Source organism: Hipposideros armiger, unplaced genomic scaffold, assembly GCF_001890085.2.
Source record: "Hipposideros armiger isolate ML-2016 unplaced genomic scaffold, ASM189008v1 scaffold_382, whole genome shotgun sequence".
Lineage (NCBI taxonomy): Eukaryota > Metazoa > Chordata > Mammalia > Chiroptera > Hipposideridae > Hipposideros > Hipposideros armiger.
The window spans coordinates 6019-147758 of record NW_017731732.1 but is presented as its reverse complement, the minus strand read 5'-3'; the positions used below and the strand labels follow the sequence as shown (position 1 = coordinate 147758).

Below are 141740 nucleotides of genomic sequence, written 5' to 3'. Positions count from 1 at the left end.
AGTGTTCAACTAAGTGCCAGGCCCTGTTCTAAGTCCAGAGTGAACAATAGGGACCAAGAAGACACAGGTCCTACCTACTCCCTTGAAGCTGACATTCCCAATCACCAACCTCAGAAATTGCGGACCCTAGGCAATACCTACTTGCCCCTGAGTCTTCTGAGCAGTAAATAAACGTGGTTCCACAGAAGCCCTCCCTGCCCAGGGCCAACCTTGTAGGCAGGAAGTACCTGTTCCTCAGCTTACCTTCTCCTGCTCCCAACACCTCTCCAAACTCAGGCCAAGTCTGACCCAGAAGGAATTCCCTATAACATAGGCAGGATTCACCCCACCCCTAACTGTGCAGTAATGCAGTAAGGCCACACATCCTACAGGGGCAGAAACTGGAGTTCTCATTGGGGCCGTGGCAGCACATACATTTTAAATCTGAACGACATCCCCTCCTTCTGTGGTCCCTATATTGAGGTTTCTGAGGCACCCCCATCTGGCTTCTGTACAAATTGAGAAATAAGCCAAGAAACAGCAGACATAGGCCAAAATATTACCTTTCTTACTGATTCAAGTCAAGCTGGGGGAAGTGGCTGAGGGAATTAGTGGAAGTGCTTGCTTTAGACACAGTCTCCCATGCTGTCCTGCAGCTCTGGACAGGGAGACCTCCCTGTGGGAAGGAGCCTTCTCTGGGGCCAGCCCTTCATACTGGCTCCTTGAGGAAGGAGGGAGAGGGAAAGCAGGTCTCCAAAACCCCCAGATCTTGCTATCAAACTTCCCAAAGAGGTGAGTTAGTGAGTAAAGGATAGATTTAGTTAGAAATATAGTTAGAAATATAGTTATATATTTCAAGAAAAATCTCAATTGATGGAAGCAGAGGAGGTGCTCATTTCTTAACCTCTGGATGAGTTCAAGCCACACAGTCACCAAATCCTTGGTATGCTGTCATCCTTGGTCTCTCACATCCAATCAGTCCCAACATACTCTCCATTCTGTCCTCTGCACAGACGCCATGTTCTCTCCCACATCCTTCAACACCAGCTATGTCTCACATCTTCCTTGGACCATTATCATCATCCCAATTGGCAACATTTCACTCCTTTATAGTCTACCTACATGCCATGACAATCTGTCTAAAATGCAAATCTGATCATGTTCTTATCTTGTATGTAATCCTTCCCTGACAGACGCTTCATAGCTCATGAGTCCTTTTCTGTTATGGCACAGGCTCTCCTGTCAGCTGGTCAGTGTGGTGAATGACCACCATGACCTCACAAGCAGGCCATGGAAGCTCTGGTCACGTTAGTCCCACTGTTCATCCACAATGGGCTGCACTGGTTCATCCCTCCATGCCTTCAGACATGGTCTCCCTCTGCCTAGAATATCTTTCCCCCACTTTCTTTGCCAACAAATTTCTACTTGTTCTTCAAACCATGTAAGGTCTTTGGGGATCTCCACTGAATGGCTTAAACTAACCATGGTGGCCCTTGGTCTGGCCCTGATCATAGCTCCATTACAGCACTAACCTCACATTGACTGTAATTGCTGGTTTCCAGCCCCCCCAGATCCCCCAACCCTCTCTAACCTTCTAATCGACCCCAACTGACCCTAGAGTAAAAATAGAAAGCAGGGAACGGAACTCTGAAAAACAATCTCCATTGATATCTATAGAGAGATTACAGAAGCAATTGTATCTAAAAAAGAAAAACACATCCCTATAGGAAAGGGATCAATAAGAGAAAGAACTCTTGAAAATTAAAAATAATTATACAGGGCCGGCCGAGTGACACGATGGTTAAGAACTGGTTTGGGATGCCAGAGGGCCCGGGTTCGGATCCCACATATGAGGGCCAGTGACACTGCCCTCTATAGCTAAGATGCTGAACAACAGCTCAACCTGGAGCTGGGCTGCCAAGGGTCGCTGGCGACGGCATAGGCTGCAGCCCCTGTGGCAGTGGGTTGCCATGGGCTATCGTATGTAGCCAGCAGCCAGCGTGAGCGGCCAGCAGCCGCAGTGAGCGGCCGTCCAGAAGCCGGCGATTGATCTGCCTCGCCCAGGAAGAGCGCAATGATGGTGCCAACTTGGGCCAATGAAGCAACGTCCTCCACAACTAGACTGAAGAACAAAACGACAGCAACTTGTCTGTTCCCCTTCCCCCAATTCCCCAGCACCGTTCCCATCCCCCCAATTCCCATAAAAATCTTTTTTTTTAAATAAATAAATAAATAATTGTACAAGTAAAAATGTGTAATCAGGAAAATGTCCAGAACATGGAGAAAATCCTGTTGAGAAATATGAGTGAAAAAATAAAAGAAAGGCAATTAAGACAAAAAAAAACAAAACCAACCTCCACATAATTAGAGTTCTGAGAAAACAGATAAATGAGAAAAACAGAATTATCAAAAAACTAGGAGAAAAATTATCCCCAGAATGAAAAGAGATACCAGTTTTCAAATGGAAAAAGCCTACTAAGTGCCATGCAAGATAAATGAAAAGCCAGACCTAGACACATTATTGAGAAATTTCTACAAACCCAAGATAGACAGCTTCCAGAAATGAAGTACAGGTCTCACACAGGGAGCTATATGACCTTCCACTAGCACACTTTATGCTAAAAGACAACAGAGCAACTCCTTAAAGTTTGGAAAATGATTTTCAACTTAGAAGTCTCAGCTAAACTATCGATCAAATGTGAGGACAAAATACAGACCATTTCATATGTACAAAGAATCAAAATATGACCATCCATAAACCTTCCAGAGGAAATTACTTGAGGATATGCTACTACAAAACCAGAAGGAAGCCAAGCAAAAGGACAATAGAGGATATAAGAAAAAGTTGAACTACTCCCAGGAATCCAGTGGGAAAAAATATTTTAGAAACAATAGCTCAAAATTAAATTAAGAAATCAGTGGGCTCCACGAGACCTTCAAAAAGTATGGGGTAGATTCCACGTAACAGACAAATTGAGCAAGAAGCTGGAAGATGTTACTGACATGGTAATATGGTGATGAAGACATATGTTTCTGTTCCCAACAACAAAAAAAAAGGGGCATTTGGAAACTCCAGGAGAAACCAAAAACCCTCCAAAAACACAATGATCTAAATATGAAGCAAACAAAAATGTGATGTGATTTTGGGTAATTTATAGAATGTAAGAAGTGATTCCATTTGGCCTTGATGCTAAGAATATTGTTCTTCAAATTGTAAAGGTTCTATGACATTGGACCTGTAGAGAGAAAATACAATCCTCGTATACAACATGGCTCTACAGTGAACAATGCTTCACCACCCTGGCCATAATAATATAACCTAAAGTCCAGAGTTAGATTACGATTACAGAATAAAATGCAAATGACTCAGCCTTGATAATATAAAAGTCAATGGTCCAGACAACAGAGGCGGGACACAGATGGAAAGGAGTCAAGAAATAGGGTGGTTCCGATAAGAATATATATAGGAATTGTTGGGCCAGCCGAGTGGCACATTGGTTAAGAGCTGGCTTGGGATGCCAGCTCTGAGCAGCAGGGCCCCGGTTCGGATCCTACACAAGGGCCGGTGATGCTGTGCCCTCTACAGCTAAGATGGTGAACAACAGCTCGACCTGGAGCTGGGTTTCCCTGAGTCGCCGGCAACGGCGTAGGCTGCAGCCCCTGCTTCAGTGGGCTGCCATAAGCTACCGTGTGTGGCCGGCAGCTAGCGTGAGCGGCCAGCAGCCAGTGTGAGCTGCCAAGAGCCACCATTAGCGGCCGTCCAGAGGCTGGCGACGGATCTGCCTCACCCGGGAAGAGTGCAATGATGACACCAACATGGGCCAGTGAAGCAACATCCTCCACAACTAGACTGAAGAAAAAAAGGACAGCATCTTGTCTGTTCCCTTTCCCCCCGATTCCCCAGCACTGTTCCCCTCCCCCAATTCCCCAATAAAATCTTTAAAAAAAAGAATATTTATAGGAATTGTGGCAATCCTTGAGAGAATTAAAAATAATGTAAAAATCACAAATTGTGAAGGGGGCAAAACTGAAAGAGGGGACAGAGGTGGATGTGTATAACTGAACTAAACTCTCACCTCTCACAGCAGAGCTATGGAAATATCTAGATAAATAGGAGAGTTGTAATACACACAAATATTCCACTAACCATCATTTTGCTTCTCTTCTTATTGCCTATAAGGGGTACATGAAGACACATTTTAAACAGCCCAGTTTAACATTTAAATTTACCTACATAAGGAAATACAAACTTTTTTGGCTTATTAAATTGTGTTGGGATAGGCATAGGTATTCAAAATCATTCCATTGGACTGAGCTCAAAGTTGAACACACTTAGTAAATCATAAACACTCATCATAAACAGACCTTTTCCCCATAAAAGTACAGTGAGCGTAAAGGCCAGGGCAGCCCATCTCCCCCGCCCCTCCTGTTCCCAGCACACAGGTGCTCAGGACCACAGTGACACGCGGCCATAGTAAAGTCAGCAGTGCCCCAGGTCACAGTGGGGAAGCAGGCCCAACGGCTAAACATTTGCCATCTACCAAATCCCAGTTTGGGTGGAATCTCCACATTTTTTAATGTAGTCAACAAATTTTTTAAATCTTTGGTTTGCTTTCCTTTGCTTTGCTTTGGTTAACCAAAGAAAATACAACTGTGAGCCATAGTGGTCCAGGGGTGCCAGTGAGCAGGGTCTAAGCCGAACTCAAAGAGCGGCTCCTGGAGAATTACAAAAGCAGTCCCAGTATGGGTCAGGGCCCGCCTGGGGCCTGGTAGTGCGATGCGAGGCCCAGGAAATTACGCAAGCTGTTACCTCTTCCCATGTGTCAATTTTCTCATCTTGAAATGGGAATCGTGACAGCACCTGTCTCATAGGGCTGCTGTGATGACTAAAGGGGCGATGATGTGTGAAATGCTCAGAAAACACCCCTTGTATGGGGACACACTCAGCACAAGTCAGCTATGTGTTGGCTGTGGCTTGAGCTGCTGCTGTCGCTCTCTGTGGAAAACTACTGAAGGGTGGGTTCATTGTGGGGACAAAGGAATAGAGGAACAAAGCATGAAGTGAGGAAAGGGACAGGGACCTGTGCAAGCACCTGCACTATGTGGAATATGAAGTTTCAGGCAGGACAGCTCCTAAGTAAGGCCAGCAAGCCGGCTATTAATCACCCATCTCTGACCTTCCAGGTGGCACAGACGATACTTCCCAGAGGTGGGCAAGAGGGCTCCCGAGGAGAGATGAATGAAGCTCCTCACAGCTGCAGCCTGGAAGCCTTTCTGCCTGACCCAGGTGAGCGGGCTACTGTAGCCAAGGACGGCAAGCTCCCCATGACCAGCAAGACCCAGGCCCAGAGCAACCTGAAAGCAGTCTACACTGGCCACAACATCACTACACCTCACACTGCCGCAGCCACAACCCAGGGTTTCAGGACATTGGGGCTTCCGACAAGCCTTGCTCAGCCTCTGATGACTTAATTGAAGGGAGCGCTGCTCCTGGCAATGCTGTCACAGTCACAGACATCTAACATTCCTGGCCACATCAAATGGGAGGGATCACTAAGCTTTCCACTCCTACAGCACAGAACAACTCGCATACCATGTGCCCTCAGGCCGTTAACCTGCAAATGTGACCTGGACATCTCACTCGATTGGGAAGGGCAGGATGCCAAGTCCTAGGGCTTAATGCCAGTGAGACCCAGACGCCTCGTTTAGAAATGTTTCTGTAAAATGTGTGCACGGACTCTAATCTCGGAGGTCCCTTCCAGCCACGAAAGCCCCACACCTCCCACTTTATGAAGTGTTCTCCAAACCTCCACCTTCCCCTCCTGCCAGCACAAGCCCAGAGGCTTCCTCCCGGAGCCCCTCGCAGAGCTGTAGCAGCTTAGCGTCTGGACACACCTGGAGGGCAACACTTGCCCCAGGCCATCTCTGCTCAGGGCCCAAGTCTCATTCAGGGAAAGCATTCAACACACACACACACACACACACACACACACACACACACACACACACACACGCTGCACAGGGAATTAAGGCAAATTTAAACTGAAGATTCTCCATGTCACATAGTCATCCACGTGAAATCTCCATTTCAAATAGTTATCTATGGTTGGGCTGGGTCTTAAGCTCTTCATTCTTTGGAGAAAAGGGTAGCAGATGTATCTTTTTAAAAATAAATATTTAAACTGCAGTTGTTGACAATGTAAATAACTGCCACGGAAACACCACAAAAACAAAAAAAAATTAACCATTTTCACACCCACCCAAAGTGCTGCAAATTTATGTTTTTACGACATTTGTGAGTCAAACTATATCCTGAAAAGTCATCAAGATAACATCCTATTCAGTCGGTTGACGCAGCCCCAGTTCTCCTTAGATTGGTCACTTTGTGAAATCAACAGTCACTGCTGATAAGAAGCCAAACTGTTGAGAACAGCAAAACCCCCCAGCACTCCTTACGTTCAAAAGTAAATACAAGGAAAAACAGTCCGCCAGTCATTGCTGGTATTTGCTGCCCTCTGGTGGTCAACCCCAGGCAGTCTCTCCACCAGAAAACCAAACTGTGTACTTCAAAATGGTGGCCCCTCTGAGGATAGTTCAGGCCAAAGCCTTCATCCCGTGGGACTTGCCCAGCCTCCAGCAAATCTTGCTGCTCTGCTCCCCATGTGTGTGAGTGTGAGTGTGTGTGTGGATGCTAAAGAAACAATAACGTCAACCCCAGTAGGAGATGAGCTGTGTGAACCTGCTTCCTCAAAGCACACACGGTGCATCTAAAAAGACATACAATCAACACAGGATGAGCCTCCATGAAAACAGAAGACTGGCCACATCACGGAAGTGTCAACAAAATAAACATTGGTCAACTTTTCAAGACATTACTCTCTACCTCCCTCACTTCACCCTCCATTATGCTCACTGTTTGAGGGGCAGAGGCCTCACCGTGCTCATTACCAGAGAGTCTCCATTTCTATCCAACCCCATTCAATCCAGTCCTCACACTGAGCCCTCCTGTGCACAAGGCCCATGGAGGTGCTCCTTATTCAGCCCTTACCACTGGAAGAGGGCCATCCATCCACCCACCCATCCACCATCCATCCATTCATTCACCTGGAGGATGGTGGGTGCCTCTGGGCTCGCCTTACACACTCCTTCCTGGGGAGTTTTTCTAACATATGGTGTCCATCAGATAGGTGACTGTTGTTCTCTAGAACATTCCACAGCTCCTCATTAACTACTAAATTATACATGATCTAATCACCCTATGTTCAGAGCCTTTATAATGGGATGAGTGGATGGATGGGTAGATAGATGGTGGATGGATGGGTGGATGGGTGGATGGTGGATGGATAGAAGAGTAAAAAAACTTCTATGATATTTAGTGCTCTACTAGGCTCTGTGCTAAGACTAAATAAAAAGACATGATTTCTGCCCACTAAATGTTCTGTTAATAATGATAAAAATGAGATCAATCTAAGTGACAAGAAGAGATGAACATAAAATGATTCCAGAAGAAAATAAAAGTAGTTGACCTTCTAGCAAGAATTAAACAAAAACCTGATAGTTTTACTGTGGTAGCCACAGAAATTGAGGTTATTAATTTCAGGGGACTGAGTGAGCTTCCCCTCAGGGAAAAGGTGCATGGTCACCCCGGCAGGTAGAATGTCACTCTGATACGAGCTGGTCATGCCCCACCCCAACCAGTGACTGAAGCACGCCACAGCACTGCAAAGCCTGATGCGGGAGCCAGGCAGCAGGGTGCGAGCAGTGATGCCGGGAACACCTCGGGAATGTGTAAGAGCCAGGGGGGAGGGGAAGCTCCAAAGCAAGAGCAGAGGTGGCAGGGCCACACAGCCTCGCCCAGCACAGTGCACCGCCACGCCCCTGTGGTTTCAGGGGCCGCCTGTGCCTCAGAAGCAGACTCAGACTTCCTGACCTGCTCTTTGTTTTCTAATTCTCCATGAACCCTTCCAGTCAGGTCTTGGGAAGGTCATCTAATAGGGGGAGAGACTCTCTCGAAACAGTGGACTCTACCATCTTCCACAGACCCTTTTTCACGTCCAACCATGCTCACCAATGTCAGAAAAGGCCGTGTATCTATTACACCTATGGAAATGAGTTAACACCTATGAAGCACTTATTACAGGCATGGCTCATAGTAAGAGTTCAATACATATTATCTGCTCTTAATAGTTGTGCTAGTGATGATGGCAAAAAGACATTAACTTGTTGAATTCTCACAATGTTTCCATGAGATGATTATTTATTTATTTATTTATGCATGCATGCATGCCTCATTTTTAGCAATAAGAAAACTAAAGCTCAGAGCAGCTGAAATGAAGCCCCACGTCCACAGCAGCAGCAGACCCTGAACCTGTCCCTCGGGAGCCATCACTGTGAGGCCCACAACTGGGAATGGTGGCCTCGCAGGACAGAGAGAGTCACATGACCCCTGGCACCTGTTCAGTGCATATTGTTCCATGGCCTGGAGGCCCAAAGACCCTTCCCACTGGGCCCCAGGCTTCCCTGGCCGACCATCCAGCCCCAGGGAAGATCTGAGCACCTCCTCACCACCGTGACCTCACCAGGCACACGACAGAGTGGCCAGAAGGTGAGACAAGAAAGAGCTGGCTGATCATCTCACTCAAAGAGATGAGAGAAGCAGAAACCACTTTCCGGCAGCCTGCTGGGGGGACCTCATCGCCACACTCCCTGAGTCCAGAATCAGGTGGTGAGTATTTCCACCTCCCACACCACACGGGCCTGTATTCCACACACACACCCTGCGGTGTGTCCCCGCGTGTCACCAGTGCACTATGGGAGGTGCCCTGACCCCCAGGGTCTTGTTCCCACCTACAAATAGGTGAGCACAGGGCCCCTGCACAGCACTGTGAGCGAGCACGTGCATACAAAGCAGACACGAAGGACAGTGGCCCAGACAGGACAACAGAGCGGAAGGAAGATGAAAAGCCCAGGTTGGCGGGTTGGGGGGACGCATAGACAGAGGGAAGAGGCAGCAACGTCCCTCTTCCCAATCCTCCAGGAAAGGCTGAGGGCTGCAGTGTAGGGCACAAGCACGTACCTGTGCTAAGAGCCCTGTCAGGTGCCTAATACGTGACTTCTGACTCATCCCGCATTCATTCCCTCACCTGCTATTTGCTGTGCACCTACTATGTGCCGGCACCGTGTGGGAAGCTGGACTCAGCAGTGCAGGAGACCAGCAGAGCCCTGGCTATGGGGAGCGTCTCTGCTAGCAGGGGTGACAGCTGCACCATACACTGTCATCACCATAATGATGGCATGAGGGGGGTGCACTGCCTCAGGTAGGAACATGACGGGAGTGCATTCAGGCTATGACCTTTCTGAAGAAGGGACACTTGCCCCAACTCCGACATGGACATGAAAATGAGCCATGGAAAGATGGAGGTGGGCTTTGAACCTGTGAGAAGGGGCCAGGGTAACAACAGGTCAGGCAAGTTGCTAGTGACCGTGAGAGAACTTGGGCCTTGACCCTGGAAGCTCTGTGAGGCCACAGAAGGTGACAGGTGGCTGGGGTGGCACCGGGAATTCAGAACTGTATTTACCTGTTCTGGGCAGGGCTTCTCCGAGCACAATCCCCACCAGTAATGTCAGCGCAGCCTGGGAGCTTAACAGGAAGTACTTCTCAGCCTCACCCCAGACCTGCTGGATCAGAAACCCAGGTGCTGAGCAACACCTACTTTAAAAGACTAGGGGAACTCCTGAGAGTGGGGACCGCTGATCTTATGCTACAATATTACTTCCATCCAAAACCAACCCAAAACAGCAGGCTACATACGCCTCTTTACACGTCACACTCCCTCCACTTTGGCTTCCAAACGCAGTGGCTTTCTCCAGCCTCCTGCCTCCTTCTGAAGAGGCGGCCCAGCCCCCACACTGGCCCCACCTTCCACCCCTGCCAATCATCTTCGTTTCTCCTTCCTTTTGCTCCTGCTAATCACTTAATTTGACATTTTGGACATAAATTAGAGGACAGCTATTATGGCAAGCCTTTAAGAGAAAAACTTGAAAGTACTGAGAAATGTCATGGATATGGGCGATGACCATGAAAAGTAAGACGTCTGGGCAAAGTTTGAAAGGAACCCCCTGCATGCTCAGCCTTGACTGAATGTCACCGTGGGGAGGCGCAGCAACAGTTTTCTAATACATAAGGAATGCACATCAGAGAAAGGGATCCGCTCTGCACTCACCAGCGAGAGCAGAACAAGCAGGACGGGCTCAGGTTTCAGCCGCGTCATGTGTTTGGGCAGAAGGAGCTGCCAGGAGGGCTGGTGATATCACTTGTGCCCAGATGCTGGTGATGAGGTCGCAGTGGCCAGGGCTGCTGGCCACCAGGGCCAACTGCGCAGGGTCCAGGCCCGCCGGTCTCTGCCAGGGGTCTCCCTGGCACCTGGCAAATCTGCCTCCCAGGCAGGGCAGGGCAGGTGCCAACTGGGGGTCACTTGTTTTGCTTCAGATACTCAGGAGTCCAAGGCACGCCATGGGCCTGTGCAAATGCATCAGACCAACTTGCCACCTGGAGGCCAGGATTCCGGGCACTTGTTTCATGGAAATGCCGACTTGGTCCTTTGCTACGGCCCACTCCTGTCTTCCCAGTATCAGCAGAGGCAGCAGCAGCCGGCCCCTGTCAACTCAGTACGAGCCCTGAGCTACTGAGCATTTGCCGGGTGCCAGCATGGCACATGTGCCCTCACCACCAGCAGAAGGCCCATTTCACAGAGGAAGAAACTGAGACAGAGGGCTGCTGACTCACCCATGGCCCCACTGCTGGGCACGTCCAGGCTGAGGCTGCTGCCCAGGGCCTCTGGCTTCAGAGCCCATGGTCATGAGGTCTGTCCATTGCCAGGAACAAAGTACGCACATCAGACGCCCAACAAGGAACTGACCCAATGTGGTCCCCCAAGATCCTCTGGGGTCGGCAGGGGCTGGCCCCTCAGTGATGCCCAGCAGAATGGAAGAGTGTCTTTTAAATGTCACCGACTCTGCCTCCTGTCCCTGCACCTGCCCTGCTGCCTAAATCTGGTGATGCTACGTGTCGCTCTTCCCTAGAAGTCCCCACCGCCCACATGTCCCCACGCAGCCCCACCACCAGCCTGGACGAGCTCATAGGGCTGCGGGTGCATGCCGTCCACTTGCACCATCACCCACTCCACCTCCATACCATTGACCAGCGTGCGCTTTCACATTCACCCAGCACTTTCCTTAGAGGGACCCCAAAGGCCACTGCAATGAGCGGGACCACCATGCAGGCTTCACATGACCCTGGACCCGATTTCTCTCTCATCTTCTCTACGGTACAATTCTAGGCTCCCCTGGCTTCTCTCCTTTCACTTCTTTCTGGAGTCCTGAAAATGGCTTCTATTGTAGACTCCAGGAAGTTGGTTTCCTTAGCACTTGGAAGCCACACGGGCATCTGTTTCACAAGCCTCTCCAGGGGCCTTGTCATCCCTTGGCCAGTCCAGCTAAGGGGCCCAGCTGGCCCACGCCTCACATGGGACCTCAGAGCTGCACACTCACCTGTGCCCAGGAGGCAGTGCCAACAGCAGGCGCTAGGTCGTTGGCCCAGCACTGAGCATGCTTTCAGCATCACAGCTGTGCCAGTGGTGGGAAGGGCACCACACAGGGAAGCTGGTGTCAGGCAGGCTTCCTGGGAATGGGACAGACCTGGGAGACATGAGCAAAGGATGTTCCTGCTATTCAGACAACTTTGAGCTGACGTCAGGCCTGGAGTCAGGAGGAGAAAACGTACTCCTTATTGATAGAAATTCTGGATTACTCCGCAGTATCCATGTGTATTCATGGGCATCTTACTTTTTCTTCCAGCTTCACCAGCTCATTGGAGCTTAAACCAGGCTTCTCCCTTGTGCAGACAGAGAGGGCCCAGAGAACACAGTACTGACAGGCTGGGCCTTCCAGAACTTTCTCGCCTGGCCGCTCTTTCCAAACCAATATATGGGAGGGTGGGTGAGGGAAGCCGAGATGGCCTCACGGACTCCTACCTGTGGTGCTGAGGACACACTCCAAAATGGCCCAGTGAGTATCGGCGCTCCCCAGTGAACTCACCAAGGCATGGCGCTCACCCACACAAGGCAGCTCTGAGCTGCTTTTCCAGCAGACGAGCTTGCTCCGAACCATGCATTCACCAGGGGTCATCTTTAGTGGCTCTGTTGCCACAATGCTTGTGTCCCACCCACTGTGATCAACAGCACACATCTGGGCTGCAGATGTAGGGGACCCCAAGAGGGTGCAGGAATGGTCCCTGAGCATGGCCACCTGCACCCCTAGTCTGGAACGTTAAAACCCGGCCACCTTACACCAACCTAGGCTTGGGAAACGCGACCCCCAGCAGCACCGCCCACCCTGGGACGCACGGAGAATGAACAGCGAGGTACATTAAAATCAGCATCTACTACCTTCATGGCACCCATGGCACTCCTAAACTCGAAGGGGTCAGTGAAACCAGCATCACGTTGAATCTTACACTCTTGTTCTTGATAGGGGAACGGTACTGCCCATCTGGACCCACGGAACAGAACCTGGAGGGGGTGGGTCAGTTGGGTACAGAGAGGTGGGTTAACAAAAAAGAACACAGCACCAGCAGCAATGAGGTTAGGAGGCTCCCACCTGCCCATAAAGGGGAGTAATACGGGTCCCCACATCCTGCAGCCTCCCTCAAGTGACAGCAGGGGTGTGGGGAAGGGCCTCCCCAGAAGGGGCTGACAAAGGGAAAAGCAGGCTTTCTGCCACTGCCAGCCTGTTACTTGGCAGTGTCCCCTGACAAAGACAGATGTGAGAACTGCAGCCATCAAACAGACACTGGAACCTGAGTGTGGGACCACCCTGCAAGTCACTTTGTTGAGATCTAATTCATATACCCTAAAACTCCCCCTTTCAAAGTCTACAATTCAGCATTTAATATAGGTCTGACATTTAAGTTCATGAACTTGTTGCAATGACGTTGCTAACCATTTTTTATATCACAGGGATTGTTCATTATGAATTTGTACCAACTGGACAAACAGTTAACCAAGTTTACTATTTGGAAGTGAGGGAAAGGCTGCGTGAAAAAGTTAGATGACCTGAACTTTTTGCCAACAATTCATGGCTCTTGTATCACGACAATGCACCAGCTCACATGGCACTGTCTGTGAGGGAGTTTTTAGCCAGTAAACAAATAACTGTATTAGAATTCCCTCTCTACTCACCTGATCAGGCCTGAAATGACTTCTTTCTTTACCAGAAAATAAATAAAATATTGAAAAGACATTTTGATGACATTCAGGACATCAAGGGTAATACAACAACAGCTCTGATGGCCATTCCAGAAAAAAGAGTTCCAAAATTGCTTTGAAGGGTGGACTAGGCACTGGCATTGGTGCATAGCTTCCCAAGGGGAGTACTTCAAAGGTGACTGTAGTGATATTCAGCAGTGAGGTATGTAGCACTTCGTCTAGGATGAGATCATGAACTTAATTGTCAGACTGCATATATTCATTAAGTTGTGCAGCCATCACCACTGTCTCATCCCAAAACATCTCATCATCCCAAAAAGAAACCCCATGCCATACTTGTAGCCCTCCAGGCCCCAGCGACCATTGAGTGACTTTCTGTGTCTACAGTCTTATCTGTTCTGGACACTTCGCATCGGTGGCTCGCATGTCCAGCTCCCCTCACTTAGCACATTGTTTTCAAGGTTCATGCTCATGGTGGCTTTATTCCTTTTTTATGGCTGAATAATAGTCCACCGGGTGGATGGACCACATTTTGTGTATCCATTCCTCAGCTGAAGGGCATTTGGGTTGCTTCCATTTTTTGGCTGTCATGAATAATTGTGCTGTGAACACTTGTGTACAAGTTTTTGTGTGGACATGTGTTTTCCATTCTCTTTTGGACAATGTTTTCGTGCATACCCATGAGTAAGATTGCTGGGTCATTTGAGAACTTCCAAGTTTGGAAGAACTGCCAATCTTTTCCCAATCGGCAAGACCATGTCACATCCCCAATGGCAGTGCCAACACTCATCATCGTCTGTCTCTTTTATCACAGCCACCAAGTAGGTGTGAGGTGGTATCTCACTATGGTTTTGATTGGCATTTCCCTAATGACAATGACGATCAGCATCTTTTCATGTGCTTCTAGCCATGGGTAGGTCTTCTTTGGAGAAATGTCTATTCAGATTTGTGCCCGTTTTTAACTGGGTCATTTGTCTTTTTTATTGTGGGACTGTAATAGTTCTTTTTATATTCTGAATACTAGACCATTAGTATCTTCTCCCATTCTGAGGATTGTCTTTTCACATTCTTCATAATGTACTTTGAAGCACAAAAGTTTTTTTTAATTTGGGTGAAGTCCAATTTATCTATTTCTTTTCTTTGGTTGCTGTGCTTTGGGTCATCACATCTGATAATAAATTACATTTAGAGCTGTGATCCATTTTGAGTTAATTTTTGTATATGGTATGAGGTAAAGGTCCAACTTTATACTTTTGCATGTGGATGTCCAGTTGTCCCTGCACCATTTGTTGAAAAGACGGTTCTTTCCCCATTAAATGTCTTGTCACCCTTGTTGAGTATCAATTGACCATAAATGTAAGGATTTATTTCTAGACTCTCTGTCCTATTTCATTGTCCATATTCATGTCCTTATGCCGGTACCACACTGCCTTGGTTACTGTGGATCTGCAGCAAGTTTTCAAACCAGAAGCGTGGTCCTCCCACTTTGTTCTTCTTTATCAAGACTGTTTGGGCTATGTTGCATCTCGTGTATTTCCATATGAATTTTAGGACTAGTTTTGCAATTTCTGCAAATCAAGGCAGCTAGGATTTTCATAGAGATTTCACCAAATCTGTACATCTATTTACTGGCCCATTTTTGATCAAGTGATGAACCAGCACCCCCAAAGTGGGACTTCTCCCTCAAAACATCTGTGTAGTTGCTGCTGTTCTGTAGTATTGGGGGGCAGGGGCAGCTTACATGCCAATGGAGGGGCTTTAAAATGAAATATGGCTCATCAGAGAATGGCCCATGTACGCCCACGTCTTCCACAAACCAGGTAGCTCCCTGTCGTGTGTCTTTCTGGTCTCTAGAACAGTGGATGGATCCAGCTTCTGGGGGAGGACTGTCCAGGCCCCATAAGGGTGGGTGGGAACAGAGAGCTCCACATCTGCCCTCCTCCCCTCTCTTCCATAAGTGATCAGAAACATGCAGGCCCCTGGGGAAGGGGCTGGACCTCAGACCTGCTGTCACCAGCCCTGGCAGCTCCTGAGGGCCCAAGGGCTTCACCACCCACCAAGATAGCAGCAAAGAAGTTTCTGTTGTTTTCATTTGATTTCCTGCCAGTTCACGGGGTGTGGGTTTGGGGGAAGTTAACAAATAGAATTTGGTCCATTTTTTTGTTCCCCCCACATTTTTCTTAAACTTCAGTCATCTATGACATTCGTCTGCTGGCAAGAACTTGCAGGCAGCAAAATGGAGTGAAGCGTTAAAAGGAACTCTGCAGGAAAGCAGGGGCAAGCCTGACTGGGGCTTTCCACAGATTTACATATGACCATGGTTCAGGATTTTTACTGGACACATGAAACATTGCTGAGAAAAGTAAAGTGACTGGTATTTCTGAGCCCCTGCAAGGAGCATCATGAGCCCCTGGCCTGCAGCATAAAAGCCACCTTCACCTCATTGTTTAAGTACCTGGACGGCACTGAGGGAGGCTGGGGCATGACAGTGAGCACCCGTGGCGTTCGTTGTCCACCCCACAGTGCTAGTTAGGGTCCCAGGCTCAAAGGTGGTGCCTTACCTCCCACCACCCACAAAGGAAGAATAACACCCATTGGTTTATGATTTTTAAAAAAATTAAAGGAAACAACCTAAATACCCAACAATAGGGATTGATTACATAAGTTACAGTGTTTATTTAAGTCTATTGCGGCCGTATTAAAAAATGACCACACATGTGTATTTATTGTTGCACAGAAACACTTGGCATATAATGTTAAGCAGAAAATACAAGTTATAAAGAATAGAATTAATAAGTGGCTCTTGTTCAGTGAAAAAATCAAACATGTTTCTCTCTTCAGATACATCATCAAGGAGAAGAGTCTCACGAGTTACACATTAAGTATAACTCATTATGTCTGGGTGACAGCATCTTAGAGAACTGTAACTGTTTTCTATTAGCTTATCTACCTTTTCCACTTAGTTGTCAGTAAGCCTGTAGGGGTGGTTGTGACACCGCCCCTGAGACCCAGAGCCAGGCCTGAGGTGGGCAGCAATGATGTCACACGCACAGTAAGCCTGAGTTAAGGAGGAACTACTCACTTATCCAGCAGGTTGTCCCTTGGTATCCGAACCTTGTCAAATATTAAAATCCCATTATCCACACCGTGCAGACCTAGAGAGGGCAGAAGAGAAATGGCTGCAGGGACAAACCCACGCTGGTACTGGAACCAAGACCCCTGCTACTCCCAGGTAGCCCCACTCAAGTCCTCTCGTCCTCTGCTCTTTCTTCTCTTTTTTTCCTTCTCTCCCCAACCTGTTTCCTGGCTTGACTTGGCCTTTACTGAGGACGACCCGTGGAGCCCACAGGTATGGCCTGCCTTCACTGAGTGGTGTGGGCTGAACTGTGCCACTCCCTACCCCCGCAGACTCACTTGTTGGAGTCCTACCCCCCAGTACCTGTGAATGGGGCCCTGTTTGGAGGCAGGACCTTTACAGAGGCACTCTACTTAAAATGGGGTCATTAGGGTGGGCTCTCACCATCCTTACAGAAGAGGAGATAGGACACAGACGCATGCAGAGAGTGCCGTGTGAAGATGAAGATGGTCACCTAAAAGCCAAGGACAGAGGCCTGGAACAAAGCCTCCCCCACAGCCCTCGAAGGAGCCAACCCTGCCAATTCCTGGATCTCAGACTTGTCGCCTCCAGAACCGAGAGATTCAGTCTGTGGTACAACAGCCCTGGCAAACTGCTCCACCAAGTCAAGCTGAGGACTTGCCAAGGGCCTGGTGGCTCAGGGCAGGAAAGAGAGCGCCTCCGCCTGCCCTCTAAGAGCCCCCAAGTCCAAGATGAGACGGGATGGTGCAGTGCAAAGCAGAGCCGCCTCCTCACGAGGAAACCCGAGGGGCTGGGTGGACACGAGCCCGACACACACTCCTGAGTGGCGCTCTGTGACGATCCCTAGCAATCCCATGAGAAAGACCAGCCAGGACTCAAAGTCAAAGTCATCCCCACCTCACTGTTTGGAAGAGCTGGATGGGAGCCTATGGGCGGGGCAGGCAGCAGCAGGAAGTGCCCATGAGGGCAGGAGAGGGGTCTGCTGGGGCCTCACCTCCTTTGTGCATCATATCAATCATGGTCACTCCTGGATACAAGCTCCCACTTTCGTCACAGATGGGAACAATGAAGCAGTGGGACTCTAAGGAAGGTGAAGACATGGTGACCACTCTCCTCTGAAGACACTCATGTGATGAAAGCTTTGTTTAGTTCCTGGGGTGGCACACGATTACGTTGGTCCCCACATTCACTTCGTTCTATGCCTGCACTGCCTGGAACAGTGTATAACGTCTAAATGGCACGATAAACTCTATCATCCTGTGTATGCAGGAGGCAAGTTAGTGCTGGTGACCCAGCCCTGTGAGAGGGTATTCAGTGTCAAGTACTCACTTCCATGCCCTTGACTGACCTTGAGACCTTCCGCCAACAGTGAGCTGGGCGAAGACGGCGTAGTTCCCGTGGGTGGCATTGTCGATGTACAGATGTGGGCATCTTCACACGGGGTGTGGATTACAAACTCCTGTACAACCAACAGAGTGATGGGGTCCCTGTGGCGGCATTTCAGCACCTCAGCTCAGTGCCAGGACACCTGTGAAACAGACCCACACTCGGGGAACTTCACAGTGAAGGAAGGGACTGCTGGCCGGATGCTCGTGAAGTGGAGGCCCAGTTCACACAGCTTACCTCCACCTCCTCTGTGAAAATGACGGCAAGCTAAAGCGCTTTCTCAGTGAATCACCCATTCGGGAAGATAAGGTGGCAGCTTTCGATGGATCAAGGCATTCGTCCCACCTCTCTGGTCTCTCCATTATAATGTTGGGCTGACATGCTTGCTATTGGCGGAGGACGCCAGCCTTCAAAGCCTTAAAACTCTTCAATTATCAGCATCTTTCTCTCTTGGCTCCTTCTTACAAAGACTATGACTTCTAAATAATCCAACACCCAAACCCCTAAAAGCTGTGGTGATACCAATTCAGCACTAACACACCCCTGGCCCCCAAGCACCCCACCTATGAGGTTCACAAGACAGGATGGACATCCAGCAACCCCTGGTCAAATGAGTGCACGCCTGTGTGTCTCATTTTGTCTGCTAGGCATTGCCCCTTTGCCACAAATGGTTTGGTCCCTCATGCCCGCCACTGTCCCCGGGGGCCGTGAATATCCCTGCCTCATGAGAAGGGCGTGTTGTGCAGATGGCAACCAACTAACCAAAAACCAAAACAGCTCCGACACCAGCAAGACCAAAAGGCAACCGTGACCCATGTCCCCCACTGCTTAGACTCGCGGCCCATACAATTTTCATTTTTAATAAAAAGAAGTAATTCAGTAAAGGCACTGGATGCCTCGCTCAGAATCTGCCTCTCCTTTTCCTGATTGATGACTCTAATAATAAAATGTTCCCCAAGAAGGTTCATACATACGTCGCTTGTAAATGATTCTCTGTCTTACAAGGGAAAGAATCTTAGAATGCACCATCCAGATCGTCTCCATAATATGATCAAGGATTCCAGCTCAAAACAGTCCCTAACACTGCTCACAAAGGAGCAGGAAGAAAATGCAGGGTTTCATTTTTGAAGTCTCTGCTGAGAATTCTCTGGAAGCTGGTACAGGATCACAGTGGAAATGCTCCCCTTTACTTCTGGAATCTCCCTAACTCAGCTCGGCCCCTGGGTCATCTCGTCCAGGAGGGACTGACCGTAACTGCCAGCCCTGAATCCCGGGTGCCTGGAGTAGGTCAGGCAGACCGGGGGAAACGCACACTTCACTGGTGCTGATAATACTGAAGATGTGGCTGAACTAAATCAATAAGCTATCAATCATGAAAGATTAGCTCAGGTTTCAGATTTTAAAATATATAGGAACCACTGTCCGTCTGGCCAAGAAATACAGTGTTGGAGTCTAAGAAAACCTGCTCTGTTTGCACAGAGAAACTGACATGTGCCAGGACTTTCCAGAGACATAAAGGGACACGCTGAGTCCTTTTAAGAGAAGTCTCCAGCGACCGCCCTGTTTGTCGTGGGCCAGCCAGGGCTTCTCAAAGAAAGGAGGTATCTGAGGCTGTGGAAAAACAAATAAACAAACAAACAAAAAACAACAACAACAGCCCTTGTGGTGAGGAGCCGCTTACACCTTGGGGGAGGGAGGGGAGTAGCAGAAAGCCATCAGCCCAGCAGTTAAGGTCTGGTGGTTGGGGAAGAGATAGGAGACCACTCGTCCCCATAAACATCTCATATGCTTTGGGAAAGGAGGCCTGTCCCTTCTGGCAAAAACACTTGATTTGGAAAGTTTGCATCAGCCAAAATGCTGGCGTTAAAGCCGGAGCTCCATAATGCACACCATGTGTGTCGGCTCCTGTTATGAATCTTTGTTGAAGGCCAGCGAAATGGTCACTGCTGGAAGCACTCAAAATTAAGACGGCTCCTGCCCAAGAGATTTTAGCCTCATTTGTTTTTGCTATTTAGCATAAAGTATAAAAATAAAACTCTTTCTTACTGCTTAACTGTCCGTACCATCAGCCAACCTCTGCTCCAAAAATAAAAATAAAACAACCAACACGTGGGAATGAACAACCAAAAAATGGGAGAGGCTGAAACAGTCCCTGAGGGAGCGAGGGCTCATCTGATACGCTCTCGCAGTCCCAGCGGAAATGAAGGCAAAGATACATCACACAGGAGAAGTCTATTCCGTCTTTGTTGCCCTCAGGAGGCACAGTGGCCACCAGAGTTCCCTCATCATCATGGTTTCAGCTGCAGCTCCTATGCTGACAGTGGGCATCTGGGGAGCTAAATCACTTCTGCTGTTTGGGGGAAATGGGAACAACACAGGGAATTGGTTTTCGTGGGGAAAAAATAATTGTAAAAAAGAAACAAATAAGAGTTGTGGGTGAAGGGTTTTTTTTCCCCCTTTAGTGACAGCAAGGTGACCTCAATATCATGGTTTAGGGAGAGAAAAACTTGGCCAGCCCAAACCCAAAAGATGTTTGGTCGGCACCCATCACTGCAGGAAAGCTGGGCTGCTAAGGGTGGTCCCGCTACAAGCTGAGGCTCGCTCGTGAACTGCATAGCCACAGTCAGTTTCTTAACCTCTGTGAGTCTCAGTTTCTCCACCTGTAAAGCAGGCACAATAATATCTTCCTATGAGATTGTAGAATATTAAACAGTGTGACATGTGGAGGTCTGAGCCTGGTGCTCAGCTCGATCCACATAAGCAGCTCACTGACCATGCCTGGGACTGTCGTGAGGGAACACGGTACCCTAACACAGAGGGGGGTCTGATGTGGAGCTAGGCTCATGGCGGCAGCCCTTATTCTTGTTAGCAGCATGACATTGACATCACTGGCTACTGCAGTGGACTGGGCAGGAGGAAAGGCAGGGTGTCCTCCAACATAGCCCTCACCTGAACTTGTCATCTCAAACACCAACCACCTCGAGCTGGCATCCGTGGGTCAGGAAAGCCTAACAACACCCAAACTCTAAGGGACGAGCTCAGCAACAATGAAGACCAGCTGGAAGACGCACGTGCGTGCACAGGCCACGCCCACAACTCACGCTCTTGCTTACACACTTACATTTACACAAACGCGCTTCTAGAAAGAACTTCAAAATGTATTTATTCCTTTGTAGTTCCTAGGGAGTACCCTAGGGACACTCAATATCAAACAAGACACTATGGCGGCGAGGAGGATTCAGTAAACAGAGGCTCTTTTTATTCAGCAGGAGTAGGCGCTAAAGAATGGGGGAGGGGTGTGCAGAGCAGGGACTCATGGGGCAGGCTGTGCCCCATCCATGGGCTGATGACACACAGGCTGAGAGGGCCTCGAGCCACATTTTTCATTAAGGAGAAGGGAAGGGAAACTCTTGCAGTAAGATGGTTTTGTGACATGTTTACTTCGGTTGTCCTGTGAATTTCTGTGCAGTTCGTGGTGAAGAACATGGCACAGTGCCGGGACAGAGGCCCTGGCTCCTGGGAAGGAAGATACAGCACAGACAGTGCCTGCCTGCCAGACTGTGCCATGGACAGTGCCAACGATGTCTCTCCCAGTCACTTACCTGCTACCACGAGGAGGGACACAAAAGTGATGCCAGCTCTGTTCTTACAGGGCTGTCACAGGCCCTGAAGCAAAGAGTGCTTGGAAGGTGCCAACAGCAGTGCCCGCACACAGTAGGTGATCCCTAAGTGTTGAAGGTGAGCACACGCCCACCTCCCTGGAAGCATTCACATGTGGGTGTGAGTCCAAGCGCCTAGCACCAGAGGGCACACACAGAGAGTGTGTATCTGGACAGGGATAAAGGGACAGCCTGGCTCTGTGAGGGGCCCTGCTGCCCAGACCTCACCTGTGCAGAGAGGTCCAAGGTGGCTTCGGTCTGGATGCCTCTTGCATTGCTCCCATGGCCCCTCTCGGTCATTGCAAACATCCCTGTGTACTTCTGCTCCTGGAGTTTACCAGACATTAGAAGAGAGTAAGCTGGGCAGCTGGCCACTCCTACTGCAGACCTCTCAGGTCATTAAGGACGTTGGTGACACAGGGAGACGAAAATTGGAGATAATGATAGAAATCCAAGCTGGTGACAGCTAATGTGACCTTAACAACATGACAGGCTCAACGCAACCTAAAAAAGATAGTCCTGACATTCTCTTTCCAAACAAAACTCTTGCCCACATTAATTCTGTTTTCTTTTCCTGCTTGTGTGCACACACACACACACACACACACACACACACACACACACACACACCCTGGCTACTATGCATCTTTAAGGCTTTCCATAGAAGAAGATATCATTTGAGGTACATGCCATACTGGAGTGGTTTCAGCCACTTAGCTACATGTCTTGGGCCTCCGAGATTCCTGACCACGCTACCAAATAGCCAGTAAATGATTCCGCACTGGAAGCATGGACAATACAGACCATTGTTAGTGACAGCCAAGAACTGAGTGATGGTCAAACTCCATTCAAGGAGAATCTGTTGAGCTCATGGAGCAGTGGCCTGGCTTCCAGCCTCCCTGTCACCCCCTGTCAGGCTCCAGGTCCTCTGCAGACATGGCTCCCTATTCTCTCACACCCCAGAGGGTCAGGCCTCCACCCCCACTTGCCCCGTCCATGACTGTCCTGAGTGCTTGTCCTGCTCTGGGGCCAGCTCAGTGCCTGGGACAGAAGATGTGCATCAAGTGATTGTGCATGAAGCCCAGGGGCTGAGTCCAGCCGTGAGGACCCATCAGAATCAACAAAGTGATGTAAGACGGGGTGCTGTGAGAGGGGTGAGGCAGGCTGGACGCAGACCCCAGTTCAGCTACCCACTGCTGTGAGACCCTAGACAAACGACACAGGAGCCTCATCTCCCGCATGTGACAGGGGAGGGCGTGATGAGCCCTCACGCCTTCCAGGCACTGAGCTCCATACACATGAGGCCGAGGGTTCTCGCGACAACCTGGAGAAAGAAACACCATCACCTCACATGACAGATGAGGACTCAGGTTCAGAAGGAAGTGGCCTGCCCCAGGCTGCACCCCGAGAAAGTGGGGTTCAAACCCAAGCCATCTGACATTTAACAGCACCTCAGGAGGCTGCAGCAGGGATTTGGCAAGGGTCAGCAGCCAAGACTGATCTGTTATAAACCCTGGGAAGGGCTGCTGACAGGGAGGAGGGGAGAAGGAGAAAGGATGGGGCCTGGCAGGGCCTCTCAACTTCAGATGGGGACTAGAGAGAGAGATGTCCCATGGTGGCAGGGAACTCAGGACTAGAGTTGGAGCACAGGTCGATTTCACCTTATCCACCAGGTCAGCCACTGCCGGGACACAGCTAGGAGGACCCGGACTGCATCTCAGAGGTGATAGCCCAAGCACTCGTCCCGGCCTGGCGTGGACCTCCTCACAGGCCTCACCAATTTATGTCTGAACACGAGTGGGCCACTCATCATGACCTCAGATGCACAAGGAATGTGCCAGACCTGTGACGAAATGACAGAGGCTGAATGTGCACCCATATCATTCTGTCTCCCTGCTGCAATGCACTGGTGAGATCTGTCCTACATGCCAGGAAGCCACCAGTGCCATGTTGCTGACAGACCAGGGCCCTCCTACACAACAGCGAGACAGCAGGTCTCCCAAGAACTTTGAGTTCATCCACGTTGTTTTCGTTCCAAGAGCAAAGGGGATACACTGAGGCACTGCAGGTGGTTTTTGAGACAGTGGTGACCCCAGAAAGGATAGTGCTATGGACTGAATTGCATCCCCCCAATTCATAGGCTGAAGCCTACCCCCCAGTGTGGTGGTATTAGGATACAGGAGCTAATTAGGGTTACATGAGGTCATGGGAGGGGGGCACAATAGCATTAGCATTCCTGTGAAATATAGGAGACCTTGCTTGCTCTCTCTCCCTCTCCCTCTCTCTCTCCCTTCTTCTCCCTCTCTCACTCTCCCTCTCCGCTCCCCCAACCCTCATGTGAGGACACAGCAAGAAGGTGGCCACCTACAGAAAAAGAGCCCTCACCAGGAACTGGGTCGACTGGCAACTTGATCTTGGAGTTCCAGCTTCCAGAGCTGTGAGAAATAAATTGCTGTTGCTTAAGTCCCCCACCCCCACCCCCTATCTATAGAATTTTATCATGGCAGCTCAGATAAACTAAAACAGATAGTAAGATGACTCAACTAAGAAAGAAAGGGAGCAGTTGTGGGAAGAGGGAAGGAAGCAGGTCGTTGGACCTTGAGTCTCTCCAGATCGCTCCAGCCTTTTGGCAGAGGTGTTGGGCGGCTCCCACACTATGTGAGGGCTCCAGGCTCTCGCTCTCGGCAGAGAGGGTCTCTTTCCCTGGCACCTCTCTCAGTCTCCCGCCATCTGGCTGGGAGCTGCTCTCGGAGACAGAGCCAGCCCAGCACTTGGCTTGTGAGCACAGCCGTGTTTGTCCAAAGCGCTCAGAGACACCAGAAAATACCACAGACCTGCAGGAGAGAGGTAGGGGCCCAGTCTGCGGGGCACAGGTGACTGTGGTGAGCGGATGATGCCACCAGCTCAGGCAAAGGCATCAAAGGACAGTGGGCAGAGGCCACCAGCTGCTCAGGGCTGACAGCGAGATCTGGGGATGCCCTGCCTGACCCCAAGCTCAGAGGACACGTCCCTCTACTGCCAGGAAAGGGATTTAAGCAAAGCAGTGATCACAGAAGCATTTTAAAGTATCTATTGCTTTAAATCTATTCCAATTTTCTTCCAGAATACTCTGGAAGAAACATTTAAAAAAAAAAAAAGCTTTTCATTGTGGAACATTTCAAACAAAATAGAAGAGATTGTAATAATGAACTAACGAGGGCCAGCTCACAGTCCATTTGCTTCATCTTTCCCCTAATCCACATTCCCATTTCACACCCCAGGTAATCATGAAGTTTATCGCAGACACCCTGTCATTTTCATCCCTAAATACATTCCATACACCTGTACGAAGGAATTACTCTTTTTCAAAGCATAACCCTAAAACCATTATCCCACCTAACAATGTAGGAGGTGTGATAAAAAAATGTTTAAATGTTTAAAAATTTATAACAGTACAAGACACATTGCCATTAATCCCCCTCAAAATACTCCCCCTCACTTTGAACACACTTATCCCATCATTCTTGCCACTTTCTGAAGCAGTTCTGGAAGTCCTCTTTCATGAATGTCTTTAGTTGGGCTGTCGTGGCTGCCTCGATGCCCTGAATCGACTCAAAACATTTACCTTTCATGGTCACTTTGACTTTGGGGAAGAGCCAGAAGTCGCACAATGCCAGATCCAGTGAATAAGGTGGATGAGGACACACCGCAATGTTTTTATTTGACAGAAATTGCCGTACCAGAAGTGATGTGTGACACGGAGCATTGTCATAACGGGGGACGAAGTAAAGATACTCACAAAAGGGGACTTCCAGAACTGCTTCAGAAAGTGGCAAGAACGATGGGATAAGTGTGTTCAAAGCAAGGGGGAGTATTTTGAGGGAGATCAATGGCAATGTGTCTTGTACTGTAATAATTCTCTTTATATAAACATTCACCATATTTTTCTATCACACCTTGTAATAATTCTTTAATATCGCCAAGTAGCCAATGTGCAGAGTTCGCCAACTGACATGTAATTTTTCTTTACAGCCTGTTGCTTGAACCAGGGTCTAAATAATGTGCACCATTGCAGCTGGTCAGAACGTCCCCAAGTCTGCTTGAACCACAGGCTGCCCCCTCGTTCAGTCAAACGTTCCCTACAGGACTCAATACACCAGGCTCAGTGCCAGACCCTGGAGAGGCACAGAAAAGGGCCCCACCTAGAAAGTGGGGACACCCGTGGAGATTCCCCAGGTCACACCCCACCTGGCTGAAGGCGGGTGGGGGGCAACATGGTACAAGTGCAAACTGAGCATCCTGGTTATAGACTAGGGTCCCCAGTATTTCTGAGAGGGGGACTGTTTGGTGCATCTCAGCTGAATTTCTTCTCTCTGGAGCCACAGCCACCAATCCAGGAAGGAAGAGACCCTGCCCAGCTCAAGTCACAGGGAAGCCAGTCTGCCCTGAAGGACCTCACCACCGATGGCACTCACACATTTCTTAAATTCCCACCCATTTTTAAATGTCTGCACTGCAGAACAGAAGCAACTGTCACCTTGGACACACCAGTGACCCACCTGGCTTCCTATCTGATCATTCTTGCGTCACATTCTAGTTATAACTTCCCCTTGTGGAGACATCAGACTGGAGGCTTGGAATTATTCTGAGGCCCAGGAGTGTCCACAGAGGGAAAGGAGGGCAGAGGCAGGACCACACGAATGACCCTTTGCAGGGTGCCTCCGAGCCACTCTGGTTAGCATACTTGGCGAGCTGGGACACACAAAGCAAACCCACAGTGCAGTGCCAGCTTATACCCACTGGTGCCAAATGGGGAGGTCTGAGAGTTCCAAGGGCTGGGCATATCCACACAGGAATACAGACAGCAGGCAAAAGTGAATGAATTGCATTCATATGTCACACTCAAAATGGCAAAAATACCGAGGTGGAGAATAGATGAGCAGTGGCCAGCAGACAGGGACAGTGAGGGCTGCAGATGAGGGCCATGGGTGGCGCTAGGAGTTCCTGTGATGATGAGTCAGCTCTGTATCTTGGCTGTGGCGGTGCTGCATGAACCAATATGTGGAACCTGACTGCACAGAACTTCACACACACACACACACACACACACACACACACACACACGGTCAACTCTGAATAAGGTCTGCAGTCTAGTTAATGTACTGTACCAAGGCCGATTTCCTGGTTTCATGGTGCATTACAGCTACGAACAATGTTGCCACTGAGGGCAACTGGGTAAAGAGTTCTTACGACTCTATGTAATATTTTGTAACTTCCTGTGAGCATTATTACTTCAAAATAAAAACATTTTAAAAAAATAAATACGAATGGAGTGGCATGCAACCATATGGACCCATCAGTGATAATATTTAAGTGAAGAGAATAAATATGAATGACTATGAGACTGTTTTTATAAAATGAAACAAATGAAAATAACTGATTGATACCATGCAATAAAAGTAAACAAAAAGAAATGCTACGAGAAAAAACAACAACACAGGATTGAACGTAATGGTTAAAGAGGAAGTTGGGGGATGGGTTATAAGCCGCATTTTACGAACATCTGTTCCTGTAAACAGACTGATGCCTGCAGGGCTCTGATTTCACACCAGGCCATTCAAAACCAAGAGTAAGTTCACGAAGGGCAGGCGCCCACGCCCCTCACCTTCACTCCTGTGGCCATGTCCACTGTGGAGAGGACTTCTCCGATGACAAGGCTTCGGCTGACAAAATTCTTTGTTTTCTCTGCCTGAAAACGTGACAGACGCAATATCAAGGTTTCTACATGGTTTCCTGACCTTCTAGATTAATATTTTTTATAACAGTATATGTTTCTTTTACAATAAAAAATACAACACAGAGCAATTTTTAAATGAAAATTAATCGCATCACCCTACTGAAGTAAATGTTTTCATCCTTTTATGATATGGCTGTCTGTTCTCTCCCACATATAAAGCGCCTGAAAACGCTTTTCTTACACAAAACGAAGTTGACTGCGTCCGCCTGCAGGCCAGCTCCAGACAGACTCCTCCTTGCCTTCATCAGGCTTGTTCCTAGCACTCCCTGAAGGAACATCTCCTCAGCCCTGCCTGCAGCCTCTCTGTGCTTGCCTCCGGCCAGCAGGGAACACTTGGCTCACATCCACATGACTGTCTTCATGAAGACAGAGGACTGGAGAGGTTTGGGACACTCTGGACAGAGAAAGAGCAATAGTCTACACTTTCCTCTCTAACCTGGATCATCTCAGGCTTTGATCATTTAAAGCCCCATCACCACCCTTGTCTCACCCACTGTACACAACAGCCACAAATCTCAAAGCTACATGAGCACACGCTTCTCCAGCAGTGACAAGTGAGACCGACAAAGTGCTGTCACTGTGTTCTCTTAAAATTTCAGAGGCCCCCTACCCTCTGTTGAAATCAATGCTCACCTTCCTGACTCACCAGTCTGTCCTGAGCCCCTGCCAACAAAGTTGCTGCTGGTGGCCCGTGTGCACATCTGTATGTGTGGGCATGTGTGTGTGCATGCCTGAGTGTGCAGGTGTGTCCATGTGTACGTGTGTGTGTGCATATAAGCATATGCACCCATGCCTGCATGTGTGTGTGACTATACGTGTGTGCATATGAGCGTGTGTGTCCATGCGCACGTGAATGATCTATGTACGTGTACATGAGCATGTATGTCCATGTGCACATGTGTGTGATGTGTGTACATGAGTGTGAGCCCCCGTCTATATGTGTGTGTGATTGTGTACATATTGTGCATAAGAGCATGTGCACCTGTGTATACATGTGTGTGATGTGTGTACGTGTGTGCACATGAGTGTGTATGCGTGGAATCTGGCAGCAGAACGATAGCTGATCTTCTTTGCATGGTTCTCAGTTTCCACACTGGCTTAAGCTCTCTCGCCAAACATACTCTCTTTTCCCTCCCGTGGGCTTTTACAATGTTCCTTTCAAGCATTATTAGCTTTATCAAGCAGCAGACTGTCAAGATTTATGACTCTGATCGTGGCTCTGACCCAGTGCATCTTGTATTGATTATTTCCTAAAATATCTCCAGGCTTCAGCATGAACCATTGCGTGGCTCCGGTCCTGGCTGTCACTGGAGAGTTAGTTACCAGCAAATAATAAAAAACAACTGGAGCAGATACTTTCAGACATTTTCGGAGGGCCTGTATGTCCTCTGTCCCCCAGTTCCTCACAACCACAGTCCATGAGGCCAAGCAGGACAGGAAGTACTGACCCCATGTAAGAGATGGAAAAGTCTAGGCTCAGGGCAGTCAGAAGACTTTTCCAAGCAGGGTCACCCAGGAAGTGCCAGGACAAAACCCCAGAAACCAGATCTTCAGATTCCTCTCGGATGCCTGGCCCCCGCCTCTGGCTGCCCCTTATTGTTAAGCCGGAGGAAACCTGGGACCCTGGTGGCCCAGCCTTTGTCACCGGTCCCTCCCTACTTTGTACCACCAGGCTCATCCCCAGAGAGCACCTGACATCAGCACGTCCAGGTGCCCAGGTAACCTTCCTAAGTGTCACCCCACCCTGCATGGTTACAAGCGCATCCTCACTTTGCACCTCCCCACAGCTGCAGCCAAATGTGAAGCCCTCAGGCTAAGTAAATCCCTCAGAATCTCCAATTGTTTATTGTTCATATTAAACTCTCCATTTATACTGTTGAGGCAGGTGTATGACCTTGTTGTTACTGTATCCAATAGTAACAGGTAAATGTATCATTTACCCACCAGTTTGAAACAAATTGCAATCACATTTGCCAAAGAATCGACCCCAAATCTAGCCATCTTGGAATGTATGAATTATTTCTGATGCTCACTTTCCTTCCCCAGGCTCCGCACAAGACAGCAATCTTAGTTATTAGACCGGATGGCAAAGCCAACAGGCGTTCGCCTGACCCTGTGGTGTTGGTTTAAGCACCCATTCAGCCTGGTCCTTTCCAAGAAATCAAGCAAAAGCTCCAGAACTAAGGCTTGGCTTAACCTCATTGACTGCCTCACTGGTATGTATTTTTAACATCTTCCCCCCACAAAAATGCCCCTTTTTCTTCTTTCATTTCTGACCCGTTAATTGTTCTTAATTAAGGAATGTCTAATATTAACAAGGTTCCCCTCTCATTCAATTGGCAACATAATGAATTGTCTGTACTGATAACAATCGATCAATAATTGATACATGTGTTTTGTCATATGTTTCTGCAGTATTTCTACTGGGTGAATAGCTGCATTCATTTAGATTTGATATATTCAAACCAAACTCAATTCCCACATCAAAATGTTAGTTTGTAGTAATTTTAAATGATAATGATTCCATAAATATATGGGCAATATACTCGGGCTTATATGTCATCCCACATTACACTCCATGCTATTTACATTTCTGTTTAATAAATTCAGTCCCAAACCAAAGGAAGGTAGTGTTCCCTAAAGTAGCCTCTATTTCTCTGCAGAGCACTTGATAAACCAGACCATTATAATGCAATATTCTGTTATAAATCCAAATCTACAAAAATGTATATTTTTGGTTTTATAGGCCCAGAGAGTCTCTAAAAGGCAGGTATATTCTTCTTCCACTAAAGTCAACTTGCTTGGTCTATAACCTGAGCTGTCTTTCCTCTGATATTAAAAAACCCTGGTCGCTGCCTTGCAACCCATCAGCAGCCCCGGTTAATACCAACCAATGGTGCTGGTCAGTACATTTCTGGATCTTAGCTTTCTAATGTCAGTCCCCAGACTTTCATATTTGCTTCTTCTGGTCTCAATTTTCAATTTTAGTTATGTTTTCTCGGTCTTACTGAATACAAGCCCTTTGTTATAAATTAGCCTCAAATTATTTTAGAAAGAGAAAGGGTCAGAGTCAAAATATACAAATAAATAAATGGGCTTCAAGGATTTGGTCATCCTGCTCTAACTAGACTCTCCTTCTGGACTAACCAATCTTGCCCCTCCCTCCAAGAGATGCCAAGTCTGGCCCCTTCTTGATCTCCCACCACCATCTCATGCCTGGACTCATAACACCCTCCTCACTGGCCTCCAAAACATCTTCCCTCTGCTCCAAACATCAGACATTATGGCCTTTTCAAAATTATTAAGGTAAAATTTTCGTTCAGTGAAATGCACACAGCCGAAGTGCATGAGCTCTGGTCAATTATCTACCCATGTAACCATCACGCCAGTTACGATTACAGAATGTTCCCAGCCTCCAGAAAGTGCCCTTGTGCCCCTTTCAGAGAGTCCCCACCCCCACAGGGAACCACTACTCTCTTTTTATCACCATTGTTAGCTTTGCCTGTTCCTGAACTTACATAAATGAAGTCGCACAGGAAGTACTCTTTTCTGTCTGCCTTCTTTCATGCAAATAAGGCACCCGTGCTTTGTATGTTAGCAGTTCCTTCTTTTTTACGACTGAGTCCTTCCCTGCCTATTAATGTTTCACAACTTGTCCAGTCCTTACTGATGAACATTTGGATTATTTCCAGCTTAAGGTGATTATGAATAAAGCTGATATAAACATTCATGGCCCAGTCTCTTCATGGACATGTGTTTCCATTTCTCTTTTGTAAATCCCCAGGAGTACACTTGCTGGGTTAAAGGGTAGGTTTCTGTTTAATATTGTAAGGATCTGCCAAACAGGCTTCCAAAATGACTGTACCATTCACTCTCCTACCACTAATGTATGCGAGTTCGGCATCCTCATTGGGACTGTCAGTCTTTTCCATTTTTAGGTGTTCTGGAGGGAGTGCAATGCCACCTCATTATGGTTTGAAAACGCATCTCTCAGATGACTACAGATGCTCGTTGGCTATCTGTATAGTTGTATAAAATGTCTCCAAGTCTTTTGCCCATTTTTTAAAATTGCTTTCTTTTTTATCACTGAGCTCTAAGAACTCTATATATTCTGGGTACCAATGCCCTGTACCTGGACATAAATTTCTGCCTGATAAAGCATTGCAGCTATTTTTTCCTAGTTTGGGGATTGTTTTTTTCTCTTAATGTCTTTTGCTGAAAAGTTTTCAATTTTGATAAAGACCCATTTACCAGCTTTTTAATTTACATGTTTAGCACTTTGGGGTCCTCTCTAAGAAACCTCTGCCTATCCTAGAGTCAAAAGGACATTCTCCTTTGTTCTCCTACATTTATAATTCGAGAATTTATGCGTAGGTATATCACACATCTCAAGTTATGCCTGTGTGTAGCATGAGATAGGGATCAAGGTTAACTTTTTCTGTTTACCTAGTTGTTCAGGCAGCATTTGTTGATAATACTTTTATTTTCCCATCGCATATGCCTTGGCAACATTGCAAAAAAGATCCACTGATCATATATGTGTGGTTTTACGAGTATTTCAGAACTCTCCAGCTGTCCCATTCATCCGTTTGCCTGTCCTGTTCCAATACCACATACTCTTGAGTGCTTTTGTAATAAGTCTTGAAATCAAGGAGAGTCCTCCAAATTTGCTTCAGAATTGCTTTAATGATTCTAAGATTTTTTGTGTGTGCTTTCATATACTTTTTTTAAATCAAGTTGTAAATTTTGCTGAAGGCACGACAATATTTTAAAAAATAAGCATCATGCTGCACTTCCCCCACCCCTACCTCCACAGTGAAAACCCTCCAATGACTCCAAAAGCAAGACAAGCCAACCTTGTCACCGTGGGCCTTCTCTTATTCTCTGCTGATTCTCTGCTGGAGCAGAGTTGGGTGCCTGCCTGAGCGGAAGAGTGCTGGAGGATCCTGTCACAAAGGCCACATGTCGCCTCCTACTCTGGCAGGGGCCGTGATGACTCCAGGCAAGCCCAATGCAGGAATGATGCAAGGTGACAGTCCCATGGCTCTGTCTAAGGATATTTTTCCCCTTTCACATCAACAATATTGTAGTATTCTGACAGTTTAGGATTTTCCAATTCTTGCTTTAAATTTAATATCTCTTCCTACCAAATTCCTGTTTTGGAAAGTTTTCTGATTGTTAGTGTAATCACATAACTGAATATCGACAGCATGTGATGATGAATGTATTGTAGTGACATTACCAGTTTGAAGCATAAGCTTACTTTTCTGTTGATGGAAGGTACATTATTTTACATTCATTTTAATAGAAAATAATGATTTGTGTTGTATGCTGCAACTTTCCTGAATTTATTAGCTTTAACAGTTTTTTGTGGAATTTTTAGAGTTTTCTACACATAAGACAGTGAACAGAGAGTTTTACTTCTTTTCCAATTTCCCATGATTGATTTTTATCCACAGCATCTACGTCTGACATGCTATAAATTTACTTGTTTCTTGGTCTATTGCCTCCTTTCTCCTGGACTAACATGCCAGCTCCATAAAGATAGGTCTTTTCTGCCTGCTTTGTTTACTGCTTCTTGAACAATGCCTGGGTCATAGTAGGTGTTCAATAAACAATTGTAAAATGAATTCTTCTCTTTACCTAGCATATAGAAGGGTCTTAGCAAAGGACAGCAAGTAATAATTATTGTTACTTTTAACATAGCATTTCACTGCAAAAATAATACTGAAGACTTACAATGAGAATGTTTCATTGTGCAGAATGGTTTACAATGCAGGATGCCAGCTGCACTGGAGTCCCTGAGTGGGTCCCATGTCATTCTCTGGCACTCCCTTTCAAGTAATCCCTGTGGCCATCACAGATGACAACTCATTCAGATAGCCATCTACACAGAGAAACTTCTGTAAACAGGCCGTTCTATCCTGTTGTCTCTGTTCAAATCCTCCACGGCCTCCCTTGGGGTCAGGGCCGGCCTGGTGGCCAATGTCCAAGTCCCTGGAACTGGAGCTGGGACAGGGGTTCCTGCCAAAGGCAGCACACAAGACTGAGAGCCAGGGGCAGCCTGTCACAGCCCACTAGGAAAGGCCTGAGTTCCAGTACAAACAGAAGCCAGAAGGCCCAGAACAGAGCCAAGACCAGGGTATTGGAGCCAAGAGCTCAGAGCAGGTCAGGAGCTGGTGCTGGGGTTGGGGAGGGCACTCATCAGGGCCCACAGGTGTTTGTGGGCCACAGAGCAGAGCCCGGGGGATGGGCCGCATGAAGGGCCAGAGACAGGGTGGACAGCCTCGGCCTCTTGGCACATTCCCTGCTCTGTTCCCTTTCTGCGACACCCGGCCTCAGTGTCACTGCTTCCTGGGAAAGGCAGATCCTTCCAGGGTTAACGAAAGCCACCATCTTCCCCAGGCCCAGATGCCTTCGAAGGAGAGCTGACCTTAGAATCTCATTCCAGTTTAGCTCTGATCACCTACCCGGTATTTCTCTAAATATTATATTTATACAAAAACAGAAACCATCCCAAACTGAGACTATCTAAAATTCTACTAGAAATAATAGACAATTATAGTATAATAAATATAATGTAAATTAAAGCCACCAATCTTCTGTCAGTTGTCTTCTCAGCTAAGCTGAGATGGGGCTTCCTGAGAAAACAATGAGTAATTTAAATCAGTGGTTCTCAAACATTATGGTCTCTGGACCCCTTTACACTCTTCAAAATTATTAAGGATTCCACAAAGCATTTGTTTATGTGGGTTATATCTATCAACTTTTCATCCCAGTAATTAAAACTGGGAATTTTAAAAATAGTTATTCATTTCAAAATTACAATAAACCCCATTACACGTTAATATAAATGATATAATTCCTATAAAAAATAACCATAATTTCTAATCCCCAAAAACACCAAGTGAAAAGAATGGCATTGTTTACATTTTTGCAAATTGCTTTAGCATCTGGCTTAATAAAAGACAGACTGCCATATCTGCTTCTGCACTCAGTCTGTTGCGAGGCATTGTTTTGGTTGAAGTTTATGATGAAAATCTGGTGTCATGCACGCAGGTCATTGGGCATCTACTTTTCAGGTAGTACTTCAAAGGGTCTTGGGGGCACCCAGGGGTCCTCAGATCATACTCAGAGAGCCTCTGGCTTAGACAATGCTGCTGCTGCCATGCCTACCGCCTGTGTGGACCATGGGGATGAAGGCAAGCAGAACTCAGGAGAGGCAAGAAGGCTGTCATGGAGTGGGTGATGCATCATCCAGTGTCAGCCCCCCACGCCTCACTACACCTGGCTGGGAACAGCCTGACCCCAGCTGGCTCCCTCCTGGGGAAAGAAGTGTTGGGATGGAGTGTTCCTATGAGTTGGGCCCAAGCCATGATTTGCAGGGACCAAATGCTGAATGGGAACAATTTTGGGAGACAGTACAGGGTCCCAGGAAAGAGGGTAGTGCACCAGCACTCAGGCCAGCATGCATAGGCCTCACCCACCTGGGAGATTTCAGAGCTGACTGGGGTGGCCTGAGCAGAAGCCCAGGCAGCAGGAGTTTGGAAGACTCCCCTGGTGACTCTAATGTGCAGCCAGGGGCGAGAACCACCAGCTTTAAGTGGCTCAGGAAGCAGACCACCTGGGCTTGAACTCGTGCACCACAAGTTAGATATGCAACTCACTAGTTGTACAACCTCAGGCCACTGAGCTTCAGTTTACTCATCTGTAACATGGGAGCGCCATTAGGGATGTGCCTATTAAATGAGATCATGCATTTACAGTTCTTAGCACTGTGATGAAATAAAATGTGCACTCAGTAAGTTTGAGTTGTTATTATTGATTACGGTGATTTTGGTGGTCCTCAGCCTATCAGTTTCTAGGGAGCAGTGTCTCTAATGGATCATTCATGCTCAGGACAAAGTGCCCAAGGGGGGTCAGGGCTCCAGTCCCAACACTGCCACAAAGCAAATGTCCCACCTGGGTCCTCTGTCTCCTCATCTGGAAATTTAGGGAGTCAGTGACTTCCCCCACGGGATCCACTCCTGGAATCCTCAGGCACAGAAGGGGACAGGTGGCTGAGAGGCACAAAAGTGATGTCACTGGAGACAGGTGCAGGAAAAGTGGACGAGGTGCAATGATGGTGTTTGCACTGTGCATGTGGATGTGCGTGCACACTCTGTAGTCAGACTCACACTGTTTTTTCCTTTTAAAGTTATTGGAACATCCCAAATCTATTGCAGATGGCAAAGGGGAAAACACAGAGTGGAAATATTTTAATGGCTTATTCTTGGCCCATGGACTGTCCACAGAGACCTGGAACGAGTGAGGCTCACTCCTCATTTGTCCTGAGAACATCATCATTACACACGACATCGCGCTCTGCCTCGGAGCTCATTGGATCGGCCATGAAAGTTATCAGCAACACGAAACGGGGGCCAGGGAAGGACCTGGACCACTCTCTGAACAAGCGGTACAGCCGTGACTCACCATTTTTATTAAGAGGCAGCATGAATCATGTAACACTTCTTCTAGAATTACTGGACATGGACAGCTCCCCCAGCTGTTCACAGAGTGGAACTTGAGAGCCTTCAAACACAGATTTGCTGCTGAGTTTCCTGACCTCTGTCCAACGAGATGAGCCTGCCGCACTGAGGACTGAGGAGTTTCATTTCCTTCAGGTTCATTGCCTTTAGCGAATTCACACAGAAAGAAGCGCCAAAGATAACCAACAAATGGACTGGAGGGGTCCTCTAGGGCCTCCTGGAGGAATTATAGCTAATCACCCAGGACAGGCTTGTCCAGGCTGCCAGAGGCCATGGAGGGCGATGAAACAAGATAATTGGATCCAGGATTTCACACACCTCATCAGAGTGAGATTGCCCCAGCTAATCCTTCAGACTTGGTGGCTCGAGTAATTACTCAACTTCATTAAAGGATTGACCCTCTCATCCGGGTCTCCAGTTCTGACACTGAGTAAGGCCACAGACATGCTGGGCTGATTAAGGGAGCAGGAGACAGGCGCATGTTGGGATTTCACCTTCCAGCCAGCCCTCCATGCACTTGGAGGCCAGACTGATAGAGAAAGTGGCTGGAAGCAGAGATGGTTTGGGTTTCCTTTCTTTTCTTTATTGGCTGTATTCTAAATGTATGTTCCATTGAGAGGCGATTTACTAGCCTGAAAATCTGCTTTTGCCAGACAGTTTGTGTGAAATGATTTTTCGGACTTCGCAAGCATGCTTCCCTGGGTCATGTGGGTGCTTTCCTCCCACATGCTCTGCATCTACATGTGATGACGCTGTGCCCTTGTCACCTTGGAGCTGGCTACAGTCCCTCAACAGGAGGTGCCTAAGCTCTGCCTGCAACTCCTGCCTGACAAGAAGATGCTGAGTTCTGTCCTTGCATCCTCAGGACAGCCAACCACACGGGGTGACAGGGTGGCAGGCTGTTCTAAACATGGACCTCAGAACCTGCACCAGCTCTGACCCATACTCCACAGAAAAGTGAGCCCACAGTGGTCTCCTGAAAGGGAAGGACCCCCCCCCCTCCTATTCCTCAGTCTCCCTCCACAGAACCCGCAGGGCAGGAAGGGGTGGGCTCACTACAGGTAGTTCAGCTCCTGGGCCACCTACTCAGCTAAAGTTTATCCCTAGTTCAGGCCACTGAGGGGGGGAGGGGAGGGGGTCCTCACTAGGAAGGCTGCTTTTTCCTGTGTAAAGTGTGAGGTGTAAGGAAGCCATGAAGCTGAGGGAGATGGAAATGGATTTAAGCTTGGCTAAAATGCAGCTCCTAATGCCTCACAAAGGACCTCTCTCATCACATATTCTCTTTTTAATGAGAATAAACTGACTAAAGTAATGTAACTGATGTTAAGAAAGGCAACTTTTAGACAAATAAGGCTCATAAACTTCGGACAAGTCTAAAATGCCTTAAAAGCCTCTTAAAATCAGTTATTTACATTCCTCAGATATTTGAATTTTATGCCTAAAATTATATTGGTTTTGTAAACAAGTATTTCATTATTTCTGCTGATTCCTTTATTCCTTTGCCTGTGAGCCTGGGAGAGACATGTGAGCCAAGGGCAGGGGAGAGGGGAAACCTACCCCATACAGGCAACACTGTCAGGTCCCCAGAACACACGACAGCAGAACAATGGCACTTAGCTGTTCCTGAATTGCACATTTTAACAGAGGTAGACCCATGGTGAACTTCACTCTCTCAAAAGTCAAAGCTCTCATTTCATCCAGGTTTAAGTCATACCTGTGAAGAAGAGGTTCACAGTGGGTGTCGGGAAGCTTAATTGATGGAATTGCTAGGGGCTGTGAGCAAAGCCTTTGAGACAACAGACATCTTGTTGTGTCTGTGTGTCTCGTTTGATATTGTGCACCAAAGCAAGGCACCTGGCGTATATAACAGACTATGTGATCAACACAGGGGGTCAAAATGGAAGGAAAGGATTTCCTGCCAAGATGGCCTTAAAACAAGACTCCAGGTGTAAAGGACATTTTCATGTGTCTGTGATGACCCAAGAGCAGCGTTTGGGGACATGAGGGAGGAGGGAATGACCTGTGCAGTACAACGGCTGGGCTGTAGTGGCCACAGGAAGTGTCGCTTAGCTGTAGAGAGCAGGGCTTACAGCAACCTGTGGCTGCCACACCTGAGAATTACCTAAGGCTCTCAGCAGGTGGCTCCATAGGGCAAGGTTCTGGAATTAGGCCATTACTGCTCAAAGGCAACTTCTGCTCAGGGACCCCCTCATGACCCACTGAGACTTTCTCACAACTGCACTGTGCCCTTCCTCCACCTCCTCTCACAGTGTCAACTCTGCCTGCACACATTTTGAAAGTCCTCCCCATTCCCCACCTCCTCCAGCTCCCTCCTGGTTACTATTGTCAATCATGGTCATTTGTATTAACTTAAGGCCAACAGGAATCCCCAATTTGGGGCTTGCTAAAGGAGAAAACTATTCAGTGCAAATAGCTCAATTATGAGAGCTCATGGCTATGAGGCTAGCACTACTCCAGCTAGCCAGAGCTCCACCTGTCTGGCTCTAGCCCTATGTCCTCAGTACTACAGCCAAGGAAGCACAACTTCTCACCTTGGGTTAAAAAAAAGTGTGTTCCTGGAGCCAGAGGGACAGTAGTCCCAGACCCTAGTCCCTGATAGGTCCATCCTCAAGCAAATAAGGATTCCAAATCCTCACTGTTTGACTGGTCCAAAAAGCACTGTCCTGATTGGTTGGAATGGAGCCAATCTAATTGGTCAATGAAGATGCTAGTGAGGCTATAGTTGCATGGCTCTGATTGGATGGGGAAAGTCTCAGTCCTATTGGTAGAAATAGGATTCAAGAAAATCCTTTATAAGGGCTGGTTCAGCTGGCAGGAATACAGTGTAGGCTTCTCCATGAAGTGTGGCTTGCATGAGAGGCCCCGTGTAGAAATGGCTGCTAGGTACTTTTTAAAAACTTGAGCCCACTTAGCCTCCAGGAACCCTTCTTGGTAGGTATCTTCTTTTTGGGGGTCAAACCCTTCACAGATGTTTCCTCTATAAATCGCCTGCACATCTAGTCCCAACTGGTGTCTGCTTCTCAACGAACCTAAACTGTCACAGGAGGGGCGGGGTTCCACTCTGCCACCTAATGATACGGAGCTATGATCTCTATCAAATAATCAGATGTGTGTAAAAGGACTCAGTAATTCCACTGTTGTAGAATAGGCAAATAGGCCAATGGAATGAAATAGAATGTCAAGAAACAGAAGTAAATACATGTGGAAATTCAGTATATGTACATCAAACCTGGGATATCAAATCATTGGGAAAAACAAAACAAGACACTCCAGCTGGGTGACCATCTGGAAAAAAATATAAAGTTGGATCGCTATCTCACACCACATACCAGAATAAATTCCAAATAGAGCAATGGTTTACATGGAGAAAAACAAAACCACAAAGTATATAAATAAAACATGAAAATTTCTTTCATAATTTTTTTTAATTGGTGACGGGGAACATTGTGTTTTTCCAGGACCCATCAGCTCCAAGTCAAGTTGTTGTCCTTCAATCTTAGTTGTGCAGGGCGCAAGCTCAGCTCCAAGTCCAGTCGCCGTTTTCAATCTAGTTGCGGAAGAGCGTAGTCCACCATCCCATATGGGTGTCAAACTAGGAACCTTGTTCTTAAGAGCACATGCTCTCACCAGCTGAGCCATCCAGCTGCCTATTGGCAGCTCAGGTTGGGCACAGCTCACTGGCCCATATGGGACTCGAACTAGCAACCCTGTTGTTCATAGCTCACACTCTAACCGAGCCACCCGGCCGGCCCTCTTTCATAATTTTAATGCAAAACAACGTAATGTAATGTAATGTATAGAAGCCATAAAGAAAACATTTATAAATTTGACTACATAATAACAGAAGCTTCTGCTTGACAAAAACACCATAAAAATAATCAAGAGATAAATGACAAACTGAGACAAAATATTTGTTACTGATGTCGCTGCAAAGGGGCCAATCTCCCTATAATTCATTAAAAACAGACCAACAAGTGGGCCAATGATTTGAACAGATGATCCACAGAACAAGACACACAAATGACACTTAAATATATTTTTAAATCTCTGCTTCCACAAGCAATAAGAGAAGCACAGATTAAAACTGCATTGAAATGCTGATTTTTACCTCCTATATGAACAAAATCCAGACAGTCTGATGACACACTATACTGCTCAGCAACCAGACAATTATTATCAAAATTACAAACGAACCTACCTTTTGACTCATTCCACTTCTAGAGACTTATCCTTTGATGTCCTCACCCACGTGAGGAGTATGTATAAGTTAGACAGTAATATAAGCCATGGATCCTCTTTTTTTATAAATTGCAGTATTTATTAATCACAAATTATGTAATCAAAAAAGAAAAATGTGGATCAAGAGAAAACTCGAACTGCAAAGGCCAGACAGTAAAGCTTCTGGGAATGCCATGAAGTTTGTTATTCAGACAAGATTCTAAAATGTAAGTTATTAGCTGTTTTCTTTACATTTCCACGCCAACAATTTTTCAATGAAATGGTTGTTATACATCTATTTTAAAACCCCAAATCCATATCTGTTCTCACATAAACGAAGCTTCCTGCTCATACTGGCACCAAGCATCTCACAGGTGATGATTTCATGTCAAGCCAGGCAGAAAAACAAGACACAACGAAAGAGCAGGTGAGGACCCTTAATGCGCAGAGAATATGCATACCGGCCAAGGAACTGAGAAATTATCGAAAACTATATAACAAACGGACCTAAAGAAAACTGGGTTACTACTAAACAGCTCGCAACTATTAATCCCCACGTTCCTTTCATTAAAGAAAATTTCTCAACAGAGACAAGTCAGACGTTTTAATTACGGGTGTACCTTTCCCATTCCCTTCCAGCCCTCACCCCCAAACGGCACCACTGGGGTGAGTTTCAAGTTATATGAACAGAACTAGCTATTAATTATAGCGCTGTAACAACACAATATTGCAAACCTCTAAAAGCCCATCCATAGGAAAGTGGGTAAAATATGGTGTGCAGCTATGCAATGGGGTATTACATAAAAAGAAAAATCTTATGTGCCAACGTGGGGAAATTGTCAACACATTTTAAATGAAAAAATCAAGGTGCAAATAAGTGACTATATTACTTTTACTGCTGCACTACATCATTTTTTTAAAGGTGTGGAGAAGACTATATATTTGCTTACATATATGCTGTTGTTGCCTCTTACAGGGCACACCAGAAACTAATAACAGTGTTTATCTTTTGTGTATGAGGGGTAGAGGTGAGGGGAATGTGGCTGATGGGGAGCAATACTCTATCTTTTTATACGTTTTGAATTTTAAAATATGTTAAAATAATACCTCCCCCACCAAAAAAAAAGTTTAAAAATTATTTTAAATTGTACACTTAAAATAGCCACTAAATGGCGACTTTCTTCATTGACGGGCCCTCGTAAGGAATTCCTATTTAACAATGAAAGCTGGATGAAAACATCTTAGGAATCATCTGCCTGAAAGCTTGAACATCTGATTATCTTACTAAGAATATTTAAATTCCTAACACTTTTCAAGAAAAAAGGTAACAGTCTTTGCAAATGAGAAGTCAGGGTTTTAAGAAGGCCCCCGAGGGAAGTGGGACGGTGGATTGGGGGAGAGGGGTAGTCACTTCGAGGGGTAAAAAGTATAACTATTGCACTGTGTTGTACAGCTGAAACTAAAAAAAAACAAAAAAGAAGGCCCCCAAGCCCTCCGAATTCCTATACAACATGCCTATTTGTTTGACTATCTTATCTTTAAATATCAGCCTCCATATGGCACAACCCTAGTAGGTCACCTCAATTAGCATTGGTATAACAATGGGGCATGAATCCTAAACAGTAAAGTTTTGGTATTTTAACAGATGTAATTTCTCTTTTCTGTCTTCCTGGGTCTGTAATTTGAAGATATGGCAAATATTATTCTCTAGGCCTCAGATTGCAGACAGTGACCCTAGGGAATTAAGAGAGTGACAAATCCTGGGTGGATGGCCTTAGTGTCAAGATTAGGGGCTGAGCTTCATAGGCTGGGGAGACACCTCAGGGACAACTGTGGGGGTATAAAGAGAGCCCAGCTGGACGCCCCCAGCAGCTCCACCATCATCTGACTTATGTATTGATGTTTTGTGTAGGATTTAGCTTGAAAACAAAAAACCGATTCCATTACTAAGAACAAGCTTGCAAACCTCTGAGGTAGGGCTGAGACAAAAGATGCTATTTTCACCTTTCTTCAGAGAGGTACTGGGTGTAGGCCTCCAGCATAAGTAAGACATCAGGAGTTCTCACACATGGAATCAGGGCCAAACTACAAGGTCCTCAGTAAAAAATAAAAGCAAAAGTTTAAAATACCATAAACCTCTATTAGAATGGATAAAATCAAAACTATTGACAACACTAAGTGTTAAGGAGGATGCAGAGCAATGGGCTCTCTCATTTGCTGAATAAAAATGTGGTGTCACCACTCTGGGAAAGTTTAACAGTGTCTTCCAAAGGTAAACATACACTTAGCCTCAACCCAGCAACCCTACTCCTAGGCATTTACCCAGGAGAAATGAAACCCTTCATCTACACGAACACTTATACTTAAAACTGGAAACACCCAATGTCCTTCAACGGGAGGACAAATCAACAAACTGCAGTGCCTGCACACAAGGGAATACTACTCGGCGATGACAAGGAGTGAACTAGGGGGCACACAACAACTTAGATGGATCACAAAGACTGTGTCAAGTGAAAAAAGCCAACCTCAGAAGGTTACATACCACATGATTCCAATGGTGTAACATTCTCAAAATGACAAATTTATAGAACTCGAGAACAGATCAGTGGCTGCAGGGGGTCAGGATTATGGGGAGAATCTGACTCTAAAGGGGGAACATAGGAAGTTTTCTCTGTGATGATGGAACAGTTTTGTATCCTGAGTGTGGTGATGGTTATACAACATTACACATGTGAGCTACACACACACACACACACACACACACACACACACACACACCCTCCAAAAGATGTAAACGGACACTTTACAAAAGAAAGTATACAAATGGCCAGTAAGAAAGTGCTCAATATCATTAAACCACACGAGACACTACTACACACTCATCCAAATGGTTAAAACATTTTAAATCACAAAACCAACCGTCAACAAGGATATGGAGCAATGGAAACTCTCATCCTTTGCTGTAAAAACATAATATGTACAATCACTTTGGAAAATGTCTGGCAACTTCTCATGAAACTAAACACATACCTACCCTATGGCCTAACAATTACATTCCTAGGTATTCACCCAAGAGAAACAAAATGAACTGCTCACAAAAAATTCTTGCAGAAGAATGCTCAGATCAGTTTTATTCATAATCTCTCCAAACTAGAAATAGCCCAGGCATGCACCACTAAGAGAACAGACAAATAAATGATAGTCTAGTCACAGAGTGAAATATTACTTAGCCATACAAAGGAATGTATTACCAATATACATGAATGACACATATTAATCTACAAAACGGATTCAAAAGTAGTCAAAAATAATTTACGGCGTCACAAACCAGGAGAACAGCTAGCACTGGACAGGAGCTCTCCTGAGCTTTGCCCTGGAAGAAGCCAACTGCCAGGATGTGAGGATGCTCCAAGCCACCTTGTGAAGATGTCCCCACGGGGAGGAAGCACTGAGGCTCCTGCCAAGATCCATGTGAGTGGGCCACCTTGAAAGTGGCTCTTCCAGCCCCAGTCAAGCCTTCATACTCATATGACTTCACCTCAACCAACATCCAAATGCGACCTCATGATAAACCCAGAGCTACCCGGCTGATGCTCTGAAGTTCCAGACCCACAGAAACTGTGTGCAATAATATGTATTACGGTTGTAGGTTGTTGACTTTTGAGGTAATTTGTCACAAATCAATAGATAACTAGTAGACATCATATTGTCACACACACACACACACACACACACCTGATGAGCATAAACTAGTATCTTATTTTTAAGTGTTTTAAAACACTTTAATGATATGTAATACATTAAAAACAAAGCATGAATCATAAAATATAGCCAGTGAATTCTCACAAAGAAAACACACCTGTATAACCCTACCCAAGTCGAGGAAGATGACATCACATCACCAGCACCCGGAATCACCTGTCAGTCACCATTCCCTCTCCCTTGCCCAGTGCTAGCTGTCCTCCTGGCTGGTGATTCCATAAATTATTTTTGACTGCTTTCGAATACTGAAGAAATGGGACTAGGCATTATGTATTCTTTTGCGTCTGGCTTTTTTCACTCAACATGGCCAGTAAGATTCATCTTTAGTGTCTATTGTAGCTGTGATGCATTCATTTCTATTGCCATATATGATTGAACTGAACTAATACACCACCAAAAATATGCTGAGTAAATATGTTGGGTGATTCCACTTACGTCAAACTCTAAACAGACCAAACTAAAACATAGCAAGGGGAAAAAAACCATAGCAGCAACTGCTCTGGGAGGTAGGCCAGGGACTGACTGGGAAGGGCACTAGGGGACTTTCCGAGGTGATGGTAATATTCTACATTTTGATAGGGATTTGGGTCACATAGGTGAATTTATCAAAACTGACCAAGCATACTTAAGATTTTTGCATTTCATTGTCTTTTACAGGAAAAAAAAAGACCTGAACAATATTAAATCTTGTTAATGATATGCATGTTGAATTATTTAGAGGGTGTTGGTTTGCAGATTGATGCCCACCCATAGCGGGCAGGGAGAGATAGGAGAAAGGCAGCCAGCTCCAGGTGGCAGGCTGAACAAACAAGGAAACATTGTGAGGAAGCTTGTCCCACAAGACAAGTACACCTCCACACCCACCTGCTAAATCTTAAACGTTTACACAGAGGCCTTAATAGGGTTCAGCCACCTCCACGGTCCAGTTGGTCTCAGCACCACATGGCTGTCTCAAGGCTGCGTCCCTGAAAACCACTCCAGCTGTGGGGACGGTGGGCAGGCGTGCATTCTGAGGATAGGAAGCAGGGAGGAGCCTCCAATCACCCAGGTCCAGCTCTAGGGTCAACCAGCAGCCATTTTCTCTCCATGACCTTCCCCTAACAGCCGAATGCACTTATTTATGTCTGCAACTTTAAAATGCATCAAAAAGTTGGAGTATGAGGGTACACAGAGAGATGGACAAATAAACCAATATGTGATATAGCAAATACAGTAACGAGCTAATGGTCGAATCTAAGTGGTGGGGATGTTGTATGTTTATAATTTCTAAAAATAACAAACAAGTGAATGGTGGCTGCTAAGAACAGCCCCCCAGAGGGAGAAGCACAGAAACCACCTCCTAGCAAACACCACAGCTAGATCCCAGACCGCCAAAAGACCTGTGCACCACTGCAACCTGCGCCAATTGACTGGGAATGGAAACAGATGCCGCTGAATCATCTTGTGGTCACTGTCAAGGATGACAGGCCCTGAACCACCCAGGCTGACTGAGGAAACGCTAGGGGAGGGCTCTCTGCACTGCAGCTTGATGGCTTGATTCGGTTGTGAGGTACACTCACCCGCGGGGATGTACACTTACAACTGGCAGGTCTGCAAAGGTGGCAGAAGGACAGAGACGAGGGAGGAAGAGGAAGGAAAGACCTTCCACCAGGGACAACAACTGACAGCCCTGACACGAGGCAGGTCCCTGGGCTCCCAGGGAAGAACTTGGGGAGGGTGTCCCCTCTCCATCCTGCTTACTCCCTCCTTCCTGAGTGTCATTAAGCATCTGCATCATGATAAACACTGGGAATCCCTAACAAGCCAGGCCCTTCTGACCCTCAGGAAGTTCAGACTCTAGCAGAGAAGACAGAGGGTTCCCAGGCCGTGTGATAAGACAAATTCCACACACTGTCATTAGACCTCAGTGTCCAGGGCTGCTTTCTAGGGTAAGGGCTTTTTGGGTTTAGCAATTACCTTAACCAGTTCTACCAGCAGGGGCTGTAGGGGCAGCAAGAAGGCAGAGGAGTGAGAACCCAATAGCTCTGCAGGATGGCTGAGAAGCATGGTGTCTGTGGGCACAGGGAGGAAGCCCCATGGGGGGAGGAAGCAGGGCATGAGGTAAGGAGGACTGGGTCGGAAGGGAATGGAGAGGAATCAATACAAGGGGAAAATGTGGCCAAGTGAGCGGAGGATAGGAACCATGGACAATCTCCCAAGACAAAAACACAAATTCAGACATCCTTCTTTACCAGGTAAAGGTATGTGGCAGAGCCGCTGCTGGCTCTCCCTCCCCTACAGGGCCCTCAGAGCGCTGGCTGCATCATTCCAACCCGAGGGGCCGCTCCCCATTGGTCCAGGACAGTACCGGCTTAGGGATGAGATTTGATGCGTCCAACAAGGAGGCTGTTTTTCAGGGTGCATGTTGGAGGTGCTAAGGCTGCGGGCTGCACGGGAGAGGTTCGCTGAGAAGGCAGAAGTGGGTGTGCAGCTCCAACAGTTACACGTGTTGGAGGACGCGCAGTCCTGTTGTTACTGGCCAAGAAAGTGTCCCCTCAAAGACTTTTAACTTTTCTTTCCTATAGAAATGTTAAGTATAGAAATGTTAAGCCTCCTCCCTAGTTTCTTAGCCTCTGGCTTTGATTACCCTTCTCATCAGTCTGTGAATCCTAAGTTAAAGATTGCTCCTAGTCTGAATCCTAGAATTCTCCTATTCCACTGCTTCTTGATTGCTTTGTAAATCAGTTTCTGAATCCTAAACAATAGAAGTCTTCCAACCCCTGCTTCAGATAACTACTTGAAAGTCTGTGAATTCCTAATATTTCCCAGGCTAGTAAGCTGAATGCCAAACCCATTCTGGGCCCAGACAATTGACTCCACTTGAGTAACAGGCTGAATGGCAACAGGCTTCATGAGAGCTAACAGATTTATTAATTAAAATCTATTTTTCCTGGGCCGGCCGAGTGGCACATTGGTTAAGAGCTGGCTTGGGATGCCAGAGGGCCCCGGTTTGGATCCCACGTATGAGGGCTAGTGACACTGCCCTCTACAGCTAAGATGCTGAACAACAGCTCAACCTGGAGTCCCTTGCGACGGCGTAGGCTGCAGCCACTGCTGCAGTGGGTTGCCATGGGCTACCGTGTGTAGCCAGCAGCCAGTGTGAGCGGCCAGCAGCCGCCATGAGTGGCTGTCCAGAAGCCGGCGACTGACCAGTCTCGCCTGGGAAGAGCGCGATGATGGTGCCAACTTGGGCTAGTGAAGCGACGTCCTCCACAACTAGACTGAAGAACAAAAAAAAAAAAGACAGCAACTTGTCTGTTCCCCATCCCCCAATTCCCCAATTTAAAAAAATCTTTAAAAAAAAACCAAAAAACTATTTTTCCTCATTCAGGGACCTAGGGGATACAGAGGATACCCCAACCAGATTGCCAGTCACAACCAAAGCCAACACGGTCTTCCAGGCAGAGCTTGAGACCCCATCCTCTCATCTGAGATCAGCTAGGGTGAGAGTTCCGTGAATTCCCCAGTAGGCAGGGACAGCTCTATACCCCTGCCCAGTAGGAAGCAGATACAGAAGAGACCTCCTGTCCCTCAGCTTCCCATAGAGATTTTATGGGGATCACGTCTCTCAAAGGAAAAACTAGGCAGGCATTGGGTCTCTGCATTTCTGTACATCCCACAGGATGTGACTGCCCGGTGACTTCCCCTCTCAACCCAAAACTTCTTTTCATTGTAACTATCTACCCCTGAAACAAATGGGTGCAAAATACCCAACTAGATCAGACCAGTCACTCCCACCTGTGCAGTACCTCTTGTCAATCACAGGTGCCAATCAAGTGGTCCCACACGCTTAGGGGAACAGCCCATTCTAGAGAAGGGATAAAAAACCCAAGTCCTGGAAAGTCCACCCTTTTTTCCCTTTTTGGACACCCTGCTCTTTTGACCGCTTCTTCCTTTTTGAGCCCTTTGAGCCTCGCCATTGCGCATGGCCTGTTCCAAACTCTTTGGAAGGTAATTTCTCTTCTAATAATGGGCTCTTGAGCCATTCTCTACTACTCAGGCCTACTTCTACTCTTTGAAATGTACTATCTCTTTGAATAAACTACTTTTTCAGTACTTTACTCCAGCATTTCGTTCAATTCTTTGCTCGAGTTGCCAAGGACCTGGACTTTGCGCCGAGAAGGGCCCACTTTCCAATAACACTGTCATCTATGGGGGTCACCAGGCCTTGACTCCTTTGAAGGCCACACCCTGCCCACAGCATCCTGAGTCTGCTACTTGGGAGCCCCTGGTTTCCAACTGTAGTATATCTGTGACACTGCTGGTCACCCTGAGGATGTCTTTGGTGGAAAATTGCTGTGCACAAATTCTGCAGTGAAATCCATGTTTCAACAGCAAACCTATTCAACAGCTATGCAGGAAGCACCCTCAGTGACCCAGACAACATGCACAGGAGCCAGGGTCCCCTGTTGGACCCTGAGAGCCACCTGTCTACCTACCTGTCCGTTTACAAGTGAATGGGAACTGGGAACTGGACATGGAGATTCCCTCAGTGGCCAGTAACAACCTGGACTCCAAGGCCCAAGATCCCTGGCAGGCCAAGAAGAGGCTGAGTCGACGTTCTCCCCGGCATCAGGAGGAGATGGCACAAAGCCTGTCAGGAGAGGGAGACCCCACACTGAAAACCCTGGGACCGGTGAGAGACCCCTCAACCAGGGCTCCTGTTTACCAACATGCAAGGCACAAGCCACCATGAGGAGTGACTCCAACATTGTGTAAAGCTCAGGCAAGCTCCCAGCACGTAGCCGTAAAGTGACTTGCTCTAACAAAGTCAGAGTTGACAAACTCTTTCCAACCAATGGAGTCAAAGGCCTTGAGAAGGGAGCATCGTTTTCTAATCCACCTAAAGTCATGTACGGAGAAGCCTGTTCAAATCCCTTCAGGCAGCCAGGGTTATGGCTTGTCCCTCACTCTCCACCCGGCCATCCTTTAGCAGGCCTGAAGGAATCCCTGAAGGAATCACATCTGGAGGAATTAACCCATCCAAAAAAAAGAACTCTAGTGCTGACCTGTCACTGAAAAGTTACTCTATGATCAGGAAAGCCTGCAGGCCACAACCCTGCCTGTTTATAACCAGCGTTTACTCATAGTACTCATTTTGTTTGTTGGGAACAAACACCCAAGGTTGACTAGACATGTAAGGAAAGATGCAAACACAGAAGACAGAGATCAAAGTACAAATGGATAAAAGGAAGACAAAGGAAGCAGAGAAGAGAAAGCAACATCTCAAAAATTACCATCAACTATTCCCCCAAATTAAGAGATTCTGCAACCAGAAACAAGAAGAGATGCTATATAAAAATAAATAAACAAACAAATAACTTAAAAGCTTTGGATAATTAAAATATGAGTAGAGATATTTTTAAATAATTTGAGAAGGATTAGAAGATAAAACTGAGGAACTCTCGCAGGAAGTAGTCAACAACAAGAAGGTGGGAAATAAGAAAGGATGAAACAATTAGAGGGTGAGGCCAAGAGGTTCAACATCAAAACAAAACGAGTTCCAGATACAAGAACAGTACAAATAAGTGAAGAATACAAACTTCCAGATTAAAAGAGCCCACTATATGCCCAACACACTGAACAAAAGGGAGACCCATGTCAAGCCACACCACCATGAAATTCCATAACACCAGTGCTAAAGAGAAAGTCCTAGAAGCTTCCAAAGGGGAGGAACAGAACAAGTCATTTACAAAGGGTCAGGTGCGAAAGGGGTCAGACTCATTAACAACATTGTTGGCCACTAGAAAGCAATGGCATGGTGCCTTTAAAATTCTGGGGGAAATTTTATTTACAGTCTAGGATTGTACACACACAGACACACATTCAGTCAATTGGGTAAGCAAACACTTTCAGACATGAACATCTCAGAAATCTCAGACAGTTTGATCTTTAGTATATAGTATAGTATATAGATACTGAAATAGTATCATTTCTCAGGAAGCTATTAGATGAGAGGCTGCTCTGATTGTCTGCAGCTGTGTAACAGTTGCCCCCAAACTTAGTGCTTGAAACAGCGATGCAGATTTTCCTATATCACCCCCCTATCTGGACATGCAGGAACACGTAGGGATGGTTTGTCTCTGCTTCAGTGTCCAGGGGCTCAGCTCAGATGACCGGGATAGCTGGGGGCTGAGCGGTTGGGAATGGTTAGCAACCCTCTACCTCTCCCTCTGTGGCCTCTTCACGTGGCCCTGCATGGGCTTCCTCACATGTGAAAGCCACAGGCCCGAAGAAGAGCAAATGGGAGCTCAGGTCCTTGACAGACAGGAAGTAGGAGGACCAATCTCATCAGGCTGGAGCCTGCAAACTGGTACTCTGTCACTGCAGTCATATTCCATTGACCAAAGCAGTCATAGAGCCACCCAGATTTAAGGAAGGGGACACAAATCACACCTCTCAATGGAAATAGCATTAAAGAATTTGTGGCCATTTCTAATCCCCCAGAAAGGGTAACCAAGAAAAAGAAAGCTCTGGAAAAGAGTGACTTGACGACAGAGGAGATGCAAAGGAAATTCCCAAGATAACGGTGAAAAGAGGGGTAGAGAGCCAGTCCAGGCTGAAGCCCAGGAGGCCTCCAGGACCATGTGTCCATGGGGGCCAGAGGAGCGGAACTGCCCATTACCAAGGTGTTTGACCAAATCAAGATGGGGTAACTGCTCTGTCTAAAACTGTGGTGGTCAGTGCACGAGCAGTTTATAGAAAACTAAGCAAATGAACAAAGTGGGCAGTTGTTATCGCCAGAGAAAACAAAACGTTGTGAGAGAAAGGAAATGAAATGTGGTACCTCGTGGGGCACGGCTGCGAATATTTATGTTGTCATAACGTGAACACCAGATACTGATATAAGTAAAAATGAAGACACACTGATTTTCAGAGAATAGGAAAGAAAGAGGTGCAGTAGTGAGAATCTTCATTTTCTATAGTAGTAAGTCATTAGATAATTAAGAAGTGGCCACTTAAGCACAATATTTAGGAATATGGAGATAAATAACACAAAAATCAGTGAAAGAAATGGCAGTGGTTGTCAATGAGGAAAGGGAATGAGGGATGAAGGGTTGGCTCTCTTTCATTTCAAACCTCATAGTATGATTTGTATTAAGTTTGTCCCTACATTACATCAATGAAAATAAGAATTAAATTGTAAAAGAGTAAGCTATAGAACAAAACACACAATATGATCCTGGTTATATAAAACATAGTATTCATATGTGTGTATGAACTCGTAAAAAAAAATAGAAAAAGGAGAAAAAAAACACTACAATACACTAAAGTATTAAAAGTGGTTGGGGAACAGATGTCCATCGAAGGATGAATGGATAAACACAGTGTGGTCCATCCATACAATGGAATATTATTCAGCCTTAAAAAGGAAAGACTTTCTGACACCTGCTACAGCATGGATAGACCTTGCTATTGCCACTTAGCATAAGACATTTGCTAAGTGAAATAAGCCAGACACAAAAGGACAAATACTGCATGATTCCACTTACATGAGGTTCCTGGGATAGTCAAAGAGACAGAAAATAAAATGGTGGGTGCCAGGGGCTGGGACGAGGGAAGATGGGGAGTTAGTGCTTAATGGGGACAGAGTTTCAATTTGGGAGGATTAAAAAGGTATGGAGATGGGTGGTAGTGATGGTTGTACAACATTGTGAATAATTAATGCCACTAAACTGGACATTGAAAAATGGTTAAAATGGTACATTTTATTGTATTGTATTTTACCACAATAAAAAAGCGGCTGGGGAGAGGATAGTTTAGAACACTTTCAAGTTTTCCACATTGTTTCACTCTTTACAATGAGAATGTCAAGAATGTCTTCATGAAATATTTGTGTGTAAGATTTGGGGGGGGGGGGGGGGTAGGTCTGGGAGACCAGACATCCGGCAGGCTTTTTAAGGTTGTTTTTCTAAGGGATGTGTGCCAACCCTGCATGCCAGCAACCCCTGACCAGCCAGGCCCTCACCAGAGAGCTTCAGTTTGCCAGAAACAAACTCAGGAACATTTCAGAAGCTTATCCCGTTCAGCTGCTGCTTTTAAATACTCCCTGCGGGCCCTGGGGAACAGCCTCAGGTTTCCCAGAATCCCCCTGCTGCCACAACACGCAGTATGCTGCCCTGTGCACGACAGGACGACCATGGTATGGATGGCCATGACCCTCAGCACCCACGGAGTTCCCAGAGTCTGGGGACTCCCTGACAGAGTGGGACAGTGCGACAGTGAGGACTCAGCCGGAAGCTCAAGTCTGGGGCAGAGAGCACGCCATTCCTTAGAGGGACCCGGCTGCGCCCACCTAGGAGCAGCAGCGCAGGAAGCAGGGCACTGCGGCAGGTACCGGCTATGTGCACGCGAAATTGCACAACCTCTTTTCTTTTGGAAGAGAATGGTTTCCTGGGCTCTTATGTCCTGGGAGTGCCAGACGCCGTGCAAACTTCCCTCTAGACTCACAGGGCACTTACAGAAGGGAGTGGCCTCAGCCACCTCCCCCAACTCCTACTTTAACTTCAAAGGCCTGGGGGTGAGTAGGGAAGCACCGGCCACAGGAAGCCTCGCTTTGCCCCCAGGAATCCGTGAATGCACAGGTTTTGCTTCTGGTCTCCTGTGGAGCATTTTACTCTGGCAGAATGAGAAGTCAGGATCGCTGTCTTCTTAAATGCGATAAGATCAAATCTGATTGTACAATGTGAAGTTCCAAATAGCTTGAGGAAAACAATATGACGTTTCATCTGTGTTCTTATTACAACTCTGAAATTATGAAATCAATAAACAAGAACTGGAAAGAATAGCAAAGTGTTGGTTAGGGTAGAAGAATTTTTATCTTTTTGTTTTCTTTTGTTTTTTTAGGGGTTTTTGGTGTTATACCACAGACAGTCTTACTGAATTCCTACTCCACAGCTTCTCATTGAAGCATCCCAACAACCCTGCAGCATGGATGCCAGGTCCTATTCTGTGGAGGAGCTAATATAAGCTCAGTGAGGTACACTCACATGATGACAATCACACAGGACATAAGCTACCTGCTGGCTCACCAACCCAGGCTGCCTCTCCCTCTCTTTCTGAGCAGGTGATGCAATTCATAAGAAAGTGCCTTCTACTTGACCCAAATCAGTGGTTTGGATGGTAGGATCCTGTTCCCACACTTTAAACTTGCAGCTATCTAAATTGAAAAGGCAAGGAGACCACAGGCCAGAAACTAAAGACGACGAATGTTAGGAACAGATGTGTGTGTAAAGGGATATGGCAGAACATAGCACAACTTCTTTGCACCCTTAAAAATTGTTGAGCCCTCCACACAAAACCCTGCACACGGATGTTTAGAGCAGCTTTATTCACAACTGCCAAAAGTTGGAAGCAACCAAGATGTCCTTCAGTAGGTTGATGGATAAACTGTGGACCATCCATACAATGCAGTAGTATTCAGTGCTAAAAAGAAATGAGCTATCAACCCATGAAAAGACATGAAGGAACCTTAAGTGCATATGCCTGAGTGAATGAAGCCAAACTGAAAAGGCTACGTACGAGTATGATTCCAACTATATGACATTCTGGAAAAGGCAAAAATATCAGTGGTTTCCAGGGGGTAGTAGGGGGAAGAGATGGCTAGAAGGAGCTCAGAGGATTTTTAGGGAAAATACTCTGTAGATACCATAATGATGGATACATGTCATTATACATATGACCAAACCCATAGAATATACAACACCAAGAGCGAAGTGTAATGTACAGTATGGACTTTAGGTGACTATGATGTGCCCATGTAGGGTCATCCTTGGTAAAAAAAGAAAGAAAGAAAAAAAAAAGTACCATTCTGGTGAGTGATGTTGATAGCGGGGGAGGCTATGAATGTGTGGGGGTAGGAGGTATATGAGAAATCTCTGTATCTCCATTTCAATTTTGTTGTAAATCTTAAACTGCTCTAAACAAACTCTTAAAAAACTGTTGAGACCCCCTAATATCTATTGATATTTACCATATTAGAAATGATAACAGAAAAAATGGTTAAGTGTATTAAATCATTTAAAAATAACAGTAACAAGCTCATTAAGAGTTTTTTATGAAAATAACTATTTTCCAAAACAAAAAAGAAAACTTAGTAAGAAGAGTGGCATTGTTCTACATTTTTATAAGTCCCTTTAAGTTCTGTCTTAAAAAGACAGCCAGTTCCTGGTATCTGCTTCTGCACTTAATCTGCTGGAATACTATTGATATATACCATGGGGTCTCTTGAAACCACCACTGTACAATTGTGAGAAAATGAGAATGAAAAGGTCAATTACATCTTATATTATTATAAAAATAGTAATTTTAGTTTTAATACTGTTTTATAATAGTGTTATAATAATAATATTTAAATAGAATTTTTAGCTTGTGAATGTCCTGAAACAGTCTTGGGTACCACACGGAGTCCCTGGAACACACTTTGTGAACCATGATACAAAGAACTATGTGTGAGGGAGAGGGAAAGAGAAAGGGGGAGATACTCAAGGAAAAGATCACCACCTTGCACATCTCACCTGTCACCTTCTCCAAGTCCCCTCCCTCCCCCGCCTCCCCACACACACACACTAGGTACCTCCAGGGCAGGAACCCCAGCTTCTTTTCCAAGGACACCCTACTTTTACTCAAGACATCTCTCTCTTCCCTCCAGCCCAGCTCATTCTTGAGAGATGAACTCAAGATTGGCTAACTGGAGGTGGCTAAACTGGGAGCGAAAGAACCACTGGCGTTTTTTACCCGGGGCTTTCTTAAGCTAAAACTCCAAAGCGAGGTCTAAGGGTGGACTCTAACTACGGCCTGCCAGGGGCCAGCAGCCCTGCAGAACTGAGGAGAAAGAGCCCCAGGGATACACGTGCTGTCTGGAACTGCCTGGCCCATCACTGTGCCACTTTCCGCCGAGGCTAATAGGCACTACCCAGCCCCTCTACCCATTTCTCCAGCTGTCGTCGCATCAGGTGACCTTAAGGACCTGAGCCTACTTTACAACCAAAGACCCCTGCTGCTATCCCCCGCCCACCCTGTACCCAAGCCTTCTGAGAGGCTCTGGAGTCTGTCCCCAACATACACTGACCGGCCGGCCGCGCAGGCCCGCCGGTCGGTCCCCGTGCAGGGATAGTGCGCTCGCTTCCCGTAGGCACACTCGGTGATGCTGTCCTGCCCAGGCTCCGCGCAGCTCTTCCGGACACCGTTACCCGGTGGCCCTGGGCGATGTCCACGCCCATCCACTCCAGTTTTTCTGCCTTCTCCCCACCTGGCAGGGTACCGACGGGCGGGAACTCGGAAACTGAGGTTTCTAAGCACGGCTCAACGCCGAACAACACGCCCGCCGCGGACCACTGCGGGGCCTGAACGTCCAGGAGGGGCCCATCTCGGGCGCGGCTCATGGCCTCCCTTGTCCTCGCCTCGAGTGCGTCAGGTGGTGCCCGCAAGGACGCGCGGAAACCGAAGGACAGGCGCGGTACCTGGGCCGGAAGAGCGGGCAGCCGCCCAGGAGCCCGCGCAGTTCGTTCTTGAGGCGCCAGTGCCCGCCCTCCAGGTAGCGGTGCAGGGCGGAGTCCCTGAGCTCCTGGTCCCGCGCCGGCTCCATCGCACCCCAGTCTCCGCGCGGTTGGCACGAGTTGGCAGCGCACGCCCTTCAGCCCCGCCCAGACCCCACCCTCCTCACCTGGTACCCCGCCCCCGTCGCAGGCCCAAAGCCAAGAGCAGAACCCCACGTGCCAGCTCCTGCAGCGAGTGGTTTCCACCCCAGGCCCCACCACCTTGCCCTGTGACTTTACTTCCTGCAGCTCGTGCCCTCTCTTTTACTGTCCCTGCAGGCTGTCCTTGCAGCCCTCAGGAAGCAAGTATTAGGGGAAGCCTGGCTGCTCAGAGCTGACCTAGTGGGCCAGCCTGTTGCCAGGCTCCGGAGATCCAAGACCGCTTGCCTGGTCCTTGCTCTGGTCCTTGCAGCTCAGCTGCAACTCCGCTCAAATCCTGGCCACTCCGACACTGGGCAGTTCAGAGGTCTTGAATATTCCTGTCACCTGGGGTGGCCCAGGCCTGCAGCCCCCACAGTCCCGGGTCACTGGGAGATGCAGACAGGATGGCAACGACCCTGAACACTGCACTCATCTCCCAGGACCCTCCTTTTATTGTGTGGCCAGTAGGAAATGAGTTACAGCCTAAGGGGCACAGGCTTTCTCCTTTCCTGTAACTCTCATACACGTTATTGAATCTCCTTTCAAATACCCTAGCAGTTCCCTTCCAAAGACCACTCTGTCGGGGAGAAGTCTGTTGGGGGTGTGCAAGGGCAGTGGGGGTGCAGTCAGCTGTCATTAGGTTAGTGGACGCCACCTGCATCAGTGTCCTATGGCTATGTAACAAATCACCACAAACTGAGTGGCTGAAGACAAGTTAGTCTCTTATACTTCTGGAGGCCAGAAGTCCAAAATGGATGTTACAGGACTAATATCAAGGTGTTGGCAGATTCCTTCTGGAAGCTTCAGGGAAACATCCCTTTCCTTGTTTCCAGCTTCAAGATGCCACCTGCATTTTTTGGGTCCTAGTCCCTTGCTCATCTTCAGAGTGCATCACAACCCTGCTTCCATCATCCAGCTCCTTCTGACCTCAACCCTCTGGCCTACCTCTTGTAAGGACTCTTGTGATGACATGGGGCTGACCCAGATAATCCAGGATGACTCCTCATCTCAAAATCCATAGCTTAATCTCACCAGATACATCCCTGTTCCCGAAGGCGGTAACATTCTGCTCTGGGGATTAGAGTGTGAACACCTTTAGGAGGCCAACACCCAGCCCAGTGCCATGAGTAGGGGCTATGTTTTCTCCAGGAGTGGAAGCCTGAGGCAGGGGACTCCCACAGCCTAATTCAGGGGCACAACCACAGGGACCCAGCTTTTCTTTCCATTTTTCTGCTCCACCATCCTCTCTGTGTCTTAACCTTTATCTCGTTCTAACTTGTCTCCTCTCAGTCATAACATGGATACTGCAGCTCCAAGCACACATTGTGCCCAGCAGAAGGGGGGTGTTTCCTTCTGTATCAGTCCGGATAGGACAGTGTTAGAAGCAGCCGCAAAATGAGTCCATGTACACTGTGGTCACAAATAACCCTCCAACCTTAGGGTGTATAAAGACAAGAGTGTATTCCTCACCCACGTCAGATGGGGCTCTGCTCCTTATCCTCTCACTCCAGGTCCAGCTGGCAGAACAGCCACCATGTGTGGCCACACAGGCCTTAAAACTTCCAGCCGGAAAGGACACAAGTAACTTCCACTCACAGCCCACTGGCCACAGCAGTTCAGTCCTGACTCTATGGGGGAAGGAAGGTACTATTCTGAACACATCAGAAGGCCAAGAGATGACTAGTCTCTGAGCAGCGCACTAGTGACATTCAAATATTTGTCTCACTCCCCCTTCCATAGGCAAAATACAATCTCCCTCCTCAAGGGAGGCAACCGAATTCCCATACTGTCACCATTCCAAGTCCAAGGCCACTGGGGACTACACGATGGTCCCTGCATCAAGTTAGGATGTGGCTTCTCCTGACTCAGAGACCTAGAAGCTAAAAACATGTCACCAAGTTACCTTCCAAGTGCATGTAACTTGAGTGACAACAAAAGCTTTGTTGTCATAAGCCCCTGAGACTTTTTGGAGGATTGTTTGTTACCCATCTATAACCTAGCCTATCTGGGAAGATACTGGAAGAATGTCAGTGTTAAAACAAAAATCCAAACTATTGTACATGCACTGGCTTAGGGTTGGCGAGGGACAATGAGGATGCTTTCAACCTAAATGGAAGGGGGTTCACGCTGTGAAGTAGCAAATGTTTGATAAAACTGTCACTGACAGATGACATACCCAGTGGACACACTGCTCCAGGAAATGCTGAAGAAATGGGGTCAGCATTGCAAGTTGGCTATTGACAAGCTGTTATAAGAAACAGATGAGCTTAGAAAAGAACAGACCAGTTTGCAAGCAGGGATGGAAGGGGACAGAAGCCACAAACTCAGGGACTTTCACAGCTGCTTGCCAAGCCCCATTAGCAAGGGATAAAACTGAGGCGCACTTGAAGCAACAAAGGCCAACTAAAACTCAGATTGCTTCCCTTTGCCCAGTGACCAGGACAGAGCCATGAGTTTGACCTGCATCCGTGTTGAGACCTCTGAGTGGATTTGGGGATCCCCAGCAAGTCATCTCTCACTCTACCTGAAGCATCACTGATGCAGCATCAGAGGACAAGAGTGGCTTGCACAGGTGCTGTAGAAGTGACAAGCACCACTCTCGGTCACTCCTGCCACGCCTGCACCAAGGCCTAGAGAAGTGTAACCCTCTCTCTCGGGTGCCCAGAGTGGGGAGGGAGGGAAGGAGAGAGGGAGAAGAAAAAAAAACATGGCTTCTCTGGACTGTCTGTATTAGCCAGGGCTTTCTGTTGTAAGTAATTAAAACCAATTTAAACTCTCTTCAGCAAAATGGAAATGTATTGGTTCAGAAAACTTAAGGAAGGCTTAGACATCCTAACTGGGGAAGGGTGGAAGTGTGGCTAGTGTCAGAAGTCCACCAGCCCTCCCACTCCTCCTCCCCCTCCTCCCCAACCTACCTCCCCCTCCCCACCTCCCAAATGCCCCTCCCTGCCCTCCCTCCCACTCTCTCCACAGCAGCTCACAGGCAAGAAAAGGCTGGACTACGAGCCAGGATGTCCACAGCTGGGCCTCAGGCCTCTGAGGAGGAGGTACTGGGGATAGCATCTGGGTTGGTGCCCAGGGGCCACCTGGCAGTCCCAGGCCCTCTGTAGAAGAGTGAGGCCGTGAACTTCTGCCAGCTGCACTTGGTGCTGCTCCTAGACCCTGGCCCTGGGCGAGAGGTGGGCCCTCAGCTAGAACACTTAGACAGCCATCCCATAGTCCCACACATGGTGGCTCTCTGCATCTTGACATGGCCATGTGCGTCAGGCGGGCAAGGTCCTTCAAGCTCCTGGTGCATGAGTGACCAGCAGTGTTAACTGATCTGCCCGGGGGCACACGGCTCTAAATGGCAGAGGACCCAAGGCTCACAGGGTTCTACCCTATATCACATTGCCCAGGCAGGACTGGCCTGGGGCCTGGGGAACTTTATGGATGCTGCTTTCATGGATCCTGGGGCGCGAACATCACAGTCCAGGGCTCCAGGTTCTGGGGTGAGGCACACACTGTTCTCAGGGGACTTGAGAGTGCTTTGTAGAAATCACGGAACCATAAAGGGTCAGAGTTGGAAGCCCCTGGAGTTTGTCCTGTGAGTCCCTTCTTTTCAGACCAGAAGATTGAAGGGTGTGGCCTCTAATGGAGTAGTCTGGCCACTGTGCTGGGGTTTGAAAAGGGAAATGGTGACTTGGAAAGCTGATTTACAGGGTCCCCATGAGTCCTTTGGGAGCCCCAATTAAGGTAGCGGCTGAGTTACCTGGCCCTTGCTGCACCTGTCTACACAGATCCCCAGCCCCCATAAGCCCTCCTGCCTTTCTCATGTACGTTTCCAGGAGCCCTGAGAAGTTTCTCGCATGTGATTGTGAGCAGCTCCACTGCCTCCCCCACTGGACACTGCCTCACCCCACATGGAGCCCTGGAGTGGGACAAAAAGGTGGTTGTGGACAAGGGGGCCAGGAGACACGGCTCCCTCTGTATGGTCACTTTGTAAACAGGGCCCTCAAACAGAGTTTGCAGTGAGAAAACTCGGGCAGCTCTTACTGCCTCTCTTACCCCAGGGGCTAGATTCCAGAGCAGCCACCACGCTGTCCTCAGCGTGCCCTCCCTGCAAACAGGCAAGGCTCCACCATGGGGTCACTTACCCCTGACGTACCTGCCGCCTTTCTCCCTGGGATAAAGTCTGCCAATAGACTCCATGGGTTTACTTCAGCCTCACCCACATGCTGGCAACGCCGCAGTGGGCAGTCTGGTACGGGGGCTCCCAGGTGGCTCCCACAGACTCCCATTCTTGGAAACAGTCAGGCTGTGAATTGTAATGGTGCCTTTCTCTGGCTCCCAGAGCAAGACCAGCCAGTTTGGAGGCCAGCTCCATTTTCCAAACCCTCCTCCAAGAGACAAATTTCTGGTCCAAGGCAGAGCTCCCCATGTCCATGGACCACTTGTGTCACACTGAGGGTTGTGTCTGCGTGGTTCCAAAGAGCAGTCGCCAGGAGGTACTGTTGTTTGAAAAGCAAGCAAGTAAAGATCAGTGTGTAAAATCTGTTACCTTCTATGTAACAAGAGGAATGCGTTATTGTTTGTTTACTTATATTTTCAAAAAGAAACAAGGATAGAGCAAGAGCTAATAAAAATGGTGACCTATAGGAGGATGGAGAAAGTGGGGGCAAAGGGAAACCTCTCTGAATATACCTTGTTTTATAATTTTGACTTTGGAACTGGGCAAATGTTTTACATAGCTTTAAAACATTAAATATGTAACAGGAAAAAAAGCAGTCCCTGAAAATCAAAAGCAAACTGAAACTAATTTTCTCAATTCTGATTCAAGTTAGCGGCAAAACCACAAGAGAAAAATTATTTTAATTAACTTTAAATTCATTACTTGGATGGCATAGCCCACTAGGAACGTAGCCCCCCAAAGGCAAAATTGAACAGAGAAATTTTATACGACATGTGATAGTCTCAAGGGTAGTTAGTAGTAATGTTGGTGCTATTCTGAAACTATTTGGTGTATGTTGTAACAGAAAGCAAATAAATAACCAGGTCTATGGCTTAGAATCCAAGGTCATCGGTATCAAAAAAGTAACAAAGAGAAAATCAAAGAAGTTAAGGCAAAATCCTTAACTTAATAAATCCTTACCTTAAATTCCAATTGGAAACAGTATGACTATGGTTTGTTTAACTTCTATTTCTGCCGTGTCTCAAGTCTCATGGAGAGAAAGCCAGTCTGAATATGAATGCATGAGGGGAGGGCTGGGGCCCCTAATTCCAACTCAGGGACACTAGGACATGAAGGCCAAGTAGGAATTAACCAAGCGGAAAGGGGGCGGGAGAGTGTTCCCAGAATCAAAAGCCAGGGTGATAGGGGAGGGCCCCCATGTGCAGTTGTTTCAGTTTTGCACACTGCATAAGGGCACCACACATTGCAGTCGTCCATAAGGAAGTGCACAGATGAGTTACAAGGTCCTAGTCCCCCCCTCTCTGCCACACATACACACACACAAAAACCCATACTGTCAACATGGCATGCACACATTAGGACAGCATGTTCCTACATGCTCAGTGAGACACACAGGCACTGAGCTGCATCCTGTCTTGACTGGGCTAGGACTGTCCTCAGGCCACATTTCTCCCTCCCTTGCTGCAATTAGAGACCAATTTCCACCCCTGTTATTCTTCAAACAAACCTGACACAGTCATCCCTCTGGGTCTGGGTGGGGGAGAGGTAGGGAGTGCTTTCCTGTGGTAAGAGGAGGTGTGTGTGTGTGTGTGTGTGTGTGTGTGTGTGTGTGTGTGTGTGTGTGAATAGACATTAGGAACTGAAAATTGGAGAGGGCTAACTCTGCTAAGGGACTTGAAAATTGTTGCCAGGACACATGAGGCAGATAGCAAGTGTCCACTATGCCATGTAAAGGGCTTGGCACAGTGCTTAGTGCATGGCACCCACTCAACCAAGTGGCCATCAGCACTGCCCAGCACAATGCCACCAGCACCTTCCCCCAAACCAAGGGCCACACTCAGAGCCCCCTTTGTGGGCCTGGTGCCCCAGTGTATCTTTCTGCACTGCCACAGCTCTGGATGCCCTTTTCTCTTTGACTTGGGAGCACTCTAAGGTGATGGACCACCCCAGTTTGCCTGGGCTGTCCCAGTCTTAGCACTGAAGGTCCCACCTCCAAGGAAACTCCTCTCAGTCCTGGGCAAACCAGGATGCTGGGCACCCTGCTTCTTTTCTTCAGTTGGGAGACGACAGGGGGACACCTTTGGTCTAGCACTCAGAGTTTCTGCTGAGGCGTTCTACTGTGGTCATTTTTTGCCATTACTTCCTGAAATACCTTTTCTGTCCTTTCCTCTCTCTTCTCTCTTTCTGATACTCCTGTGATGTGTATGTTCGTACACGAATTATGTCCCATATATCTCTGAGGTTCTGTTCATTTTGTTTGTTCTTTAAATTTCTGTTCTTCAGCTCCCATAATCTCTATTGCTCTGTCTTTGAGCTTACTGATTCCTTCTGCCAACCTAACCGTTGAGCTCGGTAATGAATCTTTCATTTTGGTTACTGCACTTTTCAACTCCAGAATTCCCATTTGGTCCTCCTTTACAATTCCTATCACTTTAATGATATTCTATTTGATGACTCATCATCATGATGTTGAAATAACAAGTCACTGAAAGCCTAAACACAAATAAAGGTACTTGATCTACTGGACTTCCTAATAATTTAGAAAATCTATTAGTCATTTTAGATAGACAGAAATCTACTATTGAAGTCAGCAGATAAAGCAAATTAGATTTTTAAGGGAAGAGAGGGCTGTAACGGCACGTTTCTCCTTCCAAAGCAGGAAAGGCATAAACTTTAGACATGGCTGGATCCGCTGCTGGCACCCAGCTCCAAACAAGCCTCCCCTCTCACACTGTGGGTTTGGGTTTGGGGAGATAAGGAAACAGAAGCACTAAGGCAACAGGAGTGCCAAAAATAAAAGGGAGGCATATATCAATGAAGCAAGGATGATCATTTAGCAGGTTTTCAGGTACTCCATCATAACCACTGCACTGTGAAACACAGGCCTGAGGGAAAAGGGCAGAGGGAGGAGATGAGAAGACGAGGGTTAGGGCAGATGGAAGTTGCAGTGCTGTCATGGCACGAGCTTCCAATTAGCAACTTTTTACAAAATGAACAACACTTCTGCCAGCCTTTTGGTATTTTCTGCTTATACTGATTTATGTAAATTGCCAGCATTTGGGGGTTTACAGATTTTCTTCATCAAAGTATTTCTTCATCAAACAATTTGGAAGTTCTTCATTTACCCCTGACATATAGAGATAATGTGAAGCTCTTAAAAGAAAACAGCACATAAAACTTCCTTCAATAAACTCCTTCATGAAGCCTTTGAACCTCCCTGTCTCTGTCTTCCTTCCACTGTGCCATGTTTTGCTCTGTGCCAAGGACACATGCTTGGTAACCCCTCCCACTCAGGACATCTAAAAGCAAAGAAGCAGCCTTTCCCAGCTTCAGTGGATTCCCCGAGGCCCCCAAATTACCTTTCTTTTCTTTCCCTGACATGTTTAAGAACTTGTGTTCTCAGAACTCTCCCCTTGAGATCTGATTCCCTACTTTACCTTCCATTCCCTCTGCCTCCAAACCCAGTTTAAAGCCTGCAGATTACTGTTCTATGCTTCTACTGCCCACCCCTCTCCCTGCTCCCAATAAACTCTGAACACCATTAAGTTAGTTGACCTAATGGGGACATTAAGATGAATACACTGTGTGGGAGGGTCATTGTAATTCTCCCTCAGAATAGGAATAATGGCAGAGAGGGACATCCATAAGTAAGGACAAAGAGAAGTTCCTAAGTAAACAAGGAAATCTGAGTTTCTGATTACTACTGACAACCTTAGTAGTTATTTCTATGACTCCTAGGTATACCCACAGTGATTGTCATCAGGGCTTTATAAAGGGTCCCTGTGCCTTTTTTGAGAGGCAGTGTGGAAGAGGTACCCAGAATACCTTACCCTACTCCATAAATAAGCCTGGTTGGGGAGGAACCCCTAGTAGCAGAAGTGAAGGAGGGCCACTCCTGTGGCTTGTAGAAAACAGGGTAGAGCTAAGTGTAACTACCATGAGGTCCCATGACCACAACACTGTTTGCTCCAAAAAGGCCCAGTTATGATCACGATCAAGTACAAACTCCTTAATCTAGCATTGAAGATTTGAAATCAAAATATCAAACCAGTCTTTCAAAAAGAATTTTCACTAATCATTAACAAGAGTCAAGGGTGACCTCCCTCAGTAATCCTGATATTCACCAGGAATGACCTCCCCCAGGCTCCCCACTACCCATATCCACCCCCACTTCAAGGCTCAATTGAAGCTCCACCTTCCCCATGAAGCTTTATCTTACCAACAGGCAGCATTGCCCCCTGCCCCACACCCCCCTCCCCCCAGTCTCCTCCAGCAGATAATTTGAACATTCATGTGGCACTTAATACACACATAGACCCTCTTTAAACTGTTTTCTAGGAATGTGTCTTCAGCTCCCAGACAAAACCACTAGTTCTGTAAGCACAGGATCGGCTTGTGTTAGATGAGGTTGTAATTAGGTATAAACCCAGTAGCACCCAGGACACGATGTGTGCTCAATCAACTTTTCCCAACTGATGACTGATTGAACCGCAATCAAGCACAAGTTGAAAATTTGAGTTAGTGGGGCCAAAAATATGTTAATTCCTGTGATGGTTGGCAGAACTTAACACTTGTCTAAAGACACCAGAGCGAGCATCCTTTGAGTAATAAGCCTCACGAATCAGATACTCATGTAGAGCCAAATTGATCACTCTGGACGAAATTCTGGATTCTAAAAGCATCAGGATTTCCAGAATCCACTAATTATTATTATAATATTTTTAGGCATTTAACTTAACAGTGCTGAGAGAGCAAAAAATCCACACAGCCTCTCTAAAAGGAATAATCACATGAATAGCTCTTTATAATTTTCCTTGCATTGTCAAGTGGCTCGTAAAACAACCTTGAGAGGTAGAATGGGAAGTTAGGAAAGACCGGTGGCAGAGAGGGCTAGGCTGACTCTTATAGTCACTCTTAGGTAGAAAGTATCTACAGATTACATACTTCTTGGACATGTGGACTCCTTTACAAAGAGGTCTCTTTGTTTTTGATTTTATACTTCCTGAAAACTTGGTCTCCAGAGCTCCTAGTTCCACACGATGCTGAAAGCTGGCATTCCAGGACACCCACACAGCCTTTCAGATGAGTTCAATCAATCAGATCAATTCAATCAAGCCCAGAGGTCTCCTAGGGTACTTATGCCGCATACATCTTAGGTAACCAACCCTGAAGCCCAGCGACTTGCCAGTGCGCTGTAGTCGCTAAGACAAAAACCACGTGGGTTTTTCCAAGGGTCCGCTGAGGAACCACTTCCTAACTCTTTGTCATTGCATTCTGGGATGTGGGACTAAACTTTCACGGAATCAGCATCTGGGTTCTTTTTTCAGAGGAGGATGCTGAACAGAAAGCTGCAGGAAGTGGCTGGAGTGCGGTGGGGGTGGTGGGTTCACCCCACCTGCCCATCTCCTATGCCCCAGGCTCCGTGACCTCAAAACAACAGGGTCTGGACCCTACACACGTATTATTTTTCTTATTTCCATGAACCAGGAATAATGATTTTGGTTCCTATATTTGAGGAAAGGGGTAGAAGAGGAGCGACTTTCGGGACTAAGGGCCCAGGCCCCATTTTTCCGCCTGGGGTACCTCAGGTTAGGTATTTATTTCCTACAGTACCTTCCCTGGGATGATCCCTGCGTAAGCCAGTTGCAACTTGGATGGCTAAGAAAAAAATGCACTCTTGACGCCTGGCCAACCTAGAGCCAGTTCGCCGCGCCGGTATGAACATGAAATGTTTACCTGAGATCTGACATTGTAGGGATTTATCTGCTATGAGGCATGAGAGAGATTCAAAAGTTAATTTAGAAGTCATTTTTTAATTTTTAAAAATAAGTAATATATAGTTACAAAAAAGATTATCCGCCGCGCGGCACGGAGAAACCCAATCCTATCAGCCGGCCACGAGTTTCGGGTGCAAATGAGGACATGAGGAGTGGGAGGAGCTGTGGCGCATCGGGGAGGCGGGAATTGGTTTCCTGGCAACGGCCCCGGCGACTGGCCAGTCCAACTACAGCCGAGGCCAATGGCAAAGCGCCTGAAAGGCGTGCGTCACGGCGAGGCGGGACTTGGTCTCTTGGCAACGGCCCCGGCGATTGGCCAGCCCGTTTGCAGCCGTGGCCAACGGCCAGGTGCCTGGCAAACGCTCGTCGCAGCGACTGCGGCTGCGCGGGAGATTCGAATTAGCGGTGGTTCCTCGCTCTGTTTGCTGGTGTAACTGTGGCTGACCGCGTCTTTCGCCATGGACTACCCGGAAAATGCCCTCCAGTGAGTGTGGATCTGGTGGGCGGGCGGGCACTGAGGCACCTCGGGTTCGTGCCTGGGTTCCGCCGGCCACGGGTCCCGGGGTCCCTTTTCCTCTACCCCTCCCGCCCCTTTCCTTGGCCATGGGGGTTGTTCTCCCTTCCCCCATCACTCCATTCAGGCTGTGGGCCACTCGGAGCCGTGGACGGACTTCCACCGTGTGGCCGGCGCTCTCGCCCAGACCCCAGCCTCGTCTGTGGGCCGTAGCAGTTTGGAGGGATTTGGCCAATTCTGAGGAGCTAGCACTGGGCATGCGCCATTGGATGGGTGGGGAGGGGTGGGGAAAGCCCAACCCACCAAAAATCCTAAACCTGTGTGTAGGTTTCCTGAGAAACTTTCAAAGCTACTCATAAAAAATGCTATACAGTAGGGAGAGAACTTAAAATTGCTCTTATCCATCACCCCACAGTCAGTCTTTGAATGATGTGTACTTTAGGGGGGAAAAACCATGCGTATTGTCATTTATGTCAGCCTGCTAACAGTTTTTAAAATTCCCACGCCTTTGCTTTACGGCTTAGAAGATTTATCCCCACGGTTTCAAAAGCATTTAAAACAGTGAAACTGCATGTGGCAGGAGGTAAAGCTGGTGAGTTTTGTCAGCACTAGGGCGATCTTACTCTGGAATCAGACGACAGGGGTCGTTAAGTACCATCAAAACAAAAATCTGTTTGCTCTAAGACTCTTTCTTTAGCCTTCAATCTAGCCAGCCAAGGATTTCACTTTCAAAAGCTATTTATTTTTTCTCCTTTTTAAAGGAGAAATCAGGCATTTCTGACCTTATTTTGACTTTCTAAAGACTTATTTGCTTTAATGAACTGGGTGTTTTAGTATTAACTTGGAGTATACTTGGTCATGTTTCTAGGGAAATGGAGTCAGTATTAGAACATGAAATGTTTACCTTGGATCTGGCATTGTAGGGATTTATCTGCTATGAGGCATGAGAGAGATTCAAAAGTTAGAAGTAATATTTTTTTTTAATTTTTAAAAATAAGTAATATATAGTTACAAAAAAGATTTAGAAAAGTATTCACTGAGATCTCTACCTGTCTATTCTCCCACCCTCTGATATGTTACCATTTTTCTGGTTTATTTTTCAAGTGTTCCTTTTTGCAAATATAACTATTTTAACCATATATTAATACATCTACATATGTTCGTGCATGTTTACAGTTCCTGCCTTTATCTCATAGAATGTAGCACAGTATATGCTGCTTTTTTAACACTATCCTCGGAGATTTCTGTCAATACATAGAGTTCTTTCTCATTCTTTATAACTGCATAATATTTCAAGTACCATAATTGACCTAAAAAGTCCCCCGTTGGTAGATAATTGGGTTGTTGACAGCCTCTTGCTATTACAAATAGTGCCGCAGTGAAAAGACTAGTACATGTGGCTTTGCACATACACAGATGGATCGGTCTCCTAGATTCCCAGAAGCGGGTTTGCTAAATCAAAGAGTAAATCTGTGGGTAATTTTGGTAGATATTAGCAATTCCCTTGGCAGGATTGAGAACACGCCCACCTGAAGCAAGATGTGAGTTACCTGCTGCCACTGCTCTGTCTACACACTCACATTTGTGCCAGTCTGGTGGGTGAGAGAGTGACCCACGGAGGTGACTTTCTCTTCTCAGAGAGGTTGAGTATTTTTCTGTGGAATGCAACTTAAAATTGGGTTGCTTTTTTTTTTTTTTTTTTTTTGCAGTTTCTAGAAGTTCTCTCTCGTTATCCCAGTTTATCATTTCTCTTTTGACTCTGCTTGGTGTTTTGTTGGTTTCTTGGGTCTATTTTAAAGACAAGGAGAAAATCCTGAGAAGTCCTGAATTAAATTACAGCAAGCCAAAGGGTGGAAGGAAGGGACAGAAAAGGGTTAATGAGTTAACAACTGCAGTGTGAAACCAACAAAAGACTCCTCTCACTCCTGAGTGTGTGTTGGAATTGTTAGTTAACTTCTAGGTGGCTATTTCCGGGATTATCTGTAAAGAAAGAATAGCCAGGGTGGGCGCCCTGGAGCTTTGGGACTCTGTCACGCCCAGCCCAGAATGGCCCCGTTTCACCTCCCCCCACTGGCCCCCTTTGTCTACAGCTATTGTGAATCCTTTAACAACTGCTCCCATCTACACACACACACACACACACTTGGTGTGTAAAAACACTTGCAAAACGAGGGATGAAGGACATGTTGTCTTTCCTACTTACCGGTAATCATGCTGCTGGTGGCTTAGACTTCGGGCCCAGGACCAGTCTTTTTTTTTTTTTTTAGATGAGCCATCGTGCCACCTGTTGGCCGCTCAGCGGCAGCTCAGCTCAGGCCTGGCATCGAACCGCTGTTGCTCAGAGCTCAAACTCTTGAGCGAGCTCTTAACCAACTGAGCCACTCGGCCGGTCCCATAAACCCTTTCTTTTAATAAAAAGACGTTTAGCCATGAGAATTAAAATTTTTAACGGACATGTAGTAGCTTTATATATATGTAGTTGACTTTATCCAGCTTTTCTTTTGTGACTTCTGGATGTTGAGCCATAAGATACATTGATTTCATTTGTATACTGAGATTATAGCTAGAAATTTGCTTTTAAATCTTTTTTTCCAAAAAATCATTGTAATTTATCTGATAGAAAACATTGAAGTCTTCCTTAATTTGACTCTTTCACACCATTTGCAATCCCATCAACAAGTCCCATTGTTTCTTTCTCCAAAACACCCCAGTTTCACACTTGCCTTGTTCCCACCCTGTCACTGGGACTGCATTAGTTTCGCACTTCTCTTCTTGTCTCAATTCCCACCCCTTCATATGGAGACTAAGTAAATGCTTTAGGTGCACATTAGATTTTGTCACGCCCAAAATGTGGCTCCCTAGCAGTGATCAAAAGGCAGGCCTCCCCTGACCACTCTCCTGAAATAGGAAGTCTTGTTACACTGTCACCACTTATCCCGGTTGTTTCCCCTTGGTGTTTAACGTTACCTGAGTTATCTTACATGTTTCTGTTTGTTTGTTTGCCCCACTAGCACCTGAGCAGCCTAGGAGAACTTGCTTTGCCTTGTTGGGTTTTTTTTGAAGCTGTGGTTGGGTATGTGGAAGTAGGGGCCAGCAGGGCTCTCTGGAAGCTGGGCTCACTGATGATGAGCTCTGTTGTCCTGTATTTTTACCGCAGGGACACTGTTATGTTGAGGCCTGGGAAGCCAACTATCTGGAAATCCCCATTGGTGGTACCCTGAGCTGGCGTACCCACTCACAAGCCCTCTTTAGATCTCCTGAGCAGCAAGGGGAGGGACTGAGCCCAAGCCGCATCCCACCAGTAGGCAGGGAAGCAGCAAACTTGTGGTCACTGCTCCCTGGTGGTGGTGGTGACATTGGGATCAGTGAGAGGAGGAGACTCTTGGGGGTAGAGCTGGGGACCCTCTTCCAGCTGTGTCTTTCTAGGCCTTGGGTCTTCCTTTCCTTGGAAAAACTGCTTCTGACCACTCCAAGGGAGTGCTCCTTTCATTTGTATGTAACATTTGAATTCATGTGTAGGATTTCCATTTTAAGGTATATAAGTGATAAATATAAAATAAAATATATCTTTCGCTTTTAGGAATTATACTAACATCCCACATGCATACTTTCCTCTTTTCTAGAATGTTTGAGGCCCATATGCAGCGGTACAAGGGTGATGACCCACTTGGTGAATGGGAAAGGTCAGCATTCCACCTATTTCTTTCCTTTAAACAAAACTATTTGCTGCCCTGAAAATTAACATTATCCATATTTTCCTAGTTACATGCAGTGGGTAGAAGAGAATTTTCCTGAGAATAAAGAATACTTGACAACTCTATTACAACATTTAATGAAGGAATTCTTAGATAAGAAGAGATACCACAATGACCCAAGGTTCATCAATTATTGTTTAAAATTTGTAAGTGTATTTTCGGGTATAATCAAATCATAATTGTGTTGTACTTTTGCTTTTTTCCCCAGATTATAAGATCATTTTAGACTATTTTTTCTTTTAATTTCTTGTGTTTTCAGTCATAAATTTTTTAAAGTTTTATTGTCAGAGATGTGTATTTTAGATCCTTTTGGCTTCTGTGTTTGTGGAGTCAGTAATTTAATTTAAAAACGCTCTTTCTCTGTGTATCAAGTCTGTAAATGTTACAACACATGGTAAAAACTATTCAATTAAAAGGTTCATTGGATGAGAAGTGTGTTTGGGGAAGGGGGAGAAGCAAGCACTCCCTAGTACTAAGAGTTCCTAAGAATAAACTAAATTCATTGAGGATAATTAACAAAATATTAACTCTCAGAAACTGAGTTTAGTACTAAAAGGAGAAGGCTGCCTCAGGTGAGGCTTTAAAAGGCTGGGTCTTTTTGATCTTGAGGTACAGGCTTGTGAACATGAGTTCTAGGAATAAAATCATGAATGATTTTATTCATGAATAAACATGGTCAGGTTCACTAGATTACAAAATACCAGCATAGAGGCATAGTATGGAACATGACCAAGCTCAGAGTAAGACAGTACTACTTTATAGAGTAGGTTACTATAGCACCTGCTATCTTGGGACTTAATCTGGGTAATTATGGGGACATAGAGTGTTCTGGAAAGGAATGAGCTTGACTTTTCAGTTTGTCATCAGAACCCCCCGGCCTTCCCCCTCTCCCCCTGAAGCTTCTGGCTGGTCTGGTTCTTTCGTTCTCATGCCTGTTGGCTTTGGGTTTCTATAGGCTGAGTGCAACACTGACCGTCACCAGTTTTTTGAGTTTCTGTACAACCATGGGATTGGGACGCTGTCCTCTCCTCTGTACATGGCCTGGGCTGGGCACCTGGAGGTCCAGGGAGAGCTGCAACATGCCAGTGCCATCTTCCGGAGAGGAATTCAGAACGGGGCGGAACCTGGAGAGCTGCTACAGCAACAGTACAGGTAGTTTGGGGTGGAGCTCGGCGCCGGGCTTCTGGCTTTGAAATGTGATGTTCGCTCAGAGGACTGTTACTGTCATCATCTTGTTTTGGAAATTGTGGATAATACAGAAGAGTGGCATGGAAAGAAGCTGCCCAGAAATACTACTGTTAATATTTTGTGCAGTTCCTGCCAATATCTTTTCTCCTCTGCCTCTGTGTGCCTTTATGTCTGTGTGTTTTAACAATCATACTGTACGTCTGCTTGTATACACTGAGCCTTAACACTGCTCTTAAGAAATTAGGAACTTTTATATCCTTATAAAGTGGTTATAAAACCTGTCCCAGCATTAGGTCACTATTTAACTGCTCTCCAATCGAATGCTGTGATTTTTATAAAGAACGATATATCTTAATAATTTTGGTTTTCACAATTTTTTACTTTATCTGTGATTAAATACACTTCATTTAGGGAATTTGAAAAATACGGAAAACTAAAGTAGGTGTTTTGGTTGGCACTTTTCCTGTTAGAGGATTGCAGTCATGCTTTATGTACATAAGCAGCTTTGTGTCAAGATCTTTTTCCTTCACTTAAAAGCATTTCCTAGTATATTTCCTGTTGTGTCATTGGAATTAACCCCTGGTCGTTCACAAAAGGTGAATGAATTCACAGCCTCAAAAAGTTAAGGAAAGTTTATTCAAGAAGAAAGATGCCGGCATAGAAGCTGCTGGGGCAGACAACTGCACCTTTAGATTAGCATTTTCTTTTATAGGAAAGGGTAGGTAAATTTCCTTACAGCATGAGATGTGATGTAGAGACCGAGGTCATTTGATTGACATATGTTGGTTGGATAACTAGTTTCTTTCTGCACATGCTCTTACCCATAATGCATACAGACAAACCCACAGGGTGGGGGCCAAGCCTTAATGTTCATTTTATTTTAATTGTATTACAATGAGGCTAGAGTTCAAGTAACGGACAGTTTCATACACTCCATTTTTTTTCAACTTTGCTACAGTGCTCATGCTCTTTTTAATTATTTTGACATTTGAACTTATTTTTTCTATGCAGAATTTACAGCACATCTGAGACAGCAAAATATTTTACCACAATATTTCTTTAAACACCTCTAAAATGAGATTACTTAGAGAACTTACACCATTTTTTCACTAACAAAATTACCAATAATTCTTTTTTTTTTTTTTTTTTAAGATTTTATTGGGGAATTGGGAGAGGGGAACAGTGTTGGGGAATTGGGGTAAGAGGAACACACAAGTTGCTGTCCTTCAGTCTAGTTGTGGAGGACGTTGCTTCACTGGCCCATATTGGCATTATCATTGCGCTCTTCCTGGGTGAGGCAGATCAGTCGTCGACTCTTGGCAGCTCACGCCAGCTGCCAGCCATTCATGGTAGCTTATGGCAGCCCACTGCAGCCTAGCCGTCGCTGGCGACTCATGGCAGCCCAGCTCCAGGTCTAGCTGTTGTTCACCATCTTAGTTGTAGAGGGTGCAGCATCACTGGCCCTAATGTGGGATCCAAACCAGGGCCCTGCTGCTCAGAGCTGGCATCCCAAGCCAACTCTTAACCAATGCGCCACTCGGCCAGCTCCCAATAATTCTTTATTATCACTCAATTTTCAGTCATTCCTCACAATGTAATTTTTTTTAACCGTTGGTTTGTTTGAACTAAGAGTCAAGTCTGACTTGGCATCTGGTTGCCTTTGGCTGTACGTCTTTTAGTCTCTTTATGCAGTATACTCTTGCCCACATCATCCCAAAATGTCAGGCGTGGAAGTTGCATGTTACTTAACAGATTGAGTTTATGTGCAAAGGTGCTGTGAAATGACAAGTTCTCACAGCATCTACAACTCTATATCTGCCTTTGTAAGTAGTGGCTTGAGTTTTTGCTTAAACGTTTTTCTTCCATGCATTATATTGGTTATATACCAGGTGTGTAGAATGCTTAAATATAGGGTTCAAATACCCCATGTTGTTTGGCATACGTGGTACACAAAGAAGGAGGTTGCATTTTTTACGTGGGTTTGAGAAATACTGATATAAACTAGGCAAATTGAGGAATTTTCTAATATGAGTATATTGGGTATGAAGATAATACCAGAATTTTTTTTTTTTTAAAGCAACTTTAAAATTTAATTCTACATTTTCACTTGACCTCAGTCTTTATTTACTAGTTTAGAATAAAGTACTGTATTTAGTTTTTGCTTTAGTGCAAGTATGTATTAAACTGAAGTTTATAATCTATATTGATTATTAATGCCTTTCTACTGTCATTTAGGTTATTTCAGACGCGTGTCACCGAAACCCATTTGCCAGCTCAAGGTAAAATAATGCTTTCTAAAACATCTAAATTGTTGATAATTTAGTCTCTGATTTGCACTGCTTTTTTTTTTCCCCCTTAAAAAACAAATCCAACCAGTATTTATTGATTGTACTGTCGTAGGTACCAGGGAAGGCACTCTGATCATTAAGGCAGCTAAATAGTAGCCCTGGAGAGCAGGGGCTCTGTCTTAGCACTTTATAAGGGCAAACCCACGAAAAGCTTGGTGATGTCATTGTATTCTTAGAATTTAAAAAAAAAAAAAATCAAAATTGCTCCAAATGGAGAATAGTACTTACTCTGGAGGCCACCTGTTTTGAATTGAATCAAATGTGTTTAATGCAACTTTTAAAGAAATGTAGTCATTTTCTTCCTTAGAAATAAAGGTAACATTTTAGCAATAAGTGGATTCTCTTAGCCTGTTGTTTAACTCATTAGAGTTCACATTTCTTTCCAGTATTGCCTTGATCATGTTGAATTGATCAGAAAATCGTCTCTACAGTATTCCTCTACTCTAAAAAGTGTTTTAGTTACACTTTGTGACCAGTGTTGGATGTGCTGTTTTATTTCTTAATGCTACTTATTGAAAGATCAGGGTAATGTATTTGTCGTAATTTTATTTACTTTGATTTTACCCTTATTTCTCTTTCACCCCTCCCCCAATAGCTAGAACCTCAGAACCACTGCATAATGCTCCGATTTTAAACCAAATGATGACATCAAAATCAAATTCAGGAAATAACTCAGACTGCGTTTCTAAGAATCAGGTAATAATATTTGTGGAAACTGGGAATGGTATTGAATGGTCGTCCGCTGCCTTCCACTCCCATTTTGTCATCTCATTTCCTTCACCTTGTCTTTCATGACTTTAACCTTCATGTCAGCTACCTGCACCTATGGTGACATTGTGGCCTGTCATCACCTCCCACTGCTCACCCCCAGTATTGAATTTAAATAACTTACTGGCTGACCATGCCTTCCGCATTAACCTGACCTAGGCACCGCCACCACACAACATCCTCTGTGCTGCTGACCACCTCCTAATAGGCTCAGGGACCCTACGCTGGACCACAGCCACCTGGAGACTTCTGAGCACTGCTTATAAACTCAGAGCTCCAGACATTGGTGACTAACCTCAACCCAGCTCCACTATTCCAGGCAATCATGGTTCCAGCTTCCCAGTCACTCTTTATGTTTTGTGTATCTCTCGTGTTCCCCGCTTCAATCTAATGCCAAACTGTAGTGAGTTTAAACTTTTCATGCTCTTCACACTTGGGACTAGGAACGTGACTACCTATACCCTCTCCTTTAGGAGTGGGCAAAAATACTATTTCAGTGAGACAGCAGAAGCCCTCAGATGATGTCTGTCAGTTTTCTGTTGCCCCCCAATAAATGGAACTGCACCCTTCCCTGCCATTGCGGTGGGGAAAGGTGGCTTCCCACCTGAGCTTCTTTTATCCTCCTCAAGGTTTTTGCCCCATCGAGATCTCTCCTGCCTAATGGTTTGCCAGTGTGTAAAAATGCTCGCCTCTCCTCTGCTCAGCCTTGTTTGTTCCTAGCATCTTTCCCAGTACGACTACCCCTTCAAACTTGGCTGGACCTCCTTAAAGCTAAATCCAGTGGGAATGGCTCTGTTGTTAATGCACACGTGCAGGTTTTATTGAGTGACACGTTCTTAGAAGTAGAATACAGCATTCAAATTCCAACAGACTCTTGAACTCTCCTGACTTCCATCCTGTGTGCGCTCACCAGCCTTCTTGCTTCCTGTCACCCTGACTGAGCTCTTAGCCAGCAGCCAAAGGATGGGTCTCGTTTATGGTCACATTCCCAGGACCCAGCTCAGGACATGACATGTATGAGGTGTTCAGCAAATACTTGTGCAGTGAATAAATGCTAGCATTGTGAGTTCCTGGGGGTAGAAAGTGCCAGAAGAAAATCTTAATGATTATTTTAAATGTGGCGTTTTAGAATGTCAATCCCATAATACTTAGGCACTGTGGCCCCGCCAAAGACTATGGATCAAAGGGAAATAAGTGCCCTTCTCTACTACCAAGGAGACAATTTTAAGTCACTTTCTTTATTGGACTCTTTAGCAGAAGCTATTGTAAGATTAATAATGCAAACTAAAGCTTCAGATATAATTTAAAAGAACATATAAATCTATTCGATGGTGAAGAGCCCTTCCAGCACTTTCATATTGTCTTGTGAAGTAATTTGAGTGACCATTTCTTTTCAGGTAAGTGATTGCTTACACTTCTTTCTTTTGTCTTTTTAGGGTTCAGAAGTTTCTGGAGTAGCATCTTCAACTTGTGTCAAAGAGCCGAATATGCAAGTACAGTGAGTGCATTGATCAATTCCTTAGCTTCTGTCAAGAGCTGCATTTGTATGGCGTTGTAAATAATGTATTCTTCCCATTGTAGGGAACAGCGGGTGATCATGATTTCTAAGTCGGGATACTCTGCACAGCCCTCTCTGGCAGCCAGAGCTGATGTTCAGCAGGTTGTTATGTACTGCAAGGAGAAGCTCATTCGTGGAGACTCAGAATTCTCCTTTGAAGAGCTGAGAGCCCAGAAGTACAATCAACGGAGAAAGCATGAGCAGTGGGGTATTGCAGTCATCTTATTTGAGTTATTTTACTTTATTTTTTTTTTTTTATTGGGGAATTGGGGAAGAGTTGTTGTCCTTCAGTCTTAGCTGTGGAGGGCGCAGCTAGCTCAGCTCCAAGTCCAGTCACCATCTGTCCGCCTGTTGGCAGCTCACGCCACTCAGCTCAAGGTGCCGTGTTCAATCTTAGTTGCAGGTGGGCGTAGCCCACTATTCCATGCAGGAGTCAAACTGGCAACATTGTTGTTAGGAGCACGTGCTCTCATCAGCTGAGCCATCCTGCCATTTATTGGCAGCTCAGCCACAGCTCAACTTGGGCGCCGCTCACTGGCCCATATGGGAATTGAACTGGTGACTCTGTTGCTCAGAGCTCACGCTCCCAACCAACTGAGCCACTCAGCCAGCTCCTTGAGTTATTCTTACGTTGCTAAAATAATCGTCATTCCTGAGTGATTAAGATTTTTAAGCAGATAGTTGCCAGTGCTGAAAGAGTCTGCTGAAAAGTGTTGAGCTCATCCTATAAGAAGTCTAGACATCCCTTGTTCAGTGCTGGTGTAGCAGTCTTTTTGTCTAAGGGCTTAGGGACGAAACAGCCCTGGTAGATACCCACACCAGTGCTGCCTTAGCTTTAGTGATTAGGTATTTTAAAACGTTTAAACACTTCTCATGTGGATTTGAACTTCTGTATACAGCAACTCTATATCACTGGGCCAGTTATTTGTACTATGGACGAATTCAGTTAGGAACTGGAGTTGAGATTTTCTAAGATCTGCAACTACTATAGGTAAGACATTTAGGAGGAATCTCTGACCCAGTGCCATGTCATTTATGGCTATCGAGTGGGTCAAAACTTCCTCACAGGGAAAACTGTGAATATTATTAAAACCAACGTTTGCACTTCCTTTGCCATTACAGTGTTGACCTCACGAAAATGAGCCTTTGTCCCACTGAGGACTTAACACCATCTCAATTATTTGTACTATAGCCATTCTGTCGGCCTCTCATTTTTGTTTCTTATTGCTCATTCAGTCAATACCTGAGGGAACCATCAGCTCACATTTTGTGCTGTGCACAGATCCACTTTTCTTACACACGCTGGATCGAAAATCTTAGCTAGGCGATTTGATTTGTATGTGACATGACTATGTTAACTAGACATTGGAAGTGGGACTGCTTGCAATGTACTTGACATACTGATCTTTCAGTAAAAGATCAGTATGACATAAGCACTTTACTTATATTTCTTCTTAGAAAGCACCTAAAGATTTATATCTTTTAAAAGCTGTTCCATTTTCAAATGATTTCCATAGTCATGTTTGTTTTAGAAGACGTGTTTAGTATCCTACTATTATCAATTATTATTCTTGATCAACATGTACATTTTTGTAACTTACATGCCCTGAACTTAAAAGTAACCATGCCAAGAGCAGGTAAAAATTATAATTAAAAGGTGAATTCTAACAAACATTCACAGAATAATTAATACCAATCTTCTCAAACTCTTCCAAAAAATGGAAAAGGAGGGAGCACTTTTAAACTTGTATGATGAGGCCAGTATTACTCTGATACCAAAACCAGACAAGGACACCATAAGAAAAAAAATCACCGGCCAGTGTCCCTGATGAAAATAGATACAAATATCCTCAACAGAATATTAGCAAACTGAATTCAATGGTACATTAAAAGATCATGCACCAATGATCAATGGGAATTAATCCAGCAATGCAGGGATGGTTCAACATCTGCAAATCAGTCAACGTGATACATCATTTAAAAAAATGGATAAAAATCATAGATTCAGAAAAATCATTTCACAAAATTCAACATTTATGATAAAAACTCTCAAAGTGGGTATAAGGGAACTGTACCTCATAATAAAGACCATATATGACAAACCCACAGCTACCATCATACTCTGGTGAGAAGCTAAAAGCTTTTCCTTTAGGATCAGGAACAAGATAAAGATACCCATTCTTATTAAACATAGTATTGAAGTACTAGCCAGAGCAATTAGACAGGAAATAGAAATAAAAGGCATCCAGATTGGAAAGGAAGAAGTAAAACACTATTTGCAGATGACCTGATGTGTATATAGAAAAACCACCAAAAAAGTGTTAGAATTAAAATCAGTAAAGTTGCAACATACAAAATCAATCTACAAAACACTGCAAAATGAAAATACTCAAAAAGATGCATGCACCCCCATATTCATTGCAGCATTATTAATATCCAAGATAAGGAAACAACCTAAGTGTCCATCAATGGAAGAATGGATAAAGAAATTGTGATTGTTATACACACCGTGGAATATTATTCAGCCATGAAGAAGAATGCCATTTTGACAATATGGATGGACCTTGAGGGCACTATGCTAAGTGAAATCAGTCAGAGAAAGACAAATACTGTATGATCTCACTTACATGTGGAATTTTTTTTTTAAATGTCATAGATAAAACAGATTGGTGTGAGGGGTGGGTGAAATGGGTAAAGGTGGAAGAGCATAAACTAACAGTTACAAAAGAAATAAATCATGGGGACATAATGTACAGCATGGTGACTAGTTAGTGTATATTTGCAAGTTGCTAAGAGGAGATCTTGAAAGTCCTAATCACAAGGAAAAACTTTTTGTAACCATGTATGGTGACATGTTACCTACAGTTATTGTGACCATTTCACAATATATATAAATATAGAATCATGTACTTCTGAAACTAATATGTGGATTATACTTTAAGTAGGTAGCAAAGTAAAAGTAATACATATTTCAGTTCTGATAACCTAATACATATGGAAAAGACTAGTAAGAAATTTGCAGTTCTATGGCCTGAATTTAAACTTAGCATGCAAACCATTTTTTACCTTCCCTAAAGTAAACGAAGACAGACATTATATGAAAAGGAAAGAAGCAAATGCTTTTGAAGAACAGCTACTGAAAGAGAAAATGGATGAACTTCATAAGAGGTTGCACCAAGTGACGGAGCCGTCCCAGGAGAGCCTGCCTGCTTCCCAGCACAGTCCTGAGGTGTGTGCTCATTGCTGGCTTCCTGTGCCTCTGGCTCCCTTCTCTTTGCTCCTTTCTGTGCCCTAATTTTAGCATTAATTCGATTCTGATGTTCCGTGTGTATGTACATGTTTATTTATGTTTCTATTAGGTTGTTTTTTCTTTTGGATTTCCTTTTTGCATGATTTATTTTCCCTGGATACTTCCAAGAAATTGTTAAAACAATTGTCTCATTTTCTTCTGCTGTATTTCCTTGGTACTTACCAGTTAAATATTCCCACATTCTCTGAAGAAACTGAAGGTTTCCTTTCATCATTTCAGATGCATCAGATATGCTCTTAGTTTCACCTTTCTTGGCCACATGCCCCCCCATAGCCTTCTGTCTCTGTCCACCAGGTTGGTTGGACAGCTGACCTCACCTTGGCCCTCTGCTGTGGTGTGTCCCTGCTCGTTTTCTCATTCCCTTGTCGCCATTGCTCTGTAACGTCCCAGTTTGGCTGGTGCACAGTCTCCGAGAGCGTTTTTATAGAAAAGTATCTGTGAGGGTTAATTTCCTGAGATCTCTTGCACACCTGAAAGCATTCTGTCCTGACACGTCAGTGATCATTGGCTGGTCTTTGCATCTGGGAGGGAAGTCAGAAGGCTCTGCACCCAGCTATGGCTCCGCGTCTGTGTAGGGAAACCCGGGTCATTCTGATTCCCGGCTCACAACATGCCGTCTGCTCTTTGGCAGCCTGCTGTGTCACATCTCTCTAGTGTTGTGACCTGGTGGTGTGCTTTCCAGCTACACTTGCCACCCATTAGGTTCAATGCTTGAACATTCTGGACCTGCACTTTGGTGGAATTTTCTTCATTTTTTAAAATATTTCTTCCCCATATACATTTTCTTGTTTGTTGTAATCATACTTGATAGTGGCGATGCCAGATTGATCCTCTAATTTTCTTCACTTTTTCCTCCTATTTTCTACCTTTGTGCTTCTCCCCCCACCAACCCCCACCACCACCACCACCACCAACTTTCTGTGAGATTTACTTTATGGTCCTCTTATTAAATTCTTTTCTTTCCAATGACATTTTTAGGATCAGATAGCTTTTTTACTATAAACGTTTATTTTCATTTCTGCCTAGTCTTATGTGAATGTAGTATTCTACCTCTCGTTTGTTTTGTTTTTGTCTTTGTCCTCATTGAAAGCTGATCACCCTGTCCTATCTGGTGACCTTCACTGTCCATTCATCCAAAAGCCTGCAGAGGCTGACTGCACGTCCTAGGTGCCTTGGGGCCTTTGTTAGCTGGGCAGCTTCACTGGGCGGCGTCTGTTTGATTTGAGAGTGTACACCCGGGTTGCTGGCTTGGGAGCCAAGCAAAGGGCCGAGAGGTCCTGCCCTTTTCAGAAAGCAGGCCACTCAGTCCTCGTCTCTGTCACCACCACCGTCCGCCCAGGCCCAGCGTCCTTTTGATTCAGTTTGTCCAGTAAGGAAACCCAGTCTGCTGCCAGGTGGGACATATACCTGAAAGAATGGTCCTTAGGATCTGTGGTGTAAACAGACTCACTACTGCCACGTACCTGTCCTCGCCCCACCTTTACTTCCATTCTGACATGTCTAAATTTCTGACCTCCAGAGGTCAGCCTCCACCTGCTGTTTTATATGCTAGGATTCCTTTACTGTCATGCTGGTGAGGTTTGGTTTCGGGAGGGTGTAGATAATAAAACACATGTTTAAGCTACTGTTTTTAACCAGAATCCGCCCTTCGTGGAGCTTATTTTTGTGTTTTCGGTGGCATGAGGATATGTTTTCCAAATGGATTGCCGATTTCCCCTAAATCATTTATTGACCAGCTCAGCCTTTCCCCGTTCATTTAAAATATCTGTATTAGGTACTAAAGTTTTTCTAAACAAGAGCCTTTCTAAAATATCTGTACCTTTGTTTGGGCAATAGTTTTCTTCTTGAGCATTCTATTGGGTTGTCGGTAAAGTTATGACACATGTTTGCAACAGATGGCGCTAGTTCATTTTTGGAAGTACTAGAGTCATTCGCATCTGTGTTATTGCTATGTCATTTGACAGCTGACAGTTCTATTCATTCTAAAAGAAATTAAACGCTTTGGTTCAGTTTTGGAGATTTTACAAGTTGAAGATGGAAGACCAAACTGCATTTTTGCCATATTTTACTGTTTTACTTCCATAAAGGGAAGAACGCGCATCAAGCTTGTGAAAAGTTGCATAAAGTTTATGGTGACAATGCTCTACAAAACGTCAGTGCCAACGATGGTTCACGAAATTCCATGCTGGTGATTTTGATCTCAGCGATGCTCGTCGGTCAGAGAGGTCCACCGAAGTTGATGACAACAAAAGAAAGGCATTGATCGAGTCAAACCCACGTTACACAACACGAGAGGTTGCAGAAACATTGAACATCCATTACTCAAGCATTCACGACCACCTGAAGAAGCTGGGATATGTAAGCAAGCTTGATATTTGGGTTCCTCATGAACTCAAAGAAGTGCATTTGACAGTGCATATAAACATCTGCGATATGCTCATTAAACATGAGGAAAATGATCCTTTTTTGAAGAGATTGATATAACTGGTGATGAGAAGTGGATTGTTGTTTACAACAGTGTGGTGCACAAACGGTCTTGGTCCCGACGTGATGATTCGCCTCAAACGACATCGAAAGCAGACATACTTCAGAGGAAGGTTAGGCTCTCAGTGTGGTGGAATTTTAAAGGTGTGTTTTTTGAGCTCCTACCAAGAAACCAAACAATCAATTCGAATGTGTATTGTCGCCAGTTGGACAGTTTGAACGAATCCATCATCCAGAAACGTCCAGAGCGCGTTAATCGTAAAGGAGTTGTGTTCCATCACGACAACGTGAGACCACATACAAGTTTGATCACCCATCAAAAATTATTGGAGCTTGGATGGGATGTGTTGCCACACCTAACCATACTCACCTGACCTTGCACCGTCAGACTTCCACTTGTTTCGCTGTCTTCAAAGCTCTTTGTGTGCTATAACGTTCAATTCAGATGAGGCTATAAATCAGCACCTAGTTCAGTTTTTCGCCGATAAAGACAGGTCCTATGAATGAAGAATTATGAAGTTCACTGAAAGATGGCAAAAGGTTATCGAACAAAACGGGCAATATATCATTGATTGATCTTTGTTCTTTATATAAATAAATGACCTTTGAAAAACAGAAAAAATAGGTCATGACTTTTCCGACAATCCTATATGTTGTGTACTTACTACAACGTTGTTTATTTTGATACCTGATAAAATCTGATTTTTTTTGAAAATATTTCTTCAGAATTGAATATTATAATTATTTTGAATCTTTACTTATTTGGTAGGTCATTTTTAACTACTTTTTTGAAGACTAGTGAGTATGAATTCTTTTTTAATTACAGTTGACACTCAATATTATATTAGTTTCACATGTACAGCATAGTGGTTACACATTTATATAACTTACAGAAGTAATCTCCTGATAAGTCTTGCCACCCACCCGGCATCATATGTAGTTATTATAATATTACTGACTGTATTCCCTATTCTGTACTTTACATCCCTGTGACTATTTTGTAACAACCAATTTGTACTTCTGAATCCTTTCCCAATCCCCCAACTCCCCTCCCATCTGACAACCATCAGTTTGTTCTCAGTATCTGTGAGTTTATTTGTTTTGTTTGTTCGTTTATTTTGTTTTTTAGATTCCAAATGAAATCATGTGGTATTTATCTTTCTCTGTTTGGCTTATTTTACCTAGCAATTATTAATAGGCATGTAGTTATTGCCATTTTATTAATTGTTTTCTGACTGTTTTTGTAGTTCTTAGTTCCTTTCTTGCTCTATTTTCTTGTATGTTGATGACTTTCCATAGTGCTGTGTGTGGATTCCTTTCTCTATATTTCTTAGCTATCTCTTGTAGATTTTTGGTTTGTGGTTACCATGTGCTTTACATATAATAAGCTATGTTTATAGCAGTCTATTTTCAGTTGATGTTTTCATAAGTTCGAATACATTCCAGAATCACTATCATTTTTACTCACCACCTCCATGTTTATGTTTGTATTATATTATATTTTTACGTCTTGTGTATGTGTATCCCTTAATTACTGTTGTAATTACACATGATCTTCCTGCTTCTGCCTTTTAACCCTTGTTTTAGCTTTAGTGTTGATTGATCCAGTGCTTTTATGTATTTGTCTTTGTTAGTGAGAAATTTTTCTTTGTGATATTTTCTTTCTCATATTTTAAACTTTCTTCTTCTTAAAGAAGTCCCTCTAACGTTCCTTGTAATTCTGGTTTGGTGATGATGAACTCCTTTAGCTTCTTGTTTGGGAAGCTCCTTATCTGTCCTTTGATCCTAAATGGTAGCTTTGCTGGGTAAAGTAATCTTGGTAGTAGGTCCTTGCTTTTCATCATGTTGAATATTTTCTGCCAATCCCTTCTAGCCTGCCGTTTCTGTAGAAAAATTAGTAGATAGTTGTATGGGAGCTCCCTCTTAGGTAACTAACTGCCTTTCTCTTGATGCGTTTAGGATTCTCTCCTTGTCTTTAACCTTTGACATTTTATTTTTAATTTTTATTTTTTTAAAGATTTTATTGGGGAATTGGGGGGGGAACAGTGCTGGGGAATCAGGGAAGGGGAACAGACAAGTTGCTGTCCTTTTGTTCTTCAGTCTGGTTGTGGAAGACATCGCTTCACTGGCCCATGATGGCGCCATCATTGTGCTCTTCCTAGGTGAGGTAGTTGCTCGCCTGCCATTGGACGGCCGCTCATGGCAGCTCAGGAAAGCGCACGCCAGCTGCCGGCCAGCCCCACTGCAGCCTACGCTGTCACTGGTGACTCACGGCAGCCCTGCTCCAGGTCTAGCTGTTGTTCACCATCTTAGCTGGAGAGGGCGCAGCATCACTGGCCCTCATGTGGGATCCGAACTGGGGCCCTGCTGCTCAGAGCTGGCGCCCCAAGCCAACTCCTAACCTACGCGCGACTCGGCCGGCCCCAAACCTTTGACATTTTAATAATAATGTGTCTTGGTGTGGGCCTCTTTGGGTCCATCTTGTTTATGTCTCTGTGCTTTCCGGGCTCATATGTCTGTATCTTTCACCAGGTTAGGGAAGTTTTTTGTTACTATTTCTTCAAATTGGTTTTCAATTTCTTCCTCGCTCCTGTTGGTACCATATGATGAGAATGTTGTTACGCTTGATGTTGTCCGAGAGGCCCCATAAACTCTCCTCATTGTTTTCATTCATTTTTGCTGTTCCATTTGGGTGTTTTCTATGACTTTATTTTCTAAATTGCTGATTTGATCCTCTGCTTCATCTAATCTAATGTTGATTCCCTCTAATGTATTCTTCATTTCAGTTATTGTATTCTTCATTTCTGACTGGTTCTTTTAATGTTTTCTGTCTCCATTTTTATGTTTCCTATCACTTTGTTGAAGTTCTCCCTGAGATCATTGAGCATCCTTATAACCAGTATTTGGAACTCTTATCTGGTAGATTGCTTGTCTCCATTTTGTTTAGTTCTGTTTCTGGCGTTTTCTCCTGTACTCTCATTTGATACATGTTTCTTTGTCTCTCCATTTTTGCTGCCTCCCTGTGTTTGCTTCTGTGTATTAGGTAGGGCTGCGATGTCTCTTGTCTTAGTAGAGTGGCCTTATGTAGTAGGTGTGCAGTGGGGCCCAGTGGTGCAGTCTCACTGGTCACCTGAACCGGGTACTCCAGGGTGTCCCTTGTGTGGGCCATGTGTGCCTCCCTGTTGTAGTTGAGCCTTGATTGCTGTTGGCACCTCAGTGGGTAGAATTGACTCTCAGGCTGACTGTGAGGACTGGCTGTGACTACAGCAGATAAGCCCTTGTGTGGGGGGCTGACTGCATGGAGGAGGATTTGCTTTAGCCGGGCTCTGGTGCCTGCCAGTCCACCCTTTGGATGTGTCATTTGTCGTGCTAATTGGGTGGTGCTCTGCTGTGGTCTGAAGCCAGGCACCAGCTGTGTTGGTTTTGGGACCTCTTAGGAGGGGTTCCAGTGCAGGCTAAAGTCAGCTGCTGCCTGTGCCTAGCCCGGGGCTACCTGCTGGAGGCTACAAAGTGATCTGCAGTAAGTAGTTGCTTGTGCTGGGCTTGGAGGTGCCTGGGAGAGGCTATGCTGTGAACCAAGGCTGGCTGCCACTGCTTATTTGGGGTTTGTGGACCTTTGAGAGATTTTAGGGAAGTCCGCAAGCTGGCAGAGGCTGATGCTTGTGAGGAACAGCCCCTGAAAGAGTCGGGTGGGCCAGGATCTCAGAGAATCACCAGGGTGGGGCAAGAGCTGTGTTAGCCAGATTAATGGAGACTCAGATTTGGTGCCCACCTGCGCCTTCCAGCTGTGCTGAGGAAGGGCTCCACAGAGGAACAATGGCACCTTTTGGCACTTTAGACCCTAAGAGAGCTGCCCCTCCAGTCCTCACCCTGAGCCAGACAATTCAGTTTCTCCCCGAATGTCCCTGGTGCTTTTAGAGCTGCTGTCCCTTCACTGGAGCTCAGGGCAAGTCTTTGTGAGTGATTGAATCTGTGCGCAGAACCTTTAAGAGAATGCATAGATCTCTAGCCGCCCTCCAGCTCACCGGGACTGATCCCTGATGATTTTTACAGCCAGGCATTTTGGGGTCCCTTTTCCCAGCATGGTGGTCCAGGCTGGGGAATCCTTGCTCCTCAGTGGGGGGCCTCCGCAGCCGAAGTATCCCTCCTGATCTTTAATGGTCACACACTGGTGTGGGACCAGCCCATTCAGCATCTCTGCCCCTCCTACCAGTCTCAATGTGGCTTCTTCTGTATGTCCTTAGTTATAGGACTTCTGTTCAGCTAGACTTCAGACAATTCTCAATGATGGTTATTCTGTAATTGTAATTTTGATGTGGTCGTGGGAGGGGCAAGCACAGCATCCACCTACTCTGCCATCTTGACTGGAAACCATGAGTAGGAACTTTTTATATTTTGCCCATTTGTGAAAAAACTATTTTTGCCCTAGATATTTGGTGCTTTTCTTAACAACTTGTGAGAATACTTTTATATGGTGAGGAATTCACTCTTCTTTTAACTTGGTAACATAAGCGTGTACAGTTATAGTCTAAGTACAATGAATAGAAAAGCAAAGATTGTAAGTGTAGAGCTTGTTATCCTTCCTGTGTGAGCCATGCTTGTATGGAAGTTATAATTGCAGCTTATACTCACCTTTCCTAGTCAATGGAGAGAAAACAGCTACCCAGGGCCAGGGTATTTTAACAGGAGGAACATCGTTGTGAGCATTTCATAACATTGACTCGTTGGTTTTTTCCCAAAACTAAGTGAAGAGAAATAAGATAGTTCTCAAAGACTGATAAAACTGTAGGGGGTGTTTCAGTGGTCAGAGGCATGAGCTGCTAGTGTGTCTGGTTTAGTGCAAAGCCCCCCTTGTGGAGAGTAGTCATTTTGTTGTTGTCGACGGTTCATTTATGAATAGCTGCAGGGGAAAGGGACCCAATGAAGGAGATGCCGGTGTAATGCCTAGTACTGGAAAGCTGTACTACCCTATTACCAATATTCTGGACTTCATGGCTTTGCTTTTGTTTGTTTATTCAACACAAAAGGTTCATCCAGCGTGCATGGGGCCAAGTGTCAGCTCCCAGCAGGAACTGAATGCCCCATCCCTTCCAGCTGCCACTCAGCACACCTCAGGGTACCTGAGAGAGAGGCTCAGAGAGGCACCTCCTGAGGCAAATGCTGTCACTGTCGCTTTGGTGTCCCCAGCCATCAGCCAGAGTGTCGCTCCTCCTGTTCCATTGACAGCCCAACCAGTGACAGACTCCATGTTTGCGGTGGCCGGAGAAGATGCCAGGTGAGCCGAAGCTGCTGCTGGAGCAGGCGGCGGTGTGAGGGCGTCTGCCAGCTCCGCACTATGTGCAGCATCAGGAGCAGATGTGACCCAGCCAGGCCCCCACAACAGTAGCCCCAGTCTTGTGGGCTTACTTATTTCAGGCTTCTTTTAGCGGTTCTCAGCCTGTGGGTCGCGAACCCTTTGGGGGTCGAATGACCCTTTCACATGGGTCGTCTAAGACCATCGGAAAACAAAAAGATATTTACATTACGATTCATAACAGTAGCAAAATTACAGTTATAGGGTAGCAATGAAAGTAATTTTATGGTTGGGGGTCACCACAACATGAAGAACTGTATTGAGGGGTCGCGGCATTAGGAAGGTTGAGAACCGCTGTAAATTTAGAGTATTTATTTTACTTCGTGCTTCTCTTTGGAGTTAAAATTTCTCAGTATGCTGAAATGCAACTATCGTTTTAACTGAAGGATATACAGCTGTTATACTGTATATCCTTCTGGCTTTTGCCTGCTGGCTTTGATGGAGTACCCATAGGGACCGTTACGGTCCAGACGGTTCCTTGCCACATGTCCTCATCCTCCCTTTGTCTTCCCAGCAGGAGTGGTTTGAGAGTGACTTCCGTTACGCAATATGTCAGCCTCCATCTGCACGCTCCTGGGAGGTTTCCCCAGTTGGGAGGGGTTTTCCTAGAGTTCTGAAATTAGTGTCACACCATTTGTTTTGTATAAATTTTTATCTTCAGTCTCTCTCTGTCTCTCTCTCTGTCTCTCTCTGTCTCTCTCTCTCTCTCTCTCTCTCTCTCTCTCAAGATATAACAATTTTATTGATCCATTAGAAAAAGTAAAAGCTACAGTGTAGCTCGCACCCTCCCTTTGGGTTAAGCCCCTGAGCACACAGATTATGGTTCTTAAGTGTTGGTTCCCCTCAGTGCCCAAGTTAGCTTTGATCACTGATTTCTGCTGGAAATGAGACTTAAATCATCGTGTTCTTTCACTCACATTAAGATAACTGTGTCCTGGAGCTGGTATCGCACCCTGTGTGTACGAAGAGGGCTTGTGTGGGAGCCATGGCTCTATTAGCTCTTCATATTAGGTTGTCGGAAAAGTCATGACACGTTTTTGCAATGAAAAACATAGAAAAAATACATCATGACTTTTCTGACAGCCCAATAGTTCATTTATGCAGTGGTCATGGTAAGAGCGGCAGCAGCGACAGCCCCGTGGAAGTGATGTATTGCCAGCCCCCCCTGCAGAGATAGAGTGGTGAGGCTGTGAGAGCCTGAGACAGCTGTCCCTTACACAATTGTGACACTCTTTCACCTAATAAACATTTAGGTCTCTGTCAGAAGCATGTCAGATTGACTCTGACCCTGGCCCAGGCAAGGGACTGAATAGACCCCCATGGCATTCTCAGCAGCCTGGACAGCTGACTGTGGCAGAGGAAGGGCCCCTTTCTCTGAAATCTCATATAAAAACTTATGTTTTTAATGACAGTTTAGTGGGGATTTGTAAAATTTAAAGTGCTTTGCAGTTTCTCCTTTACCAGGGTCCACTAAGAGAATTCTAGCAAATTTAAGTAGACAGGGTCCACTGTTACAACTGTGCTTAAAACAAACTGATGTAAATGTCTTCTGTGTCATGTTTTCCTATCTTGATAACTGGAAGTCTGGGGAACAGTGCCCTGTGCCTGCTGGCTCGCCATAGTGGGGGCCGTGCAGACAGAGCATGGTGGTGTTTCCCTCACTGTGACCGGAGAGCTACATGCTGGCCCTTAAGGCATAAGATAAATAGGGGCGTTTGAATTAGGGAGCCGCTATGCCACCCTACCCCATAAAGGCACGACTAGTATGCTGTTAAAATACACAACCACCGTGTCAAGCGAACGTTAGCACCTGGCCTGTGTCTGTATGAATTCTTTTCCTCAAAAGGAAATGAAAGAAAAGATGAAACATTTTATTTACTTACACTACAAACCTAAAGCAGTTCCATCTTTATTGTAACAACAGGCTTGTGATTGCTGACATTTTTTTACTGTTCTTTCTTGAGAGTTAGTGTCTTAAGATTTTTTTCTTCCAGGTGTGTGATTCAAACTACTCATGAATTCAAGCCACAGAGTGGGGCCGACATGAAAGAAGGTAATGTGTTGTTACTGTACGTGTGTTCTGACCGTTAGCCAGACTCCCCAGGTCGTCCCGAGGTCTGTGGTTCATGAAAGTTTCAGGCCTCGAAGAAGCTGGCTGTCAGCTTTCTTATTCTGAATGCAGGGGTTAGAGGACCATTTCCAGCTCAGGAAGAAATCTACTTGTTAGTCACATCTTATTAGCTAGAATCTTTGGGAAACTTGCTATATGAAAACTTTTCCGTTAAATTTCTCAGCAGGTTTATCTAAAACAAGAGTCATCTTTAATACATCGTGAGGTGGTTAAAAGTTTAATTAGAAGATGTCTAACACTGTTGGACTAATGACTCTGTTGGAGTCATTTACATTGAAGGAAAGTTTTATAAACAAACAGATTGGATATCCCCCACCTCTGCCACTTGACTGTAACATCCTTTCCAGTGACAGTTCAGTGGGCGCAGAGCTACTCGAAATAGCTGGAGACCCCTGCATTGAACCCAGACTTCCTGAGCACTGGCTGGGTGCATGGAGTTAGGGGTGCAGTCATCAACAGAAAGGACAAAACCCACCTGCGTGGAGGTGGGGTTGGGGGTGTCGAGACTGCAGAGGTGACAGGGGAAGGCTCCACCAAGAAAGTGATATTGGGTCAAGGCCTGCAAAGGGGGGCTGCCCATGCGGCCAGCTTGGAAGGCCTGCTCCAGCCCCGTGCAGAGCCCCCAGGTGGGAATGGCCCTGGTGTGTCTGAGCACGACTGAAGCTGAGGGGGGCGGCAGGGAGAAGGAGGTGTGGTCTGGGCTGGCCGGGCCCAGGTAAGCAGGGCCTGTGGCATCATCGCCTGGACTCCAGCTGAGGGAGCCAGAAGGCCAGTCTGAACCTTTACAATGGGACTGTAGGGACTGTCACCGTGTATTTCTTGGGATATAATGGAGCTGAGGGTCATTTATTACAAGGCTGCTAGTTTGGTAGGATTTTAGACCAAACCACTTACTCTCTTTAAGCTTCCATTTCCTTTTCTGTAAAAGGGTAATTCTTGCCTTACTTGCCTCACATGACTATTCTAAAGATAAAAATGAAAGATATGAAAGCATTATAATGGAAGTCCTTGGTGGTGATTATCAACAATAAGTGTATTAATGTAATAAGTTTCTTATATTGTGTATCTTTTAAATTCTTCTGATTTCCCTACTGATACTGTATTTTGTCCTCATTTCTTTAATAGGGTGTGAAACACATAAGGTTGTTAACACAAGTTCTTTGCACACAACACCAAACACGTCACTGAGAATGGTCCAGGCAACGCCATCCACAGTGCAGCCGTCGCCCACCGTGCACACAAAAGAAGCGTTAGGTAACGCCTAATTAGGTGTAGCCTCTGATAACACATTCATGAAAGGTCTTTTGCAGCCCTGTTTACAGTTATTTTTTTCTGCTGTTTTAAGGTTTCATCATGAATATGTTCCAGGTTCCTACACTTCCTGACATTTCTAATGACAAAGATGAATGGCCATCTCTAGATCAAAATGAAGATGCGTTTGAAGCCCAGTTTCAAAGTAATAACAATTTGTTTGAAAGCTACCAGTTGCAAGGCATTGTGGGGGGTTGCCACAGGAAATAGGATTATACAAGAAGTGGCCTGCCCTTGATGGGCTTGCAACACAAGGGCAGGAAATGCAGGAAATAGCAAATCCGAGAATAGTTGACAAGGTTCTTGATGTGTGTCACAGATCTGTCTTGTTTCTTAGAAAATAAGTCAGTGCTAAAGAAACACAAGGTCCCCATGGGTAGGACCGGCCAGGAAGGGCTGAGTACTCGAGGTCTGACCTGAGCCTTGCCGTGTAGAAGAATGGCAGGGGCAGAGTGCTGGAGGCCGGCGACTAGCCCGCGTTAGTCTAGAGTCAGGATCCCTGTGGGAAGCCAGAGACAGATCATGATAAAGCTAAACAGGATCCAGTTAGACTCGGAAGGACGTGAACTATAAAGCTAAAAGGTTAAACGTTCCTTCTACAAAATGGAAAACAAAGCCACTAGAGCTTTGTTTGGTGAGTCAAAGCCACTAGACCTTTGTTTGGTGAGTCAGGGGACAATAGCAATGTTTTAGGAGAATGCTGAGAACCGTGCTTTACACGGAGCGGAAGTCAAGACCTGGAGGCTTGAGCGCAAAGCACTGTGACTATGGTTATTATGTCACTCCCTCTCAGGCAAGGTGACTTAGCTTATTCCCTAGTGTTTGAAAAGCTGATCTCTCTTTTTCCCTATAAGCTGTTATGCTACTTCCTTATTTATAGTTGAAGTTTAGCATTAAAGATAATTTTTTTCCAATGCAATAATTAAATGCTATTTTTTCTCTATTGCAGAAAACGCAAGCTCTTCTGGGGTTTGGGGAGTCAATAAGGTTATCTCTTCTTTGTCATCTGCTTTTTCTGTGTTTGAAGATGGGAACAAAGAAAATTATGGGTAAAGAAATAACCTGGTTCAAATCATGTTGGGGGAGATACCTGTGGTCACGGTGATGTGGGATGCTGCACAGGTTGCTCTGGGACACAAGGCATTGAGGCGGCAGGAGAGTGGCCTGCTGATCAGGTGGTCTGACTTCCATTCCCAGCCCTGCCGCTGATGAGCCTTTGGCCGTGTGGCCAGGAGACTGTTGCTAAGGTCTTTTCCAGACCTGCAGTGCATGCTGGGGCCACAGGAAGGCAGGCCTCCATAGCTACAATGTGTGGTACAAGGAAAGGAGGGGGAGGGATTCTGTGGGTTTGAACTTGTATTAGAAGTGAATGAATTCACTGGTCTAGGTACACATATGCCCTGTTTATTTTTGCGGGATCAATGAGGTAGATAAGGCTTAGTTGGGGTCATACTGCAGAGAGAGTGTTTTAAGGCTGAGGGAAATTACATTCGAGTGGGTAGCTCCAGGAATTTTCAGTATTAATTGTTCAAATCACGGAAGGAGAGTGCCATTGTGAATGACAGATGTCACAGTGTGGAAGAGATTCCCACTGAGGCACAAAGGAACCCACAGCTACTCCCATTGCTGGGGAAAAAGAACGCATGGTGTCCATGACCTTCTGTGGCCATGGCCCTAGCTCTTTGTTCCTAAAACTTGTAACTCAGTGTAGTAGAGAGCTCTGTATTTCCACCCTCCCTTTTATATACGTTGTCACGTTAATTCAGTTTTGCTACAAGTGCTGTGTGAAGGTAAGGAACATGTACGTAAATATTAACTGATGGGAAAGGATAACTGGATGATGTTCCTAACACTCCCTGAAGAGGTAGCACTTACTTCCTTGGCATATTTTACGATTTATAATTTTGCAAATCTTTCCTTAGGTTGCCACAGCCTAAAAATAAACCCACAGGAGCCAGGACCTTTGGAGAACGCTCTGTAAGCAGATTTTCTCCAAAGCCAAAGGTAGGTCAGTCTCTGCTTCCTTTTGGTTTTACCAAGTAACTGTGCAGATAAAAGAGGTGGTGTGTGTCAGAGTGTAGTGAAAAGCACAGCGTTATATGAAGAGTGTGCCATGGGGACATTCTGTCTAGTATGCACCTGGCCCTGTGATCAGTGCAGACACTAAAGGAGGAATTTTCTGTGGTTCTTGCCCTCAAAGGGCCTTCCTGCTGGACAGGAGGCCCCACGGGGTAAACGTGTTTCCTAGACCTGGCAAGTGAGGCCTGCGGTGACTGTTAGAGAGAATTAAACTGGAAGGGCTCATCGTCCGGCATCTCAGGAGACACGTGTCACTTGTTTGTTGGCCCAGTGGTTCCTCAGTGACAGCAGCTGTTGTGTCCAGCCCACACGCAGCTTCCCGCTGCCCTCTCTCCATCCCGGCCTGGCCCCTGCTGTGGTGTGTGAGTGCCACAGAAAGTCGGCTCACCCTGGGCGTGGTTTTCACCCTTTGGCGGGGTTCTTCTGAATAAATTGTCACCCAGCTCTCTTAACTCTTCTGGTGAACCTTAAAATCTCCCAAGTAATGGGCTGGATTTCAGACGCAGTGGCACCATTTCCTGGGTGCATTTTACTGAACTATCCAGCTACACATGCTCTGGCTGAGAAACTGCGATGGAGTTTCCATGTACCTGGCCCGGAGCATATGCCACTTGCTTTGTCCTGTGTCCCTTGAAACAACTGGCCAGCTCTGCCTGTAGTGTTGCAAGAGATGAGGTGGAATTGATGAAGACTGCAGGGATGGGAAAACCAGGGCTGGCATTTTATGGGCAACTGATGGGCTCTGGTCAGGTACGATTCTGACTGAGCAGTTTCTGCCTTTTTGTCCTAGACTCTCAAACTTGACCTTTGAGTTCATGGAGAAATAGTTCATGGTAGGGCTGGAGCAGGAAAGAGACAAATGAACCTAGAACGCCTTGTGGTGCCAGAGAACAAGGAAGTGCTTTGCAGGAGCTGGCCTGGACAGCCACTGGCCAGACCTGGAACAATGTGAATGAGAAAATATGTAGAATAGGGTAGCATTAGATTCTAACCCAAGAACCAAAATAAATACCCTTGCTGCTAAATATGGAGAGGAAGGACAAAACATCCTTACAGAATTCCAAGTAAGGTAGATGGAATGAATGGTAGTAGAAAGCGGCCATTGGAAATACGTAATAATAGCTGCTGCAGGCAGGACTCACGGGTGAATACTAAAATTAGCCAGCAAAACTTTAAGAAGAAACAGGATTTTGGGGGCCAGCCAAGTGACTCAGTTGGTTATGAGTAAGCTTAAGAGCGTGGGCTCTGAGCAACAGGGCCGCCAGTTCAATTCCCACACGGGCCAGTGATGCTGCGCCCAAGCTGAGCTGCCAACAGGTGGCAGGATGGCTCAGCGGATGAGAGCACGTGCTCCTAACAACAAGACTGCCTGTTCGATAGCGGGCTATCCCCACCTGCAACTAAGACTGAACTCGGCACCTTGAGCTGAGCTGCCACCCGGATGGCTCAGTGGGTAGAGCATGCGCTCTTAACAACAAAGCTGCTGGTTTGACTCCCGCATGGGATAGTGGCTATGCCCACCTGCAACTAAAATTGAACACAGCACCTTGAGTTTAGAGGCCACAAGCTGCCGATGGGATGGCAGGCGACTGGCGCCCTCCACAACTAAGATTAAAGAACAACAACTTAGCTGGTCCCCTTCCCCAATTCCCCAACACTGTTCCCCTCCCCCAATTCCCCAATTTAAAAAAAGAAAAAAGAAGCATTTTTGTATAGCCTCAAAGTATCTCACCCAAATTATTAATTACTATGGTGGCTTTAACCTTTGTTCACGAATTCTCTGATACTCCTCCGGCCAGGGGCTGGAGCTTATTAGTTCACCGTCGTCCGAGTACAGGCTGGACTTAGTGACTTGCTTGGAACACGCGGAGTAAGGATACGGGAAACTATACCTTATGGTGAAGAAGCCTGGTAGACACCTCTTTGGCCATGGGGTCAGTGAGCCTCACCAGAGAAAAGCTGTGTTCCTGTCACATGTCCTCCAATGTGACCTAATGAGGAAGGACACTTTACCCTGATATCCTTCCACAAATTCTATAGCCCCGGTCTAATCCTGGGAAAACATCAAGTAAACCTAAATTGGAGGGGCATTCTACACAGTTCCTGACCAGCATTCACAAGTGTTGGTGTGAGAAAGACTAGGAAAGACCAGTGAGCTGGCCTGGATTAGAGGAGGCTAAGGAGGTGTGACAACTAGGTGTGGCCTGGCGCCAGAACTGGATCCGGCAACAAAAGGGACGTGAGTGGGGAAATGAGGAAATCAAACACCGCCTATAGTTAACAGTATTTCACAAATGTACCAGGGTTCTATAAAGTATGAACATTAGAAGAAGAGCATATGGGAACTTTGTACTATCTTTGTAATTCCTTTGTAAATCTAGAATTTTCTAATTAAAATGAAATGTAAATATTGAAAAACAAAATTATGATCCTTGTTTGAGGCGTTACCCACTGCAGTATGAAAGAAATAAGTAGAGTCCAGTTGTGGGGAAAAGAACAGCCATGACGTCTGTGGCTGTGTGGTAGCCAGGGTTCCATCTGTTTCTTCTATAATTCCCCTTTTTTTTTTTGACTCCTAGAGGGTATTAATATGTTAAACTTCATGGATGACACAGGGAGGTGGCTGCTTTTCTTCCATTCACCTTTTGTTGCAGGAAGTACCTTATCCTGAGGAGTGTTTGGATGACTCGACTGTATGGGGCGTCCGCTGCACCAAGACCCTGGCGCCCAGTCCTACAAGCCCAAGAAACTTCACGTCTGCCGCTCGGCTTGCGTCCACACCTTTCCAGAAACTTGCGTTGGATGCAGGGCACGCTCTGGAAGACAAAGGTGTGTGTGACACTGCTTGTGTAGGGTGTGGGTTCATTTTGTGATTTACAACAAACAAAAAAGGCCAGCACGAACAGAGTAAATTATTTGAATGCTAAAAGTTGAACATTTATATTTTCTAATTTGATAAAAGTAATAACTAGCAAATTTCAGTCCTTGATATTTGTCTACAAATCTCATTACTTTGGAATCACAGCCAAGTAAGCACTAGCTCAGAAAATTATATTTTTTTTATTTTTACCGATCTGACTCCAAGAGCATCATGAGAAGACTCACAAATAAAACTTATTTCCCCGCAAACATATTTCCCCGCAAACATAACACTCCTATATCAAAGATCGTCATATAACTGAATTGAACCTGAGCATATGACATTGTCATGGAGCACAGATAATTGTTACTTATTAAGGACCAACCTACAGATGATACACGATGAGACCTAGGGCCACTTTACCATTTTGATGACTGATGATTTACTAGTCAAACTCTTATCACTGCTGGCACGTTTTTAAAAGTAGCAATTGTTTACCAAATAGTGCCAGAGAAAGGACTGCCCGAAATGGAAGCATATTTGAGCCCATAGACTTAAAAATGTTTATTTAATTAAGGAAGAGTAAAAATTTTTTCATAGAATGCTAACCCAATATGATGTATTTATCTGAATTTTAAAGGAGTGTGCCATTGAAACTTGGACAATTGCCGAGTACTATCACAAGCTTGCCACTTTAATAAAAAAAATATTTTAAGCCTTTACCTTTCGAGAAAACTAGTTTAATCAGTCCAATCTTTCAAAATAGTGAATATTGGCTGTACTTAAGAGTATTTGCCACTTAGGTTTTGTAAACAGAAACTAATGTTCTGGAACTAAAGTGTAGCCTGTTCAGGAAGGCAACGTCTGATAAAACCAAATGCAGTGTATGCGCAGTGTTATATCGCTTCAGAGATTTATTACGTATTTCTGCTGTCTGTAGTAGTTACTATTTTTAAGTTTAAAGGACATGATAAGTGTTGCCAGGGAGCTATCTGATGTAAACACTACATCATTCAGTCTACTACACACCAGCCGACTGACTGAAAGACACCTCTGCCCTCCAGAGCGTGGCAGCCTTTTACTCTCCATGTCCTTGTTGTCGGGGTCTCCCAAAGCAGGGTGTGGCCTGCCGCCCACACCAGTCGCCTTCCCTGGTCTGCTCATCCTGCCCCTCTGCGGGCCCTGTTCTCTGGAAGGATTGTATGGATTAGATGAAGCGAAGAGAAATGCTCTTTTTTTTCAGTGATTTTTTTTGCTCCCACCTTTAAAGTCTTACAGCACACTTTACCGTGAAACGCTATTTTGAAATTATAATGAAAGTCATATAAAAAGGAATTCTAGACTTGATAGCTATGTAAAATCGTTTGTACATACACATGTGTTCATAATGTCTGTCTAATTTTCTGCATATTTCAGAAAATGTGGCAGCAACACTGGATAGCCATGTGACTTTGGATTCGTGTGAAGAAAATGGGGGGCCCTCAAAAGACAGAAAGTTCAGGTATTATGTGCACGTACATAGTCCTGTCACTCCATTTTCATTCTATTAATAGCTTTCCTTTTAAGAGGTAATGGAATTCTAGCCCTTAAAGGCTAACAGAGTTTTTGTTGACTCTCAGCTTTAAGTCAGAAGGTTCTCTCATGGATAAATACAACGGTTAACCTGAACCTGAGACATGTGAGAGAATCGTGGGGTTGCAGATCCCTGTGGGTGGTTTCTGTTCTGCCTCCCTCTGCAGACACTTACCAGCCAAAGGCCCTGACATATGAAGGCTACTGTAGAACTGAGCAAACATAATTCCTTCTTTCCACCCATTATAATTGAGAAAATCAGTAACTTTCTTTTACAAGGAGGAAGATAGTGTGTTTAAGCCTCTTAGGTGCAGAAAGCAGACTTACCATACAGTAATGTTTTTGCGGACATCAAATTCCACCATATTTGAATAGTCTAGTGATTGTAATAGTTGACACTGAAAATAACTACAAGCTTTTGAGTATTTATTATACTCTAGCACGGCACCTATGCTTTTCATGTACTGTATCCTTAGATTAATCTTTTTTTTTTTTAAGATTTTATTGGGGAATTGGGGGAGGGGAACAACCAAGTTGTCCTTCAATCTTAGTTGTAGAGGGCACAGCTAGCTTAGCTCCAAGTGCAGTTGCCATCCTGCCGCCTGTCGGCAGCTCAGGGCAGGTCAGCTGAAGGTTCTGTGTCCAATCTTAGTTGCGGGTGGTCATAGCCACCATCCCATGTGGGAGTGGAACCGGCAACCTTGTTGTTAGGAGCACGTGCTCTCACCAGCTGAGCCATCCTGCCACCTGTTGGCAGCTCATCTCAGACGCAGCCCACTGGCCTATGTGGGAATCGAACTGGCAACCCTGTTGCTCAGAGCTCGTGCTCTTAACCAACTGAGCCACTCAGCCGGCCCTTGGTTAATCTTACAATAACTTTAGTTATCGGAACTATTCTTTTCCACAATTATAAGATGGGGAAACCAGGTCTAGAAGGCTAAATTAATGACCTGTAGTCATACGTCTTCTAATTGGCAGCACTGGGATTTGAACCCATATCTCTGATCTCAGACCCCTTGCTCTCACCAGTACATTGTGCTGGCTCTTGTTATCAAAAAACCCATTTTAAACTAAGACCTTGGTAAGTAAATGATTGGATAAAGGACATGAGCAGAATTTACAAAAGAAAAAATAATGACTAAACATGGAGAAAATAGTTAATTCGTGAATGATAAAATTAATGCAAATTAAGTGGCTTTTGCCTTTTAATTTAAAGTTCTGCCCAATGGGCATAGACTGTACTACCCACCAGACATCTTCCTACATGCAATAAATGTCTGACTCACAAGGCTGCCATAAGCCACACTTGGCGTAAGATTAACTTAGAAGTGTGCAGAGCGATGGTCACAGTTGCCAGCAGGGTAATCCTGCACAGGAAACAATTGTCTTTGACCCCATGGACAGTTAAGTTGCAAGGAAACTTCACCCAGGTGCAGAGGGTTCGCTGCCTAAAGCTTTATTTCCATGGGAGTCAGTGGCTCTAGAAATACTCCATAGATTGAGTTTCCAGGGTCCCCACAAGGGACAGACCCTTTATGAGACTCATGGTACCCAAAGCCTGAAGCAATGGATTCCCAGCACATATTTCTAATTCTTCCGGTCTAGATATAGTTAGTTACCAGTGAGGGTGATTTTTTTTTTACCATAAACAATGGTGACAGCTATATTCTTACCAGTTTTCAAGGGAAAAGAGCTAGAAAATTAACCAGAATATCCTCATGGAGAGGTAAAAGGGTTTTGTTAATCACTTATGCCCCACAGTTATTTGGACATGCATATGGCTCATAGCATCGTACATGATTTGCAGACAACTTTTTCTGTGTGTGTGGACACCCCTGTTTTGTAATGTAAACTACTGGAACCATTTCATATCTAAGAACCATGGGCTTGTGATATTCCAGTGTACAGCCACTGGATCAAACAGCGTGCAGTCATTAAAATCCATGCTGTTTCTGTGGAGAAACCCGCAGACAGAGCCTGACCAAATGATCAAGGTCAATGTCACAGGTGATCACGCATGGTGGTATGGGATGATCTTCTCCCCCAAACCAATTCTCACAGTCCCATCCTGAGGAAGACCTCAGAGAAACCCATTCTGAGGGGCATCCTGCAACATGCTTGGCCAGTACTCCCCAACACTGACAGGGTCTTGGGAAGCTGGACAAAACTGGGAGAGTGTCACAGATGAGAGAAGTGAGTGAGGAGACATGACCAGCGGACGCAGCATGGTGTCCAGGGTCGGGTCACGGAGCACTGGAAGTGCAGTTTGGCAAGCCGGGAGACCCACGAGCAATGTGGACCGCAGTTAATAGTATATAGCCAGTGCTGGTTTGTTGGTCTTGACAAAGGTGCCACTATAATCAAAGACAACTTTGTAGGAAATTGGGTGAGAAGTATAGGAATTCTCTCATCTTTGCATTTTAGATTTTTTTTTTAATCTAAAATCATTCCAAAATTAGTTTATTTTTTTTTAATTCACAGGAAATGTGAATTTTACTTCTGTGTCAAGAGGTAGAACTGTGATATGAAGTTGCATGTATAAATCCATCTGTATAAAAATATACTTATCCACTTGTGTATATTAGATTAAAGGTGGGGGTGTATGTGTGTGGAGCTGTGTATACAGTCCGATCTTGTTACTGCATTGGTTCTTCTCTCTAAAGTCACTGCAAACACTGAACCATTGCCCCTAGGAGCCTCTGGTCACAATGTCTTACTTAAAGACATCTTATTTAATATGTATTGTTGACTCATTGACATTGAACTCACGGCCAAGAGCGCTGTAACTCCTGCCTGAACAAAGCTCATCTAGCATGTATTTTTTCTCCCTGAGACACATCATAGCTTTCCAGCACACAGTAACTAGATAGCACTTCACCTCCACATTGGAGAATATTTTAAACAGTGAAATCGCAACCTACAGCACAAAAATGCATTAAATTAAAAAAAAAAAAAGACACCGCTAAGTAATTATTCTGCCCAAGGACACTTACAGCATGAGGAGCGTGCGTGGCCTTACCCAGCCTTTCCTGGGAACATATGCCAGGAGACTCCGATTTGTCACCGATTTGCATGTCAGCAGGCATCTACAGAAGCACCATGAGCTTTGATGTGGGGGTTACAGATACATGTTAGCATGCAAGTGAAATCATAACCATGGGGCCCATGAGTAATGAGGACCTGCTGTACAGATAGATATATGTGTGTGTGGAGTGGTATACTGGTGGTAGGCTGTTGGATGGTGGTTGATACAGCCTGTTTGTTGCAGTATTATAAATGTGTTCAGTCTTGGTGACAGTACTGATGCTCAGATGACAGGTTAGGGGAGTTGAACCCATTCCTCCCAAAACTTCCAACTAAACAATACCCAATATATCACCCACCTACTTAATACATGTATTACCACATCTGTGATTTCTTTCTGTTCGTGTTGTATTAGCTGCCTGTATTTGCATTACATCTGTTTGTCTCAAGAAAATGCTTTAGTCAACTCTTTGTGAAGCAACTTTGAAATCTCATTCCTGGAATGAAAAGGAAAATGCTGTGTGGGACTTGCTGTGATCAGACCTAGAAGGCTTGTAATCATGTGTTTGTTCCCTCCTCTCTCACCCCTTTCACACACCAGTCCCATTCAGGAGGAAGGCCCGACACCAGCGGTCCCCACCGATGCGCGTTCGGTGTCCTCGCTGCATCCTCTCCTGCCAGCTACAGGTGGCGTGTTGACCCGGGAGGCGGAGCGGGGCCTGGAGGCTTGTACACTCGCCGACACTGACCTTGCCGCCACGGGGGTCCCGGCAGACGCCAGCTCTGGGTCCCAGGAAGAACGGACGCAGACTTGTCCCCTTGGGAATGCCCATGTCCCAAGTAGGAATAATGCTCAGCCTTCTTGTCCCCTGATCAGGACAGTGGCTTGGTAAAAGCTGCTCTGTGCACAGCTCACAGAGCCGGGGCTGGAATGTCACCAAGCAGGACGGGAGCTCAGGCAGCACTTACGTGAAAGTCCTAGTGTATATACAGCAGTAGCTTCCCTGTGAGCAAGCTCACCCATTTGTGATTTTAGAGGTGCCAAGTCACCACTGTTGGAAGAGGGGATTGAGGTTGGGGGACCCACTGTGCTGGGCATTTACTATGATACCGTTGTCCCCATTTTAGAGAAAAGTAAAGAGGCTCGGGGTTGAGGGACCCCACACCCAGGCTAGTCAGAACTGGTTTTGCATTGTAGTTAAGAGCACAGCCTCTGGAGGAGACTGGCTAGGTTCTCGTCCTGGCTCCCCCTCATAGGAGGTCATTATTATCCTCTGTGGCCCTCTTTAAAGTTGAGGTGGTGTTCGTGCCTACTTTAGTCTTAACTAAGCACCAGGTGAGTTGCTAACTATGAAGTTCTCAGAACAGTATCCTCCCTGCGCTTAGCACTGAGTAAGTTCATTATGCTGGGTTAGTCCTTCATAACTGCCACCAGCTTCTGTGTTCCCATTAGAAACAATTTCTCAGTTGTGAACCCAAAGTATCTCCTACATGCACATTGCACATAGGTAGTACAAGTGTTAAGAGGCCAAGTGTTTTGTAGACTGAGTGAAAAATCATTTTAAAGATTGTATACCTGAGCACATGAATACCCAGTCTGCCTCGGACACAGGCACCCATACCTGTGCTCAAGGCAGAATCCAGCAGTGCCGGGCGCCTTTGGTGTTCCTTTATCTCAACTGAGCATTGGTCGAAATTTGTAGACCTAAAATGACAAATAACTGTGCAAAAATACCTATTTTGACTTTTGAAAACGGTTATTATTTAAATCATTGCTCTTGAAAGATGAGGCTTTTGAAAGCTTACTTAATGTCTGCCTCCACTTGCTTTATTTGTAATTTCTTGGGTACTGAGTTTACTTTGCTTCTGTTTGCATTCCTTTAAGACCTCACTATTGTGAATCCATGGGATGATGAACTGATTCTCAAACTTTTATCCGGGCTTTCTCAGCCAGTGTGCTCCCATCCAGATGCCTTTGAGTGGCCATGCAAACTTCCTGCCATCAAGCCCAAGAGCGAGTTCCAACTGGGTAAGAACTATGGTGGTAAAACTTCCAAGTCTGATTTCTCTGAGGGAAAATGGGGGTAACCGAGTACGTGTAACTGCTCCTGGCACACACACCGTGCCGCGCCCCCAGATGCATGGAGGATGGATGAGCTTCTGTCCAAAGGCCTAAGCTGAGAACGTTCTGTGAAGCTGTGACACTAGCCTTTTGATTGCTGCTGGGGCTGTAACTTACAGAGGCAAGCTGGCCACCGAGTGCCATGTAAAGTGCACATCCGCGTCTAAGACTTTCCTGCGACACCTGCACACATTCACAAGGGTGTGTGCACATAAAAGCAGGTTGGAAGCTACAGGTATCGGCGGGAACTGCTTCCATAAATGATGGGACACTGCAGTCACATGCATTCTCTGTATGCACAGGGGATGGCCTCGAAACGTGCTGTTGAGTGCAAGGGCTGTTAGTGGAAGTGGGACACAGTGGCTGTAGACATCAATGGGAGTAAGACTTCTCCCAACATGCCCCCCGACACACACACACACACACACACACACACACACACACTCTCACACACTCTCACACACTCCCCCATTATTAACATCTTGCATTAGTGTGTCCATTTGTTGAGTTGAGCCAATATTATTATATTATTACTAACTAAAGTCCACAGTTTACATCAGGGTTCACTTATGGTGTTGTACATTCTATGGGTTTGGACAAATGTATAGTGACATGTATTATTACAGTGGTCTTACAGCCCTAAAAGTGCCCTGTGCCCCACCTGTGCATTCCTTCCGCTGCCACCTGAAACCCTGGCAATCACTAATCTTTACTGCTGGCCCCATCGATGTGCTTTTTCCAGGATGTCATAGAGTTGTAATCACACAAAATGTAGCTTTTCAGATTGGCTCCTCTCATTTAGCAATATGCATTTAAGTTTCCTCTGTGCCTTTCAGTGACTGATTCTTTAGTTGCTGAGTAATACTGCCTTGTGTGAACGTACCGTTGTTTGTTTATCCATCACCTATTGAAAGCCGCCTTCGTTTCTTCTTAATTTTGGCAAATATGAAGAAAGCTGCTGTGAACATTCCAGTGCAGTCTTTGTGTGGACACAAGTTTTCAGTTCATTGGGTGACTCCCAAGGAGTGTGACTGCTGTGCCAGATGGCAAGAGTGTGTTTACTTTGATAAGAAACTGCCAGACTGCCCTTCAGAGGGCTGTGTACCCTGTTGCATCCCGTTGGCAAGAATGAGCTCTGGTGTTGTCAGTGTTTTCGGGTTCAGCCATACTAGTGGGTGTGCAGTGGGATCTCATTGTTTTAATTTATAATTCCCTAATGACATGATACTGAACATTTTTAAGTTTGTTTGCCATCTGTATATCCTCTTTGGGTGAGGTATATGTTCAGATTTTTTGCCCAGTTTTTAGTTGTTCATTTTCTTAGTGTTGAGTTTTAAGAGTTCACTGTATATTTTGGATAACAGTCCTTTATTAGATAAGCGTTTTGCAAAGATTTTTCCCTCAGTCTTTGGTTTGTCTTTTTATTCTATTAATGATGTCTTCTGCGAGCAGAAGTTCTTAATTTTAAATTTTAATGACTTCCAGTTTATCAATTTTTTCTGTTCACAGATCGTGGCTTTGGTGTTGTATCTACGAGGTCATTGGCAAACCAAGGTCAGCTAGGTTTTCTCTTGTGTTACCTTCTAGGACTACAGTTTGTGTGTTATATTTAAGTCTGTGATCCACTTTGACTTAACTTTTGTAAAAGGTTCTGTATCTGGATTTATTTTTGCCTGTTGATATTCAGTTGTTATATTCCATTTGTTGAAAAGACTCTTAATTTAATTGCCTTCGCTCCTTTGTCAGTGAGCAGCTGACTCTGTTTTGGTCTGTTTCTGGGCTCTCTCTGTTCCATTGACCATCCTGTCTATTCTTTCACCAGTACCAGTGTCCTGGTTACTGTAGCTTGATATTGGGTAGTATCAATCCTCTGATTTGTTCTTCAATATTGTGTTGGCTATTCTGGGTCTTTTTCCTCCATATAAACTTTAGAATCTAAAGTTTTTATGGATATTTGTCAATATCCATGAAATTACTTGCTGGGATTTTTTTATTGAGGTAGCACTGAATCTGTAGATCAATTTGAGAAGAACTGATGTCTTCACAATATTGTATCTTCCTATCCATGTACATGGACTATCTCTGTCAATTTAGATTTAATTTCTTTCATCAGAGTTTTGTCATTTTCCTCACATAGATCTTGTACATATTTTGTTAAGTTTATTTATACCTAAGTGTTTTAATTCTTAGGTAAGCCTTGCAAACCTGGGTGCTAATGTAAATGGTCTTGTGTTTTTAATTTCAAATTCCACTTGCTCATTTCTATTACAAAGGAGGGCAATGGACTTTTGTGTATTAACCTTATACCCTGCAACTTCGCTATGATCACTTATTAAGGACAGGAGACTTTTTTTGTTGATTCTTTGGGATTTTCTGGATAGACAATGTACAAAGACAGTTTTATTTCTTCCTGACCAATCTTGTATACCTTCTATTTCCTTTTCTTATACTGTTGCATTAGCTAGGACTTTCAGATGTTGAATCAGCACCACTGCTCTAAACAACTATGCTAACCGGTGACCCCAGGACTTCCAGTAGATGTTGAATAGGAGTGGCAAGAGGAAACGTCCTGCCTTGTTCCTGACCTTAGCAAGGAAACATCTGTCTAGTTTCTCGTTATGCGTAACGTTAGCTGCAGGTGTTAGTAGAGGCTCTTTATCGAGTTGAGGCAACGCCCCCTCTCTTCCTAGTTCACAGAGGGTCGCTATCATGAATAGGTTTTAGGATTTTGTTAAATACTTTTTCTGCATCTATTGATGTGATCATGTGATTTTTATTTTTAGTCTGTTGATGTGGTTTTTGAATGTTGGACCAGCCTTGCATCTCTGGATTAAACCCCACATGTTTGTGGTATATTATACTTTTTTGGATTCAATTTGCTAATATTTTGTGGAGAATTTTTGCATCTATGTTCATGAGAGATACTGGGCTGTAGTTTTCTTTTCTTGTAATGTGTTTGTCTGGTTTTGGTATTAGGGTGATGCTGACCTCATAGAATGGGTTATCCTTTGGAAGAGATTATAGAGAATGGGTATAATTTCTTAAATGTTTTCTAAATGTAGGATGAATTGTAAATGAATTCTAAATGTAGAATTCATCAGTGAACCCATCTGGGATCCGTGCTTTCTCTTTGGGAAGGCTGTCAATTACTGATTCAATTTCTTTACTAGATACAGGCCTATTCAGATTGTCTATTTCTTCCTGTGTGAGTTGTGACAGATGGTTTCTTTCAAGGAATTGGTCCATTTACTCTAGGTTATTAAATTTGTGGTCATAGAATTGCTCCTAGTACTAGTATTTCTTTATTATCTTTTTAATGTCCATAGGATCTGTAGTGATGCCCCCTGTTTCACTTCTGATATTAATAATATGTGTCCTCTTTTTTTTCTCTCTCTCTCTCTCTCTCCTTAGGTAACCTGGTTAGGGGCTTGTTGACTTTATTTATCATTTCAAACAACCAGCTTTGGGGTTTGTTGATATTCTTTACTGATTTTCTGTTTTCAGTTTCATTGATTTCTGCTCTAATTCTGGTTATGTCTTTTTTCTGCTGACTTTGGATTAATTTTTTTTTTAATTTGGCAAAGGTGTGTATTATGGTCCAGAATGTGGTTTGTCTTGGTAAATGTTCCATGTGAGCTTGAAAAGAATGTATGTTCTGCTGTTGTTAGATGAGGTATTCTATAAACATCAGTTAAATCCCATTCTGTTGGATCTGTCACATTACGGATAAAGGGCTATAGAAATCTCCAACGACAGTAGTGAATTCATCTGTTCTTCTTGTTGGTCTGTCAATTTTTGTCTCACCATTTTAATGCTGTGTTGTTGGGCATGTGTACATTAAGGACTGTTATGTCTTCTTGGAGAATTGATGCTTTATCTTCATTTTACACCTCTTTTTATCCCTGACAATTTTCCTTGCTCTGAAGCCTGCTCTATCTGAAATTAACATAGCTACTCCAGCTTTCTGTTCATTAGTATTAGCATGGCATATCTTTCTCCATCACTTTACTTTTTATCTATATCTTTATATTTAAGATGTGTTTCTTGTAGACAACATATAGTCGGGTCTTGGGTTTTTATCTACTGTGACAGTCTCTGTTCTCATTGGTATATCTAGCCTATAGATTGTTGACATGGTTGGATTAATATCGTCTACATTTGTTTACTGTTTTCTAGTCATTACCCTTGTTCTTTGTATCCTTTTTTGTCTTCCATTCTCTGCCTTCTCTGGTTGTAGTTGAGATTTTATGTGATTTCATCTTCTCTCTTCTCATAGCGTATCAATTATACCTTTTTTTTTTTTTTTTTACTTTTTTTAGTTGTTCCCTAGCATTTGCAATACTTATTTACAGCTAATCCAAGTTCACCTTCCAATAACATGATACCACTTCACAGGTAATGTGTGTACTGATAACAGAATATCAGTGTTCCTCTGTCCTGTCATAGACAGAGTGATATGACTGTCATTCATTTCACTAATCAATAAGCTGAATACATAGGAGATTTTATTTTTGTCCCTTCTACACTTTTCTGATCTGAGTTTCTGACCTATCTCATCAGACTTCTCTCTGAGGAACTTTTTTTTAACATTTCTTGCAAGGCAGGTTTACTGGTGACAGATTGCCTCAATGTTTGTTTGTCTCAGAAAGTCTTTATTTCCTCCTTACCTTTGAGGGATTGCCTGTGGACGCAGAATCCTTGGTGGGTAGTCTTTCCTTCCATGCTTACCATGCTCTCTGAAGAGGGGTCCTATGACTCTTGTCCTGGCAGGTGGTTTTATCGTGTCTTCTTTCGGTATTTTCTCCTCATCTCATTTCCTGCAGTTTGAATATCACATGGTCACAGGGTGAGGTGTAGGTTTTGGTACTTCTCTTACTTGGTATTATGAGATTCCTGGATCTCTGGCTTAGTGTCTGTTACTAATTTTGGAAATTTCTCAACCATTATTACTCCAAATATTCTTCTGTATCTTTCTCTTTTTATTCCTCCCAATATTTTCATTATACATGTTACACCTTTTGTAATTGCCCCACAGTTCTGGAACATGTTTTTTCTCTTTACATTTCAGTTTTGGGAGTCTCAGGCTCAGAGATCCTTTCCTCGGCTGTGTTAATGAGCCAGTCTTCCTTTCTCTTAGTGTTTTCCAGATAGCATTTCCTTTGGATTCTTTCTCCGAGTTTTTCTGTCTGTTTACATGACCCATCTGTCCTTGCGCATTGTACTTTTTTCATTAGAGCCCCTAGCATGTTAATCATTATTCTTTTTCATTCCTTGTCTGATAATGTCAGAACTTTTGTTATATCCCTGTCTGGTTCTGATGCTCACAGTCTCTTCAAGCTGTGTTTGCCTTTAAGTGTGCCTTATAGGCTTTCTAAGAAGCCAACCCTGGTGTGCTGGGTCAGAGCAACTGAGATAAATGGGCCTTTGTGGAAGGCTTGTGCTTACCTGCTTGGGGTTAGGCTGTTTACTGTTAGCTGTCACTGTGGGATACATATCAGAGCTCAAGTTTCCCTTTGTGTCCTTATTTCTCTCTCACTTGTTATCATTGTGTTTCCCTAGAGACATGCCCTTAAACACAGTCTGATATGGCAATTCTTTCTATCATAATCCGCCTGGTACTGGGGTTCCTCCTACTGGACCTCTGCTCTGGCAAGTTCTGCCTCTCTCTGTCCACCTGTCTGTCTCCTCAGTTTGGGGGCAGCAGTTTGCCCTGTGACCTCAGTTCTCTAATGGATCTAAGAAGAGTTGTTGATTTTCCCTATTTTCCACTTTTTTCTCATTGTGAGTGTAGAGTACTGACTTCCATGATCCATATATGCCAGATGAGAAACCAGAAGTCTACTTTTTGTATTTGGTTTTGCATATGTGAATTCTTTTTTAAAAATTAATTTTAAAATGTATTACAACTTCACCTCTGTGGTCTTTCTCCCCAAACCAATAACCCCGGTGTTACTGAAAAATAACAAGACAAATCCAGTTTGAGGGACAGTCTATAGCCTACCTGAACAATACTCCTTGGAACCGTGGTGGTTGTCAAAAACAAGAGGTTAGATATCATGTCCCTCCCGCCGTCAAGGAGGGACGGCGAAGGGTTAAGAAATACAAGAGCCAAGTATTGAGTTAATGTGGGCCAGGGGTCTCAAGTCTCTGTGGACTGAGCCCCGAATCTGGCAGGCGCAAAGCTTTTTATTCTCCGCTGCCACAAAGAAGTAAATTTGGATATCTCATCCCAGTATGTTGATTCGATGTGTCTGGCAACTGCTTCACTGAAACTTGTGTTTTCACACATATGTACCATCTCTATGGATGGACTCAGCATTCCTAGACCATCAGATAAAGAATCTTTACCAAGATAATTCCCTCGGGTCTCAGCATTCCGAGGCACTCCCTTATGACTTCAAAGGATCAGTGCGCAGGAGCATTCCAGTCCGCAGCTGCGAGGTGACATCTCCCCCTTTTTGATTTTAGCAATAGGAGGAACACAGACTAGGTGGTTTCCTGATTATTTCCCGTCTGAGCGTATGTTGTCCATGGCAGATGACTAGGTAAAATAGAAATAGTAAAATCAATAAGATGAGAAATGCGCCCACAAGTCCTCCTCCAAGGGTTTTTACCCAAGGGAGGGGGTTTAAAGTCGAAAGCTCTTCCACAGTGGCAGAAAGCATTTCATCTCCAGGCAGGAGTGATAAGTGAGCATACGTCATCAAATCCACCTCCTGCTGTAGTTGTTGGATATCTACAGTAATGGTAGGATTAAAATATAAGAGATGAGCTCTTACTTTAGACCACGGAGTACGTGTGTAAGAAAAGGGAGTTAGTTACACAATAAGTAGAAATATTCCAGTCACATTTTAAAGTAGTTATTTCCTTTCTCTCTGGGAACATCCCAGGCTTGGTGACAAAGTGAGAGACTCGGGGGTTTTTGAACCAATGCAAATAGGTGTTTTTAAAATAGCCTAAAGCCGTATGATTAGAAAGAGAAAAACTCAGACCCTCCTCCCCTAGTAACTCCGGATCTCTAGGATCTTCAGGTCCAGGAAACCAAGAACTATCACTAATATAAATTATAGGAGGACCTTTACTCCAAGTTAAGGGAGTTAATAAAGGAGGACTAGGCAAATAACCCCAATAGTTAAAATTATCTGCTACAATGCTTGGCAAAAGACAACTTACAAATGATATTACTGCCAGTATTGACACTAGCATGTTGGTGTCAGTTTTAGGTATGCCTTTTTCATCCAAATTCTTTTCTGCCATCTGAGACAGCTTTTTCAATTGCCCCCATGTAGGAGGTTGAGCTTTCTCCGTCTTGGGAGTGCTTCCTCCAGGGGGTGGCCCGATCTGGGTGGTTTTCAGCGTGGTTGTCAGCGATAGACTGGACAGCTGGAACACTGGAAGTTCTGTGTCTGCTATCCGCGCAAATTTTCTCTTCTGCGAGCCATCACTCATGGTGAGGTTTGACACACCTGCCAGGGACCCACAAAGCCCGCTCCTCTGGACCTGGAGAAATATAAGCAAAGCCTCATCCCCATGTTAATAAGGTTCCTAAATGCCATTGATTCGTTTGGATATCTTTCCACCAGATAGGAACATTTTCCAAGGGTTTCGGGCTATGCATACTATTAAAATGTCTTTATGTTGCAGTCCACCCAAGGTGTGGTTCAGTACTTGAACCAGAGGAATTTAAAAAATTTAAAGTAAACATAGTTTTTGCTAATTGTATCTGGGGGGGGGGTGTCCTTGCTTATCTCCCCCTTTCTGTTTTTGTAACTGTTTTTTTAAGGTGGAATTAGCACGGTCAACAATGGCTTGACCCTGTGGATTATAAGGAATCCCAGTGGTGTGTGAAATTCGCCATACAGCGCAGAATTGCGCAAATTTAGAGCTTTTATAAGCAGGGCCATTGTCTGTTTTGATAGAACGAGGCAGGCCCATAGTGGGAAAGCAAACAAGTAAATGACGACAGGAGTGGGCAGTGTTCTGACTAGAACATTAGCGACTAGAAAACCAGAGGCAGTATCCACAGTAACATGAACAATGGACGTCCACCCAGATGAAGGGACATGAGTCACATCCATTTGCCAGATAGCATTGGTGACTAAACCTCGAGAGTTAACTCCTTTAGGACGTTCTTGTGGAGCATTAAGAATCTGACAAGTAGGGCACGTCTGTATTATATGACAAGCTTGGTTATTAGTGATAGAGAACCATGAACGCAGACCACCCACATTAGTATGAGTTAAAGATGAAAATGCGTTGCCTTGGTTACTAACGAATCAGCAATTGAATTGCCTTGTGTCACCAGACCCAGCAGGGTAGTATGTGCACGAATGTGCATGATAAAGAAGAGGTGCTGACAGTTTCTCACAACCTGCTGGAGTTGGTTAAACAGCAGCTGGAGAGACTGATGAGAATTATTAGAAAGATGTGGTTTCAATGTTTTGCACCGTATGCACTACATAGGCAGAATCAGAAGCAGTATTCAAAGGGTCAGAAAATGTTTGCAAAGCAGTTAACACTGCTACTAACTCAGCCCTTTGAGACAAAGTGCAATTTGTGTGTATAAGATGATGACCCTTTTCACTGACAGTTGCTGCTTTGCCATTGCTGGATCCATCCATGAAAACTGTTAGACGCTGAGAAATAGGAAATCTAAGTTTTTTAGGTGAAATCCAATTAATTTTTTGTAGAAACTGAAACAATTTATTCTTAAGATAATGATTGTCAATAATCCCGTAAAAGTCACTAATGGCAATTTGTGAAGACTCAGCATGCATATTTAAATGAGATATTTGTTGTTTCTTAAAAGAAACCACAATTTGATTAGGCTCTTTTCCATTGAGATGAAGGACTCTGGTCGAAGCTTGTGATATGAGCTCAGAAATTAATTCCACATAGGTAGGGAATGACTTAACAAAATGATGAGGAAGAAAAAGCCACTCTACCAGGTCATCCTGTTGAACAATTACCACTGTAGGCGAATGTGGAGTGGGAAAAATTAAGACCTGTAAGGGTTGCACAGGGTTGATGCGCTGAATTTGAGCTTGTATTTGTTGCTCTACCACATCTAATCCTTGACTGGCCTGAGGAGTCAGCGTGCATGAGCTATTTAGCTGCAGTGCTCCTCGCAAAAGACCAAATAAATGACTGAGGGCATATGTAGGGATGCCCACTGTAGGATGCAACCAATTGATGTCCCCTAATAATTTTTGCAAATCATTTAGAGTAGAAATTTGATCTCTTCTAATTTGAACCTTTTGAGGTTGGATAGACTGTCTATCTACCACAGCACCCAAAGACTGCACCGGTGTGGTGGTTTGCATTTTATTTGGAGCAATGCAAAGTCCTGAGTCAAGCTGCTTTTTAAGTAGTTCAAAACATGCTGTCAACTGCTCCATAGAGGATGCAATGCAGAGAATGTCATCCATATAATGAATGATATAACAATCTGGAAAACTTGTTCTCACTGGCTTAAGAGCCCTAGCTATGAAAAGCTGCCATAGAGTTGGACTATTAAGCATTCCTTGGGGGAGCACTTTCCACTGATACCTTTTCATAGGTTCCTTATTATTAGTTGAAGGAATAGAAAATACAAATTTAGGACAATCTTGGGGGTGCAAAGGGATTGTATAAAAACAATCCTGTAAATCAACCACTATCAGAGGCCAATTTTTTGGAATCATAGAAGGCTGTGGAAGTCCGGGCTGCAAAGCACCCATGGGCTCGATGATGGTATTGACAGCTCGGAGATTAGTGAGCATTTGCCATTTTCCTGATTTTTTCTTAATAACAAATACTAGAGAATTCCAGAGACTTGTAGAAGGTTCTGTATGATCTAGTTCTAATTGAATCTGTACTAATTCTCTTAGAGCCTCTAATTTTTCTTGAGAGAGGGGCCACTGTTGTATCCAGAGAGGCTTGTTATCCATTTAAGAGCCACAGGGGTCTGTAGCTCTGCAACAGTGGCCCCTACAGAAAAGGCTCTTGCATCTCTGTCCGATAACCTAATCTCTCTTGTCCTTGCTGAAACAGAGGCTGATTGGGTTGAGTAATCCCCTGGTTAAATTTTTCTAAACTTCTTCCTAGCGGAGATCCCATATAACTCATTAATTTTTTACTTTGAGGACTGTATTGTCCAGGGGGTGTCCAAATCTCTGCCTTCCATTGTGCAAATCTCTTCCCTATATATTAACTGGAATATCTGCAATATAGGGTTGTGAAAATCCTTTTTGTCCCTTAGGAAGTCAGGGAAGAATACAGACACTCTGGTGTAAGCCTGAAGCTTTGCCAGCTCCCACTATGTTAATGTTTGTTTCCTGTACCTTCCAATTTTTTGGCCATTCTTGAGAACTAATTATGGAAACATCAGCCCCTGTATCTAAAAGACCTTCAATTTTTATGCCTTGGATTTCAATTTGACAAACAGGACGAATTCCTGATATCTTTTCTGCTAGAAAAACACCTGCCTGACCAGTACTTCCATGTCCTCTGGTTCCCCTTTTCTGTGTCCCCTTTTTTTTCCTCGGAGAATATACGGAAGGAGGAGCAGTTGCGCGACTCGCTGTCCCTTCTTAGCAGACCAGGAAACTGAAGAGGACATTATAACTTGAATTTCTCCCTCAGAATCAGAATCTGTCATACCAGTATGAACAGTGACTCCCTTGGAAGTTAAACTAGAACGACCAAGGAGAAGTCCAACAGTATTAGGAGGGATTGGGCCAAAAATTCCCATGGACACACGGAGCGGGGATTCTCCAGGGAGCAATAAAAGATTCTGTGCTGAACAGACATCTGCAGCACTCCCTTCTGTGGCTGGACTTAATTGTTGGACATTGAGTCTAGAGGGGGCACTGCCCGATAATTTTGAAGCATCTCCTGTGCCATATATGTCCCGGTTCTTGTCTGGGCCTAGGGTTGGCCCCTTCTCCCGTTTCCCTGAAGCAGAGTGCCGTTTCTACGATAAACTGACCCGCATTCCAAAGCCCAGTGATTTCCCTTTTGGCATTTGGGACACCGCCCAGGTTGCCTGGGCTCCGTAGGAGCAGAGGTATTAGGTGGGTGGGAACTGTTTCTATTTTTCTTTCTGCACTCTTTCTTGTATGACCGGATTTTCCACAATTATAACAACTTCCAGGGAATTTATTCTGTCCAAATTCTATTCCTGCCATTGCCTGAGCTAACATTACAGCTTTGAACTGCTCCCTTCCCACTCCGTGACACAAACGAATATAACTTGACAGATCAGTCTTTCATGGGCCCAGTAGCCTTTTTGCAGTCATCATTAGCATTATCAAAGACAAGGATTTGTTGAATGATTTCAGCTGCTTGCAAACTAGCTACCTGTTTCCTTATTGCATCTTGTAAATGGGCTACAAATTCTGTATACGGTTCCGTAGCACCCTGAAGGATTTTTTGAGACTTTGGAGCCTGACCATCTGTCTCGATTTTTACCCATGCAATTAAGCAAATCCTTTTTAATTGAGCTATAGCCTGATCATCCATAGTTAGCTGATTCTGAGTGCTTTCCCAGTTACTCGTCCCTAGGAGCTGATCCTGAGAAATAGCAAAGTTATGGGCCTGGTTGTATCTACTCTGGGTTTCCGCTCCATCTGTCCACCAAGTTTTGAATTGCAAAAATTGAGTAGGTGAAAGGCATGTCTGAGCCATTTACGCCAATCTATAGGAATTAAATGATTTCCATCATCCAAATTACGGATTATGCCTGGAGTGGAATGGCAAAGTAGGAACATACTGAGTTATAGCAAGTTTTAACTCTTTCAATATCTTAAAAGGAAAAGCCTTATACTGAAATTTATAAACTCCATTGGGTTTTTGAGGGTCTGTTCCAGGAGCAACACACTCATGAAGTATAACAGGAAAAGCTAAAGCATCCAAATCTCCCTCCAGACACGCCTGCCACATGCCTCTTTCTACTGCTGAAAGCTGCGTCTGTGGGCCTCTCAGAGGAGGGGGAGGGCTGCAAGTGGTGGGAACAAAAGGGTTAGCACTTGCCTCCGGTGGCCTGGGTGGTCCCCTCTCCCGTGCTGTAACTGACAGCGGCTTGGCGGCGGAGGCAGATGGACTGAAGGTGAACTGTTAACCCTCCAGCCAATTTCCCAAAGTTGGATATTCTGATTTCGGGATAACAGTAGAGGCTTCTAAAAACCTTCCCTCCTTTTCCTCATCCCCTTCATCTTCCGTGTCAGTTTGTAAAGGCTCTAAAACTGACCAGACTAACTGCCAAGTAATCCAAATTGTTGCTGGGAGAAGAATGCCTGTATGATGTACTTCCAGGAGTTCATCACCAATTTTCTTCCATGTTTTCAAGTCTATTATTCCTAAATTAGGGGACCAGGAACAATGAGTTTCAGTTACCTTTAAAAGCTCTTCCAATTTCTGACCTGAAATTCGAGCTCCCCCAGCTTTAAGAAACTGTTTGAATAGATAAATATAAGGTCTATTTTGGCTCTCAGCGTTTCCCATGTTAGTAACAAGAAAGAAAGGAAGAGTTTCACTCAAAGTTAACTCAGATGCCCCTCTGGCCATGCCCCTTTGCGGGACGTTAAGGTCCGTCTTGGCTATGGTATACCTGTGTAAACCCCGGGTCTGGTTGACCCAGTTGAGCGTCAAATCACAATTTTGCCTTATGACTTGACCGCGGAACTGCAGATTGGGACCCAATCAAGTTCCGTAGCTGAAGCCGTGGAACTATAGTCAACCACTAACACATTCATACTCTTTCATACGAAAGTTTTTTAGTGAATTCCCCTTTACCCTGGTTAAATTCTCCGGTAGTTGCCTCCTACCTCCTTATCCGGTAGTTGCCGCGGTGCCTTCCAGACCGTCTCGCCATTAAATCTTCTTTCTTAGACTCGGAGTCTTCCTTCCCTCTTCGAGCCTCCACCTTGGGCGCTAGATATAATGTCCCACGTGACAAGGGCTGGGGAGCTCAAGGAGGGACGTCGAATGGTTAAGAAATACAAGAGCCAAGTATTGAGTTAATGCGGGCCAGGGGTCTCAAGCCTCTGTGGACTGAGCCCCAAATCTGGCAGGCGCAAAGCTTTTATTCTCCACTTCCACAAAGAAGTAAATTTGTATATCTTATCCCAGTATGTTGATTCAATGTGTCTGGCAACTGCTTCACCGGAAACTTGTGTTCAAACACAAGTTGTATTCAGACACATCCGTGTGATCCCTATGGATGGACTCAGCATTCCGAGACCATCAGATAAGGAATCTTTAGCGAGATTATTCCCTCGGGCCTCAGCATTCCGAGACACTCCCTTATGACTTCAGTGCGCAGGAGCATTCCAGTCGGCAGCTGCATGGTGAAAGTTAGAAACTGTCACAGCCTAGTGGAGGCTGAGAGACTTGATGACTATGTTCTGGAACATTAGGGGGAAACAAGGGACATCTGAGTAACATAGCAGTGTCAGTCCTTTATTTGTGACAAGTGAACCACGGTTATGTGAAAGTGAGCTGTAGGGCAACTGTGTGTAGAACATAACTGACATTGTTCTGTCTGCAGCTTTTCTGTACATCGAACACTGTTCTAAAATACAAGGTTTACTTCAATTAAAAAGTTTATCTATTAGAAATATTGGTACAATTATACTTTGCTCTTTTGATTCTGATATAAAACACTTGAATTTTTCAAAGGCATGTTCGCTTTGTTTAGCACATTGCAGGGGATTTTTTAGGTGTTGTTTCTGACATCACAGTGGTCCTACCATGTAGGCAGCACAGGTGTGGCTCCTTTAAGTAGGAGCACAGTGGTGAGGAAAGGGGTTCCTGTCGCTAAGTGACAGGCCTGGCCCACGGTGGGGCCTGTGCTCCTCCATCATGTTGTTTAAAAGGGGGCTAGGTTGCAGTGGGTATCTGTTTAGCTTTCGTGCAAGATGGGAAAAGCATCTCCTAAGGGAGCTATATCCATGTGTATTTGTTAAAGCAATTTAAGCCCCAAGAAAATTTGACAGATACTTCATTTTGATGAATTCTAATGTGTTGAGCCTTAGTTTTCACCTCGACACATCTGTCTCCTAAGGCTCTCTGCTGGTCTACATTGATCGCCTTCTTGGAGAAGGGGCTTTTGCCCAGGTCTATGAAGTTACCCATGGAGATGTGAAGGACACTGACAGCAAACAGAAGTTTGTTCTGAAGGTAAATGATCTGAGCAGCGTTTTGTACACTATAGAAATGCATTTTAGAACTGGAATTTGCTGGCCTCTTTTTTTCTTTCTATTTGAAGACAGTGGTGGTTTTGTTTAGGTCTGTAGTGAGCACTTAAGAAACAAAACTCCTACAAGGACCAAGACTTGCCTTGTCTCTAGAATTAAGTTGCAAGCAAGTCCTGAACCACAGCAGCTTGTCACCACTTCCCACCCCTCATCCTTCACTGGGATGGAAGTTGTTTTCTGGCCACCATTTTCCAGAATGTGAGACTGGATGTGAATGTCATGTGCCTGGTTTGCAGGTCCAGAAGCCCGCCAACCCCTGGGAATTCTATATCGGGACCCAGCTGATGGAGAGGCTGAAGCCCAGCGTGCGGCACCTGTTTATCAAGTTCTATTCTGCCCACTTCTTCCAGGATGGCAGCATGCTGGTGGGAGACCTATACAGCTATGGGACACTTCTGGTAGGTGTGTTTATGCTGATGGTGTGCACGTAGGTGCAGGGTGCACTCTTGACTTGTCCTTGCACGTTCAGAACTTTTACTGGAAGGGTAGGCGGGGCAGAGCTCTTGACTTGGAATGTCACTGAGGCTGTGCAGCCAACTCAGGATCCCTCTTTCCATTGTTTCTAGAATGCTATCAACCTCTACAAGAACACCCCTGAGAAGGTGATGCCTCAGGCTCTGGTGCTGTCCTTTGCTGTGAGCATGCTCCACATGGTGGAACAAGTCCACAACTGTGAAATCATCCACGGGGACATTAAGCCAGACAACTTCATACTCGGGGGCAGGCGAGTATCGCACTTGTAACAAGTCCCTTCTTCCCATTTCCCCAGCAGACGCACTTGTGTGCTCATGCAGCCTGGCCCTTGTTTATGTTTAATACAGATTCTTGGAACAGGACAGCAAAGATGACGATTTATCTGCTGGCTTGGCACTGATTGACCTGGGTCAGAGTATAGATATGAAACTTTTCCCGAAAGGGACTACTTTTACAGGAAAGTGTGAAACGTCCGGTTTCCAGTGTACTGAGATGCTCAGTAACAAATCATGGAACTACCAGGTATAGAACAACTTGAGAGATTTTAAAACACTTTCCTTTATGACACTTACTACATTTTCAAGATGAGTTTGGGCATTTAGTTAGTTTGAGCTGCTCTGGTGCCCTGTCAGGATGGAGCCCGTGCTCGAGTGTTGCATTCAGTCCAAGCTCATCCCACAGCAGAGGCCTTGTAGTGCAGTGAGAGCAGCGGCCAGGGACCCAGGGAAGGAGTTGGGAGGCCTTCCAAGCTGTCTGTGCCGAAGGGGTTAGTGTTGTGTTTGCCTCTGGGTGACAAAACAAAGGACTTGGAAGGACACAGTAGCTCAAGGAGAACCGAGCTTTCCAAGGTGCCACCTTAGGGGGCAGTTGGGAAATCTGTGGAAGCTTCCAGCAAAGCCTAGACGGGCACTCAGTAGTGCACATTAGTGGGATGGTTGAACATAGGGCTTTTGATATTGTTTAAAAGTTATCTCCTATGATTATTTACTTGCTGCATGAGCTAGACATCTTAATACACTTGTGTAAATTACTATGTTAGATAGGCCTGTGTATTTTTTTTATAGATTGATTATTTCGGAGTTGCTGCAACAGTGTACTGCATGCTTTTCGGCTCTTACATGAAAGTGAAAAATGAAGGTGGAGTCTGGAAGCCAGAAGGTCTCTTTAGAAGGTGGGTATCAGTGTTGGTGCTGTCGTGAAAAGAGGCTAAATATGGTAGAGTGTTGGGCTCCATCTGGGGGAAATGGATCTCTGCCACTCCATGGAAAACTTGGAAAGTGTGGCGACATGAGAATCGTGGGTGCTGGGTACAGTGAGTAAGTTCTACAACCTCACTGCTTCTGTTCCCATTGGTGACAGCCAGGTGGCCAGTGCCTCATAGAAGCAGCAGGAGCTGGCTGAGTGGTTGGTGTCCTGTACGCTCCCGTCACCTGTCTTCCCTGAGCCTTCGGTGTTGGCTTGTCTTTTCCCTGTGTAAATGGGAATAATAATGGCCCTACTTTCCCTGGATGTGTCTTACAAAAAGCAAAGGAAATAATGCACGTGAAAGTGCTTTGTGGATTATAAAGTAATAAGGTGAGGCAGCCATCCATCACCGGGTAGAATTTGAGGTCCCACCCCAGTATGATGGTCATGTTTCTAACACTTTTCTCATCTGTAAAACCACAGTGGAAGCTAATGACTGGACTAGGACTGCCTATCAACACAGATGGCTCTCTTAATAGTGTCGTGTGAATAAACTTGATAATGTTTAAGCTGTTCATTATGTTATTTTTACTTTTTCTTAACTGCTTTTGAAGTATAAAAATATACATAGAAAAGTATACTCTTCCAGTGTACAGCTGACTGGATTTTGACATACCCTGACAAGAACAAGTAGTCAGTAGGAATTTTCTAAAATGTAGTGTCTATACATGAGTAGGTTAGATTCAGGCCTGAGAGGGAAACTTACAACAACTATGCTTAATTTTGCATTATGAGCCATCAAATTTAGCAACCATTTATTCTTCCTCTCACTCATAATGGAAGGACCAGAGCATGGTCAGACGGTTTCCGTCTCTGATCACTAGTGTAGAGAGAAGCCTAATAACAACGGGCTGAATTTCCTGTCCGGAACACAAATTTACTTATGTTCTTCTTTTCCCCATACCTCCTGTCCAGGTTCTGGAGGTTTTGCGGTTACTTTAAATAGTGCAGCAGTTGGAACTCTAAATCTGAGCTCTGTTCTGGGCAGCATCGCCTGTCCACCTGGTGCCAGCACATTCACAGTAGGCTCATCAGAACTGGTAGCCAGAGGATCAGATCCTGGCATTACAGCATGTACAGCTAGCCACAGCACATCAATTTTCTTTAAAAAAATATTCAGTTTTTCCACTGAAGAGCTATTATTAAGGCTACTTAATCTTAAACTGCTTTTTGGGAACAACATGTATATGGACATTTCATTAGATCTTTAATTTCTCTTATAATAGATTCAACATTTCTACCTTGATGCATTAGTTGTGTGTAGGTGAAAGTTGTTAGATTCAGCTTTCCAAACCTGTGGAAGTCAGATGCAGGAGCAGGTTTGCCCTGGTTGAACGCTACATTTTATCCTTTATGCTTTTTTTCCTCCAGGCTTCCTCATTTGGATATGTGGAATGAATTTTTTCACATCATGTTGAATATACCAGACTCTCAACATCTTCCATCTTTGGATATGTTAAGGCAAAAGCTGAAGAAAGTATTTCAAGAACACTATGTTAACAAGATTAAGACCCTACGTAACAGGCTAATTGTACTGCTCTTAGAATACAAGCGTTCTCGAAAATAAGAGATGATGCTCCCTAAAAATGGCTTTGTAAATGCTGGTCTGCTCACCTTAAACCTTGATGTCTTCACATTTATTGTTTATGTAAATGTTTCTTTTTTAAAAGTCTATAAAATATATCTTTGAACACTTAGTTGTTGTATTTCAGCCAAATGCACATGCCCGGTCCCTGAGTGGCAGGCTGACAAGCAGCCCTAGGGACACAAGAATTCACGAGAATCTTGGAAGTGAACATTCTCTGAGGTCACTTTTTAAACACTGACCTGTTCACTGTAAGCCAAAACAAGGGCCAAGACAGCTTTTTTCCAAATTTGCGCGTTTGTATTTGTGTCGAATAAACAAAAATTCCCCACATATATCCAAGGGACTCAAGATTTTATGAATAAATTTGCCTGTCGTTTATCGCCTATTCATTGCTATCTATGAGAAGGAGTAAAGGTAGAAATCTTAAGTCTCTTTATTTTTTAAAAGTACCACTCAAAGGAAAATCACACGTCTTGAAAGTAGTCTTAAAAGCTGTACAAATCATTAAATCAGGCCCATAATCATAGCAGCCCACTTAGCATATACTGACTTTGAAAGCTGGAAGGGCCCTATAACCTGAACTGACCCTCCTAACTCCCTTAGCATCATGGTGAAAAAGGTGAGGAAACACCCAGTTCAAGAACACAAGGATACAGACTGAACTGCTTCCTCCTACACCTCCCTGCAGCTGCCATGATCCCTGTCCCAGAGACAACCACAACCCACATTTTGTGAATCTTTACAGAAATGATTCTATGTATTTTTGAAAGTGCATTCAACATTTTGTATCAGTATTTGCAAATAGCCCCTCCACAGAGGCTATGCCACCCTGCATCAAACTGTTCCCCACACACCACGAACAGCACAGACAAGGCACTGCGACCCTTGCCACTCTGATGGGTGAAAAAGGATTTCCTTATGGTTTTCACTTGCATTATCTTCTGAATTATGTGAAATATATTCATACATTCACCAGCTGTCTGACTTACTACACTCAGCACAATACTCTGTAGGTTTATCCATGTTGTCACAGATGGCAAGATTTCCTTTTTTTATGGGTAATATTCTATTGTATATATGTACCACCTCCATCCATTGACAGACACCCAAGTTGCCTTCATAGCTTATGTAAAGAATGCTGCAATGAGGGCCGGCCGAGTGGCTCAGTTGGTTAAGAGCTCGCTCAAGAGTTTGAGCTCTGAGCAACGGCGGTTTGAGTCCAGCCCGAGCTGAGCAGCCGCTGAGCAGCCGCTGAGCTGCCAACAGGTAGCAGGATGGCTCAGCTAAAAAAAAAAAAAGAATGCTGCAATGAACATATGGATGAGCATGTCCCCTCGAAGTAGCATTTTAGGTTTGTTCAGGTAAATATCCAGAAGTGGGATTACTGGGTCCTTCTTTGTCTCTTATTATAGTCATTGTTTTAAAGCCTTTTCTGTCTGGTATAAGTATTGCGACCACAGTTTTTTGCTTGATTGTTTCCATTTTCATGAAATATGTCTTTCCATCCCTTTCAGTTTGTGTGTTTCAAACAGCATGTGTAAGGGTGTTTTCCTTTCGATCCAGCCCCCCTATCTTGATTGGAGCATTTAATCCATTTACATTGAAAGTAAATGTTGATAGGTATGTAGTTATTGCCATTTTTTTATTATTTTCATCTTAAGTTCCTCTAAGGTTTCTTGTAATAATGGTTTGGTGGTGATGAACTCTTATCTTTGTCTTGTCTGGGAAGTTATCTGTCCTTCGATTCTAAATAATAGCTTTGCTGGATAGAGGAATCTTGGCTGTAGGTCCTTGCTTTTCATCACTTTGACTATTTCCTGCCAATCCCTTCTGGCCTGCAAATCTATTGAGAAATCAGCTAATAGTCTCATGGGAGCTCCCTTGTAGGTAACTAACTGCTTTTCTCTTGCTACTCTTAGGATTCTCTCTTTGTCCTTAACATTAGTCATTTTAACTATGATGTGTCTTGGTGTGGGCCTGTTTGTGTTTATCTTGTTTGGGACTCTGCACTTCCTGGGCTTGTATGTCTATTTCCTTTGCCAGATTAGGGAAGTTTTCCATCATTATTTCTTCAAATAGGTTTTCAATTCCTTGCTCTCCTCCTCGTACCCCTATGATGCGAATGTTGATACACTTGATGTCCCAGAGGTCCCTTAAACTCTCCTCAATTTTTGGATTCTATTTTCTGTTCTGATTGGGTGTTTTCTGCTACCTTTTCATCTAAATCATTGATTTGATGCTCTGCTTTATCTGTTGGTTCCCTGTAACGTATTCATTTTGGTTATTGTAGTCTTATTTCTGACTGGTTCTTTTTTATGTTTCCTATCTCTTTGTTGAAGTTCTTCCTGAGATCATTGAGCATCTTTATAACCAGCATCTTTATAATCTTTGGAACTCTGCATCTGCTAGATTACTTGTCTCCAGTTTGTTCTTTTTCTGGAGCTTTGTTCTGTTCTTTTATTTGGGACATGTTTCTTTGTCTCCCCATTGGTTCTATTTTAAATCAGATCTAAATTTTTGCTATTTTTTTCTACCTGGTAGGGTTGTATAACCTGAACTGACCCTCCTGCCTCCATGGTAGTTTGAATATAAGAGGTCTCATAAGTCAGTGAATTTGTTGCAATGATGTTGCTTACCTTTTTTTGATAACTAGACAGTTAACCAAGTTGATTATTTGGAAGTGCTGAAAAGCTTTGTGAAAAAGATGACATGAACTTTTCGCCAACAATTCATGGCTCTTGCATCACAACCAGCTCACACGGCACTGGCACTGTCTGCGAGGGAGTTTTTAGCACGTAAACAAATAACTATTGGAACACCTTCCCTACTCACCTGATCTGGCCCCCAATGACTTCTTTATCTGGAGATAAGAGAAATATTGAAAGGAAGACATTTTGATGATATTCAGAACATCAAAGGTAATATGACAACAGCTCTGATGGCCATTCCAGAAAAAGAGTTCCAAAATTGCTTTGAAGGGTGGACTAGGCACTGGTGTCAGTGCATAGCTTTCAAGGGGAGCACTTCAAAGCTGACCATAGTGATATTCAGCAATGGGGTATGTAGCACTTTTTCTAGGATGAGTTTGCAAACTTCTCATACCACATATGAAGCCTATTCATTTTTATAAAAAGCTTTTCAGTTGATTATTCTGAAGTTTCCAAATGTCACCATGAAAATAATGCCTATTTTATGTCTTTTCCAGGTATTAGCTGGTGACTTTTCTCTTGTCATTACATAGGACCTTGAAAGGGCTGAAGCAGTAGTGGTGCTGACATCCCTGTCATCTGCTTTATTAGCTCTTCTAGTTTACCCAGTAAGCTCACCATGCAGCCTGATGTAGGCATTTTTAATCATGTGGAAGAAGTATCCATCCATTTCCTTATACAAACAGAATACTGTTCATGCTTTCTTTCCCTCTATATTGGTCCAGTTATATGCCATTCCCCTATATGAATGTGCCGTAACTTATTAAACAATTCTCTAAAGACACTTAATTGGTTTCATAATTGCATTGCTACTGAGCAGGTGCAAGTGTGTCTGCAGGATAAATTAATGGAATGGGTTTCACAATGTTTTCACATACGCAACTTGGGAAGGACATTGAAAATGGTCCAGGGACAGACCTTGTCAGGTGAATCAACATGAAATTTGCTCTTAGTGTCAACACCCAAGCACTGAAAAGATTGTCCTTTCCCCATTGAGTATTCTTGGATTCCTTGTCAAACAGTAGTTGAACATATGTGCATGGGTTTGTTTCTGGGCTCTCGATTTGGCTCCATTGGTCTGTGTCTGGTTTTATGCCATACCATTTTCATTATTACAGTTTTGTAATATAGTTTGAAATCAGGAAGTGTGGTGCTTGTAGCTTTGTTCTCCTTTCTCAGCATTGCTTTGACTATTTGGGGTCTTATGTGGTTCATAAGAATTTTAGGATTTTTTTTAATCTGAAAAATCCACTGGAATTTTGATAGGGATTGCACTAAACTGTAGATGGCTCTGGTTACCATGGATATTTTAATAATGTTAATTCTTCTGACCCATGAACACAGCATACCTTTCCATTTATTTGCATCTTCTTCAATTTCTACCATCAATGTTATGGGTTTCAGTGTACAGATCTTTTAATCCCTTGGTTAAATTTATTCCCAGGTATTTGATTGGTTTTGATGCTACTGTAAATAGGATTGTTTTCTGTATTTCTTTTTTTTTTAAGATTTTTTTATTGGGGAATTGGGGGAGGGGAACGGTGTTGGGGAATCGGGGAAGGGGAACAGATAAGTTGCTGTCCTTTTGTTCTTCAGTCTAGTGGAGGACCTTTGCTTCATTGGCCCATGTTGGTATTATCATTGCGCTCTTCCCGGGTGAGGCAGTCGCTCGCTGGCCATTGGACAGTGGCTCACGGCTGCTCTCATTGGCTACCCGCCACTCATGGTAGCTCACAGCAGCCCACTGTAGCAGGGGCTGCAGCCTACGCTGTCGCCAGCGACTCACAGCAGCCCAGCTCCAGGTCGAGCTGTTGTTCACCATCTTAGCTGTAGAGGGCACAGCGTCCCTGGCTGTCATGTGGGATCTGAACCAGGGTCGTGCTGCTCAGAGCTGGTGTCCCAAGCCAGCTCTTAACCAACACGCCACTTGGCCAGCCCCTGTATTACTTTTTCAGATAGTTCATTGTTAGTGTATGGAAAGGCAATTGATATTTCTATATTTTGAAGCCTGCAATAATGAGTTTGTTTAATAGTTCTAACAGTTTGGTAATGGAGTCTTAGGATTCTCTACATATAAAAGTCACATCATCTGCAAACAATTTTATTTCTTCCTTTGTGATTTGGATGTTCTTTATTTCTCTTTCTTGCCTAGTTGCTCTGGCTAGGACTGCCAGTAGGACATTGAGTAAAAGTGGTGCGAGTGGGGAACCCTGTCTTTTTCCAGACCTTAAAGGCTTAGATCACAGGGCATGGAGATTCTAAGAAACTCTCTGAAGAACCTTCTAATCCCAAACATAGGCTGCTTAACCACCATTGCTGATTAGCAGAAAGAGTCCTTTGTTCCAGAGTAATATGAAAGCTATAAAGACAGTGTCAGCTTTGGATGTAAAGATGAATAAAACTCGGAGGGAAAAATCTGACAGAAAAGTAGGGTGGTCCTTTTTTCATCTTGCTCTGCACTGAATCCAACTAGACAGTTAAGGCAGAGGCTACCCAACAAGCAGCCCAAAGCATCGCAGGCATCAGGCAGGTGTGCTGTCTGCTGTGGGTTCACAGGAGCAGGTCACATGATCTCTACACCTGTTGGAGATGCCCGCAGCCGAAGATACCCAAGGGGTAAGAATTAGTCACAATAGTGCCTCCCTTTCAAACTTTTTAGCGTGTGCTTCTGCTCCTCTGTCTTAAGCAGTCATTCTCTGAGATGCACTCTCTGACGAGTCTAGTTATGGTAATAATCATTATCACTGCAGGCGACTTAATACCTGCTAAGCAACATGACTGGCAAATGCTGCATGCGTCATCTCAGTTATGTCCACTGTCCTCAGGCTTTATTCCCATTTTATCACTACAGATAGGAAGGTGTAATGACGAGCAGGGAAAAGGAAGGAGGAGCACACGCTAGGAGGAACTAATTGATTTATTTAGCAATATTTATTATGCAATATCCAATCAATTTAGGTAGCAATATCCAATCAATTTAGGTAGCAATATCCAATCAGTTGAGTTAGCAGTATCTAACAGCAAGAGGCAAAGGCAATCAAGACAATCAAAAGAAAGGCAATTGCAGAAGGTGAAAACAGTTAAAACTAGACTTAAAATCAATTTGGCTAAATACACAAATGAAATCAATAAGGAGTATTCAAATACAATAGTAAATTTTATTAGATGTTAACTAGTAACAGTATATGCCAAAAGCTCACCAAAACCATGAAGAAACAACACTGGAGAGATGGAAATCAGCCAGACCTCACCAGGTCGGCGACTGGAAGTCAGGGCATCTCCTGATGCTGCAGGCTGTAAGCTGCATACAAGTTCTCAGTGCCAACATCAGAATGACGACGAATGCTCAATGATGAACACCAAATGAACAACTACAAAAGAACTCTCTACTGCCAACCAAACAACCTCGCCAAGTTCGCAGCTGGAAACGGGTGTCCCCCAATGCTGCAAAGCTGCATGTAAGCTTAAGTCGCAACGCACTGCAATCGCCCAATGTTGCAAGCTGTACTGTAAGTTCCACATAATGATGCTGGTGTTGAATGATGATCCTGAAACAATCCTTCCCTGAAAAGCAGCCCTGAAACAGCAATCCCCCGAAACAGCAATCTTCTTTATACCAACTGAGGTCTGTCTTATGTATATATTTCTTTTGATGTACTTTAGAGCCAAGTTTCTTGTTCCTGCCTCCCCCTCAGGGAATGGCCAGTTCCAAGAGGGTTCAGCAGTCACCATGATAAAATATTGCTCATCCAGCTGAAGTGCCAGTTCATCTAGACAAACAACACCTGCTGTTCTCGCCTCGGACTATCAGGTCAAGGCCTTCCAAAGCTTGGCAACGTGCCTGTCACGTCATCCTGATACAATTTAGTTACTTCTTCAGTTCATCTGCTAATGAGGGTGAAACAAACAGAAAGCAACATCATCTCATATCTCTCCTGCCTGGAATGAGACGAGGAAGAATTCTCTCAACCCCAAACCAAGGATTTTCTTAACCCTCAGTTAACCATCACCTCACATGCAGTCTCTCATGTGAGGGAACAAAAACAGACAACATCACATACAGTCTCTCATGTGATGGGGAACCATCACTCACATCTAGTCTCATGTGAGGGAACAAAAAGCTAACAGACAAAATCACATGTAGTCTCTCGTGATAACAGACAAAAACTAACCATCACCTCACATGCAGTCTGTCATGTGAGGAAACAAACAGCTAATCATCACCTCATGTGGGGGAGACATCACCCTACATGAGGGAAACAGACAAAAAAAAAAGAAAAACACAAAAAGGGAAACAGACAAAAAAAAGCGAACATCAGCCAATGAATGTGAATTTTCCTAACATCTTACCCACAGTAGGCTGAGACACAACAAAGAAGAAAACACAGTTACTTTAAACCTAAAATAAAGACCCAGCCCAACTATCTGTCAAAGAGATAAAGACATTTTCCAACATATAGACAGACTCAAAATTGACCTCCTACAAGCCTCCAGTGAAATAAGCAGTAAAGAATGTACAACAGGAAGAAGAAACGTGAACCCAGAGACATAAGGGAAATAATGAGGACAGGAAAAATTTAGTGTATCTAAATTAGTTTTAAACAAGAAACTAAAACTCGTTCAAATTAAAGTTCCATATAATAACCACATGGGAGAAGTGTGACGATTCAATTAAATAACTCACTTTTAGGGAAGATAAATACTATAGACACTCTATAATTTAACATATCACTCTCAGAGACTAATAAATCTGTCAGACAAAAGTAGGTAATGACAGAGGATTTGAATACAGCACACTTGATCAGGCAAACAATCACAACCAGCAGTGGCTTATTAATGATGCTGAAGATGGTCTTTTGACAGCATGATCTCCCAAATGGCATGTCAGTTTTCATGAATCAAATTTCAAACACATAGATCTTTAAAAATGAGGGAAAATCTGGTGTTTCCTCACATGCAACTCTGAATTCACATGAAGCAAAGAACAGAAAAAGACCTAGAAGTAAATACCTTATTTGAAAATATAGATTTAAAAGCTCTGAGATACTATTTTGGAATTTACTGGAATATTACACAAAAAGAGTAATCAGTCAGTTCTGGCCAGGTAGGTTTCACTCTGACTGAGGGAAAACCAGTAAATAATCCCATGAATTTGATAACTCTCTGTTGTCTTTAAAACACAAATAAATAACACAGTAAAGGAAAATTAAAAACAACATGAAAAAGGGAAAAACTCCTCTCCTCTGAAACCCAATCTCTCACCTCAGAAAGATCACTGTCTATGTGGACTCTGCAAAGAGACATTATTAAAATGCCAAGCTCCATGCCATCTGCACCACCTTCTTTTCGTAGTGTGTTTCAGGACATCCTTGTTGGCCCCTCATTTTCTCTGCCTTGCTGGGAGTCTGTCACAAGAAATTGTTTGCACAGAAGCTGTGAAATGCCCAGACCAGCTCCTGGTATCATCTCTGCCAAATCTGAAGACTGGGCAGGGTGGGCACGGGGTTGGAGTGCAGGCACCTGTGAGAACACCTGGCACGGATTCGCCTGTGTGACTAGGTGCAAATTTGTGTGAGGCTTTGGAAAGGTCCCAAGCACTTCACAGTTGTCCTGCACCACTGCCAGCCTGGAGTCCTAGCTGTCCCCGAAGGCACTGCCAGAGTTGTATATGGTCCTAGTAACCGACCTCTAGCATGTGTATTAATAACTGGACATCCTTAAAGGATGCTGAACCCAGGCTTTGGTTTGGATTGGTTTTCAGTCATGTTGCTTCCTCTGTGAGGTCTTCACCATCAGGCTTTTCCTCTTACCCTATAAAAATAAATCATGAATTGGATCAGAATGGTAAATAAAGCCTGTCATCTTAGGACAATTTCTGAGCCCTTTTGTACTTCCACCCTCCCTGTGTGCCCTCTGGAGCTAGATCTGACATGTATCCTGGGATATCATGAAGCTGATGTGGGTGAAGAAGAGACAGCTCAAGAGCAAAACTCGGGACTACTCCAGATCATTTCTCCTCTGCCATCTTGTAAGACCCCCCTTGTTTGTGTAAGATTTTATTCTCTGGGCCTGAGCACAATTTGTGATGGGCAGCTCCCCCACAGGCAATGCCCAGGCAGGCCCCTGATGCCTCGTAGCCCGGTACCGGGCTCTCTCTTTGTAGAGCTCCACCGCAGAGGCCTGGGAGGAGCTGTCTGATGGGTTCTCAGATGACCTCTCCTGGTACGAGGTGCAGGAGCACCAGGCCACCAATACCATCCAGTGCTGATCTGAGGTGAGAGCTGGCCCAGAGGGGTGTCCACAGCCAGGACCTCGAGAAGACTGGGGTGGCACAGAACCCAGACTCAAATCAGGGGACTTCCCTGGGCCCCAAGGCTTTCATATGTGAGTGTTTCACAGGCCCACTCCCAAAGGAATCTGGACCCCCATTACCACCAGCTGCCTGGTGGGGTAGAAATACACTTTTCACCTGTTTGTTGGAATTGTAGAGGAAAACATTTATGCTGTCTTTGCATTTTCTAGTTTTGACTGTTTTACTACCTGCCCAAGGTATCCTGTGGAACAGTCAGCTTTGCAGACCTTCTCCAAGCCTTACGCATCATCACACTCGATAGGGTGGTTTCTACAAAAATGGGATAGGATTATGGTATTGTATACACATTTCTGCAACGTGTCATCTCGCAGAGTACAGTGAACTGTGGTAAGCCGGCCAGGTCAAAAGCTATGGTCTTATTCATCTCCTTCATATCCCATAAAGGAGGTATTTTCCTCAGCAACTCAGCCTTTCAGTGCTGTTGGACCCTGATATGATTTAATTCTATTGCCACTTCCGGTGTGGCACAGATGACCTGTTCAGTGTGTCCCAACAGACTGTGTTACTATGAGAGGGCTGCCATAACATAGGATCACTGACTGTGGATAGCCCCTGTCGCAGATCAAGGCGGGGGTTGGGGTGAGGTGAAGGTGCCCGAAGGGTTTCCACTGTGGGACTGGGAAGTTCCTGTGCGCCAATCCTGCAATACTTGTATATGTAGCAATATTTGATGTAGCCAAGCGGGGAAACTCTGCATCTCTAGGCATCCAGTGGCCCAAAATGAACTCACTGACAATTACCCTGAAAAGACATGTTTACAGCAAGGATTGAATGTCATCCAATCTGTTTTTTTACATTTATGTAGATTTAACTAACACATAAAATATACAGAAACAAACTTATTCCCAAATGAATACTAAAAATACAACAATCAAATCCAGTTTTTTTAGCTGGTCACTCTCGGAGCTGGTACTTAACCTTCTTCCATCTCCCACTTCATATTCCCTTTGCTCCCAGCAAACACCTCAGTTGCTCGTGCATTTTGCCCAGTGGGATGACATTGACCTTCACTCCTTGAAAGGTTGAGGCCATCAGTAGTCCTGCTTGGATTGGTTCCTTGTAGTTTTCCATGGACTTCATCACAGGGCGTTGTGATGCTAAGCCCTGAGGAGTGTCCTGTGCTCCTGACCTCCACTGCAGAGCCGTCCTATGTCCCCTTGGTTTTCACCTCTACATATCCACTGCCTGCTGCAGCATTCCATACATATTTGCTGAATAAATGATAATTAAGCATGGCAGATGTGAATTCGCAATGGACCCAATACTAAGTTAGGTTTTTGCCTCAAGGATGAAAGCCCATTTGCTGATGATGTCTGTAGAGAGGCTGGCTGGTCAGGCCCCAAGTGTGGTCTCCCTTCCGCGCTGGATTCATTTCTATTGCTGTGTAACATTACTACAGCTCCAACGGGTTAGGAGCGGGGCAGGTCCTCCAGCAGGATCACACAGGGCTGCAGTCTAGGCATCAGCCCCGCTGGGTTCTCATCTGGGGGCTGGGCTGGGGAAGAATCTGCTTCCAAGCTTACTCACGTGGTAGGAAGTTAATTTCCCTGTGGTTGTAGGACGGAGGGATCTCGCTTTTTGCCGGCAGTTAGCTGAACGGTGCCGCCCTCCTAGAGCCCACCGCAGTTCTTGGCTATTTGCTATTTGCGCTTCTCCAACATGCTTGCTTGCTTGCTTCATGAACCCCACAGGAGAGTCTTCAGTCCGTGAAGAAGTTTCATATATCATAAAGTGATCACAGGAGTGACACAAGTCACAGATCCAGTCCATGACCACTGAGGAGGGCTTTTTCTGCCGCCTGCGTGAACGCACTCCGCCGTCTGACCCTGCCGCCCGCCGTAGGCCGCGCTGGGCGCGCCACGCCCCCTTCGCTGCCCTAGTGAACACGCTGCGCGTGTGACCCCACCGCCCTGCCGTAGGCCGTCCTGCACGCCTAGTGGCAGCAATGGCGGACGTGTCCGAGAGGAAGCTGCAGTTGTCCGTGCTGTTGGCCTTCGCCTCCGGAGTGCTCGTGGGCTGGCAGGCGAACCGGCTGCGGAGGCGCTACCTGGACTGGAGGAAGCGGAGACTGCAGGACAAGCTGGCGGTGACGCAGAAAAAGCTGGATCTGTCCTGAGCCCGGTGCCGTCGGCCCCCCGCACTGCCACCTAGCCTTCGCCGGCGCGGGGGCACCTCCTGAGCCAGGCTTGCCTCACAGTCCCCGCCTGCCAAGCCAAGCTCCTCCCGAAGTGGCGGTGAGCAGTACTTAGAGTGGCGGCTCCAAGGGGAAACTTTGGAGTGGGGTGGATGTCTGCGGGCAGGGGGCCTTTGGACAGTCCCAGGAGGTGGCTGGCTCCCACAGAAACCAGAATGAGGAGTTTTTGTTTTTTCAGTAACTTGCACTTTGTTGTCGTAGTATAGTGCATTGCGCGTGTGTAAGGGGAATGTCTTACCACGTGCAGTGCCGCAGGTTGACAACATTCAACTTCAAAATGTAAATACTGGAAAGAAAGAAAGGTAATGTCTTGTGGAAGGGTTCCTGCCACCACTTTCCCCTCCTTCTCATTCTTTTCAGTAATCTCCTTGCTAGCACCGCAGTACATCTTTGGATTCCTGTTTCATAATCTCCCGTCTGAATTCTTAGGTTATTGGCAGCCTGGTCAAGTGGAAAGAGCAGTGGCATGGAAGTCAGGAGCCTTGCATCCAGTCCTGGCTTTTTCATTAGAGCGATGCAGATTTTCAGGGTCTCAGATTTCTTACCTTTAACACCAGATCTTCTTGTTCATGGTATAACTGTACAATAGGATAATTAGAAGTTAATGATTGTGTGTTTGTAATTTTTTCCTTCTTTTCTGTTGCCAACAGCTTGTCGAAGATGGATATAGAGCATGGACCGAAATCATTTCTCCTTGCACTTTCTGAATCAGTTTTATTTTTAAAATAAAAATATTTTAAACCTTTTTGAACCTTTTTTATTAAAAGTAAAATTGGCATTGAGGAGGTTGGGAAATTCCTGCCATGCAGTTTACTGCATCAAGAGGCCTGGACCCTCAAAACTGATATATTTGTGTTTTTGAGCAGAGTTTCTTAAGGAATCTATGCTAGTTCCTTGGTACGACTACAAAGCAGGGTTGGCCTGGGGACCATTATGAGTCATTTTGGTCAATTGTTTTACTGCACCTGTTCAGGAAAGCAAGGAGCTGTGTAAAAATAACTGAGGTAAGGGTGATATGTGTAAGACCTTTGAACTGCTTAGAGTGATAGCATTTTCCCAGCAGAGTGTAACTTTTTATTGACAAAAATTTCATTGGTGTCATTGAGTACACATATGAAGGAGAAACCCTCTTAAAAAGAGCTTAGTGACAAACCCCAACTGAATCTGGAAATCAAGAGTGAGTGACGAAGTCCCTGGTGATTTTTCATTTCCTAAGCTTTTAATGGTCACCTTTCCATCCACCTCTGATTAGAACACCGCCCTTGCTTATTCCTGTAAAGATCAATTTTGTGTCTTAGCACATTTAATAGCAGCACCATGTTAACTTAAGACAATTCAGAGAAGCTGTTTCCACGGAAAACTTTTTATTTTTCCCAAAATGCTTTGTTACTTTTGGTGTGGGAGGTGGAGGTGAATAGGGTCTAGAAGGAAGGGAAGACTACCAGGGTGCTGGTAATGTCCTGTATCCTAATCTGAGTAATGTCACATGGAAGTGTGTTCAGTGTGTAAATTCAGAGAGTGAACGCTTGTCTGTTACATGTCTTTACATTGAAGATGAAAGGACACAGCATGGCAGTTGGGCCTGTGGTACTGAAGAACATTCCTTTATTATTAGTGTGCTTCATCATTTGAAATGCGAGCTCAGTTCATCATCATTCTTCAGTGTAGTGGAAACACTCTGGGAATTGGATTTATAGAATTCAGTCCCATTTGGGGAAATGTTATTACAGTCTCCCTGAGAGTAGGCATACAGTGGAACCATAATTATTTGCTCACAGGCTCGCTGCAGAACACACAGAATCACCATCTTCACGGAACTCAGGATGGACAATATACAAAACGAACGAAATGAAACTTCAACACCCCAAGTGGCAAAGAACTAACAACTGCCTTTTGAAATGAGAGTATGCAACAGAACCATGTATCTCATGAAGGCAATATTGGAAAGCTACCTTTGCAGTTACTTTAACAATTTAAGATGCTTAAGTGGTATGTTAAGGTCACTTTAGCAAACTGGCACCAGAAAACCAATGCCGGAACACCGAGTGCCCCAGCAGGCGTAGACTGCGGTACCAAGCGACGTGCAGTTTCAGGCGCGGCAGGCGTTCCCCAATCTCCACCCTGGTGCTTTGGATTGGCCCCGGAAGAAACGAGTACCTGGACAGGGAGTCCGAGAACTTCGGGCCCGCGACACAAGATGAGCCCCGCACTCACCAGCCAGCCAGTCACGAGGGGTCGACCTGATGACGTCATCTGGTGACGTCACTACCGGGGCCACCGCCGCGGTGAAGCAGGCACCCACAAACACTCTCCAGGGTATAAGGTACAGCATTTCTGGAAAACAATTTTTAGCAAACATTCATTCTCCTAGGCTGGGTGATTACATTTCCAAGGATTCATAATAAAAAAAATTATTCATAATAAATAATTATTCATAATAAAAAATTGGGACAGATATGTATAAACGTGTTCATCCCAGTATTATATTAGAAAAGACTGGATACGACTTACATGATCAGTAATAGGGGAATGGATACACATGATGGGATAGAATACTGTGATTAAAATTTTGTTAGAGATTTTAATGTTAGGGAAAATATTTGTGGTAAAATGTCAGTTTAGAAAAAATATAAAGTTAAACATGCATATTTCAATACATTTTTTATATATGTAAAAAAATAAGGAAAAATGCTAGAGTGGTAACTGGTAGCATCCTGATTGATGATTCTTATGTTTCTCTTCATACTTCTTGATATTTTCATAATTTTGAACACCAAATGCATATTACTTTTAAAAATAAGAAAGTATGTAGTAATTAATGGGTTGTTAATTTATTTTCTGAAACTCTTATTTCACTTTGCTAATTTTACTTTTTAATTTTCATATGATCCATTACCAAGTGTTTCCACTAAATAAAATAATTTTGTAATCTTCGGTAGACAAGAGATTTACCGAATGTTCATACTGTATCCAGTTTTGGACTCTCGTTTGAAAAACACCCAAGATTTGATGGATAGATTTTTCTTAAGTGACTCTATTGGAATTATAGTGGTGTAACAAAAACAAAATACTCTTCTGGTAGAAATAAAATAAAACTCGACAAGGCATTGATTTAAGCTGAGCTTTGGCCAGCTGATTAATATGGTTCTGTATCTAATTTTGAATTTAGTTGGGCATTGAAAGAACCAGGAAAAAATTTGAGAAGTAAACTACAGAAATTGTTATTAAAACAAAGATGAAACAATAAATTATGACAAGGACTACTACACCTGGAGAAGAACTGGCTCAGGAGCCTGTGTCACTCTGAATGTCTGGGGAGGGCTCTGTGATAGTGTAAGCGAATTCCTCCTTGTCCCTGCCGAGGACACCTGAAGCGAAACACAGACCAGATCTCCAGGTGTCCAGGGGACAAGTAATCAAGAGCCTATCGGGGTCATTCCTGTGATGACTGACTGTCGACAGGTATGTGAATTTTGTAAATAACAGACTGATGCAAAATAGAAAGAGTAGAGAAGATGCTAAGGAACTTTTTTTTTTTTAACCTGTAGTCACTTATTTCAGGCCCCAATTAATTGTTTTTACATTTATTTACTATTTATTTTGACATTCAATATTATTTTATATTAATTTCAGGTGTACAGCATATGGTTAAACATTTATATAATTTAAGAGGTGATCCCCCTGACTAGTGCCCATCTGACATCACACATAGTTATTACAATATTGACTATATATATTTTTTTTTTAATTTTTTTTTTTAATTGGGGAATTGGAGGGATGGGAACAGTGCTAGGGAATTGGGGGAAGGGGAACAGACAAGTTGCTGTTGCTTTGTTTTTCAGTCTAGTTGTGAAGGACGTTGCTTCACTGGCCCAAGTTGGCACCATCATTGCGCTCTTCCTGGGCGAGGCAGATCAGTCGCCGGCTTCCGGACGGCCGCTCACTGCGGCTGCTGGCCACTCACGCTGGCTGCTGGCTATATACGGTAGCCCATGGCAACCCACCACAGCAGGGTCTGCAGCCGTCGCCGGCGACTCCCAGCAGCCCAGCTCCAGGTTGAGCTGTTGTTCAGCATCTTAGCTGTGGAAGGCAGTGTCACTGGCCCTCATATGTGGGATCCAAACCAGGGCCCTCTGGCGTCCCAAGCCAGTTCTTAACCATCGCGCCACTCGGCCAGCCCTTGACTATATTTCTTATGCTATAACCATCACCATGACTACTGTGTAACAACCACACCCTGCCCCCAACCCCCTCCCATCCATCACCCCAACAAACCTAGTACCAATATGACAAAATACATAGTTATTAATATTGCAATATTATTGACTATATTCCTTAGGCTATACCCTAAAACCCCAAGATTACTGTGTAACAACCAATTTGTACTTCTTAATCCCTTCCCCTTTTTCACTCATCCCCAACCCCCCTCCCATCTGGCAACCATCACAATGTTCTCTGTATCTATGAGTTTGTTTCTGTTTTTGTTGATTTTATTCTTTAGATTCCACACACAAGTGACTTCACACTGCATCTGTCCTTCTCTGTCACTGCACTCAGCACAACTCCCTCCAGGTCCATTCATGCCACCCCAAATGGCAAGAACCCATTCTCTTCCATGGCAGAGCAATATTCCATTGTATATATGTACCACCTCCCCTTTCTCCATTGTTCCATCGATGGACACCCAGGCTGCCTCCACATCTTGGCCATTGAAACAATGCTGCAATGAACATATGGATGCACACATCCCCTCAAAGCTGCAGATGCGGCTACTCAACCGCTAGGTCTCTCAATCCAGGCTTTTTTCACCACACCTACAAGCCCTATGGAAAAGGCCATACAGTCTCATGTTCTCCAACACCAAAATGCTCGGGCACTAAGACATCAGTTTTAGATCACCCGAGAACAGGCTAAACAGATAGTTAAACAGTGTACCAGCTGTATAACTTTGCTTCCTGAACCACATTTAGGAGTTAACCCCTGAGGGTTACTTTCAAATCACATCTGGCAGATGGATGTTACTCATATCCCTAGTTTTAAAAATACTCCTATGTTCATACCACTATTGACACTAAGTCTGGGTTCTTATTTGCCATAGCACGTTCTGGTGAGGCAATGAAACATATCATCAGTCATTGTTTCCAGGCATTTGCCACTATGGGCATCCCAAAAGTCATAAAGACTGATAATGAGCCTGGCTATACTAGCAAGGCCTTTCAAAATTTTTGCTTAACTTTTCAGATCCAACACCTCACAGGTATCCCATATAACCCACAGGGTCAGGGAATTATTGAGTGTGCTCATCGTTCACTCAAAAATCAATTATTGAAACAAAAAGGGGGAGACTATGGGAATTCAGTATACAACCAACTAAACCATGCACTTTTCACTTTAAATTTTTTACAAACGGATGCTCAAGGTCACTCTGCAGTGGACCGTTTCTGGAATCTCAGTCTTGCTGCAGAGGCTCTCGTCCGCTGGAAAGACCCCCTAACGGGTAGTTGGCATGGACCAGATCCAGTCCTGGTGTGGGGGAAAGGACATGTTTGTGGTTTTCCTAAGACAGCGGATGGTCCTCGGTGGCTTCCGGAATGCCTAGTCAAACAGCATCATGGGGAAACCAGAGAGCCAACAGTCCAGGAGGCCAAAGAAGAGATTGGCCCAGACCTGGAAACAGGTTAATAAATTCCTGATTACAATACTGGTTATTCTGACCTGGCAGGTAAGTATAACACAGGGGGATATGTATTGGATATACATCCCAAACCCCGCAACGCTTGCTCCCGTAACGTGGGAAGACAAGCGAGTCCTAGTTTGAGTTAATTCTCCCATCCCACTTGGAGGCAGGACAAAAAAATATAACCTTTCAATGGAAAGCCTTTATCTATATTGGTCTCTCCCGGCTTCCTCCATTTTGTGCCTCCCAAACACCCATGATGGGATGCCTCCATTTGGAAAACATAACAAAAACAGGTTCAGGGAAAGACAGACAGAATCCATGCCTAAAATACAGATCAGAGTTAACTTTTAAAGGACCGTCAGGAGACCAGCCCCAAGAAGCAGGCGGACAGAGTCTGCTCCCTCTGTGCACCCAAAAGCCCCTACCAAAACAGTGACGGTCATATCATATGGAGAGATTGTGCCTATCCGACAGCTACAGGCTGTCGGTTACCAGACTCCCACCTCAGTGTCTTTGATTGGTCCATCCCTTATTATAGTACAGGGACACAGCTCCCCAAACCAGAATGGTTCGTTGCCCCTATACTGACCACAAACATACCCATTATCCAAAGGGACATCTGGAGGCTATAGGCAGCCTCAGATTGTATAACTCACCTTAACTCCCAAACGACCTGGGGCCAGGATGGAAAGCAGTACGCCGTTACTGCCTGTGTCCAAGCCCCCAATGTCATCTTGGTTGGAGGGATACAGATTAGTAAGGGTCAGTCTATGTTTAATATTTCCTGTCCAAATTGCCATCTCACCAACTGAATTGATCCAAGAGGCAAAGGACAGTCTATTCTAGTCTTTCATCAACCACTTTATGTTGTCATTCTCACCACTATTGAGGGACCCTTGTATGATAACCCAGGGATACAAGCCCTTGAGGAAATAAACAAGGGTTTAAGCCAAGAACGACGGGTAGTCGGACTCATGATAGCAGGCCTTGCAGCAGTTATTTCTATCATAGCCACGGCAATTACAGCCACTGTATCTTTAACCAATTCTATCAAAACAGCAGATTATGTTGAACAGCTTGCTCAAAATGCTTCTTCAGCACTTTATATTCAAGAAGACATAGATACAAAAATTGCGCTCTGCCTCAGTGCATTGGAGGACGCTGTTCTTCAGATAGGTAATGAGGTTGAGACCATATGCCACCATCTTGCCCTCCGATGTCATGCTAAGTATCAGGGGATTTGCATCACTCGTTATAAATATAACTGTACCCAGTGGAATTGGACAATCATTTTTAATCACCTTCAGGGCATTTGGCATAGTACAAATCTTAGTATCGATCTTGACTTGCTTCACAAAAAAATTGTTACTATACAGGATAGCAAACTGGACATTACTAACCCAAAAGATCTAGCTAAAGATATGATTAACACGTTTAACAAGTTTAAACTAATTTCTATTGTCCAGATTATCACCTGGACCTTAGTAGGGATTGTAGTTCTCTTGCTTCTAATAGTATGCTTTATTTCAGTTCATCAAGCAGTTTTAAAATCTCGCCTTCAGGCTATCAGTCTACAGGCTCATCACACAAGACTCATGATGGAGATGAAACACCCCTGTCCACGACAGCATTAATTCTCCATATGGCTCCACTACTCACCCTCTAGTTAATCTTCTTTGTGTCCAGTAGTTATACTCCATCTCCACCTCCAGGTTTGGCCCTGCGAGGCTTGGCCCCACAGAATGGCTGGTTAGCCAAAGACGGGTAAGTTCCCTAGGAGAGGGACGACCTAAGGCAGGCGCCAGTCGTAGAGGGCCAGCTATAAGATGGCTGGTTAGTCAATGATGGGTCAGATCCCCCAGGAAGGAACAACCTAAGAAAGGCACCAGCCGTAAGATGGCTGGTTAGCCCATGATGGGTAAAATTCCATTCCTCAAGGGGTACAACCTAAGCCAGACACAGCCGCCGTGAGGCCAACCACAGCCTCAGTAAATCAGAGGTCTGCCTTTAAGTAATAAATAAAAAAGGGGGAGATGTAGGGAGCTGGAGGTCTGCAGTAAGGGTTAAGCCTGAAAGCTGGCAGGCTGACAGGCTCTGAGGCCTGGGTGAACAGCGTGGGAAGGTTAGCCGCTGAGAGAAAACAGCCAATGGCCTTGAAAGCTACAGAGTGGAATGCCATCCTGTTAACAGTTTCTGCTGCTGTGTTTTGCTTCACTCTGGGAAGATTGCTTCCCTACACCCTATGGAAAGCCCCAGGGGAGGTGTTCCCTGGGAGGGGGGGACTATTCCTTCAAGTTCCCAAAACCCCGCTACCTAAGGAAAGTTACTTTTGCTATAAAAGCTGCGTGTAAACAATAAACGGGGCCACTCTCTGCTATCAGCATTGGGTGGACCTCCTGTTCCCAGCTTTCGTCTCTAGTCTCTTTCTTTTCCAGTCGCCCACCCAGTCCTCTCAGGTACCCTTTCGGTAGGCTCCTGATTGACGAGTCAGGAGTGCTCGGTTGGTGTGTGGGTCGCATCAGTTTTGGGGTTTTTTTTGGATTTTATTTTTCTGTTCTGATTGGGTGTTTTCTGCTACCTTATCTTTCAAATTGCTGATCCAAACCTCTCTGCTCTTTCTAATCTACTGTTGATTTCTTCTTATGTATTCTTCATTTCAGTTATTGTATTATTTATTTCTGACTTGTTCTTATGTTTTCTATCTCCATTTTTATGTTTCCTATCTCTTTGTTGAAGCTCTCACTGAGATCATTGATCATCCTTACAAACAGTGTTTTGAACTCTGCATCTGGTAGATTGCTTGTCTCCATTTTGTTTAGTTTTTTTCTGGAGCTTTGTTGTGTTCTTTTACTTGGGACATGTGTCTTTGTTTCCCCATTTTGGCTGCCTTCCTGTGTTTGTTTCTATGTATTAGATAGAGCTGCTTTATCTCCTGGTCTTGGTAGAATGGCCTCAGATAGTAGGTGTCTTGGGGGGCCTAGTGACACAGTCTTTCTGGTCACCTGAGCTGGGTGCTCCAGGTGTGTCCCTTGTGTGGGTTGTGTGTGCCCTCCTGTTGTAATTGAGACTTAACTGCTGTTTTCATATTAATGAGAGGGATTGAGTCTCAGGCTGATTGGTTGTCAGGACTGGCCTTGACTACAGTAGAGGAGCTGTTGTGCAGGGGCTGACTCTATGGAGCAGGATTCACTTTAGCAGGGGTCTGGTGCCTTCCCAGTCTGCCCTTTGGGTTTGTTGTCTGTGGAGATGGTCTGGTGGTGGTCCGGCAGAGTCTGAATCCAGCCACTGGTTGTCCTGACCTGGGGGCCTCCACCTGTGCCCTACCTGGGGCCATCTGGCATGAGCCACAAAGGGATCCACAAAGGTCTTCCACCTTGCTGGGCTTGGAATTACCTTGAGAGGCCAAGCTGCAAACCAAAGCCAGCTGCCACCAGTGCTGGACTTGGGGCTGCTTAGCAAGAGATATGGGGCATGCCGAAGCCAGATGCTGCTTGCAAACCTGTGAGGTATTTTAGGAAAGTCCGAAGCACGAGCCATGGCATGCTGTTTTATGGAAAAGCCACTGGAATCAGCTTGTGTGGGCCCACAAGTTGGATGGTGCAGGGTCTCAGAGAATCACTAGGGTGGGGTGAACAGTGTTAGCCAGGTTTATGGAGACTCAACTGTGATGCCCGACTATATTTGCACATTGGGTGGGGGGAGGGCTCAACAAAGACACAATGGCTGCCACCAGCTCCTCTGACCATCTGGGAGAAAACTGCCCCTCCAGCCCTTGCCCTGCAGCCAGACAATTCAGTTTCTCCCCGTTTGTCCCTGGTGCCTTTCAAGCAAGTGGCTGCCCCAGTGCCAGAGCTCAGAACAAGTCAGTCTGACAGCAAGTCCATGCATGGGCCCTTTAAGAGGAATGCTTGGGATACCAGCCTCCCTCCATCTCACGCATCCACAATCTCTGCTGGTTTTCACAGCCAGAACTTATGGCGACTTCTTTCCCCAGCTCTGGAACCGTGGGTTGAGGAGGAGCTGGGAGCCCTCACTTTTCAGGGGTATCTCTCTTACTTTCTAATGGTCACACATCAGTGTAGGACCAGCCCATTCCACGTCTCCACCCCTCCTACCAGTCTCAAGCTGGCTTCTTTGTCCTTAATTGTAGGGCTTTGGTTCAGCTAGACTTCAGGCGATTCTCAATGATGGTTGTTCTGTAGTTTAGTTGTAATTTTGAGGTGGTTGTGGGAGGAGCAGATCTTAGTGTTTACCTACTCCACCGTCTTGACTGAAAGTAAATAGCTTGCCTTTGGATGTCTGTTTCCTATGTTTGTTGAGAATGTTATGGATTTTGGTTTTGAATTTTATTCTCTCTCTCTCTCTCTCTCCTGTCTCTGTCTCTGTCTCTGTCTCTGTCTCTCTCTCTCTCTCTCTCTCTCTCTCTCTCTCTTTATTTCTTTTTTTTTTAAAGATTTTATTGGGGAAGGGGGACAGCCAAGTTGTTGTCCTTCAGTCTTAGTTGTGGAGGGCGCAGCTAGCTCAGCTCCAAGTCCAGTCATTATCCTGCCACCTGTTGGCAGCTCAGTGGCAGCTCAGCTCAAGTGCAGCTCACTGGCCCATATGGGAATCAAACCGGCGACCCTGTTGCTCAGAGCTCGCACTCTTAACCAACTGAGCCACTCGGCCGCCCTGAATTTTATTATTTTCTAATAAAATAAAGGAAAATTATTTTTGTAGGGAATCAGTTTCAAGCAAGTTACTTCTTACAGCCAGATCTCACTCCTTCACAGCTGGCCTTCAGAGATTTCATGTAGGATGCTATGACAGGCACTATAAGTACAGCTACTATCAGTAGGGTTGTGACTTTTCCAGATTGTGTCATGGTTGCAGTATAATAATAATATGTAAATTGATTAATGCATTATGAAAAACAAAAAATGGTTTCTGTATTGTGATTTTGAAACACTCACTCAGTATTAGTTTTGTAGCTAACGCAAAACTTGAATTTGTTACTGTGACTTTATCTAGTCTCTCTTCTCCACTGCTCTCTTCTCCTATTGTTACAAAGGAAATAATACTATGCATCTATCTTAATTATTCTTTGCTTCAATTTCTTCACCTGTGAAAAGGGAATAATAATAATACTTCTAACATGGGATTTTGTGAAAATTACATTATATGTATGAAGGAGCTGAGAACAGTGCCTGGTTCATGATGATAACTCAGGAAATGTTAGCTGGTATCATTATTATTATTCGTGGTAGTAGTAATATTATTTTAATTAAATAGGGCTGAGGATGTTGGCAGTACTTTATGATTATATGTCTTTGGGGATAGATAGCTTGGAGTAAAGGATTCCTGAATCCCAGTATTTGAAGTAGGAAATACTCTTGATATTTATTTCTATTCTGCAACTTTTTTTTTAAGATTTTTTATTGGGGAATTGGGGGGATGGGAACAGTGCTGGGGAATTGGGGGAAGGGGAACAAACAAGTTGCTGTCGTTTTGTTCTTCAGTCTAGTTGTG

General features: G+C 44.9%; 1 protein-coding gene and 2 long non-coding RNA genes across 4 annotated transcripts; 2 read left to right on the top strand and 1 right to left on the bottom strand.

Annotated features, from left to right (window-relative positions):
- Nucleotides 1–65747: 65747 nt before the first annotated feature.
- Nucleotides 65748–119386, top strand: BUB1 (BUB1 mitotic checkpoint serine/threonine kinase). Its single transcript, XM_019662865.1, has 25 exons — nt 65748–65840; nt 69494–69553; nt 69633–69771; nt 70581–70777; nt 73049–73092; nt 73757–73857; nt 75366–75427; nt 75511–75695; nt 78565–78716; nt 86309–86556; nt 88629–88687; nt 89891–90019; nt 90111–90221; nt 91026–91125; nt 91999–92080; nt 94810–94984; nt 96432–96516; nt 100213–100451; nt 101497–101640; nt 115778–115893; nt 116207–116368; nt 116537–116694; nt 116792–116966; nt 117509–117615; nt 119061–119386. The coding sequence occupies exons 1-25, from the start codon at nt 65815–65817 to the stop codon at nt 119254–119256; spliced, it is 3252 nt and encodes a 1083-aa protein (XP_019518410.1). The 5' UTR covers nt 65748–65814; the 3' UTR covers nt 119257–119386.
- A 5498-nt stretch (nt 119387–124884) lies between these two features.
- Nucleotides 124885–128612, bottom strand: LOC109393545 (uncharacterized). Its single transcript, XR_002126286.1, has 2 exons — nt 128526–128612; nt 124885–127796 (listed from the first exon to the last, which is right to left on the bottom strand). It is a non-coding gene; the product is annotated as an uncharacterized LOC109393545 (long non-coding RNA).
- A 1653-nt stretch (nt 128613–130265) lies between these two features.
- Nucleotides 130266–133818, top strand: LOC109393544 (uncharacterized). Of its 2 annotated transcripts, XR_002126285.1 has the most exons (3): nt 130502–130592; nt 131203–131556; nt 132331–133818. It is a non-coding gene; the product is annotated as an uncharacterized LOC109393544 (long non-coding RNA). The 2 variants fall into 2 exon arrangements; XR_002126284.1 differs by having other exon boundaries at nt 130266–130592; nt 131203–133818.
- The last annotated feature ends 7922 nt before the right edge of the window (nt 133819–141740 follow it).

Excerpts from the sequence above, each read along its gene's own strand:
- BUB1 (XM_019662865.1), top strand. The coding sequence starts at position 65,815 with ATGGACTACCCGGAAAATGCCCTCCA. Across the intron at positions 75,428-75,510 it reads GAGCCGAATATGCAAGTACA|GGAACAGCGGGTGATCATGA; the intron begins GTGAGTGCATTG and ends TTCCCATTGTAG. Across the intron at positions 116,369-116,536 it reads ACAGCTATGGGACACTTCTG|AATGCTATCAACCTCTACAA; the intron begins GTAGGTGTGTTT and ends CATTGTTTCTAG.